At 41.2% G+C, this 144,179-nt stretch overlaps 4 protein-coding genes across 10 annotated transcripts in view; 1 reads left to right on the top strand and 3 right to left on the bottom strand.

Moving 5' to 3' along the window:
- The window catches only part of cpne5b (copine Vb), a 104,766-nt gene extending 84,570 nt beyond the window's left edge, over positions 1 to 20,196 (bottom strand). Inside the window, exon 1 of the mRNA XM_029431775.1 lies at positions 20,078 to 20,196. Coding sequence (XP_029287635.1) covers positions 20,078 to 20,196 — 119 coding nt within the window. The remainder of the gene's footprint in view (positions 1 to 20,077) is intronic.
- Positions 20,197 to 33,067: 12,871 nt separating this feature from the next.
- On the bottom strand, positions 33,068 to 100,309 carry kif21b (kinesin family member 21B). Of its 4 annotated transcripts, none has more exons than XM_029431193.1 (35): positions 99,929 to 100,309; positions 73,069 to 73,291; positions 72,261 to 72,443; positions 71,247 to 71,396; positions 69,612 to 69,746; positions 69,267 to 69,452; positions 68,958 to 69,073; positions 68,190 to 68,385; positions 66,920 to 67,109; positions 66,697 to 66,760; positions 65,517 to 65,747; positions 64,587 to 64,719; positions 64,369 to 64,507; positions 63,550 to 63,738; positions 63,252 to 63,451; positions 63,045 to 63,152; positions 61,101 to 61,417; positions 60,377 to 60,557; positions 59,868 to 60,071; positions 59,623 to 59,724; positions 58,531 to 58,696; positions 58,117 to 58,177; positions 57,904 to 57,952; positions 56,909 to 57,147; positions 55,116 to 55,184; positions 54,859 to 54,969; positions 51,614 to 51,652; positions 47,656 to 47,792; positions 46,770 to 46,950; positions 46,356 to 46,520; positions 45,616 to 45,733; positions 45,357 to 45,527; positions 40,914 to 41,113; positions 39,694 to 39,830; positions 33,068 to 38,541 (listed from the first exon to the last, which is right to left on the bottom strand). In XM_029431193.1, the coding sequence occupies exons 1-34, from the start codon at positions 99,967 to 99,969 to the stop codon at positions 39,731 to 39,733; spliced, it is 5,094 nt and encodes a 1,697-aa protein (XP_029287053.1). In that variant the 5' UTR covers positions 99,970 to 100,309; the 3' UTR covers positions 33,068 to 38,541; positions 39,694 to 39,730. The 4 variants fall into 4 exon arrangements, with proteins under 4 accessions (XP_029287053.1, XP_029287055.1, XP_029287054.1 ...); XM_029431195.1 differs by having other exon boundaries at positions 60,377 to 60,554; XM_029431194.1 differs by having other exon boundaries at positions 69,267 to 69,449.
- A 9,074-nt stretch (positions 100,310 to 109,383) lies between these two features.
- Positions 109,384 to 113,858, top strand: lhfpl5a (LHFPL tetraspan subfamily member 5a). Its single transcript, XM_029432252.1, has 3 exons — positions 109,384 to 109,788; positions 112,564 to 112,800; positions 113,357 to 113,858. Exons 1-3 carry the CDS (start codon positions 109,386 to 109,388, stop codon positions 113,365 to 113,367), a joined length of 651 nt encoding a protein of 216 aa, XP_029288112.1. The 5' UTR covers positions 109,384 to 109,385; the 3' UTR covers positions 113,368 to 113,858.
- A 365-nt stretch (positions 113,859 to 114,223) lies between these two features.
- On the bottom strand, positions 114,224 to 140,714 carry srpk1b (SRSF protein kinase 1b). 4 transcript variants are annotated; one of them, XM_029431905.1, is made up of 16 exons: positions 140,621 to 140,714; positions 139,908 to 139,962; positions 123,865 to 123,992; positions 123,537 to 123,645; positions 122,930 to 123,017; positions 122,736 to 122,823; positions 121,638 to 121,744; positions 121,158 to 121,323; positions 120,571 to 120,596; positions 120,256 to 120,478; positions 119,126 to 119,557; positions 118,240 to 118,334; positions 117,976 to 118,083; positions 116,561 to 116,630; positions 116,262 to 116,354; positions 114,224 to 115,694 (listed from the first exon to the last, which is right to left on the bottom strand). In XM_029431905.1, exons 1-16 carry the CDS (start codon positions 140,631 to 140,633, stop codon positions 115,510 to 115,512), a joined length of 1,986 nt encoding a protein of 661 aa, XP_029287765.1. In that variant the 5' UTR covers positions 140,634 to 140,714; the 3' UTR covers positions 114,224 to 115,509. The 4 variants fall into 4 exon arrangements, with proteins under 4 accessions (XP_029287765.1, XP_029287766.1, XP_029287767.1 ...); XM_029431906.1 differs by lacking the exon at positions 140,621 to 140,714 and adding an exon at positions 140,419 to 140,528; XM_029431907.1 differs by lacking the exon at positions 140,621 to 140,714 and adding an exon at positions 140,089 to 140,108.
- Positions 140,715 to 144,179: the final 3,465 nt, after the last annotated feature.

Below are 144,179 nucleotides of genomic sequence, written 5' to 3'. Positions count from 1 at the left end.
TCTGTTTTGTTACTAATAAAGGGATGCTCTGTTTGCTTACATTTTTTCAGCCCTTCTCCAAATAGACATTAAGTTACACTTGGACCCTTTCCATCCACCCACCCATCTTAACAGCCCTCAAAGGCTCATTAGCAAACAACAAGATTATTTATTTCTGCTCCATTGTTGTAGTTTGAGTGTGCATCCTCAAATAAATACAACAGTATTCAAAATAAATATTGTAAACTGTTGTGCAGTATCATGATCTCCAAAACGATGAGAAAAATAATTGCCAATGGGGGTGTAAAAATTCACCAGAAAGAATCAGATTTTATTCAAATTCATCAAAATGAGTTCAATTCATTTCTTAACAGTGAGCAGTTGTATGATAAAGCAACTTCCAACACTCAGTGTACATTGAAGATTCATTTCCTCTTGTCCTTTGAAAATAGAGAACTGTGGAGGAGTTCGTATTTTTCACACTTCATCTAAAAATGATGCATTCCTCCTAATTATAAAGATAGCGTGGGAGTCTACCTGAGCTCTCAGTTCTAATTGCATCCGATTGTGTTTCCTATAGCCTGTCATCACAAATTGGATGAAGCCAAAGCCAGCGTGTATGGAGGTTGACACAAATTGCCTTTACATTTTTCTTCCATCTATACTAGAATAATCACTTAAGAGCAAATAGGTAAATGTCAAAGACATTTTTACTGTATAGGAGACGACCTGCTGTGTCTGTGTTGGAGATGTCAAGGATTGGCTCCTGGTTAGATGCTACAAAGAAATCAGAGACTTGTTGAGAATCTCATTGAGACCTATAGCAGTTATGACACAGTATGTAGGAAGTACATAGGTGCTATAAGAGGGGTTATTAATGCTTGTTTTAATATTTTGATGCAGGACGAAATCTTGGATTAGTAAAACATTTTCAAATATTTTCCTATTCTTTTAGTATAAGAGGAATATTATCAGTGATGTTTGTTTTTATTGTTTTTTGTGTGTGTGTGTGTGTGTGTGTGTGTGTGTGTGTGTGTGTGTGTGTGTGTGTGTGTGTGTGTGTGTGTGTGTGTGTGTGTACAGTTCATGCTTAGAGGTCAAGAGAAAAGAGAAGGGAATAGGATTATCTTGTTGTATTATTTGTGACTGTCAGAGAGACAACTCTCTTTCCTATTTTAGTTCCTGTCTTTTTTCCACCCTGGTCTAAAATTAATTAGCCCATATGTCAACCAGCACAGTCTCTTCTCTCGCTGTGTCATTTCCACCTCCTCTTTATCTGTCGGCTGTGTTTTATCCCTCTAATGCTCTCACCATTATCTGGTGTGTTAAATGTAGCTTTCATCCCTGTGCCACTGCTCTTCAGTTTCCAATATTCACTCAGTCAACCCATATATTTTTTAGATTCAGCAGCTGGTTTAAATCCCAGTCAACAATTATGTGCCGGAGATCACAGGCTTAAAACTCAAAAAACTGCAGATGGTGTTAATGTGTAAGAGAGCAGTTGTATCCCTGATCGTCATGCATTATTGAAGCAAACATTTCCACTCATTATTAATACAGTGTAGCATTGATGGGATAAAAGATGGTCTGGAAACAAAATTGCTGTCATGCTGCAACTAAGGCAATGTCATTGTAGTCTAGTGGTTCAGTGACTCCTGCTATCATATTAGCACATTTCAGGCCAATAGTACGTTTACTTCAGGACTGATATCTTTGTAATCTCATGGAAACCTTTTATTAGAAGCCATATTTTGTAGTCAGAGCGTGAAGATGGCCAGCAAACACCACACACGTAGAGTATATCTTTAATCTAACTAATTATGATGGAAAGCTAACTGGGTCTGCCACTCTATAAACAATGTCGCTCTTTGTAAAACAATTGTTGAGGTGTTGGAGGCTTATTGGGGTTTGGTCCTCTGAAAGATAATTGGTGAGGAGAATGGATCAATACTTTGGACCCGATAAACTAAACATGATTTTCTGTAGAGCATGATGGATCCTTTTGTTATATTAATATTGTCTTATATTTAGGGTTGGAGAATTAAATCTCCAAAGTGCCAGGGACCCAAAAAAAAGAATTTGCAATGAAATGCAAACACAGGAGGCCGTACTCTATGGACCACAGGTTTACTTCTCTGTTCTGCAACAGCTGATTGCTGTTCGGTCTCTCTCTCTCTCTCTCTCTCTCTCTCTCTCTCTCTCTCTCTCTCTCTCTCTCTCTCTCTCTCTCTCTCTTCAATAACCTCTTCTAATCTGCATGCTGGGAGCCCAGTGAAGCATCCAAAGCTTTTCTCCACAGTGTTGATTGAGGGGACGATCAGCACTCACCCCATCATGTTCCTGGCCCATTTCATTAGACAGGGGGCCACTCAGCAGAGTGAGAACAGCTGCCCTGTCTGTTATATTCTGACATGGAGGTGTGTGTGTGTGTGTGTGTGTGTGTGTCTGGGTTTGTAAGTGTGATAGGTACTGTAGGAATAGTAGGTACATATATAGATATTCTGGCCACTAAGATATATATATAGTTTCAGCAGTGTGTTTTTCTCCAACACGCAATGAATGTTTTTTTGCGTTTTAAATCGTATGTTGTTTATATATTCACCATTTCCTCTAAGAAATAAATTACCCTCCTTATGTCCGTCTTCACGCGGTGCACTGTACTCACATCCCTGGGGATCCCTGGGAATTTGCAGGTTCATAACCTATATGAACCGAGTTCTGAATATAAATATACATTTTTATAAGGTTTTCTGTGAAATAACCCTACTTTTTTGTACACCCTCGTTTCATTTGGTGCATTTCATTGTATCATTGACACATGCTACAGAATGTTGGACGCACACTTAATTTCAAGTGCGTGACAATTGCAGTCTGAAAATATAAATACACAAGCATCATAATTGTCTTTTGGTTTAACATGTTATAAATAAAATGGAGGACTGAATCGTCGTCATAAAAGAAGCCGATGTGTGAAGGATGAATCAGAGAAGGATGAATTTTAAGATATGGTGTAGGAGCAGCCATTTGTAAAGCGCAAATATTCCTAGTATTTCTGCAGTTATTAGAAAAAGGTAAAAACAATAACAAAAGATTAGTATTGCTACTAAAATAAATAGTAACGTTGGTGTTGCAGCGGGGAAGGTTCCTTACATAATGTGTCCGAATAAGGATCCTTTAACCACCTGTGCAATTCCATTGTACACCAGTACAACACAGCCATGCAACAAACACTGCCCAAAGACTTTTAATGTGAAAATTCAGCATGAAGTATTAAGTTTCATTTTTGAAAGCTTAACGATGGCAAAGTGTATTTGTTCATACAGGCAACGCCCTGGCTGTTATTTTAAACCATTGATTTGAATGCCAGCTTTTATAGTCGATTGATTGAGAATACACCAATGTCTTCCCCATGACTTCACAACCATCCATGTACAGTAAAGCTCATGCATTAACATAGAGATGTGTATGAAGACACTCAACCAGGAAGTGGGACAGGAGCACGGCAAAAGGCTGCATTATGTGAAGCTTCAAACATCAACACCCAACTCAACCTGAGTGTATTCAAATCTAGGTTTGCTTAAAGAAAAACTCATCAAAGCGATTCTTTTATTACCCAGAGTCAAGAGCATCCCTTAGCATGTACTTTCCTGCAAACCAGCCCCAAGTCAACAAAGGTCCTGCCCTAAATTTTAAATGAACCCTACATTTCATCAGATGAGGTTCTCATCTACAACTATATATACGTACAGCCACGTCAGACATTGAGAATGGTCTTTAAGAGATGATGTCTTCAGAGATGCAGACTGTGATAATTACTGTAAAATACAGCTGTTTTACTAATAGTGTAATCTCCTGATCTTTTCCACAAAGCTATGAAAGCTCAGAAAATGTTTGATACATTGGAAAAGATTGTTCCAACATTTCAATAGGATGATGAAAAAAGAGCAATTTTTTTCATCAATTACATGTGATTTAGCCTTAAATGTGCCTTTAAGAATAAGAATACACTTTTCACTGGGGCATCATAACAACTACTGCTTTTACATGAAATATTTTAAATGTGTCACCAGATTTGCATTAGGTGTTACATAATCCATTTCAAAGGGAATGGCAATACTAAAGGGGTTTCAAACTAACTTCCTGAAACACAACTTCCCTTATGTAAATGAGGTTATGAAAAGATTTGAGAAATGCGCAGGCAGCGGGGGCAGGGTTTGGGTATGTGTGCCTCTGTACACAAGGGAATGTGTGAAATCAAGAGAGCAGGAATGTAAAAGAAACTCAAATGTAAGAAGAAGAAAAGGAGAGGAGAAAATGTGTGTCAGAGAATGTGTGTGTGAGAGGGAGTTTGAAAAAGTGAGGGAGAGAAATGAAGTCCTCAGAGATTAGATCAGAAATAGACTGAGTGTAAGGGAGTTCCTCTTGCACAGGAAGAAGAAACAAGTTCCTGTTCGACAGACACACAGGCATAGCTGACTTTATTTACAGAGATTTGACACAAACCACAATAATTAGACGGCCCCTTTCCTCTAACCTGCGGGAGGTTCCTCCTCAGCTCTTCTAACTGAGAGCGGGCTGAGAAGCGAGTGATAGATACCTAGGGATCTGAGGTTCTTTTTGAAGACGCGTTTCAAGACATGGCAATTGAGCTGATGAGATTCTTGACTTGGAGTGAAGCACAAGTCAGCATAAATAGGCTGCCACAGGCGAATAAGGAAAACTCTGAGCATAACTGAAGACTCTTCACTAACACTGCTCACTTGTAAGATGAGTCCAGATGTACAGTGTGTTGCATGTGTTATGCATCGTTAGTTAAACTGCTGGATGGTTGAGAATCTGAAACCAAGTCTTACGGAAGCCAGCGTGCCTATAGCCAACATATCACTGCATTGCATGCATTTAAATAATGTTTGCAACGCAGTATGAGTAAACGTACATCCAAGAAAAGATTGCCCAAGTGTGCATCCAAGGTGAAAGGGTTCCATCGAGGGTGTTTTTTCCTGCTGCAAAGAAGACAGCTAGTGGGTGTAGCGTGAATCTTTACTGTATTCATACAGCACTGACTGTGTGCTTGACCTCTTGCTTGCACACAATGGAGTATAACTCAAGACATGGGGAAGGTGTGTGTGTGTGTGTGTGTGTGTGTGTGTGTGTGTGTGTGTGTGTGTGTGTGTGTGTGTGTGTGTGTGTGTGTGTGTGTTTCTGCACAGAATAAGGAAACAGACCTGAATAGATAATGAAATGGAGATAAACAGATTTTGCAAAAGGTATCTGGTGAACATAGTGGAGCATTTAGCAGCTAAAGAGCCACATATTTCTCAAAAACAGAGCTAAAGAGAGTAAATATTGAACTTACCAGGTGGCCAGAAACACAACAAATAAATTCTAAGGTTTCTATGTAAGTGCTGGATGTCTACATAAGCAACTGTTAGCTAACACGCTTGCAATATTAGCTTTACAAAGTCAATTTTGGCCAAAAAAACACTTTTATATTTATTATTACAGATTCAAAGTTATAATGTTTGAGATTTTAATGAAATCCCATTCTGTGTATTTACCTTTCTATATTGTACATTTTCCGTCCGCCATTCCCACAAAATCTAATCATACAAACAAAAGATTCACAGCAACGAAGCATGTGCGTAATCATGTAGTATTGTCCAGATACTGAAGGGAAAGAAGTCAACAGTTATGTACTACTGTACTTAACATAAGCCACTGCAGGAGATATACATACACTTCGAAGCTGCAGTGTGGGTTATATTTTTGTATGTTCAAAAGATCCCAGGTTTACAAATCGCTCTCAAATTATTTTTAGTTTAAATAAATGCATGACAGTGGAAATAAAAACAGACTTTTTTATTCCCTAAAAGCCTGAAGTATTGAAAATATGAGCTTTTCATCAAGCAAAGACAATATGTCACTAAGGAAAAGCAGAAAGAGGCAGAGCGTTTTCCTCAAGGCCATGTAAGTAGAAGGCTATCCTAACACTCTTGAATGAAAAAGCTTTGCCAGTGAGACAGAATGAAAGAGACGGGTGGATGGTAGCGGTGGTTGAAAGAGGAAGGGAGGAGTTAATGAGGAACGAGGATGGACCGACAAGGTAAATAAAAAGAGAGCTGCGCTTAGAAAGAGGACTTGTAGTGGAAGATGGAGCGGACAGGTGGGGAAGGGAGAAAAGAGGTAAAGGAAGCAATAGAGGAAAGTGTGGAGGTGGAAGAAGGAGGGTAATCTGTTTATAAGAGCGGGAGAGGAACATTGGGGGAAGCATTATGCAGCACAGTGTTATTAAAGCTTTCACTGGCCCTACATCACTGTCTCTCATCTTATCACTGTGCTGTCATTTGTACTTTCTTATTACTTGGCTGCCTTATTATTTTGCTGTTAGCAATATGTTGTTATTATTATCAGTGAAATGAACATCCACATCATTTAAAGTTTATAATTATTGGGAAGAGCTCCACGTTCTCTAATCCATCTTTCTATGACAAAACGAGCACCAGCTTTCTTTATAGCGTCAATCAGGTGAGTCCAAACTATAATGCTGGCATTGCTTTAATGTCGGATCGATGGCAGAACCCGGCAGGATCGTTTTTCTCACCGGCTGTTGAATTATTCAGGCCAGGACTTCCTCTGGGGAGATTCCTGATCAGCCTGCCAGACAGACACAGCTTTGCTGCATGGTAGGGAAGCTCGGGATAATCACAAAATTCCCAAATGTTTTGATTGTTCCACAGTCCCGAGTTAACAGAGGTCAGGTAAGGTAGGTCATTGTGAGGACCCTGACAAACCACAGTTCATTGATCGTTTACAGTTTGCGTCATTCGATTTTCTGTGAGCTGCAGAATGTGACGTCCTGCTTTTTGTTTTCCAAGTGGTCAGGTAAGAGCGACTGATGCAGTCACACAACAGAAATCAGCTTGTATTGTGTAGGTAAAACAGGAAACGGTATCATATTGTGTCAGGATTGATCGTTTATCTGCCTCGACAATTACTGGCTACGATATTCAGCATTTCTTTCCATTATTGGAATCGTTATTTTTCATAATCAGATTGCCCGATAAAATAAATAACATAAAAACACTTTGGCTCTGATGCCGCCGCCGCTCTCTGTCTGTAGGCCCACTCAATGCCCCGCCCACAGTACTATCTGATTGGTCGTCACAAGGATTACTGATAAATCTTCATAGTGAAATCTATCCCGAATTGGCCAAACTGAGTTGCAGAATGTTAACAGGTTAGAGCAGCCACAAGTCCTCTTAAACCTTTTCTGTCAAAACCAAATGATTAAATGAAACATTGTATTATTGATGGCCATTATCAAAGGAGTTAATGTAGAAAGACACACGAGTCTGAGCCCCTCCAGTTCAGCGAGGAAGCGGTCACACACAGGTAAAGGTAGGGGCTGAGGCCCCAGAAGTAAAATGATGTGAGCCTTATTATGCACATGAGGCTGTTGAAGGACCTGTTTTATTTGGAAAATAATGTATAAGCAAAAGTAGCATAATTTTCAATTAAAATATATTATAAATCTGTATTCCTTGGTGATGTACGGTCTTTATGTAGCTTGCCTATCACTTGTTTTAAGCTCAATAAACACACATACTATTTGACCTGAAACCCTGCTGCACATTCAACCTGCTTTGGACCCGTTCATATGAGTCACTCTGTTTGTCACTGTTAGTAGAGAATCCAGCATTTAATTAAACATATGCTTAAAGGCATAACTAACTTTTGTGTTTGTGTTATTCTAAATTTTACCACTAAGATTTTCATTTTTACTGCATATGTATATTGGTTGCAAATATAAGTTATTGGCTTCCTTGATTACTAATAACCTGTATCGGTATCGGCCATGAACAGAACATATCCGTCGATCCTTAATACTGTGTGCCCCTTTTCAATTGAAAGAGTGCCAAGAAATTTCCAGCTCTCTGCAATAAATTTATGCTAGAAGTGAAACGCAGCAAGATTCTTGAGATGAAAAGCAAAATGGAAATGGAATTGAGCCCATACTGTAAAGATAATACCCTAAGAGAAAAAGTTTTGAAAGTTTTGAAGTAGGTCAGTGTAAAATGTTTGATTGTTTCAGTGAAGTGGGTCACTGTAGAGAGAGGATCTCGTTGTCAGATGAGACATGCTGCTTTAGCTAACCAGATACTAACTCTCACAAAAACATTGGCTCAAATCGTTCACTGGCACACAAAACATGCAGCAGTCTGGAACAATATTAAATCGGAGAGTCTTCCGCCATGCTAGCAGCTCTGTGAGGTTGTGCTCAGACGCCATGTTCACAATTTTAGTTTGGCATGTAAGCATACGATTCTGGTTGTTAACACACCACTAAGTAACCATAAGTACAGAGAAAAATGTGAAAGTGATGAAAGGTGAAAAGGCAGGGGATAAATGTACCTAATTTCAATCTCTCCAATTGTCTCCAAAAGTGGTGGCCGTACAGTTAGCATGGTTAAAAACTGCAGAAATCCCCAAATAAATTGCAAAGGTTACGAAATATGACTGTTCAAAAGATTACTGTGAGAAAAGAAAAACACATTTAAAAGGGTTTCAGCCAATACTTTCAGGGTTACAAAATGCTAGCATTACAGTATTTCCCTGATGAGAAGACTGCGTTGTTCTGAGAGCTGACAGAAAAGTGTACACACAGCTATATTTACAGTCATTTATTTGAATTCAAATCCTTAACAATAACTGTCCTAAACCACCACCAATGCAATCACATCCTTATGAATGCAGCCAGGAGAACAAGTTATGCACTGACACACACATCCGTTATCTATTTTCCCGCAGGGCATTGGTAGCTCCATAATCAAATCCAGTTATCTCACCCACACACTTTTCACACATCTCCAGCCTCGCTGTACCACACGGGACGATCTTGTCCAATCATTGTGTCCTGCACTGGGGGGCACAGAGCCAGAGCTGAAATAGCACCACGGGCTGAAAATAGGCAAAATATCTTGCATCTACTCCTAGGAGCGAACTTAATCATGTGTCACTCACTACAAGATGCTGACTGGCCCACAGTTGGTAAAACTTGCATTATAAACGATGACGGCATTAGAGTGCTCATTTATTTCTCACTCAGTTTTTAGTAAAGAAAGAAAAAGAGTTAGAATTATTATATTGCCTGAATTAATGTTGACTGTGTCAAGAAATCAGTGTCAATAGATCAGGTTCCACAGGTTCAGTACATGAAGGGTTTCGCAAATTAGCTGTCATCTCAAATTAACTGCATCCATACTCCAAAGCAATCCATAGCCAATGCAATGATGCCTCATATGAACATTGTGCTTTGAGTTTTTCAATAATGCTCAGTGTCTTCGACCTTAAATCATTATCAACATAAAACATCTAATGTGATGTGGTTAAATTGGACACGTAATATGCTTGATGTTAAAGACCTCGGGGACTCTGGTGGTGAACTGCAATGTTTCTGCTTATTAGCTCCATCAGATGCTGGCAGGCAGACTGGCAGATCCAAACCTGTGGCCATACCTGGAGCAAGCTGAGCTCATTAGCTGAAGCGCACCAGGTATTATTTCTCATTGTAAGCACCATCACCTTGTCAGGAAAGTTTGTTCATGATACATTTTTTGGAAAGTGTCAGAAAACGCATATCATTTATTATACACTGCGAGACCAGCCAGCTTACTAAGTGAATGATTCCTGTTGTTGATTCACCAACGACAGTAAGCGTCCAATCAATGTAATTTGTTTTGATTGATCAAGAACAATGTAGTTCATTGTGTTACTTTGAACTATCCATTAACTCTCCATTAGGATGCATCGTCCTACTGAGGATAAAAAAAGCCCCATCTTTCTAATTGCCAGGTGATGGTAGCTGTCCACAGCTGTGACTCACCTTCCTCAATAGCTCTGACTGAGAGCAATTAAGCTCCCATTACTCCATCACATATGCAGGGGACAGATGCTTCTTCCGCTGCACAATGGGTGCAATTCATGTAGCTAAACGACTGCTCATGCATGTTGTTTATCAGAAGATTCTGATGCTCAGAGTTTTAGTGCGTTGTTTTTCTTTAGATTTCAGGCAAAATAACTTAAATCTTTGGCAATTATGTCTTTGAGATGACTTTGGAATAATACACATAATTTGAGCAACACTATGATACGAGTACTGGACAAGATTTGTTATGTACAATTTCACACATATCAGATCAAAGTACTAAAAAGTGATTTATTGCGGCACGGAGAGCGCAGTACATCTGGGATTTAGAGAATTAAATGATGTGTGCATATCATATTTTTCCACAGTGAGTTATTTTCTGACCTTGCACTTTTTGGAAATAAGTAGCCTTTATGCGGTTGCGTTCACTCCCCATAGTACCAGCATCTACAGAACATCAAAAACTTTCCTGCATCTGGGCTCATGAATGACAATAATTCTGCCAGTGAATGTAAATTTCGCTTCAAGAACTTTGTCTGCCAGTGCAATGTGTATCTCCACATACTGTGTTACAAAAGTGACGAAATGGTGATTTATTCTTAGACTGTTTGTGTTTACTCATCTGTAATTATCTCTAAGCATTTAACAGGTCATCTTATACAAATACTGCATCTGCTTTCTCCACAGACTGCATTCAATGGCTGGGAGCTAAGATGTTTAATGCCTGCAGAGATGTGGCCTCTTAGCTTTGTTGGGTTTGTCAGCAGCTCCAACTCAAAAGACAAATGAATCCAATTACTCAATGAAATAATAATACTCATTATGGGATAGTGGTTTCTTAGTCCAGAGTATCTTTGAAAAAATGCTAATCAGGGAGCAGAGACAAGAAAGCCATAGACCATAGATGTTAATGATGGCTCCTCCAATTACACCGACGACTCGTGCGACCCATGTTGCCTCACATGCAGCTCAAACATGTATAAACACTCATCAATCCCTGACCTGAGGGAAAATGGAGAAACACAGTTCAACAGTAGGAACAGTTTGTAAGGAGATGTGTCGAGCAAACAGATTGCAGTGTGTGTTATTCCACCACATTGCTGCTAATCAAGACTTGAAAATGCATGTCCTATGATCCTGTTTATGAACTTTATCAAATTATGCTATTTAGTCTTTTTCAAAAACATTTTGCCATCATGGAAACGTCAGAAGACTTCTGTAGTGACAATATAGCCATAAACATCGGAGACATCACCCATCACAACAAAGCTGGCTGTTACATCGCTAATAGCACGGGGCTTGAAAAAGGCGATAACATTTTGATGCCATACTGACATGATAAAAAAATTGAATAGAGCACGTCAGGCTTATTTTCACAAACAAGAAAGCTACTTTGAACATTGGCGTTGTTGGATGTCAAAAATTAAACATGGCAGGCGAAAATCTAATAAATGATGGATCGAAGTGAAAAGATTCCTTTTTTTGGAGAATTAATCACACGAAGAAATCTTTGCTAGGATGTATTTTGGAGTGGAGAATATTTTGACGGCACATGCATGGATGTTTATTTTGAAAATGAATTTAGTATAGTTAGTATAAAGTTTTATTTATGTTCCTCAGATGAAAAATTACTTAACTTGAAGTTGTTTGCTCGACAACCTGAGACTCTGCTTCACAGAAAAAGTTACATTTCATGGCTCTTAGTAACAAACAGAAGCCACAGACTCCGTCCGCAAACTAAAATTAATTTTAACCTTCTAACATGTTTAATGGTCACAGTCTTTCTTTGTTTGGAGACAAGGAGGACGATAGCATGTGTGTTAATGTGGTCCTCCATTTCCCCAGTCCTTCGCCAATAAATTTGACTTTGTCTTCCCATGACTCCTCTGCTATTGCCAGTCAGCCAGCAAGCATGTCAGTTAGAGAGCACAGATCAAAGCCCTGTTTCAGGCACTCAGCCTCTAAAGTCAGCATGACAGTGAACCATCATTAACACATGCAGAGAGCAGTACCCCTCTTCCTTTTGGACTTAACATCACTTATGTTCAGCCGCTGTCGACCACAGCCTCACCAGGCCTCATTTATATTCAGTCTCTCACTCAAGCGTATAAGAGCCGAAAGATACGAGCTTGTTACAAATGTGCAGGATGGAAGAATTTGATGGGTACAGGAATGAGACAGTTAATTCTCAGCAGCAGAGCTAACAGAGCTGATTATAGCTATGGCTTTGTTAAGACGCTGACAACTGAACAGTGCTGCTGTCAGAGCCGGAGGTAATGGTCGGGTGAGGAGTGACGGATAAAAATAAGCATCTTTATAACATCATGGTAATGAGAAGAAAATAATAATTAGTATTATTATTATTAATAGCAAAGACATTTTGATTCTTAAATAATATAAAACAAGGAAGTAATTGGAAATGTTGCTTTTAAAGTGTGGAAACCAGCTCTTGACATGTGCATTTATAATCTTTTCAGCATTCCCACAGTACCACTTTATTGATTTAGTGAAAGCATTAGTCACAGTCTGTTCATCAGTGTACAGAAGGTGCAGAAAGAAAGGCATTTAAAGAGGCAAAAAACAGCACTGAACTGTGAAAGATAGTAAATGGGGCTCAGAAAAGATGTTCGCTGTCTGCAATGCACTCACCCAAGGTGTTAGTAAGTAAGTAAATAAGTAAGTAAGTAAGAGGGTAGAAAATAATTGATTGGTTCTGCCGGGTCAGGAGAATAGAGTGCTTCATGCTGTAAAAGAACCCAAATCTCTTCATGCGAACATATTACACAGACACACCAAAATACAATATGCTGTCTGTAGATCAATGCCATCTTGGAGGCAGAAACAGAAAAAAAAAGTTTTGTAAACTAAACAACAATTCTGATGCATAATTTATATAAACTGCGTCCAAGCCTCATAAACTATTATAATTTCTCACAAATTAACCATGTTGCGGTTACAAAACCGCCTTAACACACACATTAGTGACCACACAGTTAAAACAGAGCTACCAGCAAAGCAGAAGAGGTGCTTTCATCAGATCAGTGTAATGTCCCCCAAGAGGGAGTCAGTGTTGCAGGTGAAAGAGAGTCAGTGCTGCTCCAGCTGAAGAACAGCTCAAACAGAGCATTGAACCTTGAGAAGTAAAAGGAACACGATCTGTGTGGAAGAAAAACAATCTATAAGACTGTTTTATCAGAAATGTAATGCATAAACTATAAGCAGATGACTCCCACAGCTGAAGAAAAACACAGTGTGTGTGTGTGTGTGTGTGTGTGTGTGTGTGTGTGTGTGTGTGTGTGTGTGTGTGTGTGTGTGTGTGTGTGTGTGTGTGTGTGTGTGCACAAAGCTTCAGGCCTAATAGCACATCATTTCTGTATCTCTTTGGGAATTTGAAGGTTGTTGTTATATTATTATTTTCAGATGTTTCCCATAACAACAAAAATCAGCTTTCATTTGCTTCATTTAGTCATTAGAAATTTAAAAACTATATCTCTGCTGTTTTTCTCTCTTCTTTGATCTGTCTTTTTGTCGCTCTCATATAACTGCCCATACTTAAGATACTTTGGAAATTATGCTTCAGAACTTTATCTAAAATGTATGTAGAACTTGTGCATTCATTTCAAAGTTTTGGAAACCAATATCATCCAAATTACCTGCCAAACCCTCCCTTTATCAGCGATGATCAAATCCTACCTCATGTTTGTCTTTGTCACTTTTTCTTTTCCAAAAAAAACTAAAACTTGTTTGTTCTAAATGAAGCTGCGAGCATGAGCTAGATACTACCTCCAGTAGGGACCCTGCGTGACATTCAATGCCAAGGAGGAGCATATGATTAGCTTGCTATATGATTTTGTGGAGCTACAGGTTAAATTAGAATTGACACATCTACTATGTGGGGACCTGTCTTATTATGTTTGACGTGTATAAGCTAAACATTATTGTTTGAAAATACTGACAATAAAGCATTAAATGACATTCATATTGCTTGTCCAAATATGTTTTTGCTATAGTCAGTAAAAATCTGAATATTTACTCTCTTACATGTTTTAAATGATGTGGTACAACACTAGAACTCTACCCTTCAACACAAGAACAATGCGTACTGCTTTATTTATGTCTTGTATCTACATTGACAGGTGTCTCTTGTAAAAATGTGTTTTTTCCATCAATATTTCAGACCCTTCTCTTAGCTTCCGTCCTTTTCATGATTTAGTAGTTGTGAAAGCACGTATAGGCTATGAATGCTAGAACCCTGTTTGTATCTAGTAATTATGCGAAAGTTCTGCATAATTTAAAAAGTGCTTTCAGTGTGGTTTTTTTCTAGCCCCCCCCCCCCCCTATTTCCTTGGTACCCGGCATGGACAATGTATTTCCATTGTAGCTTGTGAGCTGCTATCTAAGCGTTTAAAATGATCATTTTCATGAGGTTTTATCAACAGGACTCAGTGTGTGTAGTGTGTAGTGTCATTTAATTTGTGCTTTCCCTCCAACCCTTAGGGTTTATTTTGAAACTTACTGCTTATGCTCTCATCTCACAAAAATATTGCATCACATACATGACTGCATCACCTGCAGCTCCTGTGCTGTTGGTGATACTGAAACTTAATCATCTGCTAAAAGCAGAAACTTCACTTCAGCATCACAATCATTTTGTCTGTAGGTTTCTCTGGAAACATGCCAGCCTCTCAGTTGCATTTCTTTATTCACTTCCCTGTCCTTCAGTTACTGTGCGATGACAAACATGACCACCTCCATATACATGTATTTCTCATCTCAGTCCGTCTTTGTTTATCTGCTCCTCACCATCCACACAATGTTTCCTCGCTTCTTTGCTCTATCTCTCTCCCCACACCTAATTTTCTCTAACCAGCTTAAGTCCATTAGGCTGTGTGGCAGTCGGGCAGTGTGCCCAGTCTGTTGTGCCACAACATTACTGAGAGCATGTGAGAGAGAGAAAAGGACTGGGAGAGGTTTATCTTACTTTTGGTGGTGGTGGGTCATCTGCAAGAGAAATATGTTGCCATTTGAAAAGCCTAGCTCATGTTTTAAACACCACATTCTTCATATGGTTCATTAGCTTCGATGATGCTTGTGGTGCAGAACACATTAACGCCAAAAGTGCTCGTACCTTGAGAGATGTGATGTGAAAGAGCATGGGAAATCATACTGATGCTAAGCCGTGGCAAAGGATCTCCCAAGGGCTTTTCCACACTGTGTGAGATGCTTTCATATCTGTCCCAGATCTGTAAAGCAACCTATCAGATGCTGGTCCTCACAGCACAAAGCTGTATGCAAATGAAGACTATCCAGACATTTAGCAGAGGAATTCAATCATAGTAACACATGCAATACATTGCCTTGTTCTCAGGAAATAAGATAAGAAATTCCTGCTTGTAAAGAGCCATGCACTAACTACAGGAATAGAAACATTATATCACTACCATAAGCCACCAATTAGCGTAAAATTCATCAGCTATAAGATCCACCTTCACCCCATTAAAGATCTAGGTGTCACTTTCAAGACAAGGACAATCCATTAAGGATTTAATTGGTTCTCTTTGCTTGGATTTCAGTCGATGTGAACTTTGACCCGGTGTTTGTCGTCAATCACACCTCGCCCTTCCTGATCCCTATTTGTTTCCCATCAGTCTTTCTCTCTAGACTTTCAGGGGGCAGTCCTACAATCAGCAGATGTATAGACTTGTCCGGGGATTGATATAGTATTTCTGATTCTCATTCAGCGGTACCAGGCAGGTTCAGTTGGGTCAGGTCTACTAAAGATGGAATCTTTGATTCTGAAAATACCTTCAGAACAGTAGTTTGGGTTGTTTAAAGATGGCTGATAAATAAAATAAAATCAAATCAAATGTATTTATCTATACAGCCCAATATCACAAATTATACATTTGTCTCAGTGTGCTTTACAGACTGCACAGGTTACGACACCCTCTGTCCTTAGACCCTCGCATCACACAAGGAAAAACTTCCTAAAAGAAACCCCATAATTTAAGGGGGAAAAATGGAAGAAACCTCAGGGAGAGTCTTCAGTTGTGGTGAAATGAAATTGGTGACTTAGATGGCTTAGATTTCTTGCATTGGCTGTGCAGGCTCCTGCCCACAGTAATGCCAGGTGAGCTCATTTCTTATCAATATCTCTCTCGGCAGCTGGTGCTTTCATTGACTGACCTACTCTTCAATGCACAAGTCGGACAGTCTCTCCTCAGCTGACTGAAGAGACTGGTTGTGGTCCACATTAGACACATCACGTACTTCTTTGTGGTGTTTCAAATGGGACAACAGACTTCGACCTGCTTGTGAAAGGCAACAGAGGTTAGGCAGGGCGGTAAAACATTTTATAAATGTTTCACCATAAAATCTTCCAAATGAATGATGATAGATTCATGAGATTTATTTTCGATAATGGTATTTTTCAATCCACTACACATATAGCCCGTCGTAGGCTCTGCTGTAGCCTGATGTTACTCCGTCACTACTGTCACTATCAGAATTGCATCTATTCGGTCTGTTAACATTTGGAAAGTCTAGAAGACTTGAATTATTTTATCCCCATTCAAGTTAGCAAAGAGCTAACCGGACGTCTCTTCGCATGCTCAAAAGTAGAGCGCAGCAGTGAGATGGCCAACAACAAGTGTTGGATATATTGTATGCAATCAATCCTGAACGACCTGACCCGTTCTGGTTTCTTTAAGGTTCTGTCTTAAGTAGAATACACTGAAAACTGTAAATTGATCATTAATATACCCTATCGGAGGTATTGAACAAAGGGCTAGAACAAGAAGACTTTGTGGCTGGAGGATTTACACCCCCACTTTCCTGTCCACATGCCAATTGTACCATTCTCCCTTCATTTCTTCCCAGGAAGCCGACCTGACAAGCCCCTTGGGAGTGTAATCACCACTTTAAGAAAAACCACAGGTTGTATTTTGGCCCCACATACCCCTCTTTCTTTATTTTTATCGACAAACTGTTTCATCAGTTTTCTATTTCTGACAGAACTGTACCTCCCACAAAACAAATGTGCTGGAAACGACACATCGATCATAGTGAGAGGTGTGAACATGGTGACAGACGTATCCCAAAGACGGTCTGTTCATATATAAAGTATGGTTGTGGTTAGGCAACTAAAACCCTTTTGTAAAGGTTCTGATCATGAAATAAATCATGACTTCCTGCTTTAGCACTGAACACAGTTCTAATGCAGAATAGCTCCATATGAATGTGACACTGTTTGCAACTTCCTGCCACCAAATACGTTTTACTTTAATTTCCCCTCTTTATCTATGGCTCTAGCTCCCACCCAACCCTCTCTATTTGTCATTGGTCCTGATAATAATGCGTTTTCAAAAGCAGGGGGTGTAGCCTGTAATAAGGGGGAATTAGCCCCAGTGGGAACAACTATCATCACGGTAAGGAGGTTTTAGAGAGTGCATGTACATGTGGAGAATAGCAAAGACGCCCCAACAGGGAGCATCTTCTCTTGAATAGGACTATGACTCACAAAACATCTGTACAAAGGATTTGGAGGATTTGTGAGGCCTTGAACTGTTATAAGAAATGCTTGAATTGGACAGAAAGATTCAGCTGTTGATTTATTTTTCTTTAGGAGTGCCTGAATCAATAGCTTGTACTTTTAAATATGTGTGATAACATCACAGGAGTTGCTGTGTATGTAGGAGGTAACGTTATGAGAATAACTTTTTAGCATAATTGAGGTGTCTTTAGAGCTTATTATAGGCCACAATCCTATGTCAAGCACAATCAGAATAAAACCCACCTACTAATCAGTAAGTGTCATTAATGTTTCATACAAATTACAACATCATTACTCACATTTCATTAAAAGTTAGAATTTTCCATGCATCAAATGTATGCTTTTTAGGATATACTCTCTCAGCCTTTCAAACACATACAAACATGCAAACACACACACACAAACACACACACACACACACACACACACACACACACACACACACACACACACACACACACACACACAGAGCGGCAGTGAGGCGAGAGGAAAAAGCATCAACCCTCCCATTTCAATTAATGATGTCTTCTTCCCTAACTCTTCATCTTTCTGCTACAGTAGGAGGCATCTGCACCACTGCTCTGCCTGTCTCCCTCTTTTTCCAACACACATCAGTACATAACTACACACACACACACACACACACACACACACACACACATACACACACACACACACACACACACACACACACATACACGCACACGTTGTCTGAGAAATCATTTGCAGGGGGGGTTGTCAGAATAGCACTCATCATTTACCTGAATGGTACTTAATTGCACATCACTGAGGCATGTAATCCCAATCGCCTCATCGTTACAAGCTCAAAAACACAAAATCCGAAACCATGCAGGGCTTTGACTGGTGTACGCAACACTTTGCTAGCCTTCCTTACTGCTTGAAACTAAGCTGATTCTCCACTATCGCCCACCATTACCTACACAACACAAACAAGCAAGCGGTTGTTCATTCAGTAAATTAAAAACACACTCATTTCTTGCCAGGGTTTATGTTTATTTCTTTTTTCACTCTGAGTTGAGAAATGTGGCAGAGAGCTTCTCTGAACGTCAGAAAGCCCATCAATAATGCACACACAGCTTGTTATAGCTCAAACTCACTCTGCTTCGATGGCTTGCCAACCTAAAACCCAGCTTCAAAGACCAGGGAGATGAGAAATGTGTCTTTGAGCGTGTGTGTGTGTGTGTGTGTGTGTGTGTGTGTGTGTGTGTGTGTGTGTGTGTGTGTGTGTGTGTCTGTGTGTGTGTGTCTGTGTGTCTGTGTGTGTGTGTGTGTGTGTGCGTGCGTGTGTGCGTGCGTGTGTGTGTGTGTGTGTGTGTGTGTGTGTGTGTGTGTGTGTGTGTGTGTGTGTGTGTAATGTGAACACATGCCAGCACTGGAGTGTATGTCTGAGAGGCAAAAGGCGTTGAAAGCCTTGACTTTAAAACCTTTCCTAATGGGAAGAGGAGTGGCTGTTTATACTCTCTGAGCAAGCACTGTGGGGAGATTCATTTGGTGCAGCAGGATTTATTTTCCTGAAGTACTTTTCTTAAAGGAAAATACCTTTGTACTAAAAGAAATTAATGAATTTGATTAAGATTGAGTTCAGGGAGATGGGTACTGTGTGAATGTGATGTAAACCTTTGAATCTATAACATTCAGTTCTTTGTAAATAATGCAGAAGAGGAAGGAAATAGGCGTTCAGTCCTCTGATGGTGCTGAAACCTTCCAGTGGTTACAATGGGTACAACATTGAACATATTCTCATATTCATTGTGAACCTTTGCACATCCGCTGATCAATACTTATGAACATCCTGCACAAAACTGTACAGCTCTCTCATTCTAAAACAGTTATATTGTACATATTTATATTGTTATTTCTTTATTTCTTATTTATGTTCTTGACTTTTGCAGTATTTTGCTTTTTTTTTTTGTATTCACCAAAACCTACTTGGCAATAAACCTTATTCTAAATCTGATCATACATGGGCTTCAATAAGAAGGAGGCTTCTGCCGAAGAAGATTTACAGCAGACCATGTGTCTGATATATAAGCACCACTATGCATATAGTATATCCACAAAATGAAAAGACTAAACAGCCTCAACCAGGTGCACAGAGTCCTCGATTTTTAAATTGTGTGACTTTTGGTATGTATAGCACATAAGGGCATTCTGCTTGTATCACCCAACATTTAAATGAGTTTGTCTCCTTAACTGGCTTTCCAATAATAAGAGATTAAAGGCTCATGAAGCACATGCATTTACTTTCCATGTGAAACGTCAGCTTGCATTACATGTGATGTGAAATTCTGCACATCTTCAGACCTCCTTTGTGATGGCACAGGTCTGAAATGCCTTCAATGAGAGCTGCTTTTATTCTCACAGAAATGCATTTAAGAACTTTCTTGATAAGTAAACTAAACCGTGCAGACTCTGTTCCCACCCATAACTTGCAATTCATTCTACCAGCGTAATGGATAAATGGTCTTTATACATTACAGATCAACCTCTCACTGATTAACTAAATCCCACAGAAAGGTTGGGGCGTTGTCACAACTTTTCCACCACACAGTCCTCACAATGAACTTTCCTCTCCGCTCTCTGCGGACGCTTCAACTCACCTGCAGGAGACGGTGATTTCTACTTTGGTGGCGGGGATGTTTCCGGTGATCGGGTCGAAGTCGTACACCGAAGACATGTCCTCTAGTTTGTCCGTAACGTCTCCCTCCATCATCTCCATCGCCAGCGATCGGGGTGGATCTGGTCTGATCCGGGAGCCGCACAGCTTGGCCCTGACGGAGCGCGTCGAGTCACCGGTGACTCCGGAGACCAGATCAGAGACCAGGCGGCCTCCGGTCCGAGCGGGTGAGGCAGCCACTTCACAAATGTTGAAGCTGGAGAGGTGGGTGCACTGAGTGAGCGTACGCTCGCAAAAAAAAAAGAGGAAGAGGCGCACTTAACTGTCGCGTAAATAAAATATAAAAGAACAAAACAATGCGTGGCTGTATCTGAGATTACTGTTGCGCCCTCACCGACCTGCTGCACATCGCATGGAGAGGTGGACTCCTCTCTGCGCTTTGTCTTCAGTCTGTGCGCAAAGCAGAGCGTGTGTAGAGAGAAGGCTAGATACACTCTAACACACCCATCCTCCTCCTCCCACACGGAATTACACTCAAGTGCTGGCTACCCAGCTCATACCCCGGTGCTGCTGTCGTCCTGCACTGAGCGTGTGAACGAGCGAGTGTCATGATAATGTAATTACGCACCAATGCTTTTTAATATTTAGGACTTTTTTGTGGTTTGGTGAGAAAATGTATTGCGTGCAATCCGTCTACACTTTTAGACAAAGATCATCTTGTCGTAACAGACCCCTGTGAGACCCTGCTGAGACTTTGCTGAGGTTGCAAAGCTGGTGGTCGGGACCCCCAATGGGTCGAAGGATGAATGTAAGGGCTCTCAAGATAGTTAACGTGGTAGGAAAGAGATATATTACTTTGTTTTCATGTATTGGATCGTGTTTATCTCCTCAGCCAAAACATGAGTCTGAGTAATCACTTGAACTGCTTCAACTGGTCTCAAGTAGACACAGCTTTGTTTCAATGAGTCGACTTTAGAGGGGGGAAATACTTCAGCACCACAGCAATGGACAGCTCCCAGAACAGACAAGCTCAATAATAGTGAAAAACCAGCAGTATCCGGAAACTTTACTTTACTTTACTTTAGCTGTAAATACTCACTGAGTATTAACTTTAGCCCACTTTAGCACTTTGAGTTTTGTTTACGCAAATGAAAAGTGCGCTTATAAATAAAATGTATTATTATTATTATTATTATTATTATTATTATTATTATTATTATTATTACTCACCAAGTATTAACTCACTGAATATTAACTCACTGAATATTAACTCACTGAGTATAACTGAAGAGATTCCAAATGAATTTGGACTCAGAGTTAAAGTTGAAAATGAGTCAAAACTGCAACTATTTATCCTTTCCATTATTTGGAATTGAGTAGTTTTCTGTGGTGGAAGGAGGCATGTGCATGACATTTGGAGAAATGCAATTGCCAATTAAAATGTGTTCATGCTGGCTGAATTAAAATCAATATGAATTACAAGGAAGGAATTACATAGAGATTTAATGGCCACCATCCATCATTAGCCTGTTGTATGCAGCTAAGACCTGTGAACCACATTGTGAAGAATATGCTAAACTGGTGCAACTGCCTGCCAAAAAAGTGATGGGTTTGTAATTTCTGGATGACTACAGTTCCAAAATGCAGAATGTGTGTGTGTGTGTGTGTGTGTGTGTGTGTGTGTGTGTGTGTGTGTGTGTGTGTGTGTGTGTGTGTGTGTGTGTGTGTGTTTGTCCGTGTGTATGTGTGTATGTGTTTTCTGTCTACAGCCTCACTATTTATCACACTTCTTGTGACACTCCGCATCTCTCTCTGTCTTTTCTCATGCATAAACAAAGGACTTACACGTATATGAAATGCACGGAAACATCAGTAGTCATGAATAACCAAATAGCCAACTGTTTCTCACAGATTGCTGGTTGGAAAACTACAGTTGTCACTTTCTGGTCAATGAGAAAGCAGAGACATCACATTTCCGGTATCATTTTACCTTTACTGTCTATCTCTCTGTCACTCTCTTACCTTCTTACTCACTCTCACATGCACATCACACACACACTTAAATGGGTGCAGAAGCACACATCTCTTTCCTGCATAAAGCACCTAGCATCTGGATTCTGGAAATCAATTTATACCGACACAGGACGCTTCTGCCCACACAGCCCTCCAGCTCAGGATCAGGAACATACATACATACACACTCCCTCTCTCACACACGCACACACACACACACACACACACACACACACACACACACACACACACACACACAACACACACACACACACTCTCAATCATTCTTTCAGAGCTACGCACCAATATGCACACATAAAGACAAATTATTTTCTCATATGTCACTAAACGACCCATAAACGGAGATAAAGAGGCACACACATAAACATACACACCCTTTTCTCTGCCAGGATGATTCATGTATTTTAAGGTCTTGCTGTTTAGTGTGGGTGAACACATTATCGCAGATGTTCCAAGGAGTGGGTGGGCAAGAGCACGGCCAACAACAGAAGAAAAAAAATAATAATGTAAGGAAGAAGACCTTCATGGCAGCTATTTCCTGGAGAAGCAACTTGAGGCATTGCATATGCACACAAACTGGGATTCCAGATATCAAATTTAAAAAACAAGATGCAACAATCTATTTCCATCCCTTTATCTCCTTTGATCTTAAAGCAAAGGGGACTAATGTTAAAATTGATTAGTATTTTCCCCCCTGTATTCTGATAAGAATTTTTTTGAATGATGTTATCTTGTAGACCTCCTTTACCTCCTTGTCATCTCTTTGCACAGAACATTTCTTTCACGTCTGTTGAGCACAATCGGTTACAGTCATCCATCACAGCAACATTTAACCTTGATGGTCTTCAAATCAATACTTTTCTATCCATTACAGTTAATGTAACGTTAGTTTTAGCACTCCTATAATCAGATCAGCTCTGTAACAGCACTCAAGAAAAGATTTATTTCAAAACTGCCAGCACACCTTACTGCAGGGGTCGGGAACCTATGGCTCGCGAGCCATATATGGCTCTTTTGATGACACAATATGGCTCGCAGACAATTTTGAGCTGACATTTTTATTAATCAAGTAATAAATAATTATATTGTGTTATTTTAAAGTAAAAATTTTAGCAGCGGATTTTTGCTTTTAGTTCTCCCCTCTCCTTTCCTCCGCCCTGTCGCTGACTGTCTGTGTGTTCGCACATGTGTGTGCCCTTCGCGAAACCAAGCAGAGGAGAAACTGCACAAAGCAAGCAGCCAGGGGTGTCAAACTCAATCACAGAGAGGGCCAACATTAAAAACTGGGACTACGTCAAGGGCCAAACACGGTCCACATTTATTGAACAGGATACACATATTGGATAAAGTGCAAAAAGATATGGAACATATTTAAGTCAACTGCAAACGGATTGCTGAGCAGTTCAATTAAATATTCTGAGCTGTAAATACGCTCAGTTTATCAGCAGAATGCTGTCGGGAACACAGAGGTGCAGATGGTTTGTCAGTGTTTGGAAACACGTAGTGACCAAAGTTTCCTTCTGCATCAGAGTCTCACAGGCAGCTTGGCATCACACATGTCCGTGATCACACGGCCCCGAAGCTGCAGGTTTAACAGTGAGATGCTTGGTTATGTTGCACAAACAGTCCAGCTCACATCGTCCCAGAGATCTGTGGTGTGTTTCCCTTTGCTTTCCAAAAACTGGCAGATTTCCTCACGCATCTCGAAAAATCTATTCAGCACTTTCCCTCGACTCAGCCATCGCACCGCCATGTTCAGAAAAGACTTAAATTGACTCTTATAAATAAAGTTTCCTGTCTGTGTTACGGTGCTTATTACATGTTCCATCTCCAGAGCTTTACAACACCGTGCTTCCTGGTGTAACATGCAGCTGACGGTGTATCTTCTCCCGCATCCTGCCCACTAATCTTTTCATCACATCGCAGACTCTCCATCTGTCGTCAGTCCCGTCAGTTTAATTTCCCACACATTTAGATACTTACTCGAATATGTATTTTCCCGTGGTTGTGCCATGCATTGATTTAATTACCAAAACCGGCAGGTCAGTTAGGATAGACATGATATTTGCCTTGAGTTTGACACCAGTGCAGTAAACGTGCTCATAAATTAGATAAATAACAGAAGCGTTTAGTTTATTTAATAAAAGAGCACGTGTTCAATGAAACACTGATACCGCTATTAGTACTCGGAGACGTGTTATACTTAAAAATGCACGCATAAAGTTACATTCAATTTTATTAAATGTATGGCTCTCAAGGAAATACATTTAAAATATTTGGCTTTTATGGCTCTCCCAGCCAAAAAGGTCCCCGACCCCTGCCTTACTGTATCGCTCTGTAGCAGTAATGGTAAGAACAAATACCAGAACCGTTGTAAAGGAGTTGCTTCTGCCAGTTCCTTAGAAACAAAAACGAAGTAATGCCTATTTCTGAATGTCTTAAGGAGCTGGTTGTTGAGTGATCAATAGCAAAGACATACAAAACACTGGATATCTCCTTTAAATGCTATTGCCATCCAATTGCGATGGACCAGGAGGTGGTCAATGCGTTGTAGTGCTGGTCACATTAATAACACCATGTCCCTTTTCCTCCTTCTCTGTCCTGTTCTCGGCCTCCTGCTGTTTCCTAAGCACTAATTACTGTGTTTATGCTTACTTGCGTCATGCTGTCCAAAAATATCGCCTTTCTGGAAGCAATTATGCAGAAACAGACAAATGGCCTGTCAAGCAAGCTAAGCTTTTTACAATAAAATATGTCATCCACCCCACACACACACACACACACACACACACACTCACACAACCTGGAAATTAAAGACATTTGTTTACTCCGTTTACTCTCAGTTGTTATAACATTCGTTTAAAAGGAAAATTCCCTAATTAATACGTGTCCAAGACCTATTCTTAAATACAGGAAGTGGTCAGTAAATACTAGTTAATCATGATATCCGTTTGTATTTTCAGCCTGCCTCTGACACACACTTTTAATTTGACAGCAGCTAACTACAGTATGTCTTTGTCAAAGCTTATATTGTGTCTGCTAGAGGGGGTCGTAAAAACACACAGACAGACAATATACCTACTGCTGCGTAGGACATTGTGTTGTATTTCATTTCTTAAGGAAAAAGCTCCCACAGCACAATCATTTTTCATTTCTCGGGTCCATTTGGGTGTTTGGCAAAGAATATTTCTTATTCTTATGTGTAACTGGCCAAATGAAGCAATGATTTCATGCTGATGTATTTCCAGAACACCTCTCAACACTGCAAATATTTTCTGTGAAAGTTTCACAGCAAACTTCAGATTTTGGTGTCATTACCTCAAAATCAAAGAGCAAAGGCTCTTAAGTGAGAGAAAGATACATCATAGTCGAAGAAAAAACTTCACATCAGTCTGAAGAACTATGAAGTTGCATTTTAAATAAGGTGTTCAACTACTTTTTCTCAACTTGAAAAGCTCTGACTCCACTTTATGCTTCAAGCTCATGTCAAATATTCAACTAGTGTTGTCAGAGGTTTTTTCTTTGAAATGTTAGAACTCGATAACTGAGCAAGGCGGGTTGATTTCAACAAAAATGACAAAAAATACTTTTAATATTAATAAGTGCTGAGGCAAAAATAAATGAGAATGTTCAGGGAGCCTTTTCCTTAAACTCTGTCACTTCTGGTGCATACAAGACTTTCACCATTAACCACATCTCGCACTAAATCAAATCAAATCAAATCAAATGTATTTGTATAGCCCAATATCACAAATTATACATTTGTCTCAGTGTGCTTTACAGACTGTACAGGTTACGACATCCTCTGTCCTTAGACCCTCACATCGCACAAGGAAAAACTTCCTAAAAGAAACCCCAAAATTAAAGGGGAAAAAATGGAAGAAACCTCAGGGAGAGCAACTGAGGAGGGATCCCTCTCCCAGGACGGACAGACTGTAATAGATGTCGTGTGTACAGAATATTCACTAGTATATAACTTTAGCTAATACAGTCAATCTTTTGGCGCTTAATCTGATTCTTCCCTAATGGGACATAAGGCTTCGACGCTCTGCCTCCTTCGAGACGTATCTTTTGCTGCATGCTGTGCTTTGCCACATGTTGGGTCTATCTCCTTTAACGCAGCTGTCACAGTTCACCGCCAAGTTGTTCTGGGCCGACCTTGCTTCCTTTTCCCTAATGGAGTTCTTCATCGTGCAACTTTTGCGATTCGATGCCTTCTGAAGACATGTTCTGGCCATCGAATTCGGTGGCGTTTCATTTCCAGCACCATGACATCTCCTGACATCTCCTCAGGCCAATAGATGCGGCAGATTTTCCTAAGGCATCCATTGTGGAAGGCTTCAATCTTTTCCATACAACTCCACTGGTTTTACATTGCTGTTGTATAGTCGAACCTTTGTTTTTGTTTGTATCATAAGTATGGTTACGATCTGAAAGCTATTAGGACAACTGTTATTATTATTATTATTATTATTTACTGCTCTCCATCAGTGAGTAGTTTGCCTGAAACAGCACTGGGAACAAGCTTTTTAATGCAGAAAAGCAAAATAGTGGTAACTATTACAGTCACGCCCATTTTGTGCATTTTAAGCGGACACCAATGAACTGATGATTTATGATTGAGGTGGATTTAGCTAAGGCTTTGTCTTTCTCTCTGCTTACTGTAGAAGAAAGTGTGTACCTCACGTGTACCCTGTAGAGAAATAAGGGGTTTAAAAGGCCCACATGTTCTCACCCAGAGCGTAATCCTGCTCTGTGTCCCTGTGGTTTAATCCAGAATCAAATCCCCTCCTGAGGTGGCAAACATCCCAGAGAAGCCTGTTATGAATGATTGCTCTGTGATCGACAACCACACAGACACAAGGACCCATGATAGGACCCAGACACTCGCTGGAAGGCCACAGCAGCCATAGGTGGCTGATTGACTGGCTAATGGCCCGGCGCTCCCTCAGGCTGCAGCAGCGGGGATTCAAAGAGCTGGATGTTGGATAACAGCTGCAAGACAATAATAATAAAAAATAACCACATATTTCCTGATAAAGTCTACAGTCGATACTCAAGCTGTCAAACTAATTATTACCTCCTTGATTCAATACTCATCATATGAGGAGCTTCAAAAGTTTTAATGGTGCAGTAGTTCCTCTGCTGGGGGAAAGTTCACTGCTGAGTCCTCCAGGGACGCCGCCTGGGCGCTCTGCTCCTCTTTTACTTTTTTACCAAGCATACGTTGAGATGGTTTAACTCCAGATTTATACCAGACTGAGCAGCAAAGAACTCCCTTTGGGCAAAGTTTCCATTGGGGACTTTTTAAGAAATCAAGAGCGAGCAATCTGTTCACTGACTGCTTAATGTCTCTCTCTGTGTAACTCTGGCACAGTTACACATTGCCTTCATTTAATTTCTTTCCGCCTCTCACAGCCTCTTTGTGACTGTGGTTATATCCTTAATTAAATTATTGATAGATAATAATATGTAACAGATATTTTAGTCATTAAATATTTTGTTGGACCTACATCCTGTTGTTTGCCTCCAAAACAACAATAAATACAATTATATTTGTAATATTTTGCTTTAAACATATCAAACTGGCAACCTGTCCATGGTGTAGCTACGTCTTGCATGCTTCACCTACATTATCCTCCTTAAAATTAATAGTTTCAAATGTAAGGATTCAGGGATCATTTATTGTCATTCTGCAACACAGGGTTTCACAACTAAATTAAGTTAGAGTCAATTTTCATTTCCAAATTTGGATAAGTTTCTGTTTTCTTGCCGACAGTAAGATGAGAAGATTGATACTATGCTCGTGCGAGTGGTATTGATCTCGTCGCTCTGCAAAGAAAAAGGGAACAAGCGAAGTCTTCAAAATGTTGATCTATTCCAATTCATGAAGTTTTGTTTATTTGTGTTAGTGCCTTAAAAAGACAGAAAATCACAAACTTAAACTTGGTGCTATAGATATGATGCATGATATAAAAAGACATACAATATGTAATTGAAACACTCAGCAAAAAAAATAAAAAAATAAGCTATTTAGTTCTTTTTGCAAATGTACTAAAGTGTGATTTTATTCAATTTTTGCATTTTTGCATCTTATATTACAGATATTCATGGATGCACCAGTGTAAATATCACTGGATATACTGTACTAGTCAATAAAAGCCTGCAACCTTTTATCCTCCCACTGATGCTGCTATCCCCCTGTAATGTGACAAACAAGTGTAGAATATTTTAATATTTCCCTTTTATGTTTGAAGGCAATCATTTCAGATCCCCAGAAATGTTGAAAAATAAAGACCATATTCTTTAAAAGTAAGGCTGTGGGAATGTAAAGTTAAGGTTTTAACAACGTAATACATTTATGACATGCTTTTCTATTCACACAAAGTCACTTTGACGTACTATGAGAACAGCTTCATTAAGAAATACAGACTGAGGCTTTCATATGATAAATATGAAATAACAGTATAATTGGTTTTGATAGTATTTAAAAAGGTGTGTTTTTTGTTTTTTAAAGGAGTGCTTCATCTAAAGACAAACAAATAGTAGATTGTGTTAAAAGGTAACAACTGCTAAGTGTCCTGATAAGGAGCGCAGGAGGTGGATAATGTTTGACAGGACTGTGGTGGCGACGGATCAAAGGTCGAAGTCCGTCTTCCCGTCGGATCCACCTTCATTTCTGTCCGAGTGTAAATCTGATCCGGGTGAGTGTGTCTCTGAAATACTCTCGCTCAATACTTCAGTGGATTTTCACAAACTGCTTTCCAACACCTGTGCACATCTTAAAGCCAAAGGCTTTTTAGTGCGTGGGAGCATCCTGTCTTCAACATCATGGAGGAATTGGCCTTCTACCCGGCGGTGGCACTGATGTATTTCTTTGGAGTGATGAAAGCCACACAGGACGATCGGGTGGAGCTGGATGACCGTGCAGTCGATGAACGTGTTCTGTCTGTTCGTGTTGGCACAGCCGCTGTGTCTGGTACTGGGAGGATACACTGGCATGGCTACATATCTCCTCACAGCTCTGGTCTCCTACAACTTCTTGCCCTGGAGGACCCAGCCTGCGAAGGGAAAAGAATCAAAGAAGAAGACAAAGTGAGAACAAGAAACAAACTCTGTGTGGAGATGAAGACACAGTGGAATCAATCAAGAAAAAATTATGTAAAGAATAAGCATTCAATGTGAAAAAAAAATTTTATATGAATAAAGGAATGAGTTGCTCACCATGCAGTACAGTTTAACCTGTAACCACAAAAGTGTTTTTCATCTGAGAAAGTACTTTATCCAGGGACATTCAGCTCTCTTCTGCAGAGGAATTGACTCATTGTATGCTTCCTGATGCAGCAATAGGTTTATTTTAGGCAAATGAACGAGTCGCCATAAGAAGTAATAATCATAATGGAGGAGCTGTTGAACAGAAGAGCTGAAAATACAAATAAACTGTCAAATCAACTGAATCAGATCCGTCTCAATATTAATGAATCCACACAGAAGAGTTTTGTGATTTATATATAAATGACTCTCTCCACATAAATATTTTTCAATGCCCATAAAAATAACTATTGGTTTAATATTAACATTACAGTTGCGTAATGAATACATAATATTTAAATGTAGTGGAAATGCATTTAGCAATTGTAATCAAAAACATATTTGGATGTTACATTTATACACTGTTGAACCTGCATTTACAAACTGCTTGTAAACTTCACTGCATTAGTGTATGGGTACGGCTTGATTAAAAAGAAATTCAAAAGGAAATTATTTGTAGCCTATCAGAGATCTCCTTCACTTTCAGTCAACAAGAAAATCAAGAAAATCCACCTACCAGCACCTCTAACGCTCACTAATTAACTATTAACTGCTTTGGCTCATTTGTTTAACGTGTAAAAACTGCTACGGTTTTGCGGAGGTTTATGTGACGGATTAATTGACTGGAGTTTATACTGAAAATCTGAAAAAGAGCGATATAATGTGTTAACTAGAGAGCTTTTAGAGGTGCTGGTAGGCTAGTTTCCACCTTTATGCTAAGCTAACAAGTGGTATCTTTACATTTAATTCTCTGTGAGACAAAGGGAATAAACATACTTCACAAAATGTGAAACGGTTTCTTTAAGTGCAGAACTAGTGAAGTAATTTCAATTTACCATCATTACAACTCAATGGATACCCAACTCAACATGATTGTGACTGGCTATTCAATGAATGAAATAATAATACACATTCATGAGCACTGCCACAAAGATATAATTATTACTAACAGCATTGTATTTTGTTTAAATGATCCACCCATGTCCAGGAATGACATCCCTCTGATGTGCTTAAACCTGGTAAGGTGTGTGCGCTGTGTAAAACAGGGCTCAAAGAGAGCGCGTATAATGGGATTAGACACTGCTATTTAGTTGATGGTCTAAAGCTTTGTTCAGCGGCCATGCAGATGCTCGCTGTGTATATCTGAGAAACTTTGGGGATTTATTAAAGATGCTCATGAATTCACTGAGCATTATAATCCTCTTTGAGTTCATCTGCTGTGATGCTGAAGTCGATTTCCAGTCTCGCACAGTGTCTCTCCCTTGCTTCTAAGGGGTATTCTATAGTGTGGAGCATTCGCTACGAAGGTTGCTTTTCCATTGTTATTAGCTTCTACATCTTCTTTCAAGGTGATACCATTCAATGAGAAAATGTTTGTCCCCTCTCCTATACAAGCTGTACATGTAATAATGCATACATAATGTGATGTATGTTTTTAGTTTACCTTGCTTATTCTGCGTCCTCCATTATTTAAAAATATCTTAAACAGTTTGCATTCTTTTTATTCCCCAGCCAGTGCTCTTAGCTGAATTACTTCCCCTCGTTGTTGTTCATCTATCCATCTCAATCCTTCTCTACATTCAACCTTGCTTCCATGATGCTGCTGATTATCAGTATACTAAATATATAATTCTATTATGACCACTGCATCACTGTGATTAATTTCCCACTCTCTTTATGGAAAGCACTGTTTATACACAAGCATTTCCAAATTGTGTTGCATTAACTATAATAGGAAGGTCACGTCGTGCTATCTACCCTACTACAGTCTATTACCTGCATTTCGTGTTGCTGAATCTCAAGAGAAGAGAGTCATAAAACATTAGACTCATAAGTAAGGTCAACTATCAAATATAAGCAATTGTAATATTTGTAAACCTGCATCCACAGATTTGGTGGCAGCAGAAAAACCAGTAACATAACTAACATAAATAATGATATATTATCACCTTGTGAAGTTCATATGCCGAACATGTTAGCAAACAATGGTTCATTTACGCATCCAACTAATATGGAGCAACATCAGCATTCATTTGGAGATGTATGAGGCAACAGTAAATCGGCTGAAGAACCCATAATTGATAACGTGGTCCCGGATTTCATCAGAAAGTTGTCTTCCTTAATGGCCTCTTCTTTGTCCTCCCCCTCCCTGTCATTTTAGTGTTAGCAATTGAAAAAAACTAAGTGTTTAGCAGGTATGTTTAGCATGTTCACCACCACCACCTTGTGTTAGCATGCTAACATGTGCTACAGCATGAAACACAAAGTACAACTGAAGCTGATGGTCCTCGTAGTTTTGTAGGTATTGGCGAGTATTGGACAAATCTAATATGTGACTTGATGATGGGGCTAGCGATGAACAGACCGTTAAAGTTCAAACAATTCATCTTCTGGGGACCATTACAGTTTGTCGAGAAATGTCCATCCGTGGACTGTGGAAAGTAGGAATGCAACTAAGGATTATTTTCATTATCGATTAATCTGCTGATTATTTTTCCAGATTATTTGATTAATCGTTTGGCCGATAAAGTGTCAGAAAATAGTGAAAGATGTCCATCCCAAGTCCAAGGTGATGTCTTTAAATGTCTTGTTTGTTAGTCCAAAACCCAAAGATGTTTGGTTTAGTCGAGGACATCTCCATATTTGAGACTCTAAACATTCTTTGCATATATAATTACTTTTAATGATAAATCGATTTTCAAAATAGTTGGCTAATCAATTAGTCGACTAATTGTTGCAATTCTAGCAGAAAGTGGTGGACAAACACACTAACATTGGCATCCCTAGTAAATTATAGTAAGTTTACTTCTAATATTGGAGTTACATTCATTTCAGTTCTCACTAGTAAGCAATGTGGGACATTAACTATTCTCGCAGACTGAATTTCAAATAGATTTTTATTGTAAGAGGGTGATTGATAGAGTAGGACAGAGATTGATGAATCAGCAAGTAAAAGCAAACTTACTGGAGCGTTGTAGTGTAATGAAACAGACGAAGACATTCAAATGAACTTTCAGGAGGTTTTTTATATAGAGAAAGCTGATGGAGCACACACAGCTGGGAAGTGACAGAGAGCGAGTATGGATGTTTATTTATTTGTGACTGGTGTCTTCAAATGTTTTTTGCCTCCTCTGAGGCGTTAATGGTCGTCATACATCACAGTGCTTGTGTATCCCGTCGCGGCCCGGACGAGTTCAGCCCGACACGAGTTAATGATCAGGGTTTGCGAAGGAAATGAAGATGTACGAGTTTTCATTTTCTGTATCTCTTGCCCTGAAGTAGAAAGGAATGCCTCAGGATGAAAAACATCTCCCCATGCCTCCATCTCATCCCTTACAACCTGTTCGCCTGTTTATCCTGAATGATCAATAAACTCCTCGTCCATCTGCAAGGTAAAGGATCATTTTCTTTCTCAGCTGCATCGGTCTTAACATCAGACAAAGGAGATCAAGAGCTAAATGTTGTCTTTAAACAGATGGGGAAATAAAAATCCCAATCAATCTGAAAAACTAATTCCTTTAAGATAAATCCCAGCAGTGTGATCTTGTGAAAAAACTTTTTTTCTTTATGATCCAAATGAAATAAGAAGTCAATACACAATATTCACAGCAGATGACACAAAGGACAGTTGTTTTTAACTTATTTATTTTCTTGAGGGAATGTTGGATCCTTCATTAAATATTTACTTACAGTATTTACAGTAAGATATTTTACATGGCTTGGTCACATGCACATTGTCTTGTAAAAAAAAAACTGTACACACATTTACACTCACTTAAGAGGGAGTTACCTGTGCATTCAAAGGCACAAATGACCTTTGACCCTGCATTTATGTCCCATGAGTACATATTTAACAGACACAGCCACATATGGTTTGACCGTATGTGAGCTAAAGATGTCAACACACGCCTGCGGGATAAATGACTCGAGCAGCTGCAGAGAAGACCTGTGTTGGCGTGTGATAGCCATTTGCCACCGAGCAGCAATTGTGTCCAAATGTGATTCCATCCCCTCAGCAGCCTGGGGCAAAGTTGAAAGTCCTTTCAGCCATACTGATAAAGTGAGCTAAGACGTCACCTGACTTAGAACAGAGTTCCACAATCTGTAGGACAATCTACAATCTTCAGAATAAGTCTGTTACAGATTCAGGATATTAAGTGGATGATTATCAATGTCCTAAATACACATTCTGTTCCTTTAAGGCAGTGGGGCCTGTTGGCTGAGGAGCAAGGCTGTAGCTGAGCTGACTACTTGGGTTTCATTTCCTAGTGGTCATAAGATTGTTGGGCTGGGCTGGAAATGCTCCAGGTGGTATTCACACGATCAGTTTGATGGCAGCTCTCCAACTGTCCTGTGGTCCGATATCTAATACCAGACAGACTGCTGACAGCCACTACACATTGATTTTTTTAGTCTGCCTGGGAAAATAGGTGCAGTCTTTATTTTTGCTTTAAGCCATTTGACCATTAGCTAAATCCCGCCTCCGAGCAGCGATTGTCAAATCCTAGTTTAGCAACCGTAACTAGGCACAGCGGCTCTGTTGTGCACAGTTCTCTAGCGTGACATCATCAAAACTCTGTATATGAAGAGTTTGGAGGGTGGTGGAAGATTCTTCTAAACGTTATCATGTCTGGCTAACTAGCTTACCTGCAGTAGTAAACCAGCGTTGGAGGAGGAATATCATTAAGTAACTATATTATTATGTGAAGCTAAAGGTTAATTAAAAAAAGATCTGTTCAGCGCTGGAACACCCAGTTCGTCCGAGCAAAGGTTTTACTTTATCAGTGTTTAGCTTAGCGGTGGCTTTTTGTTCTGGAAGTACACACTCCAGCCAAACGTGTCATAGATAGTCGGCCTCTTGCGTTTGCCAAACTCATCGGTTTATTCCTAAAAATCCCAATAAAGCATGGAATTGTGTTTGATGGTGAATTTTGATCGGTAAATCTGCCACAGTTGCAGTTGTGCATAACGGAGCAACAGTAACTAGGTAGGGGGGGCTTAGCAAATGGTCATACTACCACTGGGGGGAACCAAAGTCAGAAATGTTCAATTACACACATGCTTTAAAGCTTTCCAATTGAAACTGGATGCTTAAAGGGACCACAGGAATCTACAATTCTTTGTTATTTCACATTTGGCTTCAGAACATCGTTACCAGCTGGTGTACCAATGTGGCATCAGAGAGGGGTATTGATCCAACAATGCTCAATAGTACTTCAGTGTGATATTATCACACTAAAGTACTTTTAGTGTGATAATATCCCTCCTCCTTTTTGTTTTTTTAGATTAAGGTTAGATCCTGCCATCCTGTGTCTGCGATTATATATTTCATAGAGTAATACGGCCTGTTTGTGGTCAGTATTATTAAGAAACATTTTAGAATACCAGCAGACAGCCAGGGAAATAAGGGTGGAGATGGGCTCTCCTGCGCGTCTACAAACGTGTGCATGCTGCTCCGTCAAAGAGAAAATTCTATTTCACAGGTTTGCTATAAAAAGGGGACTTTAAAGGCAGGGACATACTGGGGACTGTCTTTCTATGTATTCCCTGCTATCTTACATACTGTATCAGCACAAACATTAATATAATTAATTTCTAAACCTACTGTAGAGCTAAACAGATGTCATCTTTTCATCACAATTTCAGTGCTCTAAGCCTTGTTTCGGACTCATAAACTCCGTCTTTGTAAACTGAGTCTAAACCTTAGGCTTAAAACATATCTGGAAAACAGTTCACAGAGTATTCACAGCAGTGTTCATTATCCAAAGTGCATATAAATCCTAACTTGAGGTCAATTGATGAGGAAGACATCAACTAACCTCAAATAAATCTCCTCTGGGATATTAAAAAAGGTATGACACACTTATTTACACATCGTCAAGTAATGAAGTGGTGCTGACATCGGCAGAATACAAGCCTCAGAACTCTGGGTAATTTTGGGTGGGGCTGATCCAAGGCCAGATTATAATTTAAGGCTTGTGCTTGGCTATAATAAATCTTCCAAGTGAGCATCTTTTGTGAAGCACACTCAAAATGTTTGGTGCATATTTTATGTCAATGCTTCAGAATTCAAACTAATGGCCAAATCCTTCTAAGATTTTGATAACAAATCCTCTCAGGTGTTAAACATTGAAATTGACAATAGCAGGGGGAATTAATTGCCTACTAAATTGCTATGTTTTGAGGTGACCAATCAACCGATGAGCAGCACTAACATCATGCATCCTTCGGCAAATGTACAAGCACGGGACACCTTAGAGAGTGCCTAAAGCTACAGTACAACGGGATCTTCTCGAGTCTGGAGAAGAGGAGAAAAATAAATGGAGTAAAGAGATAAAGGCGAAACACACCACAGAACTCTGTGAGCAGGGTCAGTTTGGCTAATGAGCACAGATAAAATACATACAGTGAAGGGCCCAGTGGTGTCGGACTCGAGGTCAAATTATGTAGGGCCCATTATGTTGAGGTTAATTTCCCTAATAACCACATTTTGTAACGCTCACTCCAGTCTAACTTCTTTACAATATCCGTATTTTATACATATTATGGTCAAATCAGTGCACATCTTCTTAGAGTTGCAATACTTTCAGCTTTGGCCAGATTGGGAATATGTCATTTAAATTGTGTACAAAAAAGCACAGTACATAGATAATAAGTAAAGGGAAAAGCAAAACATGGAAATTAGTCTTTTCACAAAAAGGGTTGACACATGATAGTACCTTTGAAAAAAATCTCTCAAACAAGGCATTTGGTCAATTCAAAGAGCTACCTAAATTCACAGGGTCAAGTACTGACTAAAGTATGGCCAACATTATCCTTCAACCTATCCCTGAGATTCTAAGTGTGGCAAAATAATAAAATCAAGAACAATTCAACAAATCCGCCTCATCTACACATTTGCATTCACTGCACCACCCCACCCAACAATATAAAACCAAAACCCATAGAATTGCTTTTGGAGAATGTAAGCAGCTTCAAACTGATGTTGGCTACATTAACAATCAGCAGTGCATACTCCCTCTTAGAGGATCTGCAGAAAGTATGTCCCAAGTATTAACTAGCTTCAGCACCTGTGACTGCGGTTTCATGATCCAAGCTTCGTTTAATTATACTACAAGTTTTCTAAATGACCAAAGGATTCCATTCTGCTTGTTTTCAACAGAAGGATTAAGATGTCAGAGCTAAACAACTGTGCTTTGATATTTTGATACAAACAGACTTGAATTGGGTTTTTTATCAAACATCTGTACGACAAGAAGCTTTTAAATGCTCCCAAAAAAAAGCCCAAGTTCATAAACTGAAAGTAAAGTGAATGTTAGCTATTATTTGTATTCAGAATTAAATTAATTCATTAATTGAATTACTGTAGGAGTGTGTATCTATGTGCATGTGTGTCAGTGCATTGCTGCAGTGCTGAATTTGTTTCATTAGAGAGACACTAAATCAACACAGTGAGGGCTGCCAAGACCCATCAGACAAGATGGATAACCGAAACATCCACTGAAATCTTGTGTCTGTGTGTGTCCACGGTTTGTGCATTTGTATGCACACACATAATCTGCCACATAAACAGATTTCAGTGCAAGGGCGCAGGAAGTGTCTCCTGCTCTTTATATGTAGCAGCAAAAAAGTGGAAGAAAATTGGGATTTTTACTAAGAAATACCTCTCAGTTATGACCTACTTTCCCCTAAGTAATCTTGCCTGAAAAGAAGCCGGTAGAGCTGTGCGACTTCTAATTAAATTGGCTTCCCAGCAAGGTTCAGTAGCTGGGAAAACGGTGGACTCTTCAGTAAGGCTGGTCAGTCTGATACAGTGGCTAACCTCAAAGATCAGAGTGGAGCTGAAAGCAGGCAGGGGGGAACTGATAGGGCTCCTATTACCATTTGTGTGGAGGATAAATGGCAGGTATGGGACACACACTGTAGGATGGTCGAGATAATGATCTGGCACTTTGGCCTCAATGGAGTACCTAACTCACACATGTCTTAAGTGTGTGTGCTGTAGGTGTGTACTGTTTGTGTCATGTGCATCTGCAAGGGTGGTTTTTATTTTTGCCGCAGTTAGCACTTCGCAGAGCAGATATTACAATCTGGTCAGATCCTGCGGGGCCAGTGTTACCATAGTTGTGCTACTGGACGTGTGCTTTCCTGTTTGCAGGGTCAGCAGTTAGACAGTCTTATAGCCAGAGAAGCCACAGAGGACACATCCACACAGAGATGAAGAGCCAGGCATGAAATACAAACTTCAAAATGTCAAGCACCAGGTGTTTGTACATAGAGACCCGTAAAAATGTTGCTTCCCACCTCAACAACTGAGGTAGGGAAAATAATAAATTAGTAAAGGTCATTAAAAAAAAATGAACAAGACTTGTGGAACACAATAAAGTTTCAGTGATAAACTGAGAGCGAGTTGAACTAAAAGTGATTGGAGGGTGTAAAAACCATAACATCAAGTGGTGTTTTATGTAACCTTCCAGTTATCAGCAATTTATCATCAACGATGAGCCCATAGCATGATCCTCCAACGTGTCCACTATCAGAACAGTCACAACACTAATGAACACCAACAGTCCTGAATGGAGGAACAGGAGGAAATGGATGTCCCAGTTGTTAGTTAACGTCCCTCTGGGATTTAAATTCGGCCAGTGTCAGACAACAGATACATGAACACACACATCTTTGAGCAAATTCATGTGTCGCTGTTCCACAAGGACTCTGAAACATTGGTGATCTCCTTGTAATACCAGGCGGTGGTAGTTTCTTATGTCAGGAGAGAGAAATAGTTCTTCCTGGAAGATGCGGTTTATATTACCCAAGTAGCATCACACCTGAATGGCACTTTCAAATTGGTAGTTAGAAAACATCTGAAAGGCAAATAACTGTATGCCTTTGAATATGTATTCTGCCTGCACCTTGACAAAAGGAAAAACAACTTGATTGCCTTGGAAACAGTGTGTTTCAGTTTCACAGCTCATTGAGTGAGCAGTGAGCAGTTCACAGGTCAGTGGCTGAAGTCGCAGCAAGATGGCCGACAAAGGGACCACTTCAGGTTGTCACCTCTTCCTCCACACCTTTGACGACCAGATCTTCACTGTGTTGTCGCTAGAGAGAGCAAAAAGAGAGAGATGGGATGATGAGCAAAGCGAAGAGAGAAAATCACAGAGCATCAATCAGGCAGTCTTCCCTTACAACCAATTGTGCATCAGACACAGCGCAAAGAGATTGACTTCAAAATGCACTTCACACACACACACACACACACACACACACACACACACACACACACACACACACACACACACACATGCCCACCACACTTGATTAAAAATCTGTCTCATGGTGTCAGTATAAAGATATACCTCTCTCCAAACTCTCACAATGGTGGAGAATTAAGTATGATTCATCACTCTGCAACAAGTAAATCAACCTGCCCATAAGTCTACTCCCAACTGACGAGGCAGTTTGATTTTCACTTTCCTGCACATTCCCTCGGTGCTAATTATAACACATTGCACCGGTCAATTAGAAAATACCCAGGACAGCATCATGTTTTCCATCAACAATAGCTAAAGAAGCTATATGTGCTCTTTAGTTGGTGTTATGCCATACAATGTCATAAAGAAAGCTCTGGTGAAGTATGCCATTCAAATGTCAATAAATGATACTTGTGATAAATATGAAGGTAACGGCAGTTAGCTTAGCATAGCATAAAGAAATTAATTGTATCTCATTTTGTTAAACCAATGAAAATTAAAGTGTACAAATGTCAAGTTGCGGTTTATGAAGGGGTTATTATATACTGGACTACACAGTGCCATCTTTTTTCCCCCGTTTTCACTTTTTATGCTAAGTGTTTGCTGTCCGTAGCCTCATATTGAACGGAAAGACATGAGGGTGGTATCCATCTTCTAATCTAACTCTTGCTAAGCGTATTTGCCAAAAGAAGTAGAACAACTGGAGCAGCAGACTAATTTGTTTTTCACAAATGAGAAACTAGCAGAACTATGAGTCACTTGTTCAGTCACAGAGAAGCTTTTTGTGTTAGTGAGGCATTGATCTGCAAATAAACCAGCAAACATGATAAAAGCTTTGAAAAATAGAAGTCAAACTTCAGCAGCAGCATGTTAAAAAAGAAAAGGAAAAAAGAATGATAGAAACAGAACAGGAGCAAACAAAAAAAAGGTAAAGAAATACAAACGTAGGAGAAAAGAAAAGCAGCAGGGAAAAAAGGGTGGAAATTAGTTAAGAGAGTACCAGAGGAAGGGAGGGTTGGTGAGCGAAGAAGAGGCAATCATGGGAGGCTGGTGGCTCGGCCTTTGATGGCCAGGACCCGTCGAGGAAGACACGGGGTCAAGCCTGGCACATAGCTCCACAACTTCACCCTGCAGTCACTGGGGTCGAGGAGGAGGAGGAGGAGGAGGAGGAGGAAGGTGAAGAACAGGGGGAGTAGAAAGGCAGAGTTTTCGGGACCAAACAAGAGGATATATTTGCCCGCAGAAATAAAGACATGAGAGATGATAAAGATTAATGATGTGATGAAACAAGAGAGTGAGAAGAGGAGAAGACCAGAAGAAGAGGGAGTAGAAAGTTAGTCAACTTCAGTGAAAGCCCACCAGCTAAACGAGAATTGAAAAAAAAATGAACACAGAGTGTTCCACTTAGATACACACAGTCAACAACCATTACCCCGTGTCTGACGCAACTATGGAAAACACAGATTTAGAGAAAAACAGGATGTAGTATGACCCTCTCTGAGCTACAGAGGCGGACTCGGAGCTGCAGATGAGATGCTTGAGATGAAACAAGCATGAATCCAGTATTTCATTCACATTTTCTCTCTCTGTACCAGTTTGAAAAACTAAAATATAAAAGTTATGTTCAACCTCCAAACCTTCCACCACCCTCCTGATAAGAACGGCATTATTCCATGTTTTTGCTATTGTACTAATTCCATAAAAAGACCAAAACCAACAATGTTAGTTTAACTCTCAACACTTTCTGACTTCCCTACCCTCTTAAAGGCTCTGTGCTCCAAGTGTATGTGTTTCTGGTGATGATTTAAATCTTAAATGTAGAATTTAATTTTTTTAAAGCAGGGTATTGTGAGGACTTTCTAAAGGCCCTGTATAAAGAGAGTGTGTTGAGGAATAAATGTGCATTTATCACTTGAAAAGGCAGTTGAAATTATATAACTTTAATCTACAAACCCTTTCATAACAATAATTTGTTGTGAATAAATAATAAATAAATGGTATTTATTAAGACATAAAAGGTTGCTTTTTCTCTCAACAATGGTAATAATCTTCTAAAGAAATTGTGTTTTTGCCATGTATCCCTTCACTACTTCAGGTGAATGCTGGATAGATTAAAAAACCATTAAAAAAAATATGAATACAATTTGATGGTCACTTCTATTTTACAGCAATGGGAAATATTTTTGGATTAGTGGTGGTGCAGTTTATTGATTTTTTTACCTGGACGCAGTGAAGATCTGTCTTGAGTTGGTACATATGGCATTAATGGGGCTTTCATGACCTCTGACCTCTCCTATGGGGGTGAAGTTTTCTACGTTCCACACCTTCAGCATGCCGCCCCGACAGGCGCTCAGCAGCATGGGTCGCCCAGGGACATGTGCCAGAGCGCACACCCAGTCCTTATGAGCGTTGGGGATTTGCTGTGGAGTGAAAGCAGAGAGAGATAAAGATAATGCATCTCATGTTTTTACATAAAATATACAGAAATGAGAGTCATCTGGGTTATTGCGTTCTTTAAATAGCAGCAGAGAAACATACATTTTTTCATTTCTTTATAGATGCAAGCCATCATCAGTAAAGCCGGTTATTTCTTGAATGGAAAATGCAGTTTGTTGCTAGGCAACATACCGACTAATACTGCATTTAGACTCAGTACTGTGGTTATTCTTAGCACATGTGTCTGTGTGTTCAGTATTTTACAATGATTTGGATTTTACACGAAGCTTTAACAAACTTTGGGTTTTTCTGTTGTTTTTTAATTATTCTCATCTCACTGGGCTGCAGATTCATTTAGCTCTGAACAGAGGAGCACATGCACAGGGAGATAACTTTTATTACCTTTGTCTACTTTTATGTTGTGTTTGATTTGCTTCGTCATTAATTATTTTCATGTTGCATTTTGAGATTAGCTTTCAACCAACAATAACACTGCAAACAAAGCTCCTTTCCATCACTGTGTCCATCACTGTGTCCATCAGGTACCTCGCGTACTAATTTGTTTTCCTTTGTGTGCATATTTAGCAAACTGCAGTTGGTCTGCTCTCTTTCGCTAGTTTTTAAAAAGGCAGTACATTCTATATCTAATCCTCGTTTGCATGCATGTCTATTTTAGCTCTATTGCTTGTGATCTAAACATATGACCCACAAGCTTTAAATAAAAGTATTCCTCTTTAGCTTTCCAAGCAAAAAAGAAAATAAATCAATATTCTTTTAACTGAAAGTATTTTGCCTTGAAACAGCGCTCCAAGATGTTGTCTGTTAATCTGAGCCAAGAACAATTACAATACTGTGTGATATTATGAACTCCTGGATTCATGCTGCTCACACAAAAATCTACTTGAAGGTTTTAAAGTCCATGTTTATGTCCTTTTGCAGAAAACTGATTGACTGCTTTGAACTGTTACGTGTGTTTTTGTGCCACTGACACGGACACAACGGGTTTTGTCCTTTTTGCCCATTCTCTATTAGAGACTGGGCACATACATCGATGGAAATTAGGTTAGTATATATAGTAGTATTAAGGCTGCACAATATATCATTTGATTATTTATTTTTGTTGTCGTTGCGATGTCGACTTGCACGATAAGCACAAACTACAATAATGGACTTTTTGAGTTTGTATTTGAGTATCTGTGGAAATGGGCTTTAAAGTGTTACTTTAATCTGTATTTTTAATATTTTATTACGGTGCATTTTATGTTTTGTTCAATGTGGTAAATAAATAAAAAAGTTGGAAATAATTTATATTTAATTCAACAACCAATTTTTTGTATTTATCGCAAGTTCTATTGTTATAGCGATAGTAAACTTTATTGCATTTCTTCCTCATATCGTGCAGCCCTAATAAGTACTGAAGTACACGTCAACCAATAAGTAAACAAGAAATATCAGTCAAATATATATTAATTTAGAAGCCGTGTCTCCGTTGCATAGTTTGTTCACTGACTATATAAACTGAAATTTTTTGTTCAACTGTAAAATATCAAAACATTGAGGGGATCTATATGGACATTTTTGTAAATGTAATGTGTTTATGGGCCGGGCTATTTTCTTATCGTCTTATCAATGCTGGTCTGTTTGAAGATCTCAGTGGGTTGGCTGTTTCATAGATACAGGATCTTGCATCAGTTATTACAGTAAACCATGTTCAATGCTGTTAATTTATGTGCAGATTGTTAATTTATGTGCAGAGCTAGATGAAGTTGATTACTTTTTCTTAGCTCTTATAAATTAAACATTATCTGTGTTTCCTTCTTCTCGGAAACATGTGTTGATATACATGTCTTTTAAACTAGTTTAACATAAATATTACATGGGTTTAAAATATAGTGCCATTTCAGTATAATCTAATTCCCTTCATGACAGCTGACAAATCAGCAGTTTTGTCTTTCCCAGTAGGCCAGTATAGGCCAGAAAAGGTTGAGAAATTAGAAATCCTTCCTTAGAACAATAGAAAAATGAAGGAAACCCTTGGAGAGGCAATTCCTCCCCCCGCCCCCAAATCCACGGGTAGTTGGAAGTGCAATAAGAGCCGTACAAAGGGAATAACGAGTACAAAAAATAAAGAGAAAGTTCTCACATATATTACATCTACATCGCTATCAGCTATCGCTAGCAACACCTCACTGCACAAACAGTTGCATCAGCACAAACCAGTAAAACAAACACAAACCTGAAGATGTTTTTGGAAGGTATGCTATTTATCAAGCAACCGGCAATCCCTATACTTCAGTGTTCAGTAATTATAAACAAATTGCTTCACATATTCCCTAAAGAAACACACTATAGCGTATGCCTTTTCACAGAGGGGTTGGAGCAGATCAGCTTGCAGCAGCAATCCTGGAGGAGGCAGAGTCCACTGACTGTAAGATATTCTATTGTACCCCAAGCCACAATTTGATCCTATTACATAATTAGAAAGAGACTACTGAGTTAGAGAGGCTGTAAAATGGATTGTGTTGGCTGATTTACAAATGAGGTTAAAGTCATATGCCACAGACCACAGAGTTGATTTAATTCAGCCTTTGAATTTGAATAATAATGTCTTATGTTCTCGTTTTCTCTGTTTGGATAAATAAAGGCTAAATAGAACTTATGCAAACAACAAGAAAGTGCATCTTAATATGCATATTACTGTGCATGCAAATAACTAAGCCATATCCACCCACGAGGTGCGTTATTATGCATTATTAATGTATGCAGCGGGAACAGAGGTTACATGAGAGCCACCGCAGGAACACATGCATACAAAGACACACAATGACTTTTCTCTCTGGTACCTGTGGATCTGATGTGTGTGGGCTCTAACGCCCTGATGTTGACTCACTGCTTCCCTGCACATTGCACATGACAGCACTCTGTTGACTTTCTCCACAGAGAGAACACTCTAGTGTAAAGGGAGACATGAAGGAAGCTGTCCACCAACTGATCACTCAACGGACACCACCGTTTTTTAACTGTCACAGCCCAGCCAGTGTCAGATAACGAGCAAAATACAATCTCTACTTGGGCTGTGTGGGCGCAGAAGGTGTGTGTGTCATAATCTTTCTTCTTCTATGTCTATGATAGGGACGCAACTACAGTTATTTTTATTCTCAATTATTTAGTTCTTCAGTTAATCATTTAAACATGAAGACATCTTCAAATGTATTTATTTTTTTACTCCAACCAATAATTATTTCATAATGGAATTAACCAGGAAAAGCATCAAAAGCTTGAACCAGCAAATGTTTGGCATTTTCATCCAAGCTAGCGCCTCTAGGGATGGCAAAGTCCGTCTTTCTGACATATCTCAACAATTATTGGATGGATTGCCATGGAAGACATTCATGTCCCCCTCCCCATAGACCGTAGTTACTGTAGTAACTTTAGTGATCAGCCGACTTTTCATCTAGCGCCGCCTTCAGGTCACAATTGTAATTTGTCCAATAGTTTAGTTTATGATACATGCCAAGCTAATGGCACCCACATCAGCATCAGCTGTACTTTGTGTTGTTTTGGGAGCAAATGTTAGCATGCTAACACTATGAACTAAGACGTTGAACATGATAAACTACTAAACATCAGTATTTTAACTTTGTTATTGTAAGTATGTTAGCATGTTGGCATTAACTTTAGCTTAAAGTACCGCCTGACAGAGCTGCTCAGATGGCTGCAGACTCTTAGTCTTGTTGCTTGATAAATTACAATTGATGATCAAAATCTGTACTCCACAGTAGAAGCAGTGAAGCTGTTCTTTGTATTTGGCATCCTCACTGATTGGAATCACTTTCCCACAATAATCTCCTGAAGCCTTTTTATACTGTGTTGGCACTATATCTCCTGCACTACATGCACCATATGGAAAGACTGGCTTTGCTCAAAGGATGATAAAGGTCAAGAGATCATGAATTAATAGCCTCAGAGAACGATGCACTGGCTCTGAAGCACAGCCAGGGTGCTAAACTTTGATGTATGAACTCTACCTGAATGTAAAATAGTTCTGCTTTCTGCTTAATTCAACCCCACTGACCTCACGTACACGTGTAGAAACATACAACTCATGCAGCCATTTTTTTTAAACAACTCGTAGCTAGTGTCAGTATGTTTCAGCATGGTAAAAGAGACGTGCTTTAGGCTTTAAGAAACAGCAAAACATAACAACATGCAGGCACACATACACACCTGAGTGAGTTCCTGATGCTCCAGATCCCATTTTTTGATGCCGTTGTCTCTGGACCCGCTGAACAGCACATCTCCCTGTACAGCCAAACACTCAATGCCGTCATAATGGGGTGGCTCAAAGTTATGAGCTGGACCTATATTACCCAGAGTTCCCTCTGCCACGTCAAACACCTGAGGAGAGAACAGGAAGCAGGAGATTGTAAGAGAGAGATGGATCTGCATCTGAGACACTGGGGTCTGGTCTGTGTGAGTGTGGTACCTTGACATAATGGTCTTTGGAGCCAGTGATTACTTGATCTTTGCCTAGCAGAGACTGTCCCACTGTCAGACAAATGACAGACCCGATGTGGCCCATCAGCTTCCCCATCCCTTGCATCCTACACACACACACACACACACACACACACACAGAAAAGGAGGTGAAGCAAAGGACCGTGAAATTCATTACTTACAAGAATTTGATTTTCAAGGTTTCACCGTATTAAATCACTTTCCGTCTCACGAGTGAAGTAAAACTGCTGAGACGCAGCTATGCCATCGGCAGAGTGTTTTATACATTCATTTTTCATTTCTGGGTTGTTATGCATCATTAAGTGGGTCTGAGCCCCTCAGCGTAAACTGTCTGGTCCAATCTGTTAATCATTTCCCCGTAGACGCATAAAACTGAGGAAAAGACGGTGATGCCGCTGGATTTCAGAAACGTCTGCCTCGTAGAAAACATATTCATGTACACACCAGAGTTCCTGCATTTTCTTTTGACAGCCTTTTTAATATCTTAAATCAAGAGTTAATTAGCTCTCCACGTCTAAATGAATTTAGAGCTGGCTGGTCACAAAACTATCTGACTGACATTTAATGGTTGATGGCTAACGAATAAATCAGTGAAGGAATTCATGAATACACAGATACGTGACTAAATGAATACTTAAACAAACAATTGGATGAGTAGTTCAATGAATAAATTAATATACGAGTAAATTAATGAATGTAGAAATGTACCTGTTAAGGTCCCACATGCGAACAGTGTTTCCAGCAGCAGCGTAGAGCACCGATCCTGACGGGTTCAGGGCTATCTGGTTGATTTGACACTCGCCCTGTGCAAAGCTTATTGTGCGGGTGGTGGTGCCCGCACATGCATCACCTGAAACCACCTGCCCCGATGAACTGTGGGGATTAAAGACATAACGTATAAGAGAGAGAGATATGAGGTGGAGACACAAATGGGAACAGAGACCAAGACAAGTGTAATGAGCAGAACTTTTTTTCTTGATGCATTTCATATCATATTTTCCCACATTTAATTTGTCACTTTGCCACACGCATATCCCTAAATCCCTTCTATAAAATATCTCCTCAGCTGCATGTTACTGCTCCAAACCGTTCCATCTGGCTGGTTGCGGGGGGGAAACTTACGTCAACGTGCGGACACACTTGGCAGAGTCGCGGATGTCCCACACCTTGATGTAGGACGTGGAAACAGAGAAGACCAAACAGGAGGAAGGACTATATTTGATTGACACCACGTTGTTTGGGTGGCCTTTGAGGGTGACGATCTCTTGACCTGTTACCAGGTTCCACATCTTACAGGTGCGATCTGCAGGAGGAGAGAAGGGCCGTTCAAATACTCAATAATTAAAAATATAGCTTTTGCTCTAAAGTTTCCTAATTAACACATTGTATCGCAATTGCACACAAACAGACAAAAATAACAAATTGGCCGTTTAATATTTCTGTTTGTGCAGAATCTAGGCATTGTTAATTGTTAATTAATATTCAATATGAAAAATAATCTTATTCATATTCTTGCAGAGTTAGGTGAGAAGTTCAATACTACTTTCACACCTGTACAGTCAAATATAAACCAGCCAGTTAGCTAAGCTTAGCATAAACACTGGAAACAGCTAGTTTGGGCGGCTGTAACTCATTCCATGGGGTCTTGGCTTGTATGCAATATGTTAAAATAATAACAATAACATAAACATAACAATTATTTGTGGGAATAATAATCTTTCATTCTTTTTTGACTTTCGGTAACAAACAAGAGATAGTGTAACGTTACCTTTGGAGAGAGCCAGGCTAGCTGCTTCCCTGTTTACAGTCTTTAAGCTAAACTATGAATCCATACTTTAATGGACCGACATAATCAATCGTCTCATCATATAAGCGTATTTCCCAAAATGTTGAACTAACCTTTTAAGTGCTGTAATTGTTTTGATATAACAAGTTATTATGTTATTTTCTTTAACGTGATCAATAATATCCATTTTCTATTTAATATCCAATTAAAAGAGCTGTGTACCTTTAGATCCAGTGAATAGCAGCTCATCGGTAGCATCCACACACAGGACAGGCTTCGAATGGCCCTCGGCTACAGAAACACACTGCAGGGGCGCCGTCCGACCCCCCTTCACACCCCCAATGGGATTGATCACACCCCTAAAGATCACACACACATACAGTGTCACAGTCTCTTCAATATAAATCAGCGAGGCAGTTTATTTCCACATATCTACATGTACGTGTATGTAAAACACAAACACAAACATGCACACAAAAACACAAATATTCTTTCCATTATACAAATACAAACACATACAGATGATGCACATCTCCTAAAAAATATATAAAAGATATGCAATAACAAAACTTCCTGTTGCTTCTCTGAGCCCACCTGCTCCATTGCTCCGGCCTGCCTTCAATTCCCCTCCCTGCTTTCCTTTTGTTGTGGAACAGACCAATTAAGGCACTACAACAGCAAGAGCTGTTTCCTATTCAACTCGTCTTTTCGTTTTCCCCCTCTCTCTCACACACACAAGTGCACACACACTCTCTCTCACACTCACACCCAGTCTGTCCTATGTTATATGTGTACTCCATCTCTCTAGCTGAACCTCTGCGCCCTCATCCCCCAAATCGATGTCCCACTGACAGACTGGAGTCTCAGAGTGCCTGGAGAGCAGTCAGCGGAGTGAGACAGCAGGCAGAGGCTGAGAAGAACAAGAGGAAGGAATGTGGGAAAATTGGTCCCTGGTGGGCTTCCTAATAACGCCAGTGCTGGTTAGTATGTGTCAATGCATGTGTGGGTGAGAGAGTGTGAGGTATAGAGCAAGAGAATGTGAGGAGGGAAAAGAGGATCTGAAATTACACACAATATTTGACACAGGTTTTGTTCCTGCACAGAAGGGAGTGCTTTAAACTTGTCGAGGATGGCAACATGCTCCTCTTCTGTGCCTGCACCTACGCTGATGTCCCAGCGTGAAAGCACACACACAATTCAAAAATTAAACACTAAACCATACTTTCTGTGTATCTTACATTACAGTGAAAATGCCAACCAAAATAAAGACTGCCAATCATCAGCCAGTGAAAAAAAGATTGCATGCATGTCTGCCAAATCTCAAGAGACACAAAAGAAAACCGACTTGTGCAGAATAAGCTCAAAACAATTGTTAACATCAGCCACAGCCTGGGGGACCAACTACACAGCAGCCTGCAACTCAAAAATAAACCACAGCACAACGTCCTGAGACGTCACCATCACCACATGCAGCGTCTATTCTCCGCCAGACAGGTGGGAGCTGACTATCAGTTCAGCACCTCCACAGCTAATCGCATTTTGGTGTCCGGGGAAAATGGTATGTGGTACATGAGGGTAAGTGGAGAGATGTTAATCGAAAGCATAGTCAGTTTATCAGCTTCTGCAAAGCTGCAGAGCTGCAGAGCTGCAAACACTGAGTGTGATGGCAGGTGTATGGAGTTATCCCGTAATCACATGCAATCTGTCTCACCCAATTCCATTTTGGAAAGACTAATAATAGAACGGAGGTATTTCTCTTGTAAAATAAGAGGAGGAAACCATACTTGTGACTAAGGATGTCCGATCGGAGGGCCGATCAAGGCATTTTTTAACTGATTGGTATTGGCTATATTGAGCCGGATTTCTTTTACGTCAGCTGTCACACAGGTGGTTTTTACTAGCAAAGCTTAAATGCACAGCAATTAAACAAGTGCACCCATAGTCACCACACCATAAACAACAGTAAAATGCATTATGAGACAGTTTATTTATGTTATTTACCTAATTTATGTGAACTTGTTTCATTTCAGCTTAGTGTGAGTCTCTTGCGTTTTGCTGTCGTCTATTATGCAGCCTTTCACGGCGGGAGGGGTTCTGCCCCTGCTCGGTGGAGAGCGGCCAACAACACACTCACCACGCCACAACAAGTGCATTAAAGCCCCGCGAGCCAATAAGAGCAATTTATTAAGTAATCTGCACAAAAGATGTACAGGCGATCAAAAATAATCACTCAACGAAATATAGTAAATACAGTTAACTCAACAACAAACAGCTTAAAACTTTTAAAAGGAGAAATTACAAAAACATTACAGAGAGGGTTTGTAATTGTATACTTTGTTATTTTTTAAAAAGAAATCAACAAAACAAAAATTAAGGAACAGATTGGATGCAGGTAATAGTTTCTTAATTCAATACAGAGCTATTAAATTCTCATCTTGATTTCAATAATTATCTAGGAAATACTAATACTGATCCGGACTGATGTCGGCAGATACTTGATAATAAATTAATCGGATCGGGGGCAAAAAAAGTTATTAGGGACATCCCTACATGTGACATGTGATTAATATGATGTATTTTTAATAAATGAGCGGGGAAGAATTGTATTTTTTTAATAACACTTTGGGGTGCAGTTTCATTTGAATGAACCTTATCACTCTGAAGGCTGTTAACCCTAGCATGTTGTCCGAGGAAGGCCTCATGCTCCATCCTCATTGGTTGGAATGGGAAGTCTGGTGCAGTAAGGCGTTAATGCTGTGATATATTTAACTTTAAAATGAATAAAAACATAACGTCTCTTACCTTATTAGATTGTGTCAGAGCCCCTTACTTCCAACCACTTGCAAACTACCCTTTTTAACCTACCAGGGGAACCATTATGTTGCATTATTTTAAATACTTCCTCTTTTGATTTTCTCTATAAAAAGGGACATACTGTATACTGCATACTGCACATACTATAATATTGCTTAATGCAGCACTCTATTTCTCACAGAACAGCACTGGTCCAAATGGCAGAAAGTGTTCCCATTCTATCAGCAGCTGTGGGAGATATCATAGTGTGCTGTTTTATGCGCAATGCGAGGGCTGCTAATGGCTGTTGCAGGGCCAAGCACCAAGAGACCAGCAGACTAATGAAAACATGGAGGGAGATGCATGTGCTCTTTGGAATACACAGAAAAACAAGACCGAAGAGCCTTGGTGAAAGGTGCATCAATACACAGAAATAGATTGACCGGGAAGTTCATTATTATATAATTGTAGTTTATTTCTCTTAAAAGGAATATACAGCCAGCAGTCAATAAGCATAGCTTAGCATAAAGACCTAATAACCTGCCTGGCTCTGTCCAATGGGAACTCATTAAATAACTAAATAACTCATTAACATGTTACATTGCGTTTATTAGGTAGAAAAACTGAAGTATAAAAACCAGGGGCTCTGCTGGTTACCTGGCAACTTACAGTGATGCTAATGCACCCGGTCAAGATATAGTCCGGCGGCACATAACGCCCCGCCCAGGCCCCCCCCCCCCACGTAACACCACAGTTTGTTGTTTTAAACAAACAAGAGATACTGTACATGTTCATTAGGGATCTTTAAAAGGTGCTGGTAGGCAGATATTACCATTAGAAAGAGCCAGGCTAGCTGTTTCCCCTCGTCATGCTAAGCTAACTGGCTGCTGGCTACAGCTACAAATTTAACAGACAGACCTATGAGACACCAATCTTCTCATCTAATGCTCGAAGAGGAAGCAAGTAGGTGTATTTAAAAAATGTACACTATTCATTTAACTCTTGTGTATTTTTAAACATTTAAACTTGCGCAGTCCTTACTGGAAATGAAGTTATGACTTGAAATATCAGGTGGATACAATCATATATAAGATGTCTGTTTGAATATTATTTGCATCATATTTGCTTTTTTTCAGCTGCAGCCTGCAGAAAAGTGGTAAGGTTCATTCAGGTCTTGTGTGCGAGCAACACCACAGAGAAACACGACATCACAGGTGGGAAATGGCCGGCAGGTCAAGAATGCCGCATGTGGTTAAAACATGCACCGCAGTGGCCTCGCCCAGAGGGGGGAAAAGCAGGCACTGACTACCGGTGGAGACGAGATGACACCAGGTGAGTTAACAGGCAAATGGGATAAAACAGAGAGTCACAAACACAGTTCCTCTACCTGAGCACCTCGGAGAGCGAGGAGTCGCTGTCATCTGACCTGGAGGCAGAAGAGGAGCAGGAGAGGGGAGGGTGGGGTGGGAAGAGGACAGGGTTAACCACACTAAGGAAAGACAGAAGGGTTACTGGCAAAGGGTTAAAAGGGAGGAGTGACTGGAGGAAGGGTTTTAGATATAAAGCAGTGAGCAAACTGGAAGGAAAGCTCAGTCAAACAATAAAGCGTGTCCAGTGATTAACAGGCTGTTTGCCCTGAAATGTGCTTCTTCCTAAAGAAAACCACTGACCAGGCCTTATTCCTTGACCGCTGTATATAGGTGTTTTCCTTGGTAAAGCATGTTTACTGTAGGTACAATCACACTGAGCCATGGCTGGTTTAGTGGACTTTTCCCTAGTGGTGTTAGGACTAACATTAAAGGTTAAAATACATAGTAAGACATTTTGGCTTGTTCTCTTTCTTGACGAGAGTTAGGTGAGAAAGTTAATACCACTTTTAGGAAACGAGGGAACAGCTAACCTAGCTCTGTCCAAAGGGAACAAAATGTGCCTACCAGCACCTCTAAAGCACACTTATAAACAGGTTATATCCCCTTTGAATAAAAAAAACATACAAGATACAATTTGTGGTTTTACATGGGGTTATGTTGTGTACAGTTTACTACCATTCAAACAAAGAAAGATGCGTTAATTATTGAACTTTAGAAAGTGCTGGCAGCTGGATTTTATTACCTTTGGACTCACATTTGGTGTACAGGCATGCGGAGAGTGGTATCAATCTTCTCATCTAACTCTCAGCAGGAAAGTAAAAAGGCGCATGTCAAACAATGTATTTGAACAAAGGAGGGAAAAAGGTACTGAAAGGAAGACGGAAGGAGTTAAGGAGGGAACACTGATGCCAAAATAGTCATACACAGAGGTCAACTAACTGCACATACAATTTCTATACTTGTGCAGCCCCAATGTATGACTCCCCTGATGCCAGTGTCCACTCACACATCTACTCTTTCCAGCCATATACAGGGATTAGTGCAGAAAAGAACATAAGGAACGGCAATCAGGGTTAACGGAAGGGAAAATCCAGACGGGGCCCTTTTAAAGCTGTCGAGGGAAAAATCCAGACCACACCAATACAGTACCTCCACTGTGTGAAACAGTGCAATAAAGGGGTTATTATATTGTAAATATTTTATAGCCTCAGGTTTGTCACTATAAGAGCCTGTGCTTTACACTCTGCGCATGAAATAATAAAACAAAATGGTTGTGTATATATCCAGAGGGAACAACCGTGTTAAAAGGTGATTCCTCCATTTCTTGGTATATACTACCGGCCACAGCGGCTATTAGTATAGTGATATCAGTTAGAGTCTCAATCCTTTTAAAAAGGTGTTGTTTTCCGAGGATGCAAATGTAATGCGACGATAAATACACTCTGGGATTCAAAGCCTCTTTATCCAACAGAAGACACGAAAACTTTAAAATCAAATGCCTGATCCTTGTCTCAACCAATAGGCAACCAATCTCTTCAAATTGGAATTGCTTGAAAAACAGAGGCAGAATGCATCCATGCAGTCCCAAACACACTTCAGAACATCGTGATCGCCTTTCTTTACATAACAGACGGCGTGTTTTTTGACCCCCAATTACCCAGAACACAGACTGGCTTTCTTACTATTTGTTTAATAAATTAGCTTAAAAGATTAAGTGTGAGTTAGGTCAGTGTCAGTTACGTAAGGACAAAGAAACCAAACAAAATGAAAATGATGAATCTTTGGCAAAAAAGAAATGTGTACCCAGTGTTCACTTCGAAACATTTACCTCGCCACACCTCACTTAAAACTAAGAGTGCAAATGACAAAATGATTTTAATACCTTCCGTCAGATTGCAACAATGCAAATGGTGCCTGAAACAAAAGATGAAAGGGAAAAAAGCTTATACCATTTCATCCTCAACACCATGCTGGGAAAGCTTCTCCTGTGGGAACTACAAACGCGGCCCTAAACATAAATGTCCTCCCACGCTGCCACCGTGAGTTAATTCAAAATGGCTTCCAATCACGACAGCTGCCTGGAAAAATGACAAGCGCCAACACATTTACCTACCCCTGCTCCAGATAATGAGGACCCGCTGGCTCCAACACACAAATATTCACACATTCAGCACACACACACACACACACACACACACACACACCCTAACTCATTTCACACAGCATCCTCGCTAACAATTAGGGGTCAATAAAGCTGAGAAATGTTTCATATAAATAAAGATAAAAAAACAAACAAGTTTAGAGCAGACCCAAACGCTGACTGAAATTAACTGCTGACATTTGTCAGAGCGGAAAGCTGGAATTGATTGTGATCAGGAAGGGAAGAAAGCGCTGGTTGCTCACTCCAGACTTAGCATGTTAGCAGCTGACATTAACATGCATCTACAAGGAGAAGTGTTTATAATAATCCGTTAACCTTTATCCATGAAAATAGGATGACAAAGAAAAAACAGGCCAATTCAACACCAAATCTAAGTATAGCCTCAAAAATTACCATACATTTTAATCTAATTCTCTCTGACAGTGTCACCACACCTGAATATTATGAGATAAGATTTATCACCGGGTTGTTTAATTGTTAGATTAGATTGCACATGCCGATTTGTCTTTCTCTTGCCCAAATGCAGATCATGCGCATTATTATCATGCACATCACGTCACCACATATTGTTTTTTCCCCACACCCACAACTGCACTGACAGTTTGCTCCTACAGAGGATGTTACTGCTTCCCCCCTAATTTGCATTTGTTTCCTGGTAACTCGTATGCATCGAGTGGAAACACACTGCAATTACACCGTGTTGTTAGTGTGGGCTAAATGTAGCCTGTGGTTGTGGTTTGGATGATCAGATCTTCAATGCCTCCTGAGTGCACTTAACACCTGGATTATGTGAATGTTTGCACCGTCTATCCTCCCAGAAACTAGATTAATGCCTGATGAAAAGTCTTTTTGTCTAAAAGTGGGATTCATCTGAAGATAAACAGTTTGAGAACAGCACATTCTTAAGAAGGTTATCCTTTCTCTCAAAAGGTCTGACCTTCAGCCTATCTACAGGGCCAGGGAAGATCTTACACCACGGAGGAGAAAAAAAGAAAGAAAGAAAAGTAAAGGAATGGTTTTAAAGTGACACTAAATTGATCAGATGAATGCGGGGACACAAGCCGTGTGTGAACGTATGTATCTGTGCAAGAGTGCACTCACTTGTCCAGAGCAGAACCTTGGGTTTGGTTGCTGGTGAGCCTTGAGAAGACGTTGCGGTCGTTCCTGGTCCTCAGAGGAGGGGAGGAGGGGGGAGTGTAGCCGTCAGTGGCCCTGATAAGGAGCGGGATGTTGAAGAAGGTTAAGGAAGGACATGAAGAGTTAAGAAGGAAGGAGTATGAAAATTACATTACACATTTAAAAAGTGTCATCAATCTGCCAACAAAATAGCTTTAATTTGAGCATTACAGTGCATGTACCTGTACGCGCGGTCGTAAGATTTCCTCCTTGTTAGAGGGGAAGTGTCATAACCCCGAGACTGCCTGGGACTGACACACACACACACACACACACACACGCACACGCACACATGCACACACACACACACAAAAGCAAACTAAGCCAATCTTCAAGAGAGTGCACAGGAGGAGGATACACGTCTATGTAAACTGTTGGGAATCAATAAGCAACAAGGGTTTATGCAATTTAACAGCATTTCTAGCAGACTAATGCAACTGGCAGACTCATTTCTTTAAAACTCAAATCGCACACACCCAGGCTTCCCATCCCTGAGGACTGATGCAAATTTAATTCATCTCTCCCTGAAGCAGTTTTATAACCTAAAAAATGTCAGGCCTCTGGCAGGTTTCCAGTGGCTGTTAACTTGGAGGTACGCAGGAGGAAAGACACAAAACAACCTGACAACTTTGTCAGGAAAGGATCAAATGTGATAAAAAGACATTTTCTTTTCTTGTTGATTTGTGATATTCCACAGGGCGTATGTTGCACAATTATCATCATGTTTCTATCCCGCTTCTTTGTTTATCTCAGAAATAGGTTTTATGTTGCCGTTTACCCCACTTCATCGGCTCTTCATCTTCATTAAGCTGTTCTCTAATTTAAGAAGACTAACTATCAGGCCCCCCCGTTGTCCCACACAGTAGATCAGTGATTCTCAACCTGGGGTACTTGCACCCCAGGTGGTACATCTGCAGGTGCCAGGCGGTACTTGGAAAGATTTGTAGCAACGCTAATTTGACAAAATAGAAATTACAATTTTATTAAAAGCTCACAGAATACGATTTTCCTAAATTAACTCTCAATCATCACTTATGACGATGTCTGTATCTGCAGAGACCCTGCAGCCCTCTACCTGTATTTTCTCTTTTCTTTTCATTTTGCTGTGTTCGGGGGGGCTTCCGTGCATTAACCTCTATAAAAACGTAGCAACCAGGTACCAGATCGGGAGCAGGAAGCTACAAAAGTGGTGGACAAAGCGGCGAATATTTTTTATATAACAAGGCGAAGGGCCAAGCTGACAAAGCTCTTTCGAAGACGAGAGTGAATCTGAGGTTGGCTTTCACCACCTCTGTCGAGCAGGAGGAGAGGCCGACTTTGAATGTTGTGTTTACAAACCGCAAACCAAAAGGTCCTACTCATTGTGCCTTTAAAAAATATAAACCACATACTGAGTCAGCTGTAATACCTGAACAGTATTTAAAGTGTGTAAGCACTTACCACATCTTAACAGCTAAAAGTAATGAATAAATAGTTCTGATATTTAGGTAAATGGTTACATCAGACAAAAAAAGGTTGGGAACCGCTTAAGTGGAGGATGCAAATATAAATGCTCCGTCATCAGAAACACTGCTCTAATTGTTACTTGAAAGGTCTCATAATTCTATATTGAACCAAGCCTTCACCATTCCCACTTCCTGGTATCACTTAAGGGATGTGTCTTGCCAATCTAAATGAAAGACTACGTTGTTCCTGTGCCTGTGATTGATTGGTTTCTCTGCTGCACTTTTATTTCCTTTGTTGCATATACGGCAACTACAGACTTAGTACTGCACTGCAACTGCATTACTGGTCTATTCCGTTTGCATCTTATTTCATTGTATGCATTTTATTTAATTTCATCTAATTTTATTGCCAATTATTTTTGATCGTCACCTTAATGCTTTTCCTTGCACTTTGAATTGCCTGTGCGTTTGTAATGTGCTATATAAATAAAGCTGCCTTGACATCTCAGCGATCATTATGATTCACTCACAAGGTGTGTCCCCTGACAGGTAGGCTGTTGGTGCGGGCCGCCCGGTGGAAGGGGTCTCGTAGGGCCAGGCTGAGCCCCAGAGTCGCCCTCCCGAGGCTTAGGCCGTCCTCCTGGATGTCCGTCAGCGAGGCCAGAGACTTGGTGATGTACTGCTGCTTGCTGCACGATGAGGGGTCCAAGATGGGACCAAGATACTCGGCAGACACCGCCTTCATCTGAGCCGACAGACGAGGCTCCATCTGGTTGAAAAACGGGCACTATTACAGAGGACCATAGGAGGGACAATGATATAAAGAAAGAATATGTATGAAAAACTGAGACATAAAATAAAGATTGAATTTAATTAAGGCCCAAGAGGAAATTAATGTAATGCCTGAAAATATCATTCAGCAGGGAAAAAGGAAATGATATGAAAACAGTAAAACAAACATGCTAGACAGGAAGAAGCAGCCATTGTGAGTTCAAACAAAGGCTGGGTATAGTACAACTTAAAATAAACAATCAACTATAGAGAACACAGAATTAACACGAGGATAAGAGAGATTTGTGTCAAATCAGAGGTTCCTCGTCAGAAAATCAAACCCAGCTTTAACAAGGGGAAGAATTTGTAAGTGTTTGCTTATAATGCCACCTCGTGGTTACAAACTGAAATTGCAGCTGCTCCGACAGAAAAACTGTGGCATGTGTGTCGACAGTAAAAATTAGAGCAAGGGTCTAAACACAATGCCTAACACTGATGTCATCTGACAAAATGCAGTGTCGTCATGATTCATAAAGGTCTGACAGGCTTGGATACGGCAAGATGCATCACTATGTGAGGATTTTAGCACTAACAAAAATAGAGGTATTGAGATTAAATATATGGAATTAATGTTAACATCTGGAGTCAAGAAAACTTTGTTGTGTGGAAGAGGAAGAATGTGGATTTAAATCTGGAACATCGGGAACAGCTAAATAACAACCTATACACTCAAGAAAACACAAATCAGCTGTACCTTCATTTTGAAATCATCGTGGCTGTTGGATTCTCTCATGTGAGACACACTGCAGAAAGAGAGGAAATGAGAGATGGAGGAAATGTTATTTCAGTTGAAAATTTCCCAGGATTTGTTTCGCAATATAGGACCAACTTTAGCACTTTGAAGTCCCTTTTTAAAAAGTGGGTCAGTGTGAGAAGAGGATTTTTGTGTGGGCGACTGCTGTCTCACCTGCTGTCAGAGGCTTGGCTGAACTCAGACGGCTCCTCGTCTGTGCTGGCATAACCATTTTCTGGAAGCACACAAAACATACAACTTGTGAGCCCCAAGGACGCCTTACATAACCACCACTCGATGAGTCTGAATGTGACACAACCTAATCCACTACCATATGTTCCAATTTCACCACATTTCCAGTTTAAATATATCCTCTAAAGCCGATTAAGGCAAGGGAACATACAGTATAAAGACTTCCACACAAACCTAAACACTAGGGCTGCCCTCTCTTAGACAATTAGTCCACTAATTGATCATTTTGGTGTCAGTCGACTTAGATTTTTAAATCAACTAAGTGTTAGTCGACTAAGAATTTCTTTAGACGAGGACAGCCCTACTAAACACCAACTAAAACCACCTCTCACTCACCCAGCTGCACATTGGCGATGAGAGCCTGGAGTTCAGGGATGTATTCTGCCTTTTCTCGCAGGGCATCAAGGATTATGTGATTGTGTGACGAGCCAATCACATCTGTCTGTCTCAGCTGACCCTCCAGCAGTCGGATCTGAGCCTCCTTCTGAGCCACCTGTAAACTCTGCGTGCACACAAAAAACAGACAAATCATAAAGGATAATGCACACACACACACACACACACACACACACACAATTATGTAAAATACAAAACAAATATTAATGGAATAAATTAATGGAATCGTTAGATTGCTGCTAGTCCGCCCCGTTAGTACAGGTGCGTGGCTCCCTTTGTGTGTGGCAAGCGGGAGAGCGAACAGTTTTGACCACAGTGAAAATATTGTTTTTGAAAAGCTAAACGCCAACACATATGGATTAAAGCAGAATACTTTGTGAGATAAAAAGGTATCTATCTTTCAATCAATAGATTATTCCCTGGATAATCTATTTCTACAAATAGTATAATACTAATAATATTAGTAAATGTTGCCTAATCTTTATCTGCAACTATGCAGAAATACCAGGTTAAAACCGAATGAATAGACATGCAAACTTTATATAAAAAATAAAATAAAATAAAAAGCAGCATTCAAATGCTGAGTTAGGATTTCGAATGGAAACGTTATGATTGAAGCTTTAAAATATTCGGTACAGCCCAAATAGGGTTTTAACTTTCGGAAGGGTGATTATTGATTTCTTTTGTACCAAGAAATACAAACCTGACAACATCTTGCAGTACAAAGAGAAACCACTAAATGGCACCACACTCCATTATTCGATGCACCTGACTTTACTCACTTCAGGACATTGCAACATCAATACATATGAATAACACGATTACATTTTTGCCAGTGGTATGCTGATAAATAAAAGAGTTTACTGTATATGAACACAATAAATCAGTACATGCTTTAATTTTTGTTGTTAAAGCTTTATATTTTCTTTCACACCTCTAAGAGTGCAGATTTGAATAGTTTCAGCATTATTGATTTTGCAAATATTTCTATTGACTTTTAAGTTTTCACAGAGGCCCTGGATGATAACTCACTCTGTCTATGGAAGCCTTCAAGAAGTGGTCCAGCAGGTTGCGCGCCTCAGCCAGAGAGCAGGAGCTGATCACCACTGACGTGTCCACAGAGTCCAGCTCATCCTGCAGGATACAAAATCCTAGCATTACTACAGGCCTCCTGACACTTCTCACAGCTGTGTGTGAGTGTGAGTGTGAGTGTGAGTGTGAGTGTGAGTGTGAGTGTGAGTGTGAGTGTGAGTGTGAGTGTGAGTGTGAGTGCATACCTTGGTCTCTTCTATCTGTACAATGGTGGCCTGGCAGTCAGACAAGCTGTCATTGATGTAGTCTATGTTGGCGTTCAGCACCTCAATGTCCTCATTAATTTCCAGAAGGAGGCGGTCCTCTGCTTCTGGCCCCTCCCCGTCTGCCATCAGTACCTCCCTCTTATGTGAGAGCGATTCCTGCTGGACTGTCAGCTCCTCTCGCTTCTGACTCATCCAAAACACAAATGCACAAAGAGCACAAAAAACAAAGAATCTGAATTATACTTAAAATAACATCAGCAAATGTCAAGGAGACTAAATTGTTTTAATCCACATTTGAACATCCACAAGGAACTAAGCAAATAATACTAATAATTGTATCACAAAACACTTTTCTATCTCAGTACAGCCCCTAGGATGCCACTTAACTCTATAGTCACCAAACCAAGTGTAATCCCAGCAACATCAACGCTTTAAACTGCACTAATGTCCACCTTAATCTAGAGTCAAAATGTGAACTTCATTCCTACCTTGATAAGCCGATCCATGTCAGCTTCCACGTTACTGATTGTCATTCTCTGCATGACAATGTCCATAATGCGATGCTCAAGTGTTTGCCACTTCTGACGGGCAGATTTGGAGAAGCTGCTGACTCTGCCCGCCGCTGCAACGCTGCCCAGGCCTGCTGGCTTGCGCTGCAACTTCTTCCTACTGGGAAAAGACAAAGTGAGAGGAGAGGAGAGGAGAGGAGAGGAGAGGAGAGGAGAGGAGAGAGGAGAGGAGAGGAGAGGAGAGGAGAGGAGAGGAGAGAGGAGGAGAGGAGACATAAGATGTGATAGATGCAACAGAAAGAGAAAAGAGGAGAAGTAAGAGTTACAAGAGGGAGACCGTATAAAGAGATAAATAAATGTTATCAACAGTCACCAGCCCACTGACAAGGAAGTAATAAACAATCATCTCTATTGAAACCTGACACTTGTACAATGTACACACAGTAACACATTTAACTTAACCATATTAATAACCTAAATTATAACATTATTATATTTGTTTGGGCGGGAACAAGTTTATGAAACTTAAATGAAACTCGGCATGAAGCTCCGTAAAGCTGAGGGAACTGCATTACGGTTGATATGTTTCTGTCGGCTCACTACGAGTGACTCCTTTCACATTATCATTTAACTAATGATTATAAAAATATCCACTACAAAGACAGTGTAAACACGTGCACATGTAAAGTAGAGGTCTTCTTACCCAATGACTCTGGTTCCATCCATGCTCCCTTCACTCTCTGCCAGATATCCAAACACATTGTTTTTGTTGTTCCACTGTTTCACCAGCCCGCTCACAGACCTCCCAGTCTCGGGTTCAGAGCTGCTTGCTGTAGTGTTGGCTGAAAACTCAGCTCCAGAATCCGTCGCCGGAGGACTCTGGTTCCAGCGGGCCACACGCCCGGCCACGCGGTCTGACATGGGCTTGGCCAGGCGTCGCAGGGCGGTCACCTCCTGACTCTTCCTGCGCAGCACCTGCTCCTGCTGCCGCTTCTGAGACTCCAGCGCTCGGATCTGGTACTGATGGACAGGACGGAGAGAAATGGTTCTTTAATGTTTTGTGGTTCAGGCTTCATGATCTTCAGACGTTAATTAGATTCCTGAGCTGACTGCGTTTTGCTTACAAAGTGTTGATCATGAGAGGATTTTAAGACTTAAGACGAAACCCGAAATAAAAGGATTATGAATGATGCTCACGGTATGACAGTGTAAATGTTTCCACGCTCATTAACAAGCCCTCTCCTCCAGGGAAAACAAATAAAGATGGAAATTAATACGGTATGTGCTAATCTTCAAAACAAACAATAATCTGTGTGCAATATGTACATGATACATTAATCGGCGTTTTGAAGTGCCAGGCTGACAAACAGAAGGAGAACCTCAATGCAAACCATAAACACTACCTCATCAGCATGAGTCATTCTTTACATATGTGAAATACTGGATCCGTGAGATTAGAATTTGGACCATGTGGCCGACAGCTGAAACATAGATTAAAAAGGCTCATATATAACATTGCTCATACTGTCTCACCTCGCTCACAATTTCACAATAATTTATTTTCTGCATGAGACATTAGAGGGAGCTGAAGCACCAGAGAAAATATGGTAACATGTGTGCTCCATGTTTCCGAAGTATCTTGTATCTACTACAGCAGGGGTATTCAACTACAATTCTAAGAGGTCCAGTTAGAGAACATTTCCGCGAGCAAAGGTCCGGAGCCTCATAATGTCTAACTTGCGTTATGAATTAGTGTGAGATATATTGAAGTAGTCTAGTAGCTGTATCAACGTCTGCACGTCATCAACATCTGACTGTCAAATCTAATAAAGAAAGTACAAGTTAAAAACATTTAGCTATACAGATATATATAATACTGTAGACATGTATAATGTTCTTCTCGGGCTGCATTTAAAAATACAATTGAGAAAATAAATTAAATAACTTTTGAAAGATTGTGCATCTTAAAATAAAGTGCTTAATCTTAGAAACATAAAAAAAGTGTAGCAGCAGCTTGAGTTTCCCTTTTTCTTTAACTGTTTCACATCTTGATTTAAGTCTCAACCAATGTTAGAATAAATCAGTCTCAACACATTTTAACACTTGAACAGTTTAACCCAGACTACCACTTCCTGGGTTAAACTGTTCTCTGTGGCTGATGATGCTGACAGGTGGCCTGTTTGAATGAGTGCTTATTTTCTGTGCCCTCAGTTCAGACTTGAGTGGGTATGTTTGGTCAAAAACGATGTGCTTTGTCTCATAGTGGCGTTTCACATCACCACTTCTAATGAGCACCACGGTCTCTGAGCATATGAGACGCTGGTGTTGTGCTCCCAGTGGGAAGGATGAACATGAATGAGTCCATCCTGGGTTGAAAGCTCTGTTGACTTCTCTCTTCTTGGAGAGCGCCATGAGTAGTTATTGTTCTCTCCCTGTCTGCCGCTCACTCGTCTCTTCGTCTGTGTTTCTCTCCCTTTCTTACATTCTTAATTTCTTAATTACTTTAACAATTAATCGATTATCAAAATAGTTGGCAATTATTTTTCTGTAGATCAACTAATCAATTAGTCGACTAATCCTTGCAGCTTGTATCTAGTATGTAGTTTGCAGTGCCGAATATCTCTTAAACAAACAAACAGATGCTGACCTCTTGCCGGCGCTGCTCCTTCTTGAGTTGGGCGATCTCACGGTTCCTCTTTGCCTCCACCATCCTCCTCCTCTGCTGCTCCTCCTTCATCTGCTTCATCAGCGTCACCTGGAAAAAGCAGAGAGGTCAGACTAAACCGCACTAGTATTCATGCTCAAACAATCTCGTTTACTCCCGCTCCTCCACACTCACTCTTCTCCCTCTTACCTTGGCTTTCTTCATGTCGTTGACCTCTGTCTGAAGTTTCTTCAGCTCCCGCTCGTACCTCCCCTGGTTTTTGAGGAGACGAGCATGCTCTTTCTGCGCCACTTGTAGCTTCAGCAGGTCTCGGTTCATCTCCTTGAGACGTTTCTCGTAGTCCTGCTTGACCCGGCTGGCCTTCTCCTCCGTGTAGTTCTCCATGGACACTGTGTAGCCATGTAATAATGTTAATGACCTGCTGTCAGGACGCCACAACTCCCCAACCCTGTGTGTAAACTAAAACTCCCATGATGCATGAACTCACTGAGATTCTGCAGTACGCGGTCTCTCTCCTGCTGAGTGTCTCGGATCTTGTTCTGCAGTAGAATGAGCTTCTCCTCGTACTGCAGCTTCAGCATCAGCAGCCTCCGCTGGCTGTTCTCCAGCTCGTCTATTAGCTTCTGTTTGATCTCGATCTCGCAGGTCAGATCAGCCAAGTCCGCCTGGAAGTTGGCTGCAGGTTGGACAGGAAAGGTCAGACAGAGTGCAAAGAGGAGCTTAAAGAGGAGTTCAGATAACAATATATTAAGGATAATGGAATAAATGGCAGGAAATTCTTCTTTGTGCTTCTTTTAGAAACCGTCTGAATGTGCACAATCACATTCAGCTCTACACTATAAAATATCTTCTTCTGTCTTCACTCAACAGGAGATCTAGGTAATGTTGAATAGCACAAAGAGTCTACAGCCATTTAGAGTTTTGCAAAGATGTGGTCATAAATCATAAATAAATATAAATTTAGACCAGATGATGGCGCTAGAGGAAAAGCCAAGGGGTCTCAAAAGATACATCATCTAGAAATCCTGAATGTCTGTGCAAGATTTTGTCAATTTGCCAATTTGTCTGACAGATGTTGAGAAGTCTGGATAAATCAAAAGAAGATAAATCAAATAGAAGAAAGATCAGGGGATCACCAAAGTCATTTGGGATTCATCCTCTGGACACAATGGATGTCTGTACGTAATTAACGGAGATACTGACTTACAGACAGACACACTTTGCTATCTATAACCATGGATGTACACAGGACGCAAAAGGGGGCAGAAGTCTGCTCATTCTGTAGCAGCGGCTGTCAGAAACACACCTTTCTCCTCAGAGTCTGAGTCTGAATCCACCAGGCTCTCGTCACTGTCAAACCCGTTCTCCTCCTCCCTGCCCTCCTCTTCATCCTCCCCCTCATCTTCATCACAGCCACTCTCCTCCTGCAAGGGAGACATGACATCCTACACGCAGAAACACAGATACGTCAGACTTTGTGCCTTTTGTTCTCGTTTAAAACTGTTAAGGATGCCAACACCTTACCTCGACATAATTGTCGTCTGAATCGATCTCTCCATTTTGTCCGTTTTGTCCGTTATGACCACTCTGCCCGTTCTCTCCATTCTCGTGAGTGTGCAGTTTGACTCGTTTCTTCTGACCTTTCTCCAACTCAGGACTACAGGAGGAGAAAAGCGTGATTGTTAAGCCACATGAGAAAACACACAAATAACGTCACTTGTCTATATTTTGTATCTTAAAGTCTATCCAATTCAACTACAGTAGTACAAGTGTTTATTTTACGACACGCTTGTATTTAAGTGAGAAGTCACACACTCCTAACAACCACCATTAACGCTTTAGGAGTGTTGCCAAATGATGCGCTCACAGCAAAATTCAGACCTCTACTTAGTACAAAGTCTTCTTCAGCTCATCTCCCCTTTGATCCCTTTTTTACAACCATCCCGCTTATCACCTGGCCCATCTCTGGATTCCTGTCCACCTCCATCTCTGTCCCATTAAATCTCAATTAGCCTGTTAGGCTGTGTACTCTTCTCTCATGACCCACTGGCCGAATGAATTAGACCTTTTTTGTGTCCAAGCCAGCATTACTACTCAGCACTGGCAGCGTCTCAATTCTATTCAGAAGCTGGCCATCCCAAAGCACTAATCGTCTTGTGATGTGGCTCTTAAGCTGGAAGGGAGAAGCAATGAGGCAAGTATATGGGCATGAACAATAATGTACTCATTATGCTCGCTCGGCTTTTAAAACATGCACAAGTTCATTGACAAGGGCTTAGAGGGACGAATGAGAAATATAATTTACATCAAGCTGAGATGTTTGGATATATGAGGACAGAAGAGCTTCCTGGAACTCTGAGGGCGTGACTCTTCCGGGGACTTGCGTTTCAATTGTATAAAGTTTTTTTTAATTAGCATTTAAATATGTGATAATATCTCAAATGCGTTCTTAACCTCATCCTCCTCTGTCTCCTCTCCTTCTTTTTCAGCCTCTCGATGTCCATCTTGGCGCGGCGTAACACGTCCGTCATCTCGGCCTCCATAGATAAGGGAGCAGGGCAGGAGCCAGGGGGGTGGCCGGGGGCGGGGCTGAGAGTGGAGGAAGGGAACGAGGAACGCAAGGAAAGTCGGGTCGACTGCCGTCGCAAGGACTCGTTCATGGCCTCGCTTTCAAGAAGCTTGGTTCTGACAGAGGAGGAAGAGAGAGGGAGGAAGAGACCGTCAACAGAATTAATTTCAACAGTCAAACTGACTCATCACATCTAATTAATTCTATTTTCTTCAGTCACTATGAAACATTTGAAAGAAGAAATAAGACATTCCTCTTACAAATTAAAGTTTCAATTCATAAGCAATATAATTAATCCTTGTTCAATTCAATACACACAGGGGTTTTATGTCTCGCAGCACATGATAGCTTATTTTAGCTAGCATTAACAAAGAAATAAATAGAAACATGCTGTGTAACTGACCTCATTTACTCCAATTTGACAGTATACCAAAATTGTCCCTTGTGGCTTTTCAGCCAAAGTTACAGGGTCTCGCTTTAAAGGCATGATTTTCTGATTTGGTGGTGGAAAATGATGATACTGAACTCAAACAGCCTCCATTGTTTGGAAATACGCTTGCTTGACTTCTTGTAGCGAGTTAGATGAGAGAATTGATACTGCTCTTGTGCCTGTCTGGTCAATATGAAACTAGATGCCAGGAGATGGTAAGCTTAGCTTAACGCATTTAGCATTAAAACTGTAAGCAGGAAGAAACAGCTAGCCTAGTTCTGTACAGAGGTAGTATAGGGTTAGATACTGTAGATATATGTAATGTTACTGAGCTTCAGATGTGCTGTTAGACAGACGTTTTACCTACAGACAGAGCCAAGCTAGCCGTTTCCACTTGTTTCCAATCTTTATGCTAAGTTTAGCTAACCGGCTTAAGGGCTCCAGCTACATATTTATTGAACACAAATGAGGGTAGTAGCCTATAGATCTTCTCATCTAACTCTCGGCATGAAAGTGCATAAGCATATTTCCCAAAACTATTCCTTTATAAACAAAGAACGTCCTATGTCCTATGAGTGTAATGCTACAAGTGATGGCAGTAAATACAGGCATCCCAGAAGGTTTGGAGCTCTTACCTCAGTTCTTCAACCTCTCGGATGTATTTCTGGATTAAAGCCCCGATCTCCTCATTGCCCTCACCTGACGGTCAAAAGCAGAAGGAGGCTCAGGTTACAGAAAGCACTAAGCACTAATGCAATAAGGATGCATCAAAGTAAAATCTTAGGATATAAACGTGAGAGATATAGAGTTCATGTGGTGTTTAAACATTCAAAGCAGTTACATATCTCCTTCACGTACTTGACTTGGTCAGCAGAGTGCTGACCTCGTTGGTCAGCATATGTGTCACACGGGTGTTGAGGTGGTCAATGGTCTCCTGCATGGCCTTTACCCTGAGGCGCAGAGTGTCGCTCTCTCTCTGCAGCATTGCATTTTCCTGATACAGGTCACTGAAGCCCTCTGAACCATCCTCTCCTGCCACACGCTTCCCCTGCACAGAGTAGCAAACAGTCCGCATGAAAAAACAATGAACACTAGAAGGGAAAAAGACGTCATGGCCAAAAGACCTGAAAAACTAAACAAATTCTCTACACTGTTGCAGTCCAAGCAAACACAAATCATTGTTTAAAATGACTTTGTCTGTCTGTGGCTCTTCAAGCAGCTATTGTAATATTCTCAAAGATTAACGCCGAAAAAGTCCTGTTCGAACAGAGAGTCACTATCAAATCCAGTCACAGCCCCCAGACATCATTACATCCACCAATCCAACACTCCATTACTTAACTCAAGTCACATCAAATCCCTTATTACCACATCGAGATGAGCTCGCAGTCCCTCTCCAGTCCTTCTAGTAACGCCCTTAACCTCATATCAAACTGACAACCTCGCTAAATTATTGCTCGTTTCTTGTAGCCCCAGAGGTCAACGCTGATGAAAAAGTGGAGACTCTTTGCAGACCTTCTTCGAATGTTATTCTTATTTCTTGTCGCATTTTCTTGCATCAGTCTCCAGTCCACTCAATAATGGTTCATATAAGATAAACCGTGTTGCACAAAGCACATTCACCTAAAGGATCAATTTATCTCTGCATTACTTTGGAAAATGCTGATGTTGCACTCATTAATCTCATCACTATGCATGCACTATAGTAAAAGTATAAATGGATGCGTGTGTTCCATTAAAGATCTTTCATTTGATGCAGAGATCAGCTGCTGCAGACATGGCCTCTGCTTTTCTTACTCGCCCTCCAATACCAGCTTCACTTACACCCATTAGTGTCGTTTGTTTTCTACATCTGCTCAGTTACTTTTCCCAATTTCCTCCATCATGTCGGCTCCCTCTTACCGCCTCATTGCATCAGTTTCACTGACAGCCATGTGTTGTCTCTCTTCTTCAACCTGTCACTTTTCATTCTGCATCTCTGTCATGCAGCCCCTTTTATCTTTTTTTCTCTGAGCACCTCTGCGTATTCATTTCTTCACATTATTTTTCTCATCTCTCTCTCTCTCTCTCTCTCCCCCGCACAATATTTCCTGCCTTCTTATAGTCACCCATCCCACACATCTCTCACCTCCTTGTACTCCATCAGTTCCATCTGAAGCCGGGCTATCTCGGCACGCAGGGCGCTGATCTGCTGGCTGGTCTTGTCCTGGTTCACCACCACCTTGTTCTTGATGTTTCGGGCACGGTTGGCGTACTTTAGTGTGTTCAGTGTCTCCATGAAGTCCCGGTCTGATGGACTGACGCAGGCGATCATCAAAGTGCGACTGAAGGGGAAGGAAATGTTAAGGTTGTAGACGACTGACTGTATAACAATGTTGAAGATATCTTGTTGGTACCATGAACAAAATAGAAGCCCTTTTGACATTCAGGCACAACATTAACAACTCCACTCATCGTCTTGTGTGTCCCACTGAGGGCTTAAGAAAAGCTCCTTACGGCTGCAACTAACGATTCTTTTCATTCATCTGATGATTATTTTCTTGATTAAACATTAAGTCTATGAAATGTCAGAAAATGGAAACATTTTCAGTTTATTTTGTCCTCACTTTATAGAAGCTGTCAAAATTGTGGAAACAATCAAACTTGTGGGAATTAATTTCTGTCAATCAAATTTGATTAATTGACTTTCAGCTCTACAGAGCAGTGATGCCTTGATATATTACAACTTTCCCTTTAGTAGATAAAAACTTAATCTGGAATAATATTTATATTATTCCAGCAGAATTATATGATTTTACTGAGATATAAATATTTTTTCTGTATGTACAGTGTGTGTGTGTGTGTGTGTGTGTGTGTGTGTGTGTGTGTGTGTGTGTGTGTGTGTGTGTGTGTGTACCTGTTGCCTCCCAGTGAGTCCTGTAGCAGACGAGTGAGTTTGGAGTCTCTGTAAGGGACGTGTCCTCCCTTCTTAGCCTGGTCTCCTAAAGCACTGATCACATTTCCCAGCGCCAGCTACAAAACACATGTTTAAAAATGTATCACAAACTAGTTTTCAAGTGTTATGAACATGCTGAGATTTAAGGAAGACATGCATGTATATAAATACATCAGAGTACAGGCAGACAGCTGTACGCTTTGTCATTCTCCATCATACCGCCCATATATGGGAACACATACGCATATTTTATATTTCTGTCTTTCTCACCAGTCCACAGTTAATAGAGATTCCCTCGCGGGCTCTCTCTCCTGTAGCTCCTGTGCGTTTCAGCCTCTCGGAGCCAGCCAGGTCCACAAAGTGGAACTTGGCCATCAGCGTTTCGAACTCGGGCTGAGCGATAGGGCTGGCGTCCACACCGTTCAACTCCCCGTTCTCTCCTCCTCCTCCATTCTGCTAGAAGGTCGTGCACATTTTTATATAATATGAGTTCATGAGTTAAAGCGTCTTACTCGAAAATAGCAATTATGTCATCACCTTTAATGCTAATGTAATTTGAAATGAATTGTCTTTAATTCATTTTTCCCACCCCTCCCTCAAAACCCCATATCTCACCATTTGACCCTGCTGGCACGCTCTCATCTGACAGAGGTAGATGGTGAAGATGGCGTGCGAGCGGGAGCTTGTGGCGTTCATCTGGGTGCTGGCCGTGGTGCGGGACAGAGCACCGATCTTCAGGCACTGCAGCAGCTGCAGCACGCACACAATATAGCGGACATTTGGTTATGACTTTTTAGTTTGAACTGAAGAAGAGAAAACTATGATCACAAAAAGATGAAGATTCAGTCGACAAAAACAAATAACTGTTGAGACCGTGCTATTGTTGAATCACCACCCATGATCACTTGCTCATTTCTGTATCAACACCCACGTATGTAATGGATGTGGGAAACCACTTATTTGGTTGACTTCAAACTTTCTTTGAGCTTTTCTGCATCTCTACACACACAAAACGTTGCAAAAGTATTCTCTTATTTTTGCCCTCCTCTCCTCCTTTTTACCCTCAACCTGACTCCTTGTCTTTCTCCCACACTCCATCACCTCCACACTTCTCCTCCACCCTCTTGTTTTGACATGTCCTCTCTTCCCATACACAGGAGTGCCCATCTGTCTCTGCTCGTCTCAGCTGTCTGCATTTTTCTTCTCCTTCTCTTTCAGCACCCATTTAACAATCCACTCACATCTGTCTTGCTACTCTGTCACCTATTTGAGAAGAACCCAAATAATACCATAAGTACGTTGTGTCAGCCAGTGTTTACTGTACTGTAGCCCTCCTCCTAAATCACCAGCTGCGACCTCTGTTAACCTCTGAGTCACTGGCTCGTCACATCTCCACTAACAGACATTCATCCTGCCCTCTTGACCCCATCACATACTCCTTTTTGCACACTGTCACTGCTGATCGGTTTCCTTTTTTGGCAACTATCACTCACTCCTGATATCTGACAACTTCTCAAGAAAGCTACACTCAAACAGTCTGGTATTGCTCACAGAAAATAGCCTCATGGATTTAACTAGTGTGGCTTAAAGGCAGCATGACCACCCTTATTAACCTCGACCTGATTCTTGATTTTGACGACTGACCACCAGATGGTTCATGCCAGACTTTGTGGGGTGTTGTGCACTCTTTTTTTTTTTTGTAACTGTTTATGCCAAGCACTTCCACCAAATCGTCAACGGTAGCTGCAGTTTTTTTTATTTAGTTTTAGCCTCTGCATGAAATTTAAGGGGAGACAATAAAGGTGAATATGGTAAAAATAAATTAACTAATATATATATATCACCATGAAACTTCCCCAATGTATTACTTTTTGTATAGTTTTCTGAAATGTTATGCTTGAATATGCAAACAAGACATTGTCTAATGCTTAACTTTTGGTGAATTTCTTTACACTTGTCTGAAAGAAGACAAATTGTGGATTTGAAGGCATTTAAAATGACTAGGCTGAAACTTAATGAGTGCATTTATAAACGTGCTTTTGCAAAAAAATCAAAGCCAAAGTAAGTTCAGAAAAATCACTGTTAGGATAAGTGAAGAAATACACACTTTCATGACCCTTAGACCAAGAAACATTAGCATAAGAGTTACTGCTTTAGAATATATTTATATAGAGTACAAATTTACAACAAAATAAAAAAGACTGAGGATGATGACACACATATGATACCAACACACACACATGCACCCACCTCCTCTTCTGAGTGCACCAGTCTGGAAGTGACTCCGGTGGTGTAGATGCTGCCGCTGGCGTCTTCGTGGATCTTAATGTTGGACTTCCTGTTTCGACTATCTGGATCTCTGGCTACGTCAAACAAGTCCAGGACCTCTTCATTGTACAACTGCAATAAAGACAAGCCACGACACACATTTGTATCATTATACCATTTTTACACACCCAAAGCTCAATGACTCTAATTTATCGTAACATAACCATTAAACATAATGACTTAATGAACAGATTTCTATATGGTTCTCATGGTCTCAACTTTTCTCACAGCTGTGTTTCTTATTTACACAAAGGTCAAAGGATTGACCTCTCAGAAACCAAAGAGGGCAAGGGCCAAGAGGTCAGCTGAAAGCTCAGCTGTTCCCACCTACTGCTAAACACACAAACACACACACGTTTTGAATCAGAGATAACCTTGTGACCTAACAACAAACAGAAAACCCACTAACAACATAGAGCAGGACAGAGGAGTAAAAATTAAAGAAAGAAAGAGAAAGCTAGAATGTATTTTTAAATTATTACAGAAAGCTCATTAAAGTAATCAGATCCCACACACACATCACATATACAACCAGCTGCCCTCAGAGACAACCCAAACATTTGCTTACCAGAGACCTCTGGAGAAATGATTACTTGTCATATTATCTCATTACTCCTATACAAGCGTCCCTCCCTCGCTCTTATCCATCCTATACCCCACAGTGATGAGGAATAATGTCAGAGGTAATGGACATTAATCAAGACCAACAAAAGCACAAGCAGACATTCCTGCCCATCTGTCATTGGGTTGTCACTTCCTGTTTGTGGAAGAGGGGGCTGATTCTCTTGTCTCCCTGTTATGTCCCATCTGGTTAGAGTTAATATGGACAAATGCCCATCCCACACACAAAAGCGCATTTGCAAGCAAGAACATAAATAATGTTACAATGTGAGATCAGGTGCTCTACATCCACATCTACACGTGTGAGTTGCCCACCTCTAGGAACTGGGCGGTGACTTTAAACTCGGGCGGCTGGGAGCCGGCCTCCTGGGCACGATCCCTCCTGTTCTGGATTCCCTCGAACAGATGATGCACGGCCCGCGAGATGATGCCCTGCTCCTTCTGGCTCAGGCCCACATCGAAGCCCGTCCCCATGGTGTAGGTTTTCCCCGAACCCGTCTGCAACACATTTCATCAACCACAATGAGATCCCATTTACTGAGTACTCCAAACATCATACATCCTACATCTATGTACAGTAACCTGTTTGATCAGCAGTTCATTAAACTTCAATTAACTGTGTGTGTGTTTTTATTCAACCAACTCATTTCTGCCTGGGATACTTGTCAGGGGTTATTTTTGGTTCGCAGAGCCTATCAATACACTGCAAAATGACATATAAAATATTCGCAATAAGGACTAGACACATAGATGACCAGCCTCTAAAGAATTGATGAACCTCTCTAGAGAGAAATTTCAAAATAAAAGTTCAAAATAAAATGTAAAAACTCAGAGAAAGAACACATATTAATTATTATAACAATAACAAGTTACAACTCTCTTTGTGTTGTAACCCGAGCTTCACTGTGCATCGTTTTGGTAGCCGGGCCGGTGAGACGTGCATGTTAGTGAATGCAAGTCCCTTCCTGCATCTCCCACTGGATGGGTTATCGCTGCCGCTCTTCACTGCACATTTCCGTATGTACTTCTAACTTCTTAAAACCACAAAAGCTATGGAACTCACAATTCTTTTAATTAATTACTTCAAATCCCTGAAATCAAAATGCAAGCCTCTGCGTCATACCTGACCATAAGCGAACACAGTGGCGTTGTATCCCTCGAAGCAGCCCTCGATGAGCTTGTACACAGAGGCCTGGTAGATTTGCTGCTGCTCGGAGTCGATGTCAAGCACAAAGTCATAGGTGAAGGCCTTGTCTTTACCCAGGAGGACCTGTGGTTCTCCAGGCGTGACCAGCGTGCACACATGACAGCCCTCTATCTTCTCCTTGGCCATCTGAGGACGAATCCTGAGAGGAGAGAAGAAAAGGAGAGAGTCAGTGAATGAAGATTATTCATCATAAATCAAAGGTGTAAAATGGGTGTCACTGATTGTGACTGAAATGTTTTCATGTGTTTATGCAGTGCAGATCAATTATTATAATCTGATCCACACGCTAAACACGCTGTGCTTTGACCTCATGATCTTTTGGGATAAAGGAACACATTCACACTTGAGCCAAGACTGTGGAATAATAATCTGTTTAAGAAATATGACCTTAAAAACACAATATGCTATATCCATATGCTATATCAATATCCAGAGATATCATATTTTATATTCCATACATTGTCAAAACTTGCCGTCTAAATGACCCGCAATGAAACAGATTCTTGTGGGTTTTGCTAGCAGTCACTAATATAGCCTCAAGACTCTAGCCTCAGGCAGAGATGAGCAGCAGACAAGATCACTTCTTCCTATCTCCACACCCCCACATTTCTTTCATTTTTCAAACTAGTAATCTTCAGGCCCAACCAACACTGAGTCAAGTGACATTGAGGAAATGTATCCTCTGGAGCAGCAAAAGGCTTTATATAAACGTTTTTATATGAACCATCAATTTGATTGACTGGTAGAGGAAAGTGGATCAGAGTATGGTGTGTGACTACTTTATAGTGGAACCAAACCGAGATCTGTAACAGCCCTGAGGACAAAGCTCACACATTAACAACAACACTTGAGTTTCTGCTGTTCATTTAAAAAGTCAGAAAGGAAACAAGTAATGAGGCATGAAAAGGACAGTTCTGAGAAACACTAGTTCAAGTTAGGCCACTGAAGATGACGTGGCAGACTTTGGCTGATAAGTCATCATCGGCTGTTAATCCTGCTGCTCAGGACTCAGCTGGGCTTTGTATCCTGACAGGTAGTTCATTGCAGTTAATTGCTTTCACCTGACACTCTAGTTTTAAAATAATCCCTGATTAGATGAGTCTGAAGGAAAGCCGCGACGCCGCCTGAACATCTTTGAACTCAGTGACAGAATGAGGGGCGAGTATTTAAATTTGGGATGTTTAACTTAACTTTTTGCCGGCATAAAGACGGAAAGCCTCGCAGGCACAACTTCTGATTAAAGGAGATGTGGCCGTTAAAGAAATAACACTGTTTACGGGATTCTGCCGCAGTGCTGATTAATTGTGAAAAAACATTGTAGAGAAAACTTAAGTACACGCAATGTACATAAAACAGGAGATCCGTCACACTGTTAATCTTGGGCTTTCAGAGGTACAATGCGGACACAGTGGGGAGGTAATCACTTTAAGCTGCGGAAAAAGCCCTGAGCCAGCAGTATCGACGCACTGGGTCCACCTCTACACATGCTAAACCCCCCGGGTTCAATCTTCAGGGGATGCAAATCAACTCCCCCGCACACTGAGACCGCACCGCAGACTCCCTATGGGATGCTACAAACAAAGACACACACACTGTATAGAGTCATAAAAAAACAAGATAGATCCCCAACCACATACAGCAGCTGTAGAGTTAGTGGGCACATCACAAAGACACACAGTAACTCCAGAAACAAATACTGTACACAGTACAAAAACAACCTACTGTACTATCTTCAGTTCACACATGGTTCCTCTCAAGCGTGCATTAAGAACCACACCTACCGCTAACACAACAATCCTTTCACCACAAGTCGTTATGTTGCTGCAGAAACACACACACAGCTGATAACAGCATTTTTTGGTCTCTCTTTCAGGCCTTGAGGCATCATTGAAGAGGGTCTTCCAGAAAGGCATTAAAGACATTAGAATAGTCCAATTCAGCAGCAGCATGCTACCCCCGACCAACTTATAATAGACAGTGTGACATAGAAAGCAGCTTGCAGACAGATGAGTCCCTTGTTATTGGAGGAGACCTTGACACCGAGGTTAATATATCTAAAACCACAGATCCCACACGAGTGCTGTTTAAGCCAATTATTAACATAAAGTGGATATGACAGGAGGAGGAGTGCATTGGCTCTGCACAATGGACTTATCTGAAGACGAACTGTGTGTGTGTGTGTGTGTGTGTGTGTGTGTGTGTGTGTGTGTGTGTGTGTGTGTGTGTGTGTGTGTGTGTGTGTGTGTGTCTGTGTGTGTGTGCAGCAGCTGTATCGTAAAAAGGTTTGAAGGTCATTCTTCACTCCTTTTCTCTGCTTACTCTCAATTCTGTCAGTCTTTTGTGGTCAATATTTATAGGTCAGAAGTGTCAGGTGCAACACTTGACAGCTGACATTTGAAAGAAAGAAAGAAAGAAAGAAAGAAAGAAAGAAAAAAAGAAAGAAAGAAAGAAAGAAAGAAAGAAAGAAAGAAATATAGTACATACAGTATGTGGACTACAGTATGGCTTGGTAATTGTTTTTATATATATATATATATATATATATATATATATATAGAGAGAGAGAGAGAGAGAGAGAGAGAGAGAGAGAGAGAGAGAGAGAGAGAGAGAGAGAAATGTTGAGTATCATTAGTACATCCATTTACTAAGAATCTTTTTGAGACACATTTTGCAACCAACTGTCCTTCCTACATTAAGCTAATTACCTTTTCATCATCTCTTAGAGTAAAAATGTACATCCCAGCAATACTGTTTCTGTCTCTACATCGCCTTGTCTCACATTGGCCACTGACTGACTTGCTGGTGGGCAGCCACGGCAGGATCGCTCTCTGCTGTCAAATCTCTGACACAGAGCAGAACCTTTGGTCTTTGCCCATTTAGAAGGTCTACGTAGCAGTTTGGTTTTCAGTTTTTGTTTGTAAAAGAATCATACTGTGTACATACTTTGGTGACATGTAGTGCTCTCAGAGGGCTTTGTACCAATGTGCCACATTTAAACTATAAAGAAACAAATAGTGCTTGTGCTGATTAGCTGATCGACAAAAACATTATTCCACAACTATTTTGATAATTGCTTGATCATTTAATTTATCAATCAATGTGTTCTCTTGTCACTGTACATTTAATAATGATCTTTGTGGACAATAAGTCAGACAAACCAAGACATCTAAGGAAGGTCTAATCAACTGTTTCACAATTTTCTGTCTGACATTTCATCAACTGAGGGTTAACAAGGTCTATCTGACAAATTGGACAAATTTGAGGTCTATGTCTCAAACGGCTTTAAAGTTAACAGGGTCTATCTGCATCACTAATTTATGCAGATTTTGTATATATTTGCTGCGTCAGTGAGATCTGCAAAGGTCTATCTCCACATGTTCAAGCATAATTTTAGTATCACAAAGGTCTATCTGCTGACAACCAATAGCAGGGCGGGAAATGAATCACGTGATCATTTTAAGCACAGAAATAACTTATTCAAAACGTTTTGCTGCCAACTGTTTTATATGTATGTAATCTAGTAGATAGTAGTTCAAGTTAAGATCTTTAGTAGTTTAATAAAAACTCTTAAAAATTCAGATTTATTAGCAAATATAATCTTCACTTTTAAGTTTCCTGCCACGTGGAACGTGTGTAAACATTTTTAGAGCTTAAAATGAAGCTATGTTGCATAAAATACAGTTGAGGGTTACATTTTAAATTTTCGGGTGGGGAAATGTCAGATAGACCCAAAACTCGTCAAAGTGCAGATAGACCTTGATAACCCTCAGTTGACGATTTTTCTACATTAAACAATTAATTGATGAAAAACATAGAAGATAATGAAAGTAATCGTTGGCTGGTGCCCTAAATATTCTATGATAAAGATGTGTCTAGATTGAAGGTTATACATGCTTCTTCTGAGTGACTTTATCACAGAGGAGTAAACATTCCCAAGACAAGTATGGCTGAATTCAGGAAAAGCCTTGACAAGCTCGGCATCAGACGAGAATAGACAAACACACAACAAAGAGTCACAAAAACAACAATGACAGCCCGTCAGTGATCCATGGAGAGAAGATATGGGACAGCTATAAATAATCAATTCACACACACACACACACACACACACACACACACACACACACACACACACACACACACACACACACACACACGCCAGCTGTACCAACAAAAGATGGGATCCATAACATTGATCTGAACAGCAAACCTCACACACACCTACACACCATACACACACAGAGAGATCAAGAGACTCACACCACACACTCACTAAAGAACATTTAGCTGCTAAATATAGCCCATAACACCGTGATTAAATGACTGTAAGAGACAGAGGCCTGGAGTGAAACAAAGAGAAGCAGATTGTGGATCCCTGATGCGGCAAATTAAGTAGTCTATATCTTCTCATCTTTGCACACTAATAGCAATTCTTTTTAAATACCCTGGAGACTAAACAGAGTCCTTGAAAAAAGCAACACACCTTTTTTTGTACTTGCGTTCTTTATATACGATGAATATATAGGTACGAACATTGTATCTACAGAAACTCATTATCCACAAGCTCTGAGGGAATTCAGTTATTACAATAATTATCAAACCCAACCGTGATAATTAGGACCAGACTCAACAAACATGCACACACAGTAATTACCATATCAAACCCTGATAGCTGCAAAAGTCATTGATGCGTGATTTGAGAGTGAAGTAATCTGCAACATAAGGGAGGCAGCGGACCTCTAAAAATGCTGAACACAGTCCTCGAGACCTTCCTGACATTTACAGCATCACTCGTCATCCTGCCTGACTTCCAATTTCTTCTCAGTGGACAAACAGATTCACATCAGAATGAGATTTAACAAGAAGAAGCATCAAACAGAAACTAAAAACAACCCCTGCCTCTGAAATCAGACCCGCAAGCATCTAATACGACAGCCAGCAAAGATCAGGACTTTACCTTTTAAAGGATTTTAAATTCTTACTGTCCTGTCCAAAGGCATGTGGAAGAAGTAAGTATCCCACCACTGCCACTAAATCAAATCAAATTATATTTGTAAAGCACATTTAAAAACATACGGTGAGGCTCATGGAGAGGATGCTGCCTCAGTGATACATCAAAACCAGACTGGCCCCATTGAGCAGAATGAGGCAACGGTGCAACTGCAATGGGACTACCATGTTACGCCCGGATCGGGTTAAGATGGTGTTACATTTGTGCTGCAAGCACAGGTAGTGGTGGCTTATGAGAGAAAAATATGGTCTGCAAGAAAAGAGCGGCGGGAAGCCTGCAAAATGTGCTGCTTGAGTGTTGGGATGAAATGTGTCTGTAGTAACAAGACGTGTCAAGTATTGAATGTTGGCGTCGATTGTGCTTGTGTTAAGGTAACATTAAACATTTGCATTGAGAGGTTTCATTTGATGAATTAATTATTCTGTTTAAAAAATATATATGATGATCTTGTATGGCATCATGTAAGATCCACTGTCATGTAATATTTCATCCGAAAAAGTCCCGATAACTAAGTTGTAGGAGAAAACATAACTAGCCCGTGTGTGTAACATCTTAAGTCACAAATTGATTTGAAAGAATATAATTAAAACGGAAAGTTATCTCGATAACTGTGATGTTACTAAAGTGTTTGTTCCAAGTGTCTTCCAATACTGTAAAAATCCTTTTTCAGATATGAAGGAAGCATTAGGACACAATTCTTTTCAATATGGACACACAACACACTATGAATACTAACAGAAATAAAGAGTGTAGTTTCCAGTTACCCCCTTCAGCTGGCACTTTAGGAGAGTCCAGTTTCCTTGGGAACCGCACACAGGGACTCCTAATGTTCAATGACTGCCTGTGTGCAGTAAAATATATAATGCTAGTGCTGCAAATTGCAAATTACAAAATGCTAATACCCCAATTATACAATAATCCTCATGTGAAACTTAACTGTTGACCAGCTATCCAATCACAATCCAGAAAATAGCCAGCACCAAATGCCAAGGCTGTTACCAACAAGCCTACAAGAGGATCAATAAAATCAGTCCGCTGTGATGGCTGCCCAGCGAGCGCCTGTGTGTGTGTGTGTGTGTGTGTGTGTGTGTGTGTGTGTGTGTGTGTGTACACTCAACCTTCAAAGAAGAGGCCAGTGATAGCCAAAGAGCTCATTTCCCTAATGTAAACACTCCAGTAAAGACACAGTACACACACACACACACACACACACACACACACACACACACACACACACACACACACACACACACACACACACACACACACACACACGTATAAACAGAGTTAATCGTATTCTCTTGAGCTGTGAGTGTTTCAGAGCTCTGTTGTCTCCCCTCTGGCACTGAGCCAGTGGAGGAAGCCAGCCGCTGCGTCCACATTTCCTTTAACACTCAACATCTACTCTCATCACGTTTCTCAATCAAGGAATATTCTATCTTTACCCCCTCCCTCTTATTTGTTATCTTTTTAGCTTTATTATTTTTATCCTGACACTCCTGCCTGTTTTGTAGCCCGCCTACAGTTTGTTGCCAGTGAAAACAAGACTATCAGGTCAAAATTCAAAATTGAATGGCAGAAGCAGCAGAGTGGCCTGTTCCATTTCCTCTTTCTCCTGATAACAACAGAGACTAATCGCTAATGTGGACTTTTCCTCTCCCTCTCTTTCTTTGAATCGATCAAATATCGCCTTTATCAAAGAGAAACGCATACATCATTCGGTGTGAGACTCAATGCATTGAGTCTGGTCCTTAACAACTGTTTAAAATGCAAACACACACCACCTGCTCCAATCACATAGCAGATACAATAACTGTTGACAGACGACTCAACAGTCAGTCTGCCATCCAGGACGGGTTGCCGACAGGTAGAGAATAAAAGCTCTACAGGTGACTAACTGTGCTGTAACGACACTGATCAGAGGTAAAGGATCGGTGATACAGTAGAAAACCGTGTTTGCAAAGTAAAGCCTATATTCTTCGTGTGCAATCATGTGACAAAACTGTGTAACGTATGCGTGCGACGCCATGTTGGATGATATACAAATCAAAAATGGCGTCTAAAGCGAACAACTACAACAATACAACTCCGACTTCTTCAAAGTATTTTGACTCTCTAGAGTCCTCTACAAAGGCAAGATTCCGAGAAAAAGTCAAAATTTGCAGCCTTGACCCGTACACGCTAAAGCCGTCTGATTATATTAAGGATTTAGATTCATTACCGCCGATTGAATATCCGGATATTGTGAACTATCTTGTGCTACAAATGTCGTGGGCAACCAACGCACAAATGAAGGCATACAAGAGCTTAGATGCTTATAATGTCTTTGTTTCTGGCTGGGTTGGTAGTCTTCTTACCAAACCACTGAAAGATGACAGGGTGCTTGTCCATGCCCGTGTAAATCACTCGCAAAGAGCTCGAGATACACCGCTCAAGCCGTGGTTTGTGAGTGAGAAGAGCGGCGATGTTATCCTCGCCAATGTAAATGTAAACATAGCTTTAGCATGAACTCTTATAATATAAAGTGGCCACACACACGGGTGAATTGTGCTTTTTCTTCTGTTAAATCCTCACGAGTTATGTTGCTAAACCAGCGTACGGCGTTCGGTAGACAGTAATTCATCCCTCTTTTGTGGATCGTTGTTTTTGATGATTGTAGGACATCTAAAGAAGCGTTTCTCTGGGTCACGAGTAGCGTTATTACAACAGTTATACACTACGCACAAGGTTGGCATTTTCTTTCAATCTTGGACGTTTAAATACAAAGAAAATTACGAAGCATTGCAGAAACTCACACGTGAACGGCCGCCGTCTTGGTTGTATATACATCCAACATGGTTGACTTCCGGGTTGGGAAATAAGCGTGACGTCACAGGCACACGATCTATAGGGAAGCTGTAAATTAAAATTGATTTTGTGTTTTTAGGATTGGGTTTTACGAAGTAGGGAGCGCACTGATCTCAAATCATCATCCAGGATCCTCTGCTTCATGAGGATCAAAGAGGCCGAACTCTCCTGAGAGATGTGACAGCAGCCACTGTCCCATATTTTACCTCTCAGTTCTGTTTTTTTTCCAAACAAAGCCAGACACACACTCATTGTTCTGATTCATGTCACATACATATGGATGTGTGAAGCCGATGAAAGCAATGAGGCAGAACTCTGTTTTGATGGGAGCCTGTCGCATACAAAAGATTGCTTTTTCAAAGCCAAATGCAGCGAACATAACAGCATCAAAAGCATTAAAGCTGAAACTTTTTTGGAAAGAGTGGTTTATAGAGACGAACCCACAGATAATTCCCACCCGACACTGCAGGCTCTCTAAGGTAAAAGTTTTACTGTCTTTTCAGCTTATTCCTTTGGTTTTTAAATGCCCGCAACTTTACTGTATTTGTTCAGTCTCAAAACTTAGCAACGTTCCCAGGTGCACAGGCCGCTGTTTTCAGTGACAAAGCTCTGATAAATATATGCACTGCCTGCTCAACAACAAACAGCAGACAATGCAACTAGCTGGTGAGCATATGGATCATTTAGCAGAACCAGATATTTCCAAAACAAAACTAAATGGATGGATATTGGATAAACACAAAACAGTAATAACTGCAGTAATAACTGGCTACAATAAGATTGTTTATTCTGATGCCCTGCTCCTCTTGTCTCCACATGTGCTGACGAAGTGGGAGGTGGTGACACTTAATATCCCTCTGTTGTCATCACACTCATTAATAACCTCTCTGCAGAGAGACAAGTGTAAAAGCTGTCATCGCATCCCCTGTCCTACTGTCGGCCTCTCTCCCACACCTCATTTCCTTTGTGTAATGAGTGTTGGTACTCATGGAGTGGCCACTGTCTCCTAAATACTGAACCAGCAGTATCCATTACACAATATTGGTGCAAAACAACGTTTACAGTGGAATAAGGTTTACAGGCAGGTAATGTCCTTTGTGTATTCATCATTACATAAATGGATGATAGTTTCATGTATTTATTATTAAGGCTGCAGTCACACAAAATCAGGCGATGCGGCAATTAGCCGCAGGGTTGTACAGCAGTGTGGGAGTGTCACTTCAATGGCCCGTTTGTGTGACGTCATGTTGTGAACTTTAACCACCCTTATGTATCCCAAGTGGACTTTATATTTGTTTTCCTTCAGATGTTTTTAATGATAATTTCCAAACAACACTTGAAGGCAACTTTATTCATTTCACAGCAGCTCAACAAGAAAGACAAAAGGGACTGTGACTTGTACTGGAGTTTGTAGCAGGAAACATGCTATCAAATATCCCACAGATCCAACGAGCATCCACGTATTCAGCTGTTACACCAACTCCTGGGCAGTTTGGGGTAAGTGCTTATGTTTCGTTTTTTTACCCTAACTTCCTTCTACCAATGTTTTTTTCTGCCCTCGTGCCTTCGCAGGGATGTTTACTGTTCTCTCACTGAGCCGCCGGTTACTCCGGCCACACCGTTGCAGAACATCTCCCTTAATGAACATGAGGACTTGAGTTTTTGCTGAACCGCATGATTCGGTGTGAATGCAGCCTCAGTCTTTCAGACACAGCCGGATAAGAACAAACACTTATTCATGTTCCACATAAATCTTGTTTTAATTATTCTTCTAAAAGAACTTTCTCAATGCTAAAAAGGTGTTACCATCTAATTCCAGGCCTGTCTGTGTCTGACGGTGGTAGTCAAGTAGTTTCCCGAACTGCTTCAGGATGCATCCCTGCTGACTTCTCCGCAGCTCCACCACACTGTCAGCTGATGGGGTGTTGGCTTCACAGACCACAGGCTCTATTTCTCATAAACCCTGGCAGCGCTTTGCCATGAAATAATGCACAAACACTTAACTGCAGTGGCCTCCATTCATCAAGCAAGTCACTGAAATTGATCTTAAAATGTACATGAATATAAATTGATTTTCTTGAACTTCTGCCAAATTTAAAACTGTGCATATATTGCAAATGGTAACAAACTACCAGTAACCAAATAAATAACTAATCCACAGTCATATTACACACATTAAAATCATGTTAATGTTACAGAGTCAGTGACAGACTTTTTAAGAGGAATACTCAAAGTTCCTCTTAATCTTTATTATGTTTAACCAAACACAAAGTAAGATGACATAAGTACTGTGTTTACAACCGGATACCAAATACAAGCCACACCTGAAATAAACTTAATACAATCAGTCTTGTAGTGTTATTTTCTGTGCAGAGCTGCCTTTCCTTCATGCAACCAAAACCAACAGTGATTACATAAACACAGCACAGTGTCTCCATCTGGTTCTGTTCTGTTTGCTTGTACCATACCTCCGATTAGAGCTTTGTCATTGTCAGAGTTCAGATTAGGATTAACCCAACTGGCTCAGCCGAGTGTGTGTGTGTGTGTGTGTGTGTGTGTGTGTGTGTGTGTGTGTGTGTGTGTGTGTGTGTGTGTGTGTGTGTGTGTGTGTGTGTGTGTGAGAGAGAGAACTAAAATAGTAAAATGTCAGTCTGACAAGCATTCGTAAAAGGTGGTACTGGCACACACACATTGAAAATGTGTCGTTTCCAAGTTAAGAACGAGTCCAACTGAACTAAACGTGTACTGTGTGTTTTCTGTCTTTGACTTGTCGACGTAACAAACCCAGCTGCGCTCTTATCACCGGTTTCTATGTGTCCCCATAGCAACCGGCTAAGATCCCTGAGCAGATACCCAGAAAGAAGTTTACCTCCCTTCAAACATATAGTCTGTTCTTATTGAAATGACACCCAATGTGGATACATGTATATTCACCAAGGAAAAGGAAGTTAAAGACAGAAAAATTATATAAATTATTATGCATTGTTGGGATGGGGGATGACATGCAGCAAATGTCCCTGGCCAAACAGAAACTTGACGTCCTGAACATCTTTAGGACTATAACAGATGTCTTTGGAAGTGTCCTGGCAACATGCGATAGCAACCTCTGTCACACTGTACACCTGGGTACAAACCTTCTGAAAAGCTGTGGAGGTGGAGCTGATTAACGCTCTTTGATCCTTTATCTTCCTGTTGCTCACACTGTATCTGCCTCTTTCTAGTTCAACTCTTAAAAGAGCTATACAAATAAAAAGACTGAGGGAACAAGAGAAAGAGGAAAATGAGAACAAGAACAGGAGAGCGAGGACAATATGGCAATTCATGAAGATTGTCGCATGTTTGACATGAAAGGCCCCGAGAACTCAGGAAATTGGCTTGGCCTATTTTGGGTTAGGAGCTCTGGTCATATCAGTGGCTGTGGGATGAAATGTGAGAGGCCCTGAGGTGCAGCGATTGATGAAGGGGAGGCAGACCAGTGGCTGCTAAGGTCAACACTGGAAGAAAAAACATTTAACCAAATGAGTAATAGAGCAGAATGGATGTGAAAATGGACATGTGCATAAAAGTCAATTGTAATCAAAGTAGATTGTTCAAAAGATTAGTTGAGTAAAACCCACAAAGGGCTTTTATCCAAGCTAATTTGTAACGTTGACGTTGATAGACATAAGAATGTCAATCTGCTTAATAACAAAATGCATCGAAAGTTCCTCTCCTAAACTGTGAATTGTTCTTATGTAAATGTATTTGCACACAACGTTAAATTGAAAAAAGAATAGTGATGCATTTTAAGTCAATGTCATCTTTCATAGAAAATAACTAGAGTCCACAGTCAAGCTAGCAGCAATGTGAGATTGTACTAGGGCACAGTGGTGCTAAATGCTAACAGGTATAATTCATACCATGTTCCCCATCTTAGTTTAGCGTGTTAGCATGCTAACATTAGCTAATAACAGCAAAGAAAGTACAGCTGAGGCTAATTGAAATGGCATTACCTTTTAAGGGTTTTGGTCATAAACCAAAGTATTCATTCATTTTGACCTGCAGATAAATTGAATGTGTGCAGCAAATTTCATAGCAATCCAACCAATAATTGTTGATATTTTGGTCTGGACCAAAGAGATTGACCAACAACAAGTACATATTTCTGGCATATTCTAGCTCATCTAACATTATTCATAATAAAAACGTACTTATCATATTACTTATATAGCTCACCGAATAAATGTATTCACAAACATCGTTAATATTCATGGGAAAATAGTGTTTTGTGTGCCAATTAGTCAATGCAGTTCTGTTGGCTGAGGAATTAAGATTGCTCAATCCCTCGCCTTAACGTAAATGCACTCAGCACTAATGAACATCTTCTCGTATCTTAAAGCTTTAATTAATTAAAGCCTATTTTACAAAGCCACACAGTAATACCAACCACCTCTATAAAACAGAAGCACAGTGCAGATGAAAGGCTCCGTTTATTTTTGAGCTACAGTAGGCATTTCTGTCCTGCTGCTACCCATTTAATCAGTCCTCCCATTGATTTCCTGGATCAGCCTGTCGTGATTCCGCACATAAACCCATCAACTGTCTCTCTCCCTCAAATCGACCTTCTCATCTCTCCATCTCTATCCATCACAATCCATCTAAGACACCTTTCCCTTAGCCTCATGCCATCCTCTTATAGTAATCAGTTAAGCATCTGTGCATGAGTATAACACGCTCTCCCATAATGGGTTATGGAAGCAGGCCATTCACTACAAAATATGTCTCTCGCTTCGGTCTCCAATCCTCTACATGGGCCCGACATCACAGTAGGCCAACAGGCTGGTAGCCAAACACACGCGCACACACAAACGCACATTCAGAAGCTTATGCTGGTCCAACACTAAGGGGATAGCAGAAATAAGCAATAGGCACCTGACTGTGCATTGTCCCTGACAAGGTAAGGTCACGTTAGCTATGAATTAAATAAGCTGACATCAAATAAAAGCGAATGAGGTGTGAGGAATGGCATTTAGCAAGTCTTGACCTCTGATTTAGGGAGACAGAATGCCAGGATAAAAAAAGAGATGAGTGGACACCAGGGTCCAGAGAGCAAATTGCTGGCTCAGGTGGGAGCACCGGAAGAGAAAGCACTAACGAGGAACACTTGGACAAAATGAGGCAGTGATGCATGAAGTAAATGGAGAGGAGAGCTGACTTGGTGTGGAATACGTAAATGAGAAAGCAAAGAAAGCAGCACACGCTAAAGGAACAGGAAGGGGGACAGCAGTCACAATAGGCTGGCGCTGGGTCAGCTGGCTTGCTCAGGTGGTGGCAGGCATACTCGGGGTGGACACCTTCTACCACTCCCATTTGGCGCCTGTCTTGCAATACTGACACACACGTGCCGAGTGTCCCAGGGCGCACCATGCCTGGTGCAGTGCGATAATAGTTGAATATCTTTAGTTTAAAATTTCCCATCCATTTAGAAGCTGTTCTGGGGCTTTCAGTCGTATCATGATCTTCATCAGCAGATGGTGTTTGCCCAGTTATCATGAAATTGTCGACGTTGGAATTTCCATTTCATCTGAGCAGTTTAAGGACTTCTCGTCCATGTTGGCATAAACAAAGTTTAAATATCTGGAGATTTGAAGTATTGGTAGGGCAAAGCAAGACATTTGATGACTCTTGGCTTTAGGAAATTCTGACATATTGTAGACCTGATGGCAAACATTAAATAGTTCCGTGTTCTCAAATGTGAGGATATATTATCATTATTGGGACAATATAAGCATTTTGAAATTGTGACCTTGGGCTCTGAGAAATTGATGGATACACTTTTGGATTCAGTGTAAAATGATTAATCAATATTGAAAGTAGAGGTTATTTGCAGCCCGACTCTACTGTTTAACCCACATCCTATGGACACAATAAAAAGTATCTCTACTGTAGCAGCACAAAGAAGGATCTCTCACACACACACACACACACACACACACACACACACACACACACACACACACACACACACACACACACACACACACACACACACACACACACACACACACACACACACACACACACACACACACACACAATCAATAGAGGATATTCTTTGCTTTCTGGATTACACTGAAAGGTATTTTCAAACACTCATCTGAAGTGCTAGTCTCTTCACTTCCACACTCAGAAATACAATAGATGCGAGCCACTGTTTATGGCCTTCATGTTAACCTTATCTATCGTGCTAACCTCACAGACTGGCGGCCCGAGGCACTGCTGCCGATTGGTAACAGGGCTCACATTTATTGTGCTCATTGGTTTGACTGGTTGTGTTAGCATACAGTGTCGCACGCTGGAGCACAAACGAGCGATCTGGTTCATCGACGTTAACATGAGCGCTTTCTTAACTGAGCCAGACTTCAAGGACAAAGTTGTCCTACATTGTATGGAAAGGGCTAGGCTGAATATTCCAGAAAGATCAACTCTGTCTTGATACACAACTGGGGCTTTGTTGCTTTCTTTTTGTCTGTTGTCCTTGAAATCGAAAAATGAATAGACATCCATGTCCCATGACAACAAACCAGCACATGAAAGATAAAATGGAGATTATAGTCATCGCTTCAGAGAAGGATCTGTGGGACACTTCAGGGTCTCAAATATCACATTTTTATGCCGATGGTATCAGGTAAAGTGGGACAGTGCTGCATGGCTAGGCATGCAACGGCAATACAACACAAAGTGGTGAACATCAGCTGTGAAAGATGTTGCCTGGGCTTTATCAACCGAGCCATCACAGTTTGCAGTTATTTACTGAGTGTATGTGCCCTCAGGCTTTTCACACAGACAAAGCACTCCGCATACTTAAAAGGTCTTTGATGCAAGTCTGAAATCGGTGTATGATACTATAATTCATTCATAATCCATAACAATTATAGTAATAACTGTGTAATAATAGAGGGATTATTTCATTTATTCGATCATCACAGCGTAAACTGCACCACTCAGTCAGAATTTATCACCACTGTCAAAGACTAGTAACCATCATTCAATTTCAGATGAGCATCTAGTCTCATTGTTACAAGGGCACATCAGTCCGCATCATCGGAGCTGATTCTGGGTCAATCCCCACCCCACTTGCCCATAGCCCACCTCACCCCCACATCCTCCCCCCTCGTCTGCTCTGTCTGCTGCTCCATGGGGGGAGGTGGAGGCACAAGAAAGAATCAAATTAGCTTCCTTTCCTACATTATCATGGCAGACGGCCTTGTCAAGGTCAGGAAGGTGCTAGCCAATTCATGCTCGATTCCAATTAACTTCAACAGTCTGAAAGAGGAAGTATCGGTTATTAAGATAACATTTGTTTTAGTCCATGGATACTGGATGCTTTTAGCCAAAGTGCTTCTTAGTACTATGGCTGTATAATGTTAGTATGGGCCACCATGTGAATACCTAGAATGTGGAGAGTGTTAGTGTGTGCTCGACTGACAGACTACAAACTATGTCGCAAAATTGATCCAGTGTGACACTAAATCATGGCAGTGGCACCGGGAGACCCAGTATGGAGTTCATAAAAAGATCAAAGACTAAAAGTGGCAATAAGAAGCAGTCCTTAATAAACACAAAGAGGCCAAAATGTGGTTTTGTTCACAACTTGCTTTTAATTATCCTTAAAACTAAAGCACATGTGAAGTTGATGTTTTCACATGTGAAATATGACATCTGTGCCTTTATCATGCAAATGTTTTCACATGGGAAACATCTCAAAACAACATATGTCTGTAACAAGTTTTTTCACACGTGAAATACCGTTTTGCATGCACCTCTATGTGTCCCTATATGTGAATTTAAACTGTGTTTAACGTGATATTACATGTGAAATGTGTTCACATGTGGGGTTTTGCATTTCTGCAAATATCTGAAAATCACACGGGCCAATATATGTAAATTATTCAAATGTGAAATTATGTTTCCACAAAAACACGGACACCTACTTCCGTACACATCCACAAAAAATACTAAGGATCATATCATGTTGTGGTATATCTTTCAAGAATATAAAAAATTGCATGTTAAACTTATACACAGCAGCCAAAACCTGTGGTTGTGTTAAGCTTTTTCATTCCCACACAGCGTACAACACACGCTGCTGAGCTGCAGACTGCTGCCGTGACTCTGCTTGTCTGTCTGCCTCCCTAGAGGGCTGGTTAATATTACCACCGGCCCAGCCTCCCCCTCTGTCAGACAACATTTAGCATGAGTGCTAATGTAGCCAACCAACACATCTGTCTTTCTGTAGGTATGTGAACTTAGCCAGGGGCTGAAGTCTTGCTTTTCTGTCAGGTACATGCACAAACACGTGTACGCTGCTTAAATGCAAAAAATCTTAATGAGGTTACGTGATATATATACAAATATTTTATGATCTTGGAATGATGATTATTAGTCTGATTGATAGTGAAGCAGACAAGATGATGAGCTGCAGCTACATTCGGCTAATGCTAGTTTTCCACCAAAAAGGAAAGATGTTTTAGGCTAGCTTATCCTGCTATTTACAAGTGCTTGTATGCTCATTAAAGACTCTTCCTAAATCAGAAGCTGATTCAACTGCTTATCAGTAGAATCACGTTATAGTGCTGACAGGTTGCTGATGTAAATGAACACTCACTGCCCAATATTGTTCGAAGGCTGTTTGATGTCATTTAGGCATCTTATTTGCTTCTTTGTTGCGCTGCAGCTACATGGTCAGCCTTGACACTGCCGGTCGGCAGAGTCTTACACTTTTCTATTCATCAATGTAAAACAAAAAAAGTCTTGTATTCATGTATATGACTTTTAAAAACAAGCAAGAGTGTCAACAAGACAAAGAGTCTACCGCCAGCTAAATGCTAACATCAGCGTGCTAACATGCTCATAATGATGATTTTAACATGCTGATGTTCAGCAGGTATAATGTTTATTGTGTTAGCCCTTAGTTTAGAGAAGTGTTACTCATTGCGCGGCTCGCCAAGCTTTAAGTGGTGGCTCGCATGGCAGTGGGCTAAATAAAGGGGTGATGGATATGATTATGGAGTCAATACAGATATTTCATAAAAACAAGCAGGGCTATTACATATAACCCATTAAAACACTGAAAGTGTCTGCTCTATTAGCCTACAAATAATACAAATAATTGATAAAAGATGCAAATATAGACCAGAAACAAGATATTCAAACTTGCTCGGCCGGAACACTGTTTTGGCGGTCTATCAGCGCTACAATGGTGAATGTGCTCTTGGATGGGTAGATACATGGTGGACTAGTATAGAAATAAATAAACGTAAGCTCATTAAAAATATGTTAACATAAGCATGCTTATGAATATGGACATTTGCTAAAAAATTATTTATATCGCTAAATTCGAACATTTAAATTGGAGGATACTACGACCAACCTGGCACTTCATACCTGCGTTAGCTTGGCTCCGGTTTACTCGTTTCACCATTACATGCTAGTTAGCCACGTGTTTCTACAGACGTGAAATGGATCAATTTCTTATTAAATAGTTTCACACCAGGTGAACAGAAACAAAGTGTGACAAACGAGGAACATTAATATTTGTCTTTGGAGCATCAAACCACAGCGGAGTCGAGAGGAAGATGCTGGAGATGTGGTTTGTGGACAGACAACAGGCTGCTCCCGTTAAAAAAGAAAGGTACGAGCCATACAAGACGAGCATAGGACATTTCAAGACAAGTGGAAAGAGGAATTGTTATTTGTCCTCCTTGAGTCGAACCCTTCGTGCTTAATGTGCAAACAGACCCGCTCTGGTTTCAAGAGAAGTCATTTGGAGCCGCATTTCTAAACGACGCATCCAAAATTCAACGAAACTTACCCACCTGGAAGAGAAATTAGTAAAAGAAAAAAAAGCAGCTTTCTTCTGTTTCTGGACAACACAGGCTCGTACACAGGACAACTAATACAGCTGAACGATTAACTGAGACATCTTTTGAGATTGCATGGATTTTGGCTCGGGCAAAAAAACCTTCTCAGGCTCAAATTGTGAAACACTGCTTTGTGGCTTCAGCAGAAATATTGTTTGCAGAGTTTGACAACATCATCCCAGTATTAAGATAATCCTGTTTTTATTGAATGTATTGGTTGGCTGCATTGCATATTGTATGTTCTGGGTGGGATGACAGAAAAAATAGTGAAGACCACTGGTTTAGAGTGTTAGCATGTACTAAACACAAAAGTGTGGCATATAGTTTTGCAGGTTTTTGGCCATAAACCAAAGTACTGGTCAAATTAAAGTAGATACATTTCAGTTCATCAGTTATTTTGTGACGAATTCAGCTGTTTTAAAGCCTTGTGCTGCTGCCATCTCACAAACAAAACAAACTCAGAGACACAAACTCCAGCCGTGATTAAGCTACTTAGTACTGAAGGTGATTATGGGCCAGCTGGTCACACACAAACACACACACACACACACACACACACACACAGTCTGGCACAAATCTAGAGGTCTTCACATCTTTTGTCTCGTCCTTAATATCTATTTTGCTGTTCAGATGGACAGAGAGAGAGAGAGAGAGAGAGAGAGAGAGAGAGAGAGAGAGAGAGAGGAAGAGAGAGAGAGAGAAACGCTGACCTGCTTACAGTGTGCAATGCTTCAGCAAACATTTCATAGGAACGGTGTGTGTTTGAGTGTATGTTTAAAGAGATAAAGTGATTAATAATTATACATTCCTCTTGTTTACGAGCAAGTCATGTTTTATTTCCAGTTCACATATTAAAAAAGCAGAAGAGAATATAATTTTAGATTGTTTCTAAAGAACATTCAACAGTATATAACGCAGTAAATAAACTCTATGCAGTCTAGACACAACACCTCCATCTCTGTCTCTTCCTCCCTCTGCAGGAATATGGCAAACACGTGCAGCTGAGCCCAAATTATTCATACACCCGATGCTCAGACGCACACACATGCGCTTGTACGCACACAGACACACGCTGATTGCATGTTTGGCTAAGAGCTCATATTTGCACGCTACAGTAGCCCTTTTGACAACAAAAGAGACACTTGCTCCTTTTCCACTACTGCCCTCACTCTGTCTCTTTAACCTCTTTGATTTTTCTTTCAATTTGTTGCATTGAATCACAGGAAGCATTGCTGTTTTCAAAGGAGGGAAAGCAGTTCATAAAACAAAGACGACATCAGAAATTTACTTTGTAAACCTCTTTCTTTCGCCCCTGCCTGTCTACCGTGCTCTCTAAAAATATAGCCTGTTCTTCATCCGCATTTACCCTCCAATTCCCCTCCCTTGCTCAGTGTGTCTTTATATGAATGTGTGTGTGCAAACTCAGCACAGAGCACAAAGACCTGCAGTGACATCAGACTCATTCACACTGTGTCCTCTGTCCGCGCTCACCCGAGAGGTGCTCTGTTTAAAGGGCCTCTGCTACGCCTCATCCCCCCCTCTCCCACACACCCACACACACACACACACACACACACACACACACACACACACACACACACACACACACACACACACACACACACACACACACACACACACACACACACACACACACACTTCTAAGATCACAACAATGTAAACACACAAATTGGTTATATGGTTTAGATAGATAGATACTTTATTCATCCCGAGGGAAATTTAGGAATTTATCAAATGCTGAAATGCTTAAGAATTCATAAATTATTTTTTGTGCTGACCACACAATCCATTAAAAAGGTTTTCTTGTGTCCGAGCAGCATGAATGATTATAGTTAGGACTTTTTTAAAGGCCAGCTCCAGCTGACATATGATGAGACCCTGATAACAGAAAAATGCAAATGTTGAGACTGAAGCGCCTTTCATTCCTTACTAAATTCAAATGGATGAATTCAAATAAATACAGATCTGTGTGTGTGTGTGTGTGTGTGTGTGTGTGTGTGTGTGTGTGTGTGTGTGTGTGTGTGTGTGTGTGTGTGTGTGTGTGTGTGCGTGCGTGCGCGAGTGTGCTGGTGACATTCCAGCATTTCGGTCACAGTTTCACGCTGTATTTTGCTCACAGTGCAGACGAGGTTAATAAAAGAAACAATAAAACATTTAGAGGGAAGTTTTAGATGACGTGTCGTCAATAGAGAACACGGTTAGCACACCCGGGATCAATGTGTTTTCCATTTTTGAGTCAGGCCTTCTTTTTGTCTTTAAAGAGCAGAATTGTTTTTGTTTTTTTATACAGTTGGAATTCTATCAAGCTATCATCGAGCTATCAAGCTCCTCTCCAGTGGAACCAGCTTCCAGTTTGTGTTCGGGAGGCAGACACACTCTCCACATTTAAGAGCAGGCTAAAGACTTTCCTTTTTGATAAAGCTTATAGTTAGGGCTGGCTCAGGATTTCCCTGGATCAGCCCCTAGTTATGCTGCTAAAGTGAGCACCAACTCCACAAGGGCTGCCATATTGGATTTCTTCTCTACGTGTTTACATTGTATTTGGCTAGTTTTTAGTGTGTAATCATCGCTATTAGTTATGGGATTTGGACACCGGAATTGTGTGGTGAAAGGATGTTCGAGCAGTGGGAAAAAAGCTAAATAAATGGGCAGAATCTCATTGTGAGCTTCACGTTTGCAAAAATTGCGACTGCAAGCCCCCGTTCGAACTATTTCCATTTCCAACCGCACTAAAGAACAAAGACAGAAGGCTAGCATGGACCAAAGCTGTAAAGAGACAGGATTACAATGGGAAGTCTTGGGGGGCCAAGAAATCTTCGCGGATTTGCAGTGAGCATTTCATGCGAGGAAAACCAACAAATGAATTCCCTGATCCTGAACTCGACCTGGGGTATGTAGTCTATCTACTTGGTTTATATATTGACAAATGTACTTTCTATATATTGAGTTTTATAATAATTAACAAACACAAGTTAGGTATATATTTATAATATCTTACCCTGCAACACAACTGCAATAAGCACTTATGATATCTCCAGTTTTCTTGACTGTGCAGATCCATGCCGAATGTGGCGTTTGGGAAATTTTCATTGAATTTAACATTTTGCTTTCAAAAAGCAATACTCAGAATTGAAAGATATTTGTTTCAACCAACCAGAGTCAAACAGTCTAAATGCTTTGTCTTCTTTGTATTCGTTCAAAGTTTGTTTATGAAACTCGACATCGTTCCCTGGGTGGTCAGACATTAAAAATAATGTTATATCGCTGAGGTATATCAGCGGTCAAGAAGTCATGCTGTTGTTTTCATTGACCCAGCCATCCTGCAGTGTCAAGGGATCAGGCACTGAAACGCCACTCGGCATAACCAAAAGCTTAGTCTTTTCTTTTTCTGTGATTGAAAGTCTTTCGTTAGCTGTTGGTTGCTCCTCAATGCCCATCTCTGATGCAGCAAACACCCTGGCAATAAGCTCGAGTTTTGTTCCTGAAACCTTTAAATTCTGCTTGCGGCAAAATACTTTCAAAGCTTCGACTTTCCACATCTGAACCTCATCATAAGAAAGGAGTTCAGAACTCATTGTAGAGTAGTAGGGTTGTTTACAACACGCTTGAAGAACAAGCTAAATACAATGTAAACACGTAGAGAAGAAATCCAATATGGCGGCCCTTGTGGAGTTGGTGCTCACTTTTCTAGTCTTGCCACCCCAGCATGCATTGCGATTCCACCGGAAGCTCGAAACTCCGATTCCGTCTATAGGCTTAGACTGCCGGGGGACACCTCCCTGCTCTCTCCCTGCTCTCTTCCTTCTCTTCCTCTCTCCTCCTCTCCCTCTCTTCTTCTCCCTCTCTATCTGTATGCATCCGGATGCATTTATGTAAATGTATGTTACTAACACATCATCCGGGGTATCATCCCCGGAGTGGAGTTTCTGTCTCTCATGTGGCAGGTTGCCACTGATAAAGTTTACGTCAGGATCAGGAATCGTGGCTGCGCCTGCTGACCTGGTCCTGCTGGACACCGGGAAGCCTTTTTGACATTTTCCCGGATTCATCCAAACTTTCTCTTTTTTCAACACAACATCATTTTCTGTCAAATATTGTATTTGTACTATGTTGTTTATCCTGTACACACGACATCTATTGCACGTCTGTCCGTCCTGGGAGAGGGATCCCTCCTCAGTTGCTCTCCCTGAGGTTTCTTCCATTTTTCCCCCTTTAATTATGGGGTTTCTTTTAGGACGTTTTTCCTTGTGCGATGCGAGGGTCTAAGGACAGAGGGTGTCGTAACCTGTACAATCTGTAAAGCACACTGAGACAAATGTGTAATTTGTGATATTGGGCTATACAAATAAATTTGATTTGATTTGATTGATGCTCTCATTCAGGCTACAGAGCAGAAGACTGATTCCTAGAAAGTTATTTTTTTTCTAGGAAAGTTTTCTCAGTTTGCCGTTCTCACTGATGATCAAGTCTTAACTGAATCGTGTCAACAGGCTCATCAGCAGTTCACAACGCAGGAAGTGAGCAGGAAGTGTGGATAGTCCAGCGGTAGCCTCACAGGAAGTCATTCTGCAACAGCAGCAAACCATTTGGGTTTGCTGATGCACTTAACATGTTTATCAACAGACCAGTAGATCAACTCATTTTAATGCCAAAGCCTGGGCTAAGTCCCTTATGTTTCTGGTGTATTGGTTTAAATATACAATACATTCCACCCATCAGGATCTCTTCCCTGATAGTCAGGCTATTATCAGAAACACAATCAAATAGATCTATTATACAACTGTCATCAGAGGTGTCATTAAGAGTCGTTGTGTTATTGTTTGGAAACCAGGATTAACGTTTGTACCTCGGCAACCTCGATAACTTCTTTGTGCTGAAGGGTTTTTTCTCCTCCTTGCTCCCAATCTGCTTGTAAAGCCCCTGAGCCTGTATAGCCTGATTATGCAATAGTTACTATAGGTGATGAACAAAACACCCAGTATTATTCTTTTTAAGCCGATTACTGTCACAAAATGTTCTGACTCTTGCCTTCTCATCGCTATGTCATTTTTAAACAGGATGTTCCTACCAACAGGTTTCTTTCCTCTACACTGCATATAGTACGTACTGTACACTCAATGCTGAGCCATTGGCACAGGCAGCTTCTTTAGCACTCTTGCCACAAAAGACATTCACACAAAACTGTTGAGTCGAACAGGTTTGAAGGGCAACAAAAAAAAAAAACATGTGACCAGTAGGCCAGCGTGAGGAGGAAGTGATGCACAGCTGTGGACGGCCAACTTGGGTGTGTGCTCTGTCATGTTTCCTGCTCTTCTTCCCCCGGTTGAGGCCAATTCGCTGATTAGAAAACAACTTCAGTAGTGATTCGTATCAAGCACAGGCGCTTTCACTTTTCCTAGTACGATGACTGTAAATCTGCAGCAAGCCAATCAATGGGGGGATAAATGTTGAGCCCAAATGTAAGAATGCACTGGTGAGGAGATTACATTGCAGCACTACCCTGTGACTATTACTGCCTGATACACAAAAACACATTTCCCAACAGAGTCCAGCCATTTTAAAGGGAACCCCCTGGAGAGGTGTGTAACCCAGACAGGGCCTGTGTGGTAAACTGTTAACACACACAGGAAACAGGCGAGACTAGTAGCCTACACAGGACACGTCCTACAACGAAAAAACTCCCATTTAAAGCCTTTGTGTATCAGCTGTGAGGGGCCCCTTCCGCAGTTCTACTTTGTTTTGAAGCCAGTGTTTTGGTCATGGGGTGGCAAAAGTCTGCAGATCTTTTTGGGATTTATGAAAAACTTTTTTCTGCAAATAACTATTGTTGGACTGGTTTATCAACACGTCAGCAGAAGACCAAAGAGATAAAAGCTCATCTTTTTCCCATTTAAGGGGCTTTAAGCTAAAACTGTCTGCGTCATAACTGTCCACAAAACCCTGGTCCTCCACCTGTGGGCTCTGAAAGAACACAGGATATTGAGTGCTCTTTTTGCAGAAGATCACTCTTTCGTTCAGCGTCACCACTGTCACAACCATGAACCACAAATGCATGAAACACTAATTTCTTGGTGATTCCTCAGGTTCTTTTTTCTGCAACAGATCTTGAATAAAAAAGAGATGAAAAGTCTTGAGGAAGAGTCTGTTAAAGTGAGAACATTGAGCACCAATCACGGGGTCAAACACCATAACGGCATTAAACAGATGTGTCTCTGTGTCTATTTATACACCGCTATGGTGGCTGACTTAGCACTTTGGTGGAAGATTTGAGTCGCTCACTGATCTGAAAGGAGTAAGTGGCAGAGCAGCAGGAAGAGAAACTGCAAGAGAGAGATCGATATGCAAACGGTGATTTACACACTGCTCATAACTCTCATGTCAAGGTACACCTAACATACATGCAGCCAAACAAAAGCTGAATTATAGACATTTATAGCAGCACAGGCACGCTCATAGCAAGCCCGAACATAAAGCTTTCAAGCTAGGGGAAATGCAGCACTTAAGGTAAGACCAACGTAAGACCAACGATACGAGGAGGAACCCTCGAGGTGAAGAGAAATGGTGCGCATGTCTTAATACAATTGTGTGTGGGGGTTCAAATGGATGAGACTCAGGAAATGTAAGAGCCTTAGAGACCATTTGCATCAGACTAAGCTTTTACTTTTAACTGAAGGCAGCTGTATGAAGATGAAACAGCCAAGCCAGAAGCAATTTAACGACGGCCACTTAGTAGGAAGTTACATTACATGCGTCTCATCATGTTCGACTTGACTGCAGAATCATTGACCTAAGTGTGTGTGTGTGTGTGTGTGTGTGTGTGTGTGTGTGTGTGTGTGTGTGTGTGTGTGTGTGTGTGTGTGTTTGTTTCATATCCACATCCAATTCTCAGACAGTCAAGTCTGAATACAGGATTGTAGGTCATGTCACTGGTTATATGGCCATTGTTTAGGGAAGGCAGTGCAGACATTCAGGAAATGGATGCTGGCGACTCAGACTGTGTGTGTGAGTATGTGTGTGTGTCTGTATGTGTCTGTGTGTCTGTGTGTGTTAGTTGGCCCTCAAGACAACCTCATTGCCCTCCAAAGCATACTCACACATGCACACACAAACACAGTCCCAAGCGTTTTGCCTGGGGCTGCACAACATGGGAGCAATTAAACACCATCTTCTCTTATCAGCAGTCGACTTTCTCAGCGAAGAAAGAAAAAAAGACGCTTGGCGGTCGTTGGGAAAACCGTGGTTTATACGGCAGGAAGTTATCCTTCTCCGTGTGTTTATTTGTGGGCTTTCCATTTCCTGTTAAACACACAGATGCTTTTGGTGGCACTCACAGGCTACATAAATACACACACAGATCACATGATGAAAAGGAGCAGCGCTAGCTCGCCCACCAGCGTAGATATGTAATTACACAAACTCTGTTAAATTACAATGTGAAGTTTGTGCTAATAAAACTCATTTAAAAAGGTGTGATTATAATGCATTCTGTGTTGATTTCCCCCTCTTTTGCGGAGTTTGACAATATGCTTAAATGCTGATGATCATGTCAATATTGCATCACCAAAAAAAGATGGAGACAGCTTTACACATGTGCACATGTACGTGTGGTGTGTGTAGCGAAATTTGTCACCTTCACTCATTCAGTTACACTCACACAACAAGCCTCTGTTTTCCAGACTTCAATCAATAACTTGAGCAGCAGCCACCAGCTGTCTAAGCGGCTTCTCTTTTCACCTTTTCTCTTTGCCAACACCCCACCCCTCACTTCCTGTTACAGTTGTCGCTGTGAACAAGCACAACAGGAGATTCTATCAGTGGCTGATTGACATGTGACTCTGAAACCTCCCCTGGGGAAATGGGGCCATCGGTTGTAAGGTTCATTCTAGAAGGTTGCTCTAATGGCCCGACCCCCATCCTCAACCCGTACTAGCCAATCCATCAATGGTTCCCAAACTGAGGTTGGAAAACCACAAGGGGTCCTTGATGAAGAATAGTTACATTTTGCTGTTACTTTGTTGCAGTTGCTTCACATGCAAAATAAGAGAGGGTGGATGCCTATTTTCTCTTAATCTTCTTATAAAAGGACTCTCAGTATGACCAATTGGGATTCATTAGCTGATGTGACCGACTCTGGGAGGGTGTGAGTTAAAGACCACCGCCTCAGCTCCACTCTGCAAAATGAGCATGATTGCAGAAGCAAGCCCAATCCCGCTCAAGTCATGAGTTTTAGAGGCACCCAGTGCCAGCACATGCACATTTATGTGATCTCTCTCAATCTGCATTTAGTCTTGGCACGCACAATTGATGGGCTGCTAATATCTACGGATACAAATCCAAAAAGCTGCTCTGTTGCCCGAGCTTCTGGGTGCATTTCCAACAAAGGCAGCGAATGACACAGCTCTGAAGGAGAGCATCTCTTTGTGCTTGATTCATTTGAAGGCAGGATTTTTTTTTTAAACACCACGAGCCTCTGCTTTTCAAACCTGGTTGTGGAGCTAACTGAGCCATACGCATGCAACGTGCTCACTATACGTTATGATAAGGTGAGACTGCAAGTAGTTGCCTGTGAGAATAATAAATCAAAAATTGGTTTGAGGAGAAACGCCCATTCTCCTCCCTGCACCTGGCTGCAGCTGTCCTTGTCACTCCACCCAATGTTAAATCATGAATGCAAGCCGCTGCTTCACATAAAACAGACCAATGCTGTGGAGAACTTATGCCCCCCCAAATATGAAAACAATCATATGGAGATAGCGTGGTGCTGGCACATGCTTTGCCTGATCAATTCTGTGCTGAGAACCACCCATATAGATTACAAAACAAGGTGCTCTTTTCTGTAGCTGTATCCCACAATAAGCAAAGACAGGAAGGAGTGTAAGTAGTGAAATAAGACTATAGGTGTGCAGGATGCATTTAATTGATCGCCAGGAGGCACAGACACAATGTGATCCTCTAAAGTCTGCAGATTTCCAGCAGACAGACGTCGGAGGCTTACCTCAAAGCAACCTTCACACAGCAGTCGCCCATGCTCGCCATTGTCGCTTTTAAGGTTCGCCGATGGGATGTGGAGTATTTTGGCTATGTTGGGTTTTCAGCGTGTGCAAACCGCGCGGTGCTGCGGCGGCGCTGGACGTCTCAGGTCAGCGGGAGCAGCCGTCAAGACCTGCCGGCGGTGAGCTGCCTCACCGGGACTCCTCCTGTCTTATTCTCCTCCGCTGTGGCGGTCATTTCTGGCTCACTGGTGTTTGTCATATCGCAGTTTAGCCCGCTTTGTTTGTCTTTCCGTGTTCTGTCTTGTCTCAGTCGCTACATCCTGTTAAAAGTGCGTATGAGCGAAGCACATGAGCGCTCCTCAGAAACCGCTCCGAGAGAGACGCGATCACGTTGAATTGGCGCTGATAGACTGTAAACTGGAGGGGTTAATGCTGCCTTCAGGGGCTGTCGGGAATATGGAAACCACCTTTGTAGCGGTCGTGCAGAGAGCTTTGGCCTCTCCAAACCTTCCAATACAGAGGGGTATGGAGGTTACTTTAGCCCAGAACTCAGCCACATTCAAACCATTACAATGGATACTGATAAATACAATTCTGACTCAGCTGCTGAATTATAATGTGACAATACAAAACATTGTCGAAACAAGTAGCATTTGCTATTATTTTATTTTATATATTTTACTCAAAAGGGTATTTGTCGATTGTGAAGGCCTTTGTCTTTTTCATAAAGTTGGGGGACTTACAAGAGACATATTAAAACAACTAATGTCAAAATGTATGCAGCAGAGGCCCAGATAAACTGACTTTTAATGCCCAGTAACCTATGAGTCAAGTTCCAAAAACACTGGACCCTACAATTCCCATAATGCAACTGGATGGCATCTTTTATTAGATCCTCGGTTCCCACTTATTTCAAATCTCAAAAGCATAATAGAAAAAATAACCCTGATGACATCATCAGTGATATTTTCTAAAGGTCCATGTAGAGCCATAAAAGTCTTTCAACTGTTTTCATACATTCATTAGTACTCCTCCTGACAAATGCTAAACTGAACTTGTAGAGTGCCAAATACCACAATACAAAACTATATTAATCTAGTAGTAACATTGCTATTAGCAAATGTAGTTGAAGTATCAAAAGTAAAAGCACTAATTTTGAAGCAGAATGGTCCCGCTCAGTAGTCGGCCTATATTATAGGCAAATTCCTTGTATGCGTAATACTTGACCAATTCTGATTCTGACTCTGTAGCTGACAAATAAATGTAGTGGCGTAGTGAAAGTACTTGTGTCTGAAATATAGTGGAAGTATAGTAGAAGTAACATGAAATAGAAATAATCAAGTAAGGAGAAGTATCTCAAAATTGTACTGAAATACAGTAAATGTATCTTAAATAATTTCCACCACTGCACAGAGGTCATATGAATGAGGAATAAAGTGGTGTTTTCAAATGAACTGCACCATCTAAGGATGACACAAAAATACGAGGAACCCCTGAAAGCATCATAAATCGCATTTGATTGACATGCAGTTGGGCCAACTGCTGAATTAGTCCCGCCTTCATTGAACATTAGAGACCTATTAGTGGGCTCGACGGGCCTATGTGGCCCCGCCCAGCGGCACACCCACAGCGGGCAGTCAAGATCAATACATCTACTGCACACCGACTGCCCGGGGCGACATCTGAGGTCCGTTAAACTGCCATAAACAGGGGGGGACTGTTCCCACTGCAGAGAGGAGGAGGCCACAGGTTTGAACGCCTTGAGGGCAAAGGTTGAAACTCATGCAGATGTTATTATGTTCTGGATGGAGTTAATTTGCTATGGTCTGAATAGGAAGTTACACTCTGCTCACTTCCCTCTCCAGCTGAGTCAGATTTCTTGAAAAGGGGAAATAAAATAAAAACTTTCTTTTAGTTGAGTCGAACAGACATGACTCTCTTTAACCGACCATCTCTCTCTCAAATTCAAAGAGGCTTTATTGGAATACATTGACCATATTAAAACACATTATTGTACAAGGTGGTATTACAGTTTGTAAAATGCAAACAATGAAACATTAAACAACATTGTGTAATGTAAATATCAAGAAAAGGAGCTATCTCTCTCTCCCAACACTGTCTTCTTGTCAATATTTACTCTGGAACTATACTACCAACTTTTGTCTCTCCTCCATTCAGTTTCTTCTCACAGCTGTTTCTGTTGCACTTATTTAACTGATCCATGCAAAGTGTCTTGACCACATGTCCAGTGCCACTGCAGCTGTCAGTGGTGTTGGCAGTGTTTTATCCTGGCAGGATTCAAATCTACACTTGCAGAGAAAACTCCAACTTTTCCAAATCTTCTTCCTCCTCCTCCTCCTCCTCCTCCTCCTCATTATCTCTGACTCATGTTCAATACTGACAAACAGTTTGCCAATGACAGCCATGTCCACACTGCAGTAAGTTATTTCCCAATATAAGACAAACACATTTCAGTTAACCATTTCACAATTCCAGAAACATACAACATAATCTAGGTGTCTTTTTATAGACCTACATATTCTGTATGACCATATAGACGCTAGCTCAGCCAACTGTGTATCAGTTAATAAGAAACACTGCTGTATGTCTGAATGTGGAAAAGAGTCAACAACAATCACTTTTATGTAATGAAACACAGTCTGCGAATGATTGCATGAACTATAAACCCAGTCTGTGTGCACAAAGAGGCTTATGACTCTATAACTGTGTGTGTTTGTGTGTTGGTGTCCCGAGGACCAGGCGGCAATGTTAGTGCCGTACAGGCTACGTTCCCCCGAAGCAGTGCCGGATTCCAAACAAGATTAACATCCAGATATGAGGATAAAGCTACAATCCTCCTAGATCTGCTGGGAACTGGCCTCCAGCCACCACAAACAAAACACCGAAAACAAGGGTGGTGCAAACACAAACACACACACACCTTATTTCGTCTGGTGTACTTTTAATATCAACTATTATATAATTAAACTGCACTGTGTCCCTCAGCATATGTACCTTTCATTCATCTTCAGGCATGTTTACAGTTTTCAAATCCACTCTGGATGATTTGTTCCCTGTATGCCACCTCCTCCTCATCACTTAAAAACAATATTTCATAACCGTACTGTGTGGGTTATAAAACCCTGAAGATATTTTAATATTGCAATTGCCAAACTGCAGCATAATCCCTATATTTAGGGCTTCATAGAGTCAAAATAACAGCACCCTAATGACATAAGACGCATTCAAATACATCATTCCAGCTGCCCTCAGGTCCTGGCAGTCACGGTGAAGTCAGCAATTCAGTTTTCCTCTTTGGATTTGACACTTTTCTTCTTCACACACACAACACACACACACACACACACACACACACACACACACACACACACACACACACACACACACTCATTTCTATTATTCTCTTCTCATTTCTGCAGGAATGGATTATCCTGACCTGAAACAAGATGATGACTCACAATTTAAATGTACAGCAATATTTTCATAGCTATTTTTAAAATATTTGAAGATATCATTTTGAAAATATAATGTAATGTAAAAAACACATAATTTATAAAGAAATAAATCATCCACTGCCAAATTTCGAACACAATATGCCACCATACACCATACACTATGACGTGGAAAACCCATTTATCAGCCATATACATTAAGCAAAGAAGATGCATTTGATGCCAATGAAGTCCACTGTTCTCTTCCACTGCTCAAACCTATGCATCACATTTCCACTTTCCCTGAAAAAGACAAGAAATGAGAAGAGATGGAACATGAAACTGCACCGCCTAATGTATTCTCCATCCTTATTCTTTGATGTGTCTGTAATCCCTCACATGCATTTTCTATATTTGGCTTTGAAGCTCCATAAACTAATCCCCCATTCTTTACCGTAACAAAACTGTTTGAATTGGCCGGGATTACGCAAACACACACGACTCACACGCTCGCAGAGAAAGAGGTGCACCACCAAAAAGAAAAGTGGAATTATGCACAGTTGTTTCACGTTTATTTTTGCTTCCCTCCCACATGTGTGAGTTTAATAAGTGTATACGCAGATGTTTAATGGTGTCTATGTTTTATGTTTGCATGCGTGTGACAGAGGAGCTGCTTATGTGGTTAAGATTTATGTGCGTCAGCTGCGGTGGCATAGTGCAGAGTAGGTCCTTGGCAGTGATGGACCCCCCGTAGTGCTTTGTCCGATCACCCTGCAGAGCTCGGCTCTGCTTACAGAGGAAAGTGAAAGTATGTCTTTACTGTAAACTGGATGATATTAAAAAATGACCAAATATTAAAATAGTTTTGATTAAAAATCTTGATCAACAATGTGATGATAGTTTAGGTTCAGTATTATGCTTGCCTGCATACAAAAAGATAGATTGGGATATAGTGTTATTTGTTTTCCTGAAGAGTTAGATGAGAGGATTGATACCACTGTGAAATAAAAGACTACAGCCTGTTAGCTTAGCTTAGCATAAAGAGTAGACACAAGGGGAAACAGTTAGCCTGGCTCTGTCCAGAGGTAACACAAGCACCTCTCAAGCTCACTAATTAACACTTCATCATTTCTTTGTTTAATCCTGGAGTCTTATCGTCTCCATGAGGTTAGCAGGCAACCAAAGGAGATTGCACCTAGCCAAAGAAATAGCCTCATGTTAATTAATGAGCTTTAGGGGTGCTGGTCGGTGGATTTTGTACATTTGAAAAGAGTCAAGCTAGCTGTTTACCCCTGTGTCCAGTCTTTATGCTGAGTTTAATATCATTCTCTGATATTAAATTGATGTATCTTCCCGGTTTACTACCCTTTCATGGCACTTTTGCACCTAATATGCTTAAAAAAATAAATATACCGTAGCCTACTTTAAGGATGCTTGTACTAGAACCCGGAAGAGCCTGCATGAAATGAGTCATGAACATGATCCCCTGTAGAGAAGACCTACATTCCAGCTTCCTACCCCAGGGCACACGCTGACCCACAGTTTGCTCCGTTTCTTGCCCAGGCTCTGATGCTTCCTGCTGGGCTGTGGCCGGGCAGCGGCTGGGCTGGAGGGTGGAGGGTTGAGGGTGGCTCATAGTGGCTGCTGCAGCCTCGGGGTGTTTCAGAGAGGTACAGTAGTGATACTCATTGACTGATTTACTGCTGCATCACATGAGGCCTGTGTGTGTGTGTGTGTGTGTGTGTGTGTGTGTGTGTGTGTGTGTGTGTGTGTGTGTGTGTGTGTGTGTGTGTGTGTGTGTGTGCGTGTGCGTGTGTGTGTGTGTGTGTGTGTCTGAGAGATGGAGGTCAACAAGGAGGGGTTGTTCTTTGGTCCTCTGCCCCCCCCCCCCCCCCCACACTTTGTGAAACCATCATTTGAACTGAATCTCGCAGTGATTTTAGATTTCATGAAGCTTTTCACTCTTTCATTATATTACTGATCTGTCATAACATTAGTATCATCATTATCTAAGTTTTCCATGTGCTCAAATGTTCTGTAATCTTACCCCATCACCTCGCTGCTCATCTCTCTGGGGGCATCCTGCACCTTGTTTCTATGGAAACAGCCTCTAAAGAAGGCAGGCAGAAAGGGACAGGAAGAGATGCTGAAATGGCAGAAAAGCCTCTTTGTGCTCTCAGAGGCTCTCAGATCGAATAGGCCTGAAGAGGGTGTAAAGCAGGGGTCGGGAACCTATGGCTCGCGAGCCATATATGGCTCTTTTGATGACACAATATGGCTCGCAGACAATTTTGAGCTGACATTTTTATTAATCAAGTAATAAATAATTATATTGTGTCATTTTAAAGTAAAACTTTTAGCAGCAGATTTTTGCTTTTAGTTCTCCCCTCTCCTTTCCTCCGCCCTGTCGCTGACTGTCTGTGTGTTCGCACATGTGTGTGCCCTTCGCGAAACCAAGCAGAGGAGAAACTGCACAAAGCAAGCAGCCAGGGGTGTCAAACTCAATCACAGAGAAGGCCAACATTAAAAACTGGGACTACGTCAAGGGCCAAACACGGTCCACATTTATTGAACAGGATACACATATTGGATAAAGTGCAAAAAGATATGGAACATATTTAAGTCAACTGCAAACGGATTGCTGAGCAGTTCAATTAAAATTTCTGAGCTGTAAATACGCTCAGTTTATCAGCAGAATGCTGTCGGGAACACAGAGGTGCAGATGGTTTGTCAGTGTTTGGAAACACGTAGTGACCAAAGTTTCCTTCTGCATCAGAGTCTCTCACAGGCAGCTTGGCATCACACATGTCCGTGATCACACGGCCCCGAAGCTGCAGGTTTAACAGTGAGATGCTTGGTTATGTTGCACAAACAGTCCAGCTCACATCGTCCCAGAGATCTGTGGTGTGTTTCCCTTTGCTTTCCAAAAACTGGCAGATTTCCTCACGCATCTCGAAAAATCTATTCAGCACTTTCCCTCGACTCAGCCATCGCACCGCCATGTTCAGAAAAGACTTAAATTGACTCTTATAAATAAAGTTTCCTGTCTGTGTTACGGTGCTTATTACATGTTCCATCTCCAGAGCTTTACAACACCGTGCTTCCTGGTGTAACATGCAGCTGACGGTGTATCTTCTCCCGCATCCTGCCCACTAATCTTTTCATCACATCGCAGACTCTCCATCTGTCGTCAGTCCCGTCAGTTTAATTTCCCACACATTTAGATACTTACTCGAATATGTATTTTCCCGTGGTTGTGCCATGCATTGATTTAATTACCAAAACCGGCAGGTCAGTTAGGATAGACATGATATTTGCCTTGAGTTTGACACCAGTGCAGTAAACGTGCTCATAAATTAGATAAATAACAGAAGCGTTTAGTTTATTTAATAAAAGAGCACGTGTTCAATGAAACACTGATACCGCTATTAGTACTCGGAGACGTGTTATACTTAAAAATGCACGCATAAAGTTGCATTCAATTTTATTAAATGTATGGCTCTCAAGGAAATACATTTAAAATATTTGGCTTTTATGGCTCTCCCAGCCAAAAAGGTCCCCGACCCCTGGTGTAAAGGGTCAATCACACACATTCACACACATTACTTCTACCTCAGGTGAAAAGGAAGATACTATGAGCATCCCTTGAGAATTCCCCTTGAAGCCATTAAAATCTGTTTTTGTATACAATAATCTGAGTGTGCACCTTCTGATTGAATTTATTTACAACATATACCGTATACAGACTGATTGCTGCCTTTTCACTGTTATGGAACATTATAGTTAATGTATCCACTTAGTGAGCTGTGACTAACAGGTTTGATTACATTATGCATTCATAGAGGAAACCCAGGCATGCACACACACACACATACAAAATAAAAACAAACACGTGCACGTGAAGGCAAGCAGTAAATCCCAGCATCACACAAAGGCACACACACACACACACACACACACACACACACACACACACACACACACACACACACACACATGAAATCTCACTCCATTGTGTATTGGAAAATTGGATTGCTGCTCCCAAATAACTTGATTATAAACAATCTCCCTCTCACTCCGGGGCCGTATCACTTAATAAAGCTAAGTGCATTGACACGCCGGCGCCCACACACCCAAAGACACTGCAGATATATAGATCAACCACCTATTACATGTGCCAGATCAACAGAAAAAACACAATTATTAAGTGGGACTAAACTAAGAGTGATCAAACATCACTGACAGGTCTCAGGGGAAATGATGGTCAGGTCAAAAATCAGGCTCTAAGATTATTACATTATTCATTCAGCAAGGTGCTTTGTGCACTTAAGAATTGGCTGATTAGGATCTGAGCTACCAAAAGGTCAAAATATGTCAGCATTAGTCCTGTGAAAGGGCTTATTTACAGTAAGTCAGTACATTCAGTCGCAGCGCAGCAACACATACTGCTGTACTGTGGGAAATAAAGGCATGTGACTGTAACACAAGCCCATAAATGTTGTGTGACATAATAATTTAATGTTGCTGGGATAACTGCAACAGATGTGAGATATCATTTTGACCGCACATATTTTATACAAATAATAGGTGAAAACGCAGCATGAAAAAAGGAAGATAATGTAACATCCTCTTATTCTAGCCTATGGGTTTATAGGTCAGAGGGGAAATACTGTACTGTTTACTTCACTGTATTCATGTGAGAGCTATCGGTAACAGTCACTCAGCAAATTAAGATTTAACATAGAAAACAAATCATCAGCTTATAAAATATAATTCATTGTTATAGATTGAACTACCCAATATATAGACCTATATATATATATATATATATATATATATATATATATATGTTTTGGTATTGCAACTTAACATACATAAGTTTCTTCCATCACTGACACTTGATACCAGGCCTCCTGAACACCACCACCTTTACAAAAGCAGAACCCCTGTGGTGTTACATGCTAACACATCTGGGATGTGAAAGTAGAGGTACAAGGTTCAAATCCAAAGTTTACTTTGGATTTAAGACTTGTCTAAAGAGTGATTTGGGTCAAAATGAGAAACATACTGGTGTAGTTACTCTGAAGCTCTGCAGCGCCATCTAGTGTTAGACTGTAGTACATAAAAGTAAGTTATTCAGACCCTCACACAGTCCATCACTGCAGTCTTTACTTTTGACTGAAAAGACAGCTTCTTGAATCAATACTACATTGTAGGAGTTACTGGTTGATGTAACTGTTCCTCCTGTTCAAGCTGACTGTGAAAAGATCTCTTCCTCGCATGATTCCTATATGAGTGACGGGGACAAAATCCACAGTCCTTCTGTGATAAAAAGAAAATCTTTATTCTGCAGTTCAGTTAAAGCTAGAATGAGTCTCCAGCAGTTTGACTCAGTCGAATCATGTAGGTGTCTTTCAAAGCAACGAGAAAATAATAAAAAGTCTGGTGCCTCTGCAGGGGCTCAGCAAGCAAACACTGTCTGTTGGTTATGAACAGGAGGAACAATTACATAAGTACATATGTATTGTTTTAACACTAGACAGACATGAATCTATAAGTAAGCCTGACCCCGATGTGTGGCTGAGTTACTGTGCATCTGAATCATCTTTTCTTATCTGAACAAATATTTTATGTGAAATCTGAAATAAAATAAAGGAAAGTGAATACAGCCTATGTCCTTAAAAGTGAAAGGGGAATAGGCTTGCTTGCCACCTGTGTTACTCTATTCTGCAGATCTTCTAACCATTAATCATTCATTACCTGGAGATGAAAGACAACCATCCACACACTGGAGAAATCCCTTAGTGCTGCTCGGGTACCCATGAAGTTAGTTTATGGAGACCATTGACTTCTGTGGTGACATTTGTGAAGTTAACTACATAGAAGCTTCTTGAGGTCATATTTGATCCAGGAAACTAAACGCTGCAGTTTACTTTTTAATAGGTTTACAGAAGAAAGAAAATCAAAGAGAAGAAGTCGACCATATAAAGAAGCCCCACCTGTCGCCATGCTCCCGGCTGTGGAGGCCGCCAAAATCTACCACACCAACTACGTGCGTAACGCCCGGGCCGTGGGCGTGCTGTGGACGGTTTTCACCATCACCTTCGCCGTCATCACCGTGGTGGTGTTCATCCAGCCCTATTGGATCGGGGACAGCGTCCACACGCCGCAGGCCGGGTACTTCGGCCTTTTCCACTACTGCATCGGGAACGCGCTCACCTCGGAGCTCACATGCAAAGGTAGCGCGCTGGACTTCGGTTCCATCCCGTCTGGCGCCTTCAAGACAGCCATGTTCTTCGTGGGGATCTCCATGCTGCTGGTGGTGGGCAGCATCGTCTGCTTCAGCCTCTTCTTCTTCTGCAACGCGGGGAGCGTCTACAAGATCTGCGCCTGGATGCAGCTGGCCTCCAGTGAGCACCATGCAGGGTTTGGTCAAAGTTTGTAGCTGCGCACATGGAAGTTTCTACAAAAAAAGGGTCACATAGTTTATATGATTCATTCAGAAACCTACATTTTGTCTCTTAAATTACATTATGAATAGGCTATTCGCATTATAATCCTACAGTATACATTTAGTAGAAATAGGCCTTTAAGCTATTTCATAGAAAAAACATGTTAACTTTGTGTTTTTACAAAGTATTCACATATCCAAATGATGTGTTGCATCTGTGTCTGTATCTCTTTGAGTTTCTTTTAGTGTCTGCACACCCAGCATACTTACTGAGACCATATTACCACACGAGTCAGGACCTTCTCACAGCACATTAACACTTAAACTTTGCCATTGTGATTAATGTTACCCCCAAAACATGGACCCAAACTAATTTCAGTTTCTGAGTTCAAAATGAGTCTTGTGTTCAAAATGTAACTTCAGTAGTTTTTCCCCCTTGACTACTATTTCATTTTAAAACACATAGGTTCAAAAATTCTCATCCAAAAAGTAAAAAGTAAAAGCTGTCAGTTAAATGTTGTGGAGTAAAATGTGCAGTATGTGAAGTTGAAGTATAAAGCAGCATGAAATGGAAGTACTTGAGTCAATGCACTTTGTTACTTTCCACCACTGGTTAGAAAGACACAACATTAAACAAAACAAAACCTCAGGACACCTGCCATGTTATTCGTAGGCCCTTTAGTTACACAGAGAGAAAAGATGAGAACGTTTGTGCCTCATACAGAAAGACAAGAAAACTCAAGGTCATGCAGAAACATAAATAGTGACGGTGTCTTGTAAAATGTGAGTAAAATACCCATGAAAAACCGTCTATAAAGAAGATTTAAACTGAGAATTGCAGTACAACTTCCAGCAAAGACACAGGCGGAAGTGAAACATGATCCTGTTTCTGAAACATGAAACAGCTTGAGAACAGATGTTGCTGCGAGTGAAAGGACGAGCCTGTAACGAAACAAATAATGAGATTAACCTACCACATACCCCTCACACCGTCCGTTCAGTGTGTGAGTGTGTGAGTGTGTGAGTGTGTGTTTGCTCCAATAAATTCCAGACTTTTTCATGTCTGTATTTTGCACATATTGTATATTGTGCCTTTTTAGACTGTTATTGTTTCAAGCCTCTAAATGAGTTAAATACTATTTATGTCTGCATATTACACAAAATCCATCCTACCTAAACTCTAAATTAGTCTTAAATGAGATTTGTGTTTCAGATCGCAGGAGTTTCGTAAATGATTTTGTTTTTATATTTACTATGGCTCAGGTCAAATCTACATTTTTGCAATGTTTTGCAAATAGATCATCTCTCTTCATATTGGGCCCCATGTTGGCTTTGAAGGGTAGACAGTAAGTCAACTGTTATAAATAAATCTTGAGGTATAAAGCAAGTTATTCCCTTTATAAGCCTTAGTATAACCATATTTCTAATTTTATGTTGAGGAGAGTTGTTCAGGGCCAACTTAACATATACAATAGAAGTGTCTATATTTAACTTTTGTATTTGTTAGAAGGCTGATGAGAAGTTGCAGTTTAATGATTCTCCATCTTGGAATTAGAGAGGAGACTTGATAAAGTGAGAGAAGGTGAAAGTGTGTGTGAGGCTCAGGAAGTGAAAGTGTGTGTTAACGTTTCACCTCGTCACCTGATAGTTCACGCAGCTGCTGAGGTGGGACGACACGAGGGCGGCTGTCTTTCTGCAGAGTCAATAATGGATGAACAAGTTCATCTTTCTGGAGTTGCTAGGCAACTCACCTGAATCTGCGTGCGTGCGTGCGTGCGTGTGTGTGTGTGCTTGAACAAGTGAAGCATACACTTCATTTCTCCGGTGGCTTCTCTATCTCACTGTTTTCTAGCATTGGAGGTGTAGAGGTGGTTTGTGATATTGATCATCAACAGCAGCAATATTTTACCAGTTATATCTTTATATAGAAATCAAACACACTCAGCTGTGGAGAAGTATTCAGATCCTTTACTGAAGTCAAAGTACTCATAGCACACTGTGAACATAGTCCATTACCTTCCTGCATTAAAAATGTTACTGAAGTAAAAGTAAGTAAAGATAATTACGTAAATATATTTAAAGTATTAAAGTAACAGTGCTTAATGGAGAAAAAGCCTCCTGTGTGAATTATACTATTTAATATTATATCATTATTATTCCTCATGCATTGACGTATAAGCAGTTATTTTCTGTTGTAGTTGGTTGAGGTATATCTAGCATAACTATTTATATAGCATTGCTTTTCATAATGGATGAATCCGCCGATTATTTTCTCAGTTGATCGGTTGATTATTTTCTTTGTAAAACCTCTGAAAATAGTGAGAAAACAACGTTTGTTTTGTCCAAAAACAGTACAAACCTCAAAATTATTAAATATTAATTAAAGTTATTAACTTTTTAACTTTTTAACTTAAAAAATGACTTAAACAATAATCTTTAATACTTTTTTTAAAGGTTGTTTGCATGCAAAAATCGCAATTTGTAAAGCAAGTAGTAAAAAGTAACTAACTACAGCTATGGGATCAATGTTGTTCAGTAAAAAGTTTAACATTTCGAAATGTAATGAAATAAAGTGGCATGAAAAGAAAGTATCTCAAATGTGTACTTTAGTACTTGAGTAAATGTACTTTTTCTTAATTTTCCACAGGTTTGCCTTCTCAAACAGCTAAAAGTAACTGTTGATGTTGAAGATTTAAAACCAGAACTCCTCATCCTGTGCCTTCCTCTCTCTCAGGCACATGCATGGTGATTGGGTGTATGATCTATCCTGACGGCTGGGACTCTGACGAGGTGAAGCGCATGTGTGGCCAGCGGACCGACAAATACACCCTGGGCAACTGCACGGTGCGCTGGGCCTACATCCTGGCCATCATCAGCATCATGGACTCACTCATCCTCTCATTCCTGGCCTTCAGCCTGGGCAGCCGGCAGGACAAGCTGCTGCCAGAGGACTTCCAGGTGGAGGAGAAAGGTACCAGAGTGAGGGGAGGGGGGTGGAAAAAACAATGGGGTGGGAGAGGAAGACACAGGCTGGATGAGGATATTTATCTGGAGAGAAAAATACATTTTCATGGAGAAGAAAAGACGTCAGAGGAATGAAAAGGGTAGATGTTTACCTGAGGATGAATCCTACCCACTTTGGTGATCCTGACTTACTTTAGCGACACCAGCAGGTCAAGGTTTTCCCTCATGAAGTCAAATATAGTCAACATCTAGTTGAAGGATTAGCACCACATTTTGAACTGATATCCGTGTTTCTTAGAATGATGCATTTAAATGACTTTTTCTCTAGCGCCAATGTCAAGGTTGAGATTTTTCATTTTTTATTGAAAATGTATTGAATGGATTTTGTGAAATATGGTATGTACATTTATGTTCCCCAAAGGATGAACTGTAATACCTTTGATTCTCTAAACTATTATCTAGCACCATCATCAGGTCAAAATGAGTATTTGTCCAATACTTGTCCCCATCAGCCCCCCCCCCCCCCCCTTCTCTGTTCAGTAATGTTTTTCTATCAACTACAGATAACGCCTAGCCCCGGAGGGAAGAGATGGACGAGGCTATACGAGGAGCACTACCAACTCGAGGGATTCAAATGTATTCCAAGACTTCAGGACAGTTCATTACAATCTAAAAATAACTTGCCATAAAAAGTTCACCATGTCCTTGGCAACTTATTAACAGGCTTAGAAAACATGGGAAGAGTCACTGTCCACCTCCAGCTCAGATCTTATCGTCTGGCTGCTACTGTATTTAGACTAAGGCAAGTGAGTGAACGTGCGATGGACTTTGCTTTCACGTATTTTATCATTCAAAGTGACCAGAGCATACATAAGCATTAAACAGGTGTTCATCATTTGACAAACTAATAACTGTTGTGTATTTTGAGTTGTGTTTTAAGGAAACCCTGAGAAAGTGAGAAAACATGCAAACACTTAATACAGTATGTGCACCTTGTTAAGATTGGTGTGGTGCATTTCAGCCTCTTGTGGCAGAAATGAGTATTACAGCAACAAACACAAAAATTATCCTGACAAAAATAAATGTTTCACCTGACAACTTTCTTTCCCTCCATTTTCACAGATAAAAATAAATAAATCTTAGAAACAGGATCCTGGAAATGTTTTTATTCTCAGCTGTTTACGTCATTAACACTGGAGAGAAAACAAAATGAAAGACATCCTAATAAAATGTACTTCAAACTGTTCTGTGATTAAACTTGGATCATAGATCGGTTACTGCTTAGTGAAATTAAATCCGATCCCACGCTACTGCATCTGCCCTCTGGATGTCCTGATAATGCAGTAGCTTAATTATGTGTTTTAATACAGACTTGTTTGGGATTTATATCCCTGCATAAAGTAGTGATTTATGAGGCAAATACAATCAAGTTTGATTTTGAAAAAAGTTTATTTTTATTTCCTACAGAAAAAAATTAACAATCAAATGAAGAGCGGAGACATGGACATAGGGAGAGGAGAATTTGTAGAAAAAGAAGTAAAATGGTTTCAAAGCATTATTACAGCATTTAGTACAATCTATCGTTTTCAAATCCAAAACCTCCATTTGCAGTGGAAACACTTAAAACAAAGCTTTAGTTTTCATACAACTGGAAATCAACTGTACATTCCTCGAGGCATTTCCAAAAAGTGTAAAAAAAATTGTTCAAACCTTTCAGCTTGGGTCTTCAATATACAGAGCAGAGAGGGGGAGACTAAAGGCCAACTCTTTGGTGCACTGCACGCTGGACGTAAATCCACATTTCATTCGACTGGTAATGGGTTTAAAACAGGATAAAGATGTCCTCTCGTGCACGAAGTGGCAACGGAATCCGAGTGTGTTTTATTAAGACAAGATAACACTTGAAAAATCTGAGATTACAGTTTGGTGTTCCTGAAAAATAGAGCGATTTCTGACGAGTCTCTCTCCAGAGCTTGAAATGTATGCTTTCTAATCATGTAGTTCTGCATGTTTATAAATGTACAAAAGTTTGTTTTAGCATAAAGCTAACTAACAGTACTAAACAACGTTACTAGTCTCTCATCATGGCTGTTAGCATTACGCACTTATTAATTCGGAGCACTTTGCACACTTTGACAGCCAAAGGCGTAAAAGCTGGCACGGCTAACATGACGACTGGTAAAACAAACACAGATTTGGCTTATTAATGACCTAAATGATAACAGTATGTGGTTTTGATGGCAATCTTTATGTTTCTGTTAACATCCTGCTGCCTTGTGCGTATGTAGACAAGTGCAACCTCCTTTTAAATCTGACAGTTCGCTATCTATAGCTAAAAATGCAGAAAATGATGCGCTGCAGAGAAAGAGCTGGAGCTAGGGGGAAAACAACAACAAGAGCAAGGTCGATAAGTCCTTTACAGCCAGTAAAAAAAAGAAGCCATAAATATAGGAAGAAAACCAGGAGTTCATTCTATCACCAGTGTAATCCAAAACAGGATAAAGACTCAGCAGCAGTCTCTCTTATTATTGTATTCATGAAAGTGTGTGTGTGGGAAGCATCTGGGAGTCATGACAGGAGGATGCAGGCACGATGCAGTCACAGGGTCTTTCAGACATGAATGTGTTTGTTTTACTGTATGTTTTCAAGCCCAGGATCTTCAAACCTAATTTTTCCTTTTTACAAGGTGGAAGGTGGAGGTGTGCCCGGCTGGCCTCTATGAAGTGAGCCATGCGTGGGAGAGGCACTGGGCCGCGGTGGCCCTCCTCTCAGGCACCAGGTCCAGCATGGGCAGCAGGAAGGTGCTGAAAGTGTGTGCCTCGTCTTTGGACCACTCGTACTTTTCTACCAACACGTCCAATAAACCCCACGGCTTCAGCTTGGTGATGTGACGCAGGTCCCCTGGGAGAAAATATTACATTTCAATCATTGCACTGCTGAACAGGCAGAGGGCAGAGCCTCTGCAGATACAAACGTCTTGAGAAGTGATGACAGAGGGATTCTTTTAGTACGAGGTCCCACATTTATTGTTAGGAAAATCCTGCTCATTCTGCCTTTAAAGTATTACATCTTATAGCTATTACTCATTCTGCCTTTAAAGTATTACATCTTATAGCTATTACTCATTCTGCCTTTAAAGTATTACATCTTATAGCTATTACTCATTCTGCCTTTAAAGTATTACATCTTATAGCTATTACAGAGGGTGCAAAATGATGTTAAAAATAAATAATGTGAAACAGTGTTTTTGGTTGGCATAAATCCACTGCACCACCTCTATAAACTGGAAATAGCAGCACTAAAGTTAATTAGCAGGTTCTGCCCTCACACTGAGCAGATGGCTGTTCCCTTAAGCCATCAGGTGCTCCGTCTGAAACAGTGAGTTTTGCACCAAATACCCGAGCACATTTTAAGGATGAACTGGATTCAGCGACAGCAGACAGCTGGTGGCAGGGCGGGCGTGTTTACCTTTCTTGGTGAAAAACTCCTTGGAGTATTTGCCAGCCAAGATCAGCTTCCGAGGAACTTTACCAAGCAGCTCGATGATGAGCGCTATGTGATCTACAGGGAGGCAGAGAAACACACAAACGCAGCTGATGAAGCACCAAGGGAAACAGAAGGGAAGTACTGGACTCTGTACAATTTACACTATAAAGTATACAACTTCCATTTGAAGCTGGCATACACACTCATGGGGAGTAACCCTCTAGTTAAAGCTGATATCTGACGTTTTGGGGACAGATGCCTCAGGGGAAGAAGACACTGACCTTCATCTCTGGAGTAGTCTTCTCCAGAGTGGGGCTCAAACAGATAATCTCCAGTGGCGAGCTCGAAGGCCTGAGGGTAAAAACAAACACACATGAACTCAAAAGAAAAGTAGGTGGATGGGTTTAATTAAATCCATTAGTGCAGTCAATTAGGTCTAGACCACGATTCCTTGTATCAATGTCACAACCTTTCACATTTTTAGAGTTTGAGTTCATTCTGAAGGTCAGCAACCTTCTCCAGTTTTTCACTAATTATGGTGTGTGTGTGTGTGTGTGTGTGGACTCTTTATCCAGGAAAGATTTACAGAAGCTTTCGAGTGTTGCTGTATACGAATATTTTGATGATCAGGTTCACTTATTGTCTGCATCTCATATTCTAATGTTCTCTGGGCTCATTACAGAAGCCCTGAGGCAAGTGAGAAAAAATATCCATTTATTTGGTTTGTAGACAATTTATAAAAAAAGTTTATAAAACAAGGTTTTGCCAGGATTCATTTTTCGAAGTTTTTTCATCGGTGACAAACACGTAAAACAAAAATTTGGCAGGTGAATTTTATTTTTAAACACAAGGTATATTGTGTGTTAGCAAGTTATGCAACATTACGGTCATGTCTTTCTTTTGGCTAGAGATATTTCTAATAAGAATTGGGCTAAATCAGCCATTTGGGAAAACATGAATGCTTCGAGTTCCATTTAGAACATGTGGTGCTGCGTTGGTTGTTGCGTATTACAACAACCAACACTTGATCCAAAATTATCTTGACAAAAAATTATTTCACCTGCTAAAATGTTTTTTTAGCTTGCTAAAATTATTCCCCCCCCCCCCCCCCCCCCCTCCAATCTGTTTCACAGATAATAATTTGTTTTAAGGAATTTAAGAACGGGTGAAAACATTTCTAAAATTCCTTAAAAGAATCATCATCTGTGAAACAGGAGAGAAAACAATAAAGATCAGACGTTAAAAAAAGAATTACCAGATTTTTCTTTCTCACTTGCATGTCTGGGCTTCCATAGCTCAAGCATTTGGACATGATACACATTATAACCATCTGCACTGTAAAAAGTAGCAATGAGTTAATAAAAGAGGAAGATCAGAAGACTGTAGGTCCGAAACAGAAAAAAGGCTTTGCTGATGTTTCATGGGTAGGAAATGCATTCAACAGCTTTATTATGGCCTGAAGGATAAACATGTTTTGATGACACATTTATATATAACATTACATGAGGCTGACGCTTGTGTCCTTACAATAAGTGCAAACCATCATAAGAATCTTGCATAATTAATTGCTAATGATTAAAATTCCACATGCTTAAAGAGTTTAAATGACTTTAAAGTGTGTCTTTCTAGTCGGAGCACCTGCAGTACTATAATGAATTGATGTCATTAACACAGTGTCTTTGATTGTCTGTCTCACCATGCAGGCTGTGCTCCAGATGTCTGCCGGTGTACTGTAGCCGGCTCCTGTTAGCACTTCGAGACAGCGATACTGCCGCGTCTGGATGTCATCTGTGAAATGTTTGCTCTGCAAGAAGAGTAAGAGAGAAATGCTGAACGCTGAGGCACAAAGTAATAATTGAGCCAATGTTTACAAAGATTCAAAGAGAGATAAACCTTTCAAGGGCTCAATTAAGAGTCCTTCCATGACAAATAAAGAGCGCTAATGTAAATTTGTACTCACCACCCAGCAGGCGTTGCCAAGGTCAGCGATCTTAACCTGCAGCTTGTCAGCGTTAAGAGGCTCCAGGGGGTTTACTAACATATTGCCTGACGCTCCTGTTAAAGAGAAGAGATGGGGAACGGGGACAGAGGAGGATGAGGTAGGAAAGCAGGGGGAAAAAATGGCAGAACATTTTAGACACAGCCGAGAAAATCTAAGATGGCAGAATGCTAATAACTGCACCAGGATCGTATTCAATATGACAGCCCTTTACAACCCACCATTTGCATTTTGTGGAGGCTGCTCCTGGAGAGTTTACCATTTGCAGTGGCAGGTTCATTGTGTGTTACATTACAGAGTATCCCCTAGGTAATTGGTTAGCGGAGGTTGTTACTGATGTGCCAGGATAATCCATGTATTAGCCTCACCAGCAAAACATTTGTCTGGTGCAGTCTGTGTACTCCTACTGAAAACTGTGCAGCCCACGCTTACTGAGAAACTCCAGTTAAAATGATTGTGAACATTTGTCTTCTCCTTGTAATGCAGGTCGTGTTAATGCGAATATTAAAGCAGATTCTGGTTCATACGGGATTGCATGTGATAATCTCCTGCTGTTAAATGTGAAATCAGAAGTATGATAATATGCTGTGTATTGAGTAACAAAGCATGTTGTATGATTCAGTGTATTGTGATTACACACACCAACACACACCATGTTGAATAAAATGTTCACAAAACATCCAAAATATTTTCATCTGATGTGTTTTCATATCCAGAAAAATACAGAATACTCGATATGAAATACAAGCTTCATAATGCTTCATTAAAGTGCTGGAACCAGAACATGCACGAATGATATACTGCATAATCATACAGTTGGAAGAAGGGGGGTAAAAGTTTAACCAACCATCCTGGCTGTCTTCTTCTCCCTCCTCTCTTTTGGTCTCTTCGCCCTGAGTGTCCATCTCCTCCTCCTTTTTCTCCTCCTCCTCCTCCTCGTCGCCTTCCTTCAGCTCTACAGTGACAGAGTCTGGGCTGAGAGAGGCAGGGAGCTGCTGCAGGTCAGGGTCCTGGGGTGAACCGTTGCAGGTCTGATGCTCTTCTTTGTTATTTAACGTGTCCTGGGTCTCTGTGTTACTTTCTGCTTGGTTTGCATTCTGTTGGTCCTCCTGTTCCTCCGTTGACTGTTTGGTTCCTTGTACTTCTTGACTGGTATCACTCTCGGCTGTGGAAGCGTGGCCGTTACAGTTAACCTCCATCCCGCTCCCCTCCTTGGTCGCATTCTCTCTTCGCTCATTTACCTCCGGTATCTGCTGGGGCTGCTCGTCAGGACTCGATTCTGTAGAAAAATACAGTGTGGGTCATTCAACTCTTGATAATCCCCATACATGACCCATTACTGACTGGTGCCTCAGGCCATTGGATACCATCCATTACAGATGTTTTCTAAAACAATAAATCAGATATCCACTGTCCTCCATCTCATTCACTTGTGATTAGGGCTGTCACGATACTAGAAATGTAGTAGTCGATACCAATACCAGCGAAATTCCACCAATCTCAAAACAAAACAAAACCTCCCATGTAATGTACTTCAACAGACTCCTTTATTACCGTTTACATACTGGTTTTCACAATTCCCTGTTGCCGTGAAAACATCTTCAAACAACTGTATTTATTGAAGTTTCTGGGCAAAAACAAAATTTTAAAAGAATATTTGTATTCATAGCGTCATAATTCAACTTCGCCTAATAGTCATTTTCACTTGATAGAGCATGAGCGCACCATAATGCAACTCTATGGAACAGCTAACACTAACTAGCTTTCCTCTTGCGATTTCAACACGCCAATAGTGAGTTTACTGCGTCCCCAACACATTTTGTATCGTCCCCGGGGAGATTGGACGCCGTTAGTCTCGAGCCCTGACGGTATTATCTGGTACTCTACCTGCGGTACTGTAGAAAAACGAACACCGTCACATTTTGAGAGTTTGGCATCGACTTGGTGCCGGAGTATCGGTTCTCTTGACATCCTCACCTGTGACAGTATGGTTAGCAATGTCTTGCAGCGTGGCAGACATAGAGAGGGTAGCTGAGGAAGTCGTATCTTCGGTGGCTTCTGTTGTAGTCTCCTCATCATCCTCCTCTTCTCCTTCAGCTGCTCCTCCCTCCATCTCCTGGATCCTCTTCTCCAGCATCTCTGCCTGCTTCCTCTGCTTCTTCTTCATCTTCTTCTTTTTGTTCTTTGACATTTTGGCCATCTGGGGAAAGTAAACATCAGGAGAGGAATAATATGAGTATTTAAGTGTATTTTGCACTCGGATCACAAAATAACTAAACAAAAACAACTTACTGGTTTGGGTGCTGGGGCTGTACTCACTGTAGGAAACAGGAATAATCAGAGGATTACATTAGTGAATGACATATGTGGCATATCCTTCCGCCTCTCTATAATTAGTTTTCTGTTCGGATGGCTGAGTTGATTCACACCAAGCTGTACTAATAGACTTCAGCAGCACCCTGCTCAGCGGGAGTCATGCGCTCTGAGCAAGCCACTAATTTCCATAACCAATCTAGTGGTGACTCATACCGACACACTGCTAAGCGCTCCGCTTTTATTAGAAGCTTCCACATGTCAAGTTTCTCTACGCTTACATCACACACAAGAGGATTATACCACGGAGCTGGAACACACTCGTATTCCAAATGTATTGCAGGTTTGCGCCTCTTGATAATTCAATCTTAAAACTACTACATTATTTTTCTCAATTAAATTGAGAACGGCGCACCATCATTTTATGAACCACTAAGTCATTAACATGTCAGTCAAACTGTGAACGACATTGGACCTGCTGATAAATCTTAACTCGTTGTCAGCAACATGCTGATCAAACCACAAAAGTTGCTTAGTGGAGTGCTGAGGAAAAGAAAGGTTGTGACCTGCAGAACCCGAGGGAGGCGCAGCGCCAGTCTTCTGCCACTGCGTAGCTTCAGCAGCCATTTTCTTGATGTAGGGCTCGTTGACGGTCAGCAGAATGTTCTCTGGTTTGATGTCTGTGTGGATGATCTTACACTTAGTGTGGAGGTAGTCTAAACCCTGCAGAACCTGCAGTGCAGAAAAGTGTCAACAATGATGGATGTTCAGAGTTAGAGGTTAATGTTGCTCACTGTGAACAGTAGAATACATCATTCTCGACCAATCAGGCGCTCTGTGATCTTTCACCTGAATAAGCCAAATACTACTGGTGCGTCTCCCGCTTTGTGAAAAAGCTCACAACAGAGACAGTTGTTTTCTTTTTGCCCGAGTGTGAATAGTACAGTTCTGACATTGCACTCAAACTAAAACATGAAATGATCATTTTCCCTGTAATAATAAATGATATTTTAAAGACAAAATGTTTCGGTGTAGCTGTACGGTACCTGTCGTATGATGCTTTTAACACAGGGTAGGGGTAGGCCTTGATAATTCGACTTGATGATCCACTTCAGTAGGTGATAACCCAACACCTCAAAAACCATGCACACATCTGAAGAAGTACAAGGTCAAGGACTAATAGGACACGACTTCTCCGATGACTTTAAATTTGAGTTTTCTTAATCTACAGTGGACATAAGCCAATAAACTTTACAATAACACACACACACACACACACACACATTTCCAGGTTTTGCATGACTGAACAATCTTTCAGTATAAACTACAAAAATGTACTTCAGTTTCCAGAGGATGTCTGGGCATGTTGCCTGAGTGCACAGCTGTAGACTGGGTGGTGTGGGAGAGACAGGGATGGACCGAGTGTTGGTGAATCGGGGACTGTGACGCTTAAAGACGTGCCAAAGCACACAGCTAGTCGAACGTCAGCTGAACTTCTGTAAACCATGAATAGCAGGGCAGAGTGTGAAAATTGCTGGAGACTTGAGACTGGTAAATGACTGGCACTCAAACTGTATCTCGTCACTGAGGTTTGCATTTAAACTCAATAATTCTGGTTCCACTGAGATGTTAATTTATTTATTTATTTTAAGTAATGCAGACAAATACATTCTTCAAGCACTATAACAAGGATGAGCTAAACTAACGTCTGGACTACCTAGAGGTGATGCAGCCTTTCAACACTAAAGTAGCTATGGCTATTGGTCTGGAATTAGTGTAATCAGTATGTCCAAGCCGTCACATTGAGTCAGCAACAGTAGGGAAGAGAAAATGGAAGGAGTCCCAGCATTTAAGTTTCTGTTATTGCATTGTTCCCGTTATTCACAGAACGACCGCGGCGGAAAAACTTGTAAAATGTTAACGATTGGCTGATTCAGTCAGACAACTGGCCAGTATGCACCATATAAGGACACAGTTCAGCTTATTAACAAGATATTGCAAAAACCTGCAACTTGATGGAAACGTGAACAATAATAATGTTTGTATTGCTGTATTCATCATTCACACCCAGTCTGATTAGATGTGGGGAAAAGTGCAGCACGTATCAAATAAATTACATAGTGCATTTCTTCAACAAAGGATACGAGTGCCATTCATGCCAGAGATTTTGAAGTCGTCTAGAAGCTGCACCACTTTCTCTCTGCTGGGGTCACTGGGATCTGTGTTTCTCACCTGCAAAACACACACAAACACCGGGTTGTGAAAGTTGTGAGAGCTGGAATCACTGGAGTATGAGCCAGTGTGAAAGTATTTATGTCATGATGACTGTGTGCCTTACAGATTTGAGCAGCTTGATCTCATCCAGGGCCGTCTCGGTGTAATGTTCTGCACTTTTTACAACCTTCATGGCCACAAAGCGCTTCTCCCTGAAAAACACACATCAGTTACCTCATCACAACCACATGGACTTGTTTGGAAATATGTATCAAGTAGTATTATTACAGTAACATCAACCCTCTCAGTGCAGATATCCATACAACTTTGAATAATATACACAGACATAATGTAACTAAAAAAAAGGCACCAGGCATTTACTACAACCTATAACCATTATTTATTATAGGACCATGATACTCAATACGTGCTGTTCAGGGTTCCAGAAGTAAGTGTATAATCTATAAATATCACATATATAGGCAGCTACATGGATGCAATTCCTGGCCCTCACTGTGCGGACCGTTACACACTTATGCATGCACGCAGCACTCCATGGCGACCGTTACAAGATCCTGACAATTATTATTCTTTTTCCAGAAGTGTTAATATATGTAGACGGTACACTTTGTTGCAATTTAGCAGCAGCTGTGGTTTGGTGAAATCCACTCATGATCTCTGCAAATGTGCACATTACCCTCTAAATTTCACAATTAGGAGAGAAAACTTACTGGATGTCCCAGGCCAGCCACACAGTGGAAAAGTGCCCCCAGCCCAGTTTACGGATCACATGGTATCTCCCGTGGAACAGATCTCCTATCTTCACATGGTGATATCCACCTGACCCAATAAAAGATGCAGATATACATTGCATGTTGAGTTTAAGTGTATGACAGTATGTGTATTTACATGAAGTTAAGCTGGAGTGCAATTGGATTTGAGAGAAAACCATTATCACACACACACGATGACAAAAACATTTAGGTCTACTCCAAATGAGTATTTTGTAATTGCATACTAATACTATGTTTTATTGGCTTGGATATACACAGCACATACCCCTGCAGTAGTCATTGGGGTCCTCCTGCTCGTCGTCATCAGAGCCCAGGATCTCCTCGTCCTGCTCTGGGAGTGGAGAGTCTGCCTGGCCCGGCTGAGAGCCGCCTCTCCGACCATGAGGCTCTGGTCTGAGAGCGAGAGAGAGAGCGAGAGCGAGAGAGAGAGAGCGAGAGCGAGAGCGAGAGCGAGAGAGGCGGTGAGAAGAAATCGAAGGAATTGCAAAGGGACGGTGAGTGAGTGGGAAAAGGGGTAAAAGACATCAGATTGGCTCACTGACAGAAATAGAATTTGTGCGACACTGAGGCGAAAGAGTTAACATTTGAGACCGTGGTTTCCATAATGTGTCATTTCCAGAAGCAAGACATTTCATCAAAAAGCTTTCAGAATGGTCTATTCCACCAAAAGTACACGCAAGCAAAGATCAGGAGCCCGTTTAATATTTCTTTAATGACAGAACAGCGATGTAAGCACAAAGGGACAGAATAACGCAACAACAATAATAGACTTTTTTAAGAAGGTCATACAAAAAAAAGCAGCTCTTCAGGCTATGGAGAGTGACTACTCTCCGACATTGATACCCGAGAGATCAGGTCAATTACACCGGGACATTAAGATCAATTAATATCAGTCACAGGACTATTTAAATGCCCCAAAAGTGAATATCCAGTAATTACATTAAATATGTCTAGGCAGAAACTGTTTGTTCCATAATTATGCACAAAAGAAATTGTGTTTTTGTGCAGAAAACTTTTAATCATTTAAAATACCAGGAAATGTCAGTCCCTATATTTTCTCTCTGACTGGACAATGTATTTGTAGAAAACAGTCAGAACTCACAAAGCGACACTGAAACATTGCAGTAAATACGTGGATGAGACCTGCATAATGTGTTATGGAGAGCTCTTGCAGAGAAAGTCATTTTCAACTCATAAATCCTTTCTTGCCTCTGCTCTCCTCTAACATTTTAGCTGTTAAAAAGAATCACAGCTTATTCTTGAAGGGGGAAAAGTGGCCTCAGTGAGAACACCTTTTGACACCCCTCTCCCTGATTGAAACAAGAGAGCTTTCCTTTTTATATTCTTCTGTGATATTATTTGTCCCTGTATTCAATCCACATATACTACAGATGTGTGTGTGTGTGTATATATATATATATATATATATATATATACACACACACACACATATATATATATACACATATATATACATATATATATACATATATATATACACATACATCCTTTTTGCTTGGAACTATTATTAAGCATTAATTATTTACTTCCATTTGATAAACACATTAAAGCATATTTCTGGAGTAGAATTCAAATGTATTTAAAACCTCATGGATGAGTATGGTAGTGTCTATAACAGAGGTGACAAGAATAAGTACATTTTAAAGCTAAGGAACTTGTCAACGACATAATAATTCTCAGTGGATGGGTGTGAAGTAGAGGGAGGAAAGAGATGTACGTTTTATTTTTCTCTAAACCCACCTACTAAAGCTGGAGCATCATCTGGGGGGAGGGGGGATATTGCGTGCGCGGCGCGGTTTCTATTTACTTCTCCCCTCTCCTTTCTTCCGCTCTGTAGGTATGTGCGCACGTGTGTGTGTGTGTGTGTGTGTGTGTGTCAGCTGCGAAGCCCCGCCCTTCGAAAAACAGAGCGAAGGTGAGAATGTGAATGCGCAGACAGTACAAGTAGACAGTACACATATATTAGATCAATAGCATTAGCGTTTAGTTTATTTAATAAAAGAGCACCTGTCAATGTGAAAAGTGAGTTGTGAATAAAAAAAATTATATCTTTTTTTAATTCGAGAAAGAAAAAAAAAACACCTTGAATTTCAGGCAGGGCGCCGTCTCCGCCAACACAATGGTAGTGGAAACACTGAATATCATTAAAGATTCATTGTATTGCTGAATAACTGATGGTGATTGCACAATGCTTAAATGAACATGTTATGTTGTGTTAATCTGAACAAAGTAGAATTAATTATTAAATTATTCATATGGGACAGCTCATCGGAGAGTAACAGAGACCGTGTTTGTTTCCATGAAAAGAATCTCACACAGGATTCAAGTTGGAAATCAAACAAGAGGCCCCTGCAGGTGAAGGTGCAGCATGTAACTACAACCAGCACTCCAGAGGGCATCCAGCTGCACAAACTATGAACACAACGCGCTCTACCTGAGTCAGTTATTAAAGCCTGCGATGGGCGATGTGACGATGTTCACGTGGATATCTTTTTACCGGAAAAGAACGTGTGGACATTTTGCAATGGCTTGGGAGTGTTTTTCTAAATATTGCTGAAAAGAGGATATATATCTATATATCTATTTTTTTTTTGAGCATGCTTGCTAGTTTGAGGAGCTGATTGTACCGCTGTTGTGATTTTCATCTCAAAATCTAAATTGACGAGATTCTAAGCTTTCCAAAAATAAAAAAAAACACATCCAGCATGATGGAATGTACTCAACATATGGCACAATAAAACTCCTGCTGTACAATAAGAGGTTAACACATCAACTAATGTTAGTTAGAAAATGTTATCAACTTTAATTGACTGAATTTATTTAAAAATGTAGCTTATTAACATGAATACTGTGTAATAAATGTTTTAACTCTCCTATAATGGGAGCAGCGTTGCACTCAGTGGGAGCAGTGATGCTGCGCTTTGGACTGAAGGATGCTGCAGGTCAGGAGTACGTTTGGTGTTTGAGATACGAAGGACATCACAGAGATGCTGTCGCTCATTTTGGTTCTCAATCTGCTTTTGTTCAGAGTTAACAGAGAATGTTTGCTCACATATTTGAGTGGGGAAATGCGCAGCGTTGAAGTTGCGTAGTTGTGTCTCAAAGAGACGGAGCTTCACACAGAATGCTTTCAGGTGCGCAGTAGGCTCTTGTTCAGTGTTGAGATGACCAGTAAGATCAACTAAAATACCAGGTCTGCCAAACATGGAGGGTCTCTCAGCTCATGAAGAGGTCGGTCCTTCTCTTTCAAAAACAGATTGGTTTCTGATCTCAGGGAGTAAAACCGCTGCAGCACGGAGCCGCCACTCAGCCAGCGCACATCAGAACGGTGGAGTGCGTCCCCGTATTCAGCATCGACATCAGACAGGAAAGCTTGAAATTCTCTGTGGTAAAGTCCTCGTGCTCGAATTATGTTGTGGCCTTTAGACTCGTAAGATCAAGCATCTCTTCCGTAACACAAAGGTTATCGTCAACTCCCCGCAAGAAAATGAACAGCTGTGCGGTGTCTGTCGCATCTGTGCTCTCATCACATGCAATCAGTATAAATCTAAAGCACAAGCTTTATCTGACACTTGATGTTTTAAGTTAGCTGACAAGTCAAAACTGTGTTTCTGTGTTAGAACTAAGAAGTACAAAACATTCAAGCGCAAGTTTCTATCTGGGCCATATTCCATTATACTTTTAGAATTTGCTGTGGGGCAATTAAAAATGGACCATGGACCGCAGTTGACCTGCGGGCCGTAGTTTGAACACCCCTGGGCTACACGATACGAGAGTCACCGGGAGACTGGGCTGCTGCTGGCACTTCCTTATCAAGTTGACACTCATTGGCTCTTGATGGCTGTAGATAAATTATGGAAGCTCCGATTGGCTCAAATGAGATGTCAATGGAAAGGTCAGAGTTCGGCATCCCGTTAGCAAGTATCAAATAGCTTGATACTTGCCGTTTTTAGCGAGTATCATCGCGGAAATAAACACATCGATCAGCTGATTTCAAAGATTGCAACAGCTGTTCATGGGCTTTTATCAATGTGACGATGTTCAAGGTGGATATATGTTTACTCGAAACGATCTATTGGACCTTTGGCAATGACACAGGAGTGTTTGTTTTGGATTATTACTGATTACAGGATTATGATGAGACTTCATAGGTGAGTTGGCTCAAAGTTATGGGTTTGATAGTGAGTTTGCTGGTTTGTGTGAGATGCCTACTTTACTTGCTGTTGTGATTTTGATCTCAAAACAGTTTTTCTCACTAAATAGACGAGATACTAAGCTTTCTAACAACACGTGGCATTGCGTAACAACTTCATTCATGGCGGACTGTAAACAACACAGGGCAAGATAAAGCCTCTCTGAAAATGGATGAAAACGGGTGAACGGCTAAGTGGTTAAGTAACAACTTAATAACATATTTCAGGACAAACTGAATCTCTTCTGGTCTGTTAAACCAACTATCCTCTTGATGCTGTCCATGGTACTGAAAGAAGAGACCGCACCGTCACTGTCTCTATCACCAATGAAAAACATCAACAAATCAGTCACATTTTAAGAAACTTGGCAGGAGCCCCTGTAGTTTGATTTTAAGAATAACTCAATAATGCATTCAAATGTTTTGTCAATATTCAATCAGGGGCTTAGACAGATGGACCAGAGCATCTTATATTCATCGTAGTCCTTCCAAATACCAAAAATATAGGAGGATTGTCCATCAAAGACAAGGTTTGTTGCTTGCTTTGTAATGTTGTCGAACACAAACAGCTGTACAAAACTAAAGCCTACATCAAACACAAAATTAAAACAGATCAGAGAATTAAGTAAACAAGACTAGGATATCTGGGCATTCCTGCGTCAACACAGAGCATTATTATCCTGCTCTATCTCTCTCTCTCTCTTTATTGAAGAACCGAAGATCACAAGTCCTTATGATGCTTCACTGCACTGTGGCGGTAAGAAGAGCCAAGACATCTTGTTCTCGGCAAGCAGTGCAGACAGATGTTTACTTCATTAAAACTTCAATTTCATTTTTCTTCACACTGTTTCAAATAAACACAGTGATCTTGCATATTTGAATTTTTCCTAACAGATTCCTCAGTCCTGTGTGCTACATTTAGAATTGGTGTTTCAGTTTAAGTCAAACAGTAAACACTGAGGAGGACTTGCAGCTAATTAAAGCAAGTCACGTTATCTCTTAAGCTATAAGCAGGTCCAAGTGTCTGACTTTGCCACAAACTCTTAACTGTTAATTGTAATTATTTACTGAAATTGCTACTAAAATGTGATAGTGGAGACAAAACAAACATCTGTTTGAGTGCTTTGGTTGATAGTACTTATTTGTGTTGTGTTTGCAAACCATGTTAAAAGCCATTAGGATTAGCATGCCTAGCTAATCAGTTCATTGGCTTAAGTCTAAGTATCAGAAGAAGGACAACTTTAGATGCATCTTCGCATGCTTATAAACTGTGTCACGCTCAGCCGCCTGCTCAACTGTTTATTGACGTTCCTGAGGGGAAAAGGCAATTAACGATGTTGAGCTGAAGTCAGAGGTGCTGAGGTTAATTAATAAATTAGGTCCTTTAATAATTTGACAAGAGCTCATAGTTCAAGAAAGTCGTATTAAAGTAAGGATTCTTTTTTGATTAGAGTTATTTTGATGCAGACACCAATATCAACAGTAATACATATTAAAATGCAGCCAATGTAACATATATGTACTGAAACTTAATAATCGGCTGCTGATGTATCCGTCTGGCTCATGTGTAGGAGACACCCTTCAAGCAGAAAAGGCTGAGAAATTAAGATTTAAATTATTATTAATTCTGTGATTATGCTTCTACCCATCTATGTGTCATTTCAGAGGGCACACATTTTAATTTGCTCGTAATGTTTTCAACCAACAACGTTTGGGACGCACTACTTTTGAAGTATTTAAAAGAGTAGAAACCAAAACCGCTTCAATGTTTTTAGGTTTTGTGTTTCTCATTCATTTGTATTACAATTATTTAAAGACAAATGTGCTGCCTTCAGCTTTACTCCGATTGGGGCTTAGGCAATTTCGGTAATTACTTGCAAGGATTGTGTCAGCCCACACACCATGTGGCGAAGGTGGATAAATAACACTACATTTATTCATTTACTCGCATGCACACAGCGTACAAATAAATCAAGACATTGCCAAGGTCAGTCTCCTCTCATCCCTCACCCCTAAAGCTCCTAAAGTCATAGACAATTCTCTATTCCCTCCCCTGCTTGCTGCGTCTCAAACACTCAGACACACACAAGCTTTAGAGAAGCGACAACTACAATGAACAATAAGAAAACGTGGGCTTAAACTGCGCCTCAGTATAGTGCTAATTTTGTTAACACAAGTTGTGAAAACATTTGGCAAGCACCCTTCTTTCCATGGATACTTACCAAAGATGAGAGGTTGACACGATGAAATAACAGTAATAGGCCTATTAACAAACAACTGTGAACGTTTTTAAAAACTAAAAGATAAACTGCCAAAATGTCTTCACGTTACTGAAGAAAAAGATGAGACCATTGACTTTCATAAAAAAAAAAAGCAGTTTTACAAAGAATCATGTTCATCCAAGTCATTGAATATCAGCAGCTTTTTATTTTTTTAATTGTGCTTTCCAGCTGACCTCCTCTTTGCAGCACCTGCTGCGCTGACAGAACAGATACTGAATACACTGTACATTTGAGTGGCTTGGCTAATGTGAGAGGATGGTGGCTATATGTAAAGAAATTCAAATACTTGTTCTTGAATAAAAGATACCAAAATGTTCAAAGATATCATTTGATGAAAAAGACAAAACAAGATCTAGAAATTTCTAAAGTGTTTTCGAAGATTGAAAATGTTCATGGTTCGTGATAACTATGACTAAAATGTTCAGAGTTATTGTTGACTAAAATCTCTTGAAAATATGAAGGATTGCGTTAAATTGACACACGTGGACCTTTGATCCCAGGACAAGGACTAGATCTAAATGTAGGCTAGTTTTTAGTAAGTAGAGAGTGGAAAAAGAGACGGAAGGACAGCATGGTGGAGGTTAGAGAGACAATGTCTACATGATAGAAAAAGGGAGAAATACTTTGCAAATATGCATGACATAAGAATTCCATTATTTTGAACCTAATCACATTTAATGCCAAAAGACGGCAGATGATAGCGACTTTCAAGATCGTGTATTCAAGTTCTTTTTCTCACTGCGGTACATCTACAGTTGGACAGAGACCGTTCAATGCCCTCAGATGGCCACACAACCACCGTGAACACGAACAAAACGCAGGATACTTGAAGGACTTCTGCAACACTCTAAACATCTGGAGCTGTCTCAAGACATCTAACTGCCTATGGCTGTCACGCCTGCACACACTCGCACACACAAAGCCTGCTCTTACCTGCAAGATGCACGGATTCCCATGGGACGTGGAGGGAGGAGGACAGGAGAGAGTGCAGGTGTTATAAAACCTTCTCACTCCATTTGCGAAGAGAAAAAAAAAGGACAAAAAGAAGAAGAGGGATAGAGTGAAAAGTAGAGTGGAGGAGGAGAGAAGGATCAGTGCTGATAACTGAAAAGCAGAGATTATAGAGGAAAGGGGTGGCAAAACAGAATGAGAAGAGGGAAAGAGGATGGAAAGAGTGGTGTAAGACGAGCGCAGAGAGGAGAGGAAGAAGAGAAAGAAGAGGAGAAACGTGGAGGCTCCACTGCAGGCTGAACACTGAGGCTGAGTCCTGGAGCACACTCGCTGACACTCTTGCTCACTTTTTTTTTCTCTCTCTCTCTCTCTCTCTCTCTCGCTCTCTCTGACCGAGAACTCTCCTTGGCTGTCGTCAGCTGCTGGCCCTGCCCCCTTTACTGACAGCTGGGAGATGATTGGGTGATGCAGCCCAGCACTGCATTGCAGGTGAGGGACGACATCAGCCCTCACCCCTCCTCCTTTTCTGACCAAAACAACACCATTCCTCTTTCCTCGCCTCTATCTGTCCATCACCCCCCCCCCCCTCCCCCCTCACCAAGCCTGTCATTCCAACAATGTTTCACTCATCATTTTTTTTTTTGCAGTGAGACAGCAATGCAACTCAGACTATTTGTTGTACACGCATTACGCCTCAAATGCCCCCACCACCAGAGGCATGTGCCCAAATGTTTGACCTCCCTCTCAACTGAATCACTGTCATGCCTTCATTTATGTAGTGCTTTATTTGAAAAAGATTAATCTTTGGCCTTTAAAAGAGTTGTTGATAGCTGCATAGTTAAATAAAAACATCCTCGTTCAGAGCCCATGTCGAACACCAGGTACTTCATTGTGTGGATCAAGTACCAATTGTATGTTAGTCATTTATGCTAGCTAGCTGTAGAGCCTGATGGTGAGGTTGCCATCAGTACAAACAACATTTTAGTCCAAGGAAAGATATCTAATAAACTGTATCAAGGATATTTAAGAAAGCACACAAGATAGACCAATAAATCAATGCAGTGCAGCCATCCCTCTTCAGATCTAAAATGGTGATTGATGAAGTTTTATCGGAGAAAATAAAAGCCAAATTTAATTTGCGAGCTCTGCCTGAAAAACACCTGCGGACACCCAATACGAGTGTTCTGTACATCCACAGCTTCTGCAGATACGCACCAACTGTGAACCAAATGACCTGGTGCACAGGTGCAGATACGCTCTGGTGCACTGTGGGAACTACAGGATTTGTTCAAGCCGAACCATTGTCCACATTTATGCAATGCCAAAAGTTGTCTACCTTTGTAATCCTACGTTTATTTTTATTATTCCAATTTATTCATTCATGCTCCACAGACCTAAGACTATACAACTCCTCTCAGTGATGGCTGGGGGATTCCAACATTTGTAATTATTTGTAACGGTCTGTATTTTTACATCCTCTCTGGGAACCATCACCTTATCGTGGTGGAGAGGTTTGTGTGTCCCTATGAACCTGAGAGCTGTGTTGTCTGGAGCCTAGTGCTCCTGGTAGGGTCTCCCAAGGCAAATTGGTCTCAGGTGAGGGGCCAGACTAAGAATGGTTCAAAAACGACTTCATGAAAGAAAGGGAAAGGAAAGGAGAGACCCTGCCCGGAGGAAGCCCGGGGCCCCCGCCTGGAGCCAGGCCCAGAGGGAGGGCCCGACAGCGAGCGCTTGGTGGCCGGGTTTGCCACGGAGCCCGGTCGGGCACAGCCCGAAGAAGCTACGTGGTGCCTCCCATCCATCCATCCTGTGGGCCCACCACTCATGGGAAAAACCGCTGGGGTCGGGTGCGCTGTCACATGGGTGGCAGTGATGGTCAGGGACCTCGACGGACCAGACCCGGGCAGCAGAGGCTGGCTCTGGGGACGTGGAACGTCACCTCTCTGTGGGGGAAGGAGCCGGAACTAGTGCGGGAGGTGGATCGCTACCAGTTGGATCTGGTGGGGCTTACCTCCACGCACAGTCTTGGCTCTGGAACTGTACTCCTGGATAGGGGTTGGACTCTATTCTTCTCCGGAGTTGCCCAAGGTGTGAGGCGTCGGGCCGGGGTGGGGATACTCACTAGCCCCCGGCTGAGCGCCGCTACGTTGGAGTTTATCCCGGTGGACGAGAGGGTCGCCTCCCTACGCCTTCGGGTTATGGGGGGGAAAACTCTGACTGTTGTTTGTGCCTATGCCCCAAACCGCAGTTCTGAGTATTCGGCCTTCTTGGAGACCCTGAATGGAGCCCTGCAGGGGGCTCCAGTAGGGGACTCCGTAGTCTTGCTGGGAGACTTCAACGCACACGTGGGAAACGATGGAGACACCTGGAGAGGCGTGATTGGGAGGAAGGGCCTCCCTGATCTAAACCCGAACGGTCGTTTGTTGTTGGACTTCTGTGCTAGCCATGGAATGGCCATAACAAACACCATGTTCGAACATAAGGATGCTCATAAGTGCACGTGGTACCAGAGCACCCTAGGCCAAAGGTCAATGATCGATTTTGTAATCGTATCATCTGACCTGAGGCCGCATGTTTTGGACACTCGGGTGAAGAGAGGGGCGGAGCTGTCGACTGATCACCATCTGGTGGTGAGTTGGATCAAGGGGTGGGGGAAGACTCTGGACAGACCTGGTAAACCCAAACGGGTAGTGCGGGTGAACTGGGAACGTCTGGAGGAAGCCCCTGTCCTGGGGATCTTTAACTCACACCTCCGGCGGAGCTTTTCAGCCATCCCTGTGGAGGTTGGGGGCATTGAACCTGAGTGGGCGATGTTCAAAACCTCTATTGCTGAAGCTGCGGTGATGAGCTGTGGTCTCGAGGTCTTAGGTGCCTCAAGGGGCGGTAACCCTCGAACACCGTGGTGGACCCCGGTGGTCAGGGAAGCCGTCCGACTGAAGGAGTCCTTCCGGGTTATGTTATCTGGGAGGACTCCGGAAACAGTTGCAGGGTATCGAAGGACTAGAAGGGCGGCAGCTTCTGCCGTGTCAGAGGCAAAGCAGCGGGTGTGGGAGAAGTTCGGAGAAGCTATGAAGAAGGACTTTCGATCGGCACCAAGGTGCTTCTGGAAAACCATCCGGCACCTCAGGAGGGGGAAGCGAGGAACCATCCAAGCTGTGTACAGCAAGGGTGGGACCCTGCTGACTTCAACTGAGAAGGTTATCAGGCCGGTGGAAGGAGCACTTTGAGGAACTCCTGAATCCGACTAACACGCCCTCTATGGTTGAGGCAGAGCTGGAAGCTGATGGGGGATCATCGTCAATTTCCCTGATGGAAGTCACTGAGGTAGTCAAACAACTCCACAGTGGCAAAGCTGCAGGGGTTGATGAGATCCGTCCAGAAATGCTGAAGGCTTTGGGTGTTGAGGGGCTGTCTTGGTTGACACGCCTCGTCAACATTGCATGGAAGTCTGGGACAGTGCCTAGGGGTTGGCAGACCGGGGTGGTGGTTCCCTTATTTAAAAAGGGGGACTAGAGAGTGTGTGCCAACTACAGGGGTATCACACTTCTCAGCCTCCCTGGTAAAGTCTACTCCAAGGTACTGGAAAGGAGGGTTCGGCCGGTAGTCGAACCTCTGATTGAAGAGGAACAATGCGGATTCCGTCCTGGTCGTGGAACAACGGACCAACTCTTCACTCTCGCAAGGATCCTGGAGGGGGCCTGGGAGTACGCCCATCCGGTCTACATGTGTTTTGTGGATCTGGAGAAGGCGTATGACCGGGTCCCCCGGGTGATACTGTGGGAGGTGCTGCGGGAGTATGGGGTGAGGGGGTCACTTTTGAGGGCCATCCAATCCCTGTACGCCCAAAGCGAGAGTTGTGTCCGGATACTCGGCAGTAAGTCGGACTCGTTTCCCGTGAATGTTGGCCTCCGCCAGGGCTGCGCTTTATCACCAATCCTGTTCGTGATTTTCATGGATAGGATATCGAGGCGTAGTCGTGGAGGAGAGGGGTTGCAGTTCGGTGACCTGAGGATCTCATCGCTGCTCTTTGCAGATGATGTGGTCCTTATGGCATCATCGGTCTGTGACCTTCAACAGTCACTGGATCGGTTCGCAGCAGAGTGTGAAGCGGTCGGGATGAGGATCAGCATCTCCAAATCTGAGGCCATGGCTCTCAGCAGGAAACCGGTGGATTGCCTACTCCGGGTAGGGAATGAGCCATTACCCCAAGTGAAGGAGTTCAAGTACCTCGGGGTCTTGTTTGCGAGTGAGGGGACAATGGAGCGAGAGATTGGCCGGAGAATCGGAGCAGCGGGGGCGGTATTACAGTCACTTTACCGCACCGTTGTGACGAAAAGAGAGCTGAGCCAGAAGGCAAAGCTCTCAATCTACCGGTCGATCTTCGTTCCTACCCTCACCTATGGTCATGAAGGCTGGGTCATGACCGAAAGAACGAGATCACGGGTACAAGCGGCCGAAATGGGTTTTCTCAGACGGGTGGCTGGCGTCTCCCTTAGAGATAGGGTGAGAAGCTCAGCCATCCGTGAGAGACTCGGAGTAGAGCCGCTGCTCCTTCACGTTGAAAGGAGCCAGTTGAGGTGGTTCGGGCATCTAGTAAGGATGCCACCTGGGCGCCTTCCTAGGGAGGTGTTCCAGGCACGTCCAGCTGGGAGGAGACCCCGGGGAAGACCCAGGACTCGGTGGAGAGATTATAGCTCCTCACTGGCCTGGGAACGCCTCAGGATCCCCCAGTCGGAGCTGGAGGATGTGGCCCGGAGAAGGGAAGATTGGGGTTCCTTACTGGAGCTGCTGCCCCCGCGACCCGATCCCGGATAAGCGGTAGACGATGGATGGATGGATGTATTTTTACATTTGTAAAATGTAAAAATTAGTAAAAAACTCTTATTTTAAATTTTATTTGTACTTACTTTTTAATGGAGGGAGGGGGGGGGGGGGGGTGTAATGTTAATAAATGTATAATGTCTTTTAAGCTACTGGATGCCTAAATTTCCCTCGGGATGAATAAAGTATCTAGCTATCTATCATTGTACATGTCCATACTATAACGTACGTCTTTAAAAGTTGTGTTATCTGCCACAGAGTGATGCCGAGTACAAAGGAGCTGCATTACAGTACAATGCAAAAGCAACAGATGGTGTCGGCACACATTACTCCAACAGTAAATCAATTTTAACATCCCAATGCCTCACTGGAATGACTTACTGGTAACTGAGCCATCATTAATCATCATTAGTTACACCTGTGTTTTCCTGATATGACCAATCAAATTTCTGCTGGGAAAAAACTGTTAAAACTAAACTAAAATATTTGCTTTTTACAGAAAACACAAGCCAATTCCTAATCTAAAGTGTCTTCAGACGAACTAACAGAAGGAGATCTGAATATTTTCTTTTGATGATGGATAGAAAAATGAGCGCACTGAGACCCTCCGTCTCTCTCAAAGATGAACACTGGTATAAGTGACACAATGTACAAGGACACTAATAAAAACATTAAGTGAAGGAGAGAGCTATTTCACAAAGATAATAACTGCCGCCTCACTCAGTCCAACAACAAAGATGCCATAGTCCATGCTTTGCTTTTAAAAAACTGATCGTCCTCTTCAAACCATTTCCATAATTCTGAATTCTGAAACTGTCTTACACACAGAGAGCATAATAAATGGTCTGTTTGACTGCAGCATGGGCACATTTGCATATGGGCCACATTGTGCCAATGAGGGCTGAGAGCTAATACAGAGCCACAACCACTTGACATCTCCATCTCTCCTGTGCACACATCAGACATGACAGAGTGTGTCAGTGTCTCCTGGTTGTATTGTTTCCACCCATCCAGCCCTATCAGATCTCTAGAGCAAAAATAAACAAGGGCACAGAGGAGAAAAGAGCTCTTGGGGATAGAGTGTGGCCAAAAAGTGTACGTCCTCCTCTCCTCCCCTCCCTCTAGATAAAATCAATGACAAGTGCCTGGGCAGCAGAATGAAACAGCAGAACTAGGTAACTGTACTGAGGGTGCAATGCACACAACGTGTAAATGAGTGTGCTGCAGCACCTTTACTTTAACACCTCAACACCCGCTAATGGTATGCACGTATTGTGCATTTTTCACTTCCAAGCGGAAACAGCATGACATACGAAAAGAAAAGAGACAGAGAGGACACTGCAGCTTTGTATACTACAGCACCAGGTAAACCACTGCAGGTTCTTAATGTACAAAAATAAATCTCTCTGCATAAAGGCTGAAAACCCAACATCTGCATGGCCTGAAGCGACACACCACTCCTTCACAATCAACGCACACATATAGTGACGGGATGGGGAAAAAGGGTAGTGGTTAACCTGCAGGGGGGACAGAGAGCAAGAGAGAGAAATAGAGGGACACAGCGCTGTAGTGGGCAGCAGATGATAAAATAGTTGATGGGTTATGTAATGAACTGCAGTCATGGAGTGAGAGAAGAGGGAGAGATAAAAGCAAAATACAATAGAGTGCATTTGTGCTGGTAAATGCTCTGCAATGCTGGCTATTCCTGTTCAGTCTCCTGAGTGCACATGTAGTACTAAAATTACATTTGATGCCCAGAAAGTTTGAGAAACAAGTGGTTTCATGTCTTAAGTGATGCAAAATAAATAAATATTGTAATGCAGAAATAATGTGAAAAACGCGAGTGGGCGATAAGCTCTTTCAAAAGCTGGCAGCACAAATCCACCAGGGACATCATCAGTCCTATGCTCGCTCTCTTGCACAAACACTAAGCAAAACACATGAGCAGGTAGTCAGGTACCTCATAGAGCAGCAACAGTCAGCATCAGCTCCTTAATGAAAAATGGATCAGCCCATCAATACATCACCCAAACTGTGTGTTAACTGGCATCTGGCACACACATACACAAAAGAAAACACTACTACGCCCATCATTACAGATTCAACAAGCAGTACAGACACAAGCAAAGTGTGAGTTTTACATCTCTTTTCTTCAAACGTGCTTCCTCACTCTCATGCACAAATACAACCATGAGATTTATTGCACTACTCACTTGCATGCGAGACCGCTGGCTAGCTTCACCACAGCTGTATTGATGGAGAAGATCCAGTCCAGGAGCCACATGACCCAGAGGACACTTGGCTGAAGCTATTTTACACTACTGAACTAAACTTGGCAAAGACGAAAGGCAATTTAAAGCTAAGTCTGGAAACAGCTCTGCTCTTCCCTCCCCTGGCTCTTCGACTGAACAGTGGCTGCTGCGTCCTTTCAGCAGCACGGCGGCCACAACAGAGCAACTGACACAAGAGAGCGGGAGGGAAGGAGCATAATGGGTGCAAGGGAAAGAGAGAGAGGGAGGAGTTGACTTATGCTTGGATGCTCGCCCCTTGCTTGATGGTTATTGACAGAAATTATGCATTTTCAACTGGAAACTCTTTCACAGCGCCACTGTCAACAGGGGAGAGGGGCAGAGATACGGTTTAAAGGAAAAAGGACATGTGCATGCTGGTGTCCTAAAAACAACGAGAAGTTTGTTTTTGTAGTTTGGCCCAATGATTTGTCCCGTTTATCAACCCCGCCAGCAGTTGGTGCAGCGGCTGTGATACACAGCTCATGGAGGCAAGTAAGGACCCTTAGCTCCTGATTATCAAAAACCAGACTCCTTTCTGAGTCATAACTCAGTGAAATCTGTAGGGCTGCCCCCTGAAGATCAGTAACCCCTTAGTCAACTTTAAATTGTTGAGCCATCTTTTTTTTTTAAGGAGGCAATAATTTAATCACAACTGATATGAATGGTGAGGACAAAAATATGAGTTATGTAGTTACTAAAAAAATAAAAATCGTGTTTTGTTTTTCCATTTAAATGTGGAAGAAATTTTAATCACAAATGTTCTTGCTGTGAATTTCTGTTTTACAAGCTGCTGGCTAATTGAGATATGTCTGACCACATTAAGCCTGAGGTAACATTCAAACACCAATAAGAGCAATGGTATAGCAAGTGTCCACAAATAAATAAACACAAAAGGTATTTTGGGGGATATGCAATACCTAAAGAATGCAAAAGGTGGAAATATACATGATTATGGCACTAATAATGATAGATATTTAAACAAGATATTATTGATCCCACTATAGAACAACAGCTAGAAATTAGAAAGGGAGATTTATACTATGGAAAGAATGACCTTTCAGCTTAGAAAATGTTTTTGTTAGTAAATGGAGGATTTATGACACAGCGGAAAATGCTTATGGACTAACTGGTTTTAAATTTCAAGATACTGGATTTGTATACACCCTTCTTCGATAATGGAAAGACACTTTTAACATCATTTGTTTCTGTTTTTCATTTATTTGTGTTTTGTTATCTTTCTGATTGTAAAATGTCATAATGTAACATACACAATACTTACAAAATCTCAATAAACATTCACCTTTAAAAAATGTATAAACACGACCACCATAGAAATGTCATCAATAACTGCTCATTTAATTTATTTTGGCATGATCATGCTTTCAACTACTACTACTTGAGTAATTCGATGTCAAAGTCATTGTTGTACTTTTGTGCAGTCAATATTTTATTAAAGGGGTTGCAAGTCACAAAGTTGCAGATTACATTGCGATGCTGCATTCCCCTATAGCTGTCTTCACAACCCACACCAACATCTGCATAAGAGTTATAGAGCCTATTTGGCTACATGACGCAGTAGGACAACTCCATATTAACAAATTAAATGTTTGCAAATAATTGAAACGTTACCACGTTTACAGCCAAGGATAAAATGCAACTCAGAATGTCTCATGAGTAAACCTTCTGCTTTGAGATTGCGGAACAGGGAGAGTAAACTGTGATATGAAAACAAGCAGGTTTTTCAACTCACTTTTTACCAGGTTTCCTGGGCTTTGTCCTCTTCTTCCTTGCTTGCATTGCGAGTACTAAAAAGTAAAAGGAAACATTTAGGTATAACACAAATACGTAACACCTCGGTGTTTTTTAAAACACGACAATGTGTTGTCTCTCACAGCTAGTATGGCTATTTTGTGATTTTAGAGAACGAATACCCGATGTGTTCCGGGCTGCAGGTGTAAAAAACAACTCGTAGTTACAACTCTGAGTAGCTAGCAGGCTACTTAGCTGGAGTAAACGCCTCTCTTAAAGCTAACGTTAACTAAACCGGCCTTGGCGGTGTGTTGCCAGGCATTTCAAGTTAGCTGCTAACAGTTAAATTGGTGCTTTTTCACTGCGAATATCACACAGGTTTGATCCATTATTATGACATGGCCTGGTAAATGAGTGAATCGCTTTGGTGACACTGGCTTATTTTTTACTCTATCCTTGATAAATATTTTGAGGTTCACGGATAAGATGCTAACGTTAGTCTGATAGCTTACGTTAGAGCTAGCATACTGTTCACATACACACAGCAGAGCGCATGGTCCACTTTTACTTTCCATCAAATGTTATGCGGCTTGTTACATTTGTTAAAATCATTGTAAGGATTAATTTGTCAGAGAAATGTCCTTAAGGAACGTGTGTGTGTGTTTCAAGTACTATGTGTAAATAGCATTTTGGAGTAAGTTACAACAACGTTACCTTTTCGTTCCATGCTGCTAACCAGTCAGAAGATAAGCTGCGTTCACGAACTGTTGGAAATGTCGAAACTGTAAAGTGCGCGAAAAGGAACGAGCCAACAGCGTTGAGTTTGTAGGGGGCGGAGTGTGAAGAAAGAAACTGTCAACAGCTATTAGTATTTGGCATGAATATGGTGTCTTTTGGCGAATAATTTAAAACATTTACCACAATTATATAGACAGTTTTCTCATATCTGTTATTTTGTAACGCCAGCCCAGCAGTGACCTGGGGTATTCACTTCCCCCATGGCCAGATTTTCCCATCCAGTACAACCAGTACTCTCGAGGAATGATAATCTGTTTGTTTGTGGTACTTTGATTAAACACAATTGTATTGGAAATATGCACAGTGTGAGCACAATATAAACTAAAATAGGGAAGATATTAACACTACATTTTGAAACAGGGCCACAAAATTACTTGATTTTATACATAGCATATATATATATATATATATATATATATATATATATATATATATATATATATATATATAATAAATAGAAAATGTATCAGATCTTGAACGTAATCAATCCTTGGGGATTGTTATTTACATGTAATATCTGTTATAGGAACCATTTATCCATTATTTTCATTACAAACTAAATTACTAGTTAAATCTGGTCAATAGTTAGGAAGGTAAATGGAAAATGTGACAGTAGCACAAGAAGAAAAAAATTAATTAACTGACTAGTAATAGTACTGTCCGTTTCAGGGGACAATACATTTACCAGACCAGACCAAGTAAGGCTTTTGTAAGTTTATTTCTTCTAAAAGTCACAGTTTTGCTTTAAGTCACGACTTTGAGACATACGTTTGACTCACAGTCTGCAATGTAATTTAGTATCTCATAATCTTTTAGTTTACCATGAATAATTTAAAATGTTTAATTCCCAACTTCTAATATCGAATATGTTTCTTTCCCTGGGCTTACACAATAAGGACTCATGCCATATTAGAAGAGGGAGCCCATGAGAGGCCTTGAGTGTATGAGAGAAAAAGCATCATATCAGTCATCAATCTGTGACAAGCCTTACATTGTGAAGGACTCTCCGTGTAATTTCCCAGAACCCATGAGTCATGTAAAGCTGGTGAAACATAGGGAGGGCACAAATGTACTTATCAATTTTCTTAATAATTTATTTACGCTTTTACTTGACTTCCACCTGACACCTTGATTTGGTTGTTGCATTTGTAAATTATTAACATTAAGGATTGTGGTTCTGACTGTGTGTGCATGCATGCAGGTACCCATACGTGTGTGTCTAGTGTTACATTATTTTAATTACACATATACATATATGTATATTATATGTATATATATATGTCTGTATATATTATCTATATGATAGACTATATCTATCTCTAATATCTATTGTCTCCTATAGATAATATATCTATCTCTCTCTCTATCTTCTCTATATCTCTCTCTCTCTCTCTCTCTCTTGCTCTATCTCTCTCTCTCTCTCTCTCCTGTCTCTCAGCTCTGTCTCTATCTCTCCTCTCTCTCTCTCTGTCTCTCTCCTGCTCTCCTCTTGCTCTCTCTCTCGCTCTCGCTTCTTCTCTCTCTCTCTCATCTCTCTCTCTTCTCTCTCTCTCTCTGTGTCTCTCCTCTCGTCTCTCCCTCTCTCTCTCTGTCTGCTGGTGTCTCTCTCTCTCTCCTCTCCCTCTCTCTCTCTCCTGTGTCTATCTCTCTGCTCTCTCTCTCTTCCCCTCTCTCTCTCTCTCTCTCTCTCTCTCTCCCTCCTCTCTCTCTCTCTCTCTCTCTACTCCCCTCTCTCTCTCTCTCTCTCTCTCTCTCCCTCTCTCTCTCCTCTCTCTCCCTCTCTCTCTCTCTCCTCTCCCTCTCTCTCTCTTCTCTCTCTCTATCTCCTCCCTCCTCTCTCTCTCTCTCTACTCTGTCTCCCTCCCTCTCTCTCCCTCTCTATGTCTATATCTCTATCCCTCCCTATCTCTCTCTCTCTCCCGCTATCTCTCTCTCTCTCTCTCTCTCTATCTTCTATCTCTCTATCTCCCTCCCTCTCTCTCTCTCTCTCTCTCCCTCTGTCTCCCTCCCTCTCTTTCTCCCTCTCTCTCTCTCTACTCATCTCTCCCTCCCTCTCTCTCTCTCTCTCCTCTCCTCTCTCCCCTCTATATATATATATATATATATATATATGTGTGTATATTATGTATATATATGTGTGTATATGTATGTATATATGTGTATATGTATGTATATATATGTATATATACTATCACAACTCTGGCCAATTCTGGCATACAATCTTGCCTTTGGACAATGGAGGGGTTCCTAGCGATGGGTTTCTCCATGAAAGACCTCATACCCGTCTCTCTAGACCTCTCGGCAGCCAACAAGTTTCCCATCAACATTGCCGGAGCAGTACTTCCGCGGCTGCATGGCAAATCGACACGTGGGAAGCCGCTCTCTTGCACCACCATGGTATACGTCAGTAACTCTTGTCAGGGATTCTACCTATCATGGGAAGCCATGGTGGACCTCGGCATCGTGTCGCCTAGCTTTCCATCCGTCAGCGACGAGTCAGCAGCTTGTGAATTACATAAAGCCCGGCCCAAGATTGCCAGACCTATCACTCACAAGAACATCCGAGCACTCAACGCAGGATGTGCTTCTGCCCGTACCGACCAAGACTCACCATGCTCCTGCCCTCCTCGGTCAGCAGTCCCTGATGACCCGCCAACACTGCCATTTGAGTGCATCCCGGAGAACAATCAGAAGATGAAAGATTGGCTGCTTGATCATTTTGACTCCTCGACATTCAACACGTCCCCACCGGCCCCTCCCCTGCATGGCGGGACCCCCGGTTGAGATTCATCTTAATGACAATGCGACGCCCAAGTCTGTTCACACGCCAGCCTCCCTGCCGTTGCACTGGCAGAAGCAGGTACACAATGACCTTCTAAGGGACGAAGTGCCATCCACCCCCTTTGAGTCAGTGTTCACAGACTTCTTCGACTATGACGGCCAACATTATCTGGTTGCAGGGGATCGTCTGTCAGGCTGGGTTGAGATTTTCAGAACTCCGTTCGGCACGACCCAAGCAGGCGCAGCTGGTCTTATTGCATGCCTTCGCATCCTCTTCTCCACATTCGGCGTATCCGAGGAATTATCTAGTGATGGTGACCGCCTCTGTGACTACATACTTCCTTTCTCGCTGGGGTGTCCGCCTCCGGATATCCTCCGCATACTTTCCTCAGTCAAACGGGCGCGCTAAAGTCGCAGTTAAGACTTCTGATGTCCAACATTGGCAGGGTCTCTAGACAATGACAACAATGCTCCAACTCCACAACACTCCAGACCCGGATTGCAACGTATCTCCAGCGGAAATTTTTTTGGCAAGCCCCTGCGTGACGCCTTTGCTTTCATGAACCGCATCCCTAAATTCGACAATCCATCAATCCGCCTGATCTGGCGCGAAGCTTGGTCAACAAAAGATGCCTTGCGCACCAGGTTCACCCACACTTCAGTCATTAAATGAGCACGCTCGTCCACTCCCTCC

Source organism: Cottoperca gobio, chromosome 5 (genome assembly GCF_900634415.1).
Source record: "Cottoperca gobio chromosome 5, fCotGob3.1, whole genome shotgun sequence".
NCBI lineage: Eukaryota > Metazoa > Chordata > Actinopteri > Perciformes > Bovichtidae > Cottoperca > Cottoperca gobio.
This window is presented reverse-complemented; position numbering and strand designations above follow the sequence as displayed.

What these genes read in the sequence shown, in the direction of transcription:
- srpk1b (XM_029431905.1), bottom strand. An exon ending in TGCTAACCATACTGTCACAG is followed by an intron (nt 119,558 to 120,255) that starts GTGAGGATGTCA and finishes ATTTTTCTACAG; the next exon opens with AATCGAGTCCTGACGAGCAG. An exon ending in GGAGTTTTTCACCAAGAAAG is followed by an intron (nt 115,695 to 116,261) that starts GTAAACACGCCC and finishes ATTTTCTCCCAG; the next exon opens with GGGACCTGCGTCACATCACC.
- lhfpl5a (XM_029432252.1), top strand. Translation starts at nt 109,386, where the DNA reads ATGCTCCCGGCTGTGGAGGCCGCCAAAATCTACCACACCAACTACGTG. An exon ending in CTGGATGCAGCTGGCCTCCA is followed by an intron (nt 109,789 to 112,563) that starts GTGAGCACCATG and finishes CCTCTCTCTCAG; the next exon opens with GCACATGCATGGTGATTGGG.
- kif21b (XM_029431193.1), bottom strand. Translation starts at nt 99,969, where the DNA reads ATGGCGAGCATGGGCGACTGCTGTGTGAAGGTTGCTTTGAG. An exon ending in GATGGAACCAGAGTCATTGG is followed by an intron (nt 60,558 to 61,100) that starts GTAAGAAGACCT and finishes GTCTTTTCCCAG; the next exon opens with TAGGAAGAAGTTGCAGCGCA. An exon ending in CAGATCTTCACTGCGTCCAG is followed by an intron (nt 39,831 to 40,913) that starts GTAAAAAAATCA and finishes CCTCGACCCCAG; the next exon opens with TGACTGCAGGGTGAAGTTGT.